This window comes from Carcharodon carcharias, chromosome 16, assembly GCF_017639515.1.
Source record: "Carcharodon carcharias isolate sCarCar2 chromosome 16, sCarCar2.pri, whole genome shotgun sequence".
Classification (NCBI taxonomy): Eukaryota; Metazoa; Chordata; class Chondrichthyes; order Lamniformes; family Lamnidae; genus Carcharodon; species Carcharodon carcharias.
Genome location: NC_054482.1, coordinates 88,032,342 through 88,168,126, shown reverse-complemented (window position 1 = coordinate 88,168,126; position 135,785 = coordinate 88,032,342). Strand labels below are relative to the sequence as shown.

At 42.9% G+C, this 135,785-nt stretch overlaps 4 protein-coding genes across 7 annotated transcripts; 1 reads left to right on the top strand and 3 right to left on the bottom strand.

Annotated features, from left to right (window-relative positions):
* Nucleotides 1–2,164: 2,164 nt before the first annotated feature.
* ttc4 (tetratricopeptide repeat domain 4) lies at nt 2,165–16,122 on the bottom strand. Its single transcript, XM_041207615.1, has 10 exons — nt 15,952–16,122; nt 11,115–11,232; nt 10,410–10,571; nt 9,266–9,343; nt 8,399–8,523; nt 7,907–7,993; nt 5,414–5,649; nt 4,787–4,871; nt 3,479–3,561; nt 2,165–2,629 (listed from the first exon to the last, which is right to left on the bottom strand). The coding sequence occupies exons 1-10, from the start codon at nt 16,057–16,059 to the stop codon at nt 2,530–2,532; spliced, it is 1,182 nt and encodes a 393-aa protein (XP_041063549.1). The 5' UTR covers nt 16,060–16,122; the 3' UTR covers nt 2,165–2,529.
* A 20,580-nt stretch (nt 16,123–36,702) lies between these two features.
* On the bottom strand, nt 36,703–114,381 carry pars2 (prolyl-tRNA synthetase 2, mitochondrial). Of its 2 annotated transcripts, XM_041208292.1 has the most exons (4): nt 114,329–114,381; nt 65,802–65,892; nt 62,966–63,080; nt 36,703–38,800 (listed from the first exon to the last, which is right to left on the bottom strand). In XM_041208292.1, the coding sequence occupies exons 2-4, from the start codon at nt 65,843–65,845 to the stop codon at nt 37,364–37,366; spliced, it is 1,596 nt and encodes a 531-aa protein (XP_041064226.1). In that variant the 5' UTR covers nt 65,846–65,892; nt 114,329–114,381; the 3' UTR covers nt 36,703–37,363. The 2 variants fall into 2 exon arrangements, with proteins under 2 accessions (XP_041064226.1, XP_041064227.1); XM_041208293.1 differs by lacking the exons at nt 62,966–63,080; nt 65,802–65,892; nt 114,329–114,381 and adding an exon at nt 40,234–40,296.
* Nucleotides 43,657–134,267, bottom strand: ttc22 (tetratricopeptide repeat domain 22). Of its 3 annotated transcripts, none has more exons than XM_041208290.1 (7): nt 133,640–134,267; nt 132,608–132,663; nt 131,017–131,132; nt 127,220–127,338; nt 123,198–123,359; nt 114,329–114,481; nt 43,657–43,763 (listed from the first exon to the last, which is right to left on the bottom strand). In XM_041208290.1, the coding sequence occupies exons 1-7, from the start codon at nt 134,195–134,197 to the stop codon at nt 43,719–43,721; spliced, it is 1,209 nt and encodes a 402-aa protein (XP_041064224.1). In that variant the 5' UTR covers nt 134,198–134,267; the 3' UTR covers nt 43,657–43,718. The 3 variants fall into 3 exon arrangements, with proteins under 3 accessions (XP_041064224.1, XP_041064225.1, XP_041064223.1); XM_041208291.1 differs by lacking the exon at nt 43,657–43,763 and adding an exon at nt 94,205–94,338; XM_041208289.1 differs by lacking the exon at nt 43,657–43,763 and adding an exon at nt 106,462–107,366.
* LOC121289159 lies at nt 94,107–102,743 on the top strand. Its single transcript, XM_041208295.1, has 4 exons — nt 94,107–94,602; nt 97,314–97,462; nt 99,610–99,716; nt 101,941–102,743. Exons 1-4 carry the CDS (start codon nt 94,107–94,109, stop codon nt 102,047–102,049), a joined length of 861 nt encoding a protein of 286 aa, XP_041064229.1. The 3' UTR covers nt 102,050–102,743.
* Nucleotides 134,268–135,785: the final 1,518 nt, after the last annotated feature.

Genomic DNA, 135,785 nt, shown 5'->3' with positions numbered 1-135,785 from the left:
ATACATTCCATTCATTTTGCAGAAGAATGACAGCATCAGAACAGCAGAAAATGTCAGCTGAGTTTACAGACTCTTCTGAGATGAATTACAATGAAACATAGCATAACCTTACCCCAGTGTGGACTTAAAAGTTTATATTCTTAAAAATAGTTTCTGACTGGCTACATGTGCATGTGCAGAGCAACAGCAGATGAGGTCGAATTGATTCAAACTATTTTTTTTAAGTTCATCGTAAAAGTATATTTTTTTCTGCTAACTTACCCCCAAAAAAGTCAACAGAAAGAAAATAAGAAACAACTCATCTAAATTCAGGCTCAATCAGCAAACAAAGTACAAATCATGTGTGGGTGCACTATGCAGAAATAATGCAGGTTATCCTATACCAATAGAGACACAGCTCTTCTGGCAAGTAGGTAAAAGTTGCTTAACTCTAACTCTGCAATTACTACTTACAACTCTGAGAATGCTGCATTCCTCCAAATCTGGCATTTAGTGTATCAGTGATTTCCTTCACCCCCACCATTGGCAACCGTGGCTTCAGCTATGTAGACCCTAGGTTTTGCAATTTCCTCCCTAAACCGCGCTGCACCTTCCTTTCTTTAAGATGCTTCTTAAAAATTATCTTTTTGTTCATGATTTTGGACATGGTTTGGAGTCAAATTTTGTCTGATGACACTCCTGAAACACCTTTAGGATGTTTTACTGCATTCTAAATACTGTTTAAATGCAAGTAATTGTTGTAATGTCAAGGAAATAGCATTCTTGATAACAATCACTTACAATGTTATAAGTTGAGCTCAATACAAGAGAGTCCAAAGTCAGAGGTCCCTACACCAAACAGCTTATTACAATTCAGTTATGGCTGTATTTTTTAATGCTGAAACTCTAGGGGAGCACTTCCCGCACATGCTTAATTCAGTCTCAGTATCAGGATTGTCAACTAGCAACATGAAAGCAAGTTGACTTGATACAGACTAACAAAGTTCAAGTTACCATTTTTTAGTGCAGTCCTCAACCAATTGAAAGTTCTTGTATCTAGTCCAGCCTTCACTTAGCAATGGTTCATTCTCTCAAATATACCGCTGATGATTCAGTAAATAAAGATATATAATCAGGAAATTTCAGTAAATGAGACTCTCAACTTCCAATGTGGAGAAGTTATTGTAATATTTAGCTTGTCATTTTTGGCCAGAATCAATGAAAACAATTCTTAGACTAAAATTTTTAAGCAAAACTTAATAACCCAATGTGGGACTCAATGACAACCCTGGGTTTAACAGTCCCATTAGACAGTAATTGAGCTACCTGCACAAACCTTAACACAATTGATCTGGCTGAACACGGACTTTAACCTCCCTTCCAATGTCTATCTAGGACGATCAATGGGACCCACAGCAAGGTTTTAAACTCAGTGACGCGCAAATTAGATGTGTAGATTAAGCCTGTTTTAGCACTGCTCTGAATATTTTAAGATGATCCAAACTCCTGATGCTGAACAGAAAAGCATCAGGATCAGTTGTGCGTGTGCCAGCAGCCACAGTGGGGACGAAGTGAGCATGCAGAACTATTCCTGATGCCTTTCCAGTCAGCGGCAGGAATTACAGTATATTGCAATTCAGCTGCAGTCGCTGCAATCTTTAACCAGTTTACTTTGATAACAATCTTGAACATCAGTCAGAAATCTTTAGTTTATGGAACCAGGTCTTAAGTCATCACCTTAAAATGTAAACTGATTCTCTCCCCACATAGCTGCCTGACCGGAGTGTTTCTAGAATTTTCTATTACATTGCAGAATTCCAGCTTCTGCAGGATTTTATTTTTGTTTTTAATTAAACAATTATTTGGTATTTCAACAACAGAGAGCTAACTGTCTCTCTCTGTAAGCAATGGTGCACATGAAGCCGACAGAGAGAAGGTAAATTTAAAAAAAATCTGTTCTACAATTTTTGCAACTTGAGTTGCTAATTATTTCTTATCAGTAATTGACCAAATTAAAGCCACTTAAACAGCCAATTTAGTTATTAGGATGTGGGTAAGACTGATGAGATTGTACACTATCTATAGTACTGTCCATCAGTAATTAAAGATCCTTAGGTACTATTTGAAAAAGAAAAGACAGTTTTTCCAGTTGTCCTGGCCAACATTACTTCCTCAATCAACATTATTAAAATCAGAGTAACTGGTCATTTATTATTTGTGGAATTTCACCGTGGACAAAATGGTTGCTGCATTTCAAATAAACTTCTGATGGGAAATGCTTCAAGACATTTCTGAAATGTGCTTAGGCCCTTTTTCCCCCATTTCTGTGTAGAGCTTTCAAATGTCAATGATAAATATGGGAATTTTGTGTGTTTTTTGCTTGGTATTTACTGCTGTTGTTCATGTACCAATACGAATTTAGACAACTCAATTTGCTGAATAAAAGCAGTTCTGAAGAAGAGTTATATTCAACTCGAAACATTAGCTCTGTTTCTCTATTCACAAATGCTGCCAGACCCGCTGAGTATATCCAGCACTTCATTTTTTTTTTCAATTTGCTTGAAGTTTCTTTCCCGATAAAAAGTCCCTAGAGAATGACGAACCTCTAACCAGAATTAGGATTCTTGGATTACCAGCCTTCACAACATATCTAGACACAAAAAGATTCAATGATATCAAACAATGACCACTTTTGTGAAATAGAAGGAACAACAATCCAAATATAGAAAGTTTCAATTCATTTAGCAACACAAAATACAACAAATAGACAGCTCAGTGTTGCAGCAGGCTGAAGCAAAACAATTTGCTATCACTATATGTTGTCATGCAAGTCTAACCCTCGTGTTGCTAAGTTTTCAATCTCAACTGAGTTGATGTGTAGGCCAGATCTCCACTACCGGGGGTTACGGAAGGAAGAAATCTAAGAGGTACAGAGCCGACACTGTGCGAATTCACTTCACTCAGGACCCTTGGACTGAAACAATTTTAAAGGTTTTTAAATCAAGTCTAAGAGATTAAAAGGCTAATGTTTTAACTGGCTATACCACCCAGCCCTTCACAATTTTTAAGTATTGAATATTTTATAAAAGTTATCAAAGGTGCTCCTGTGGCACAGTGGGTAGTGTTCTGAGCCAGAAGCTCCAGGTTCAAGTCCCACCCAGGTCTTGATGGCCAAGGAAGGTGCATCATAATGAGGCCAAACAGGTTGAGTATCAACCTGCAAATCCTTCCAAGACATGACGATGGCAGGTGGTCAGAGCAGGAGGGATTCCTGGTCAGTTATGTGATGGAAAGAACATTGGAGCCACTACCATCACTATCCATAACTCCAGAGTATAACATGCATGTAAAAGTGCGTGTTGCAACATCAACTTGAACTCAGAGTGAACTGTAACACACACGAAAGTTATCAAATCAGATAAAGGCCTAGGTAAGACAAAGGGACAGCAGGAACTGAAAGTAGCAGACACATGGTTAAAAGGACGTTCACTCTGCTCACCGGTCATGACTCAGCACTTGCCGCAGGGTGCATGTGGGGTCCACTTGGAACAAATCCTCTCTTTGCTCATCTTCAAAATATAGCTGTGGACATTGATCAATAAAAAAACAGCTTTTCAATTGTTTTAATATTCCCCAGAAACATTTCAGTTAGTTTGCCTTTTCATTGATTACTACAGCAGAGAACAGTGAAGTACTGGAAGCTTACGGATTCTACAACAGAAACACAAACACTCCTTTCTCAGCTTTATTATGATTAACAGACCACCTGCACATGAACAATAGTCTCTCCCTCACAGCCTGCAACTCAAGTTAAATTGACTTTTGCATAATAATAAAGTGCAATTATCATTGTCACATTCAGAATGGATTCTGACTTCATTACTGTTTCTTGGATGCCATTCCAAAATCCTGAAATACAGACTATTATGTGTTAATTTAAATTGTTCAGTAAGTTGTGGTCAATCTCCCAAGTGTAAATAAAAATTTAAGGGTAAAGATTTAAGTGACTGTTTTAAATATGTAATTCAAATGCAATATTCAGTGTTGTCCTAAGTTCACGTCACATATAAAACTCTGTTTCGACAACTGTGGGGCGAATTACTTGTGCAAAACCAAGTAATCACAAAACTAAAAGCTTTAAAGGCGTGAATCCCACAATTAGACTGCAATTTCCTGGTGTGTTCTTTTATAGCACTAATCCGGTGCGTCAATCTGCTCCCCTCACACCAACCAGGTCAGCACAATGATTGCGTGCAGCAAACATTTATATGCATGCAGGCATACTTGGACAGCAATGTTTCCTTGGGACCAAAGAATATCAAATGAGTGCTGTATTCATCACAAGCTCCATTTAAGAGGCTCACTTTTGAAGCATTATGGTTACATCACACAAGTCCACACTTCATGGCTGTATTCACCAATTTGTAGATAACTTTGTTATCTTCAAGCTTTTCTGTTTTTAAACAATCATCTGCTTCAAACAAAGATACTATGTAAATACTGGGAGGTCTGTCAGACTAGAATGTGTGATCTCAAGGTTTCTGGTGAAGCAGACTACTTTTCAACAAATACAGAATGCTTTCTGCTCTAACTCAGCTAATAAAGGAAATTAAATGTTGATTTACTTTCTAGTTTGGCTTATTTTACAAAGGACATTAGAATGAAAGAAAACTAATTTGATGAAGGAGGTTGCTAATATTTGTAGTGTTTTTATTCAAAAAGTTTGACCCAAATTGGAGACACTCCACCATTTTCTTGCCCTTCAATCAGGGCAACATTCTTAAACACAATTCAAGTCATACTGTACCTCCAAATTATTTGGCTTATATTTTTTTTCTGTATCCCAAGGGGGAAAGTTCTCACCAAACATCACAAATAAATGATCAATAAACCTGAAAAGAAAATACAGACAAAATTAATTCTCTAGAAGAGCAAATTCTTTGTCTTCTCTGACACACAAAAAAATTCATAATTCAGTATAAGGAGTCCAGGTGGCATCAGTCAGAACATTGGTCCTTGTGACCTGGGTTCACATCCTTTGGAAAGGGTCTGCTACCAAACTGTCTCAGACCAATTTCATCACATAAGGACACGAACAAAGGAAGAAAGCAAATTGCTAGTATAATCAAATATCTCCAGAAAGCAGGGGGAGACACTAGAGTGTACGCAAAATAATCAGTTAACCAAAGTGGATAACAATTTGGATGTGGTTGTTACTCAAAGTTTCTAGTCAGTGTGTAGCTGGTTCTCTTCAACATAGGAATCAAAACATCAGTTCACATCAAAAGAACATTTGACTATAAGCTGAAACAGATCGTCTTCACCTTGCTGAGATTACCAAGGGAGCTATTTTGAGACACAGGATATCCTACCTTCAAAAGGACATTGATGTCAATTGACTAAAACTGAAGGATATCTTTATTTTAATATTTACCGGGTGTCTTCGTGAAAGGCCGAGATGAAATCCATTTGTTCATACTCAGGATACAGAAACAGTACAGGCCAATTTAAGTTGCCATTTTCATCCAAGTGTACAACAATGCCATTCTCAGAGTTTATGCCATCAAACAGTGTTCTTAGTACTCTGTCATCTTCCTTATCATCACCATCACCATCATCAGAATTTTGACTGGACAATTCCGGAGGCTCAAACAACTTGATCTGCCTCTCCTACAAGAGGTAACAAATGAAAATAAAGCATAGCCTGGGAAGTATGGAAAATGCATGCTTGTATCACCTAGCAGGACAACCCAATCCCTTATTCTCAAAGATAAGATATTCACCTATGTTCTGAATTGTACACCACATGACAATCACATGGGGAGAGGCCCACTGGTAGTGCAGAATAAATGGGGTTTTTAAAGTAGAGATTATAAAAAATGGTTTCAACATTGTTCCATCATTTCTTACTCTCTACCAGAGTTAAAGAAAATGTTCATTCTGTAAGTCAGTCACCATATACTAAGAACACAGGAGCAGGAGCAGGCCATTCAGCCCCTCGAGCCTGCTCCACACTGAAGTCCCACCCTGTCTCTCCACGCTTTTAGCCCCCACTGCTGCTCTCGCTGATTCTCACATTAGTGCCAACCTAAGATAACAGGTATCTAAAAATATATCCTTTTCAAGTTCAGTCATGAGAAATATGTATCTACCATATATACTTGTGCAAAAAGTGGACTTTTGAGACCAAATTTTAGGCCAAAAGTCAGAAGGTCGACTTTTACATGGGTAATGTTTTTGAAGGGTCAACATGCATGCTTGATCTGGGCCCAAATAAGACCATCATGCTGCAATAAAGTAAAAACCAACAACACTAAAGAATTCATATTAATTCTCTAGCATTTATTTTATATCTGTAAACTATACATATTTCATCCAAGATAATATAAATACATACCATAATGAATTAACTACAGCACGTGACGTTGAAATCCTTCGAAATCACTCTGATTACCACCTGAATCACCGAATAATCGTCCAAAAAGCCTGGTTGTCGAACATCATCATTTGGACCTTCCTCCTTTTCATCGGTAGTACCAGTCACTTTGCCATTATTATTCCAGGAGCAATTGCCTTCTGTAGTATCAAGCGCATTCGTCTATGACCCATTGACACAATGTTGCTAGTGGGGGTGCTCGCATAGTTCCGCCCTCAATATCTTTCGAATATCGTCCTCGAGAGGTTTATTTATACACACATCCAAAGGCTGAATAACACTCCTAAGACCGCCATGGAATAACTGTCACATTGGTATTGATCTCACATCACGACTACCTCATTGATGGCTTGGGATTTTAACATGTCCCAGGCAAGCAAACATTTTTCTTTGCCTAGTCCTCCTGGTCTTAAATTCCACGCTTTTTTCACCAATGTCTTGCAACCGCCTTCATTCAGCCCTTCTTGTCAACATGGATGACGGTGCCTTTCTGAAATCTCTCTTTGGTGACAGCTTTGTGCTTGAATATCACCATCAGCTTTAATTTTGTGCCATCCGCCATTCAAAATGGAATCACTATGAACCATGTCTTCCCCATGGCCAGTCATCCTTACAAGGGCGGTTCTTTTCTTTAATCTTTGTAACGGTCTTGTTTGCTGGCACATCAAGGTTCATAAGTGTTTCATTCATATTTCCAATGTGGGCCACTCTTCTATGCATTCTTCTTTCAATGGCAAAATGATGAAATTTGATGATTTTATCGTCGAGCACAGGTGGAAATGCTGTTAAGTTTTTGTTTGCTGAAAGCAAGTCGTGCCTATTCATGAATCTTGGGCATCATCCAACACTGGCCTTGAATTCTCAAATTCCATTTTTCTTTGCTTCTTTGAGGGCATAGAGTTGGATGGCTCCGCGGGTGATAAGATGATCATTTTGCTGATGCTCCTTAACTCATTCTGCCACTTTTTCTCCAGGTAAGGCCACTTGCTCGGTCTTCCTCTGATGGCATATTTATTCTTCGGCATCTTTCCTAGTTTATTGGATGTCTTTCCCCAGTCTCTAATTATTTTCTTGGACAAGTAAACTCTCTTGCTCCTACACAACTATTAGTCTTCTCAGCAAATGCTACAACTTCATTTTAAATTGAGCTACGTAGTTGTTATTCTTTCTCAAAGGCATTGCAATAGATCATGTGCTACACATTGGTCTTGTCAATTGGCTGGGAGACTGAGCGCTAGAATTGGCAAAGGGAAAGTCTAAAAGTTCCAGTGTGAACCGTAATAATTACCAGTAGGTAATTAACAATCAGAATTTAGTTTGATCCCTTAAAAGCTTGGGTCGACGTTTACATGCAGTATATGGAAAGTTCTGATCTTTTAGGCCATAAGTCATAAGTCATGTAGTTGTCTTTTACATGAGGTTGCTTTTTTTGAGTATATACGGCAATTTGAATGACATGGCCGTTTTCTCCAATATTTCACATTTCCTTACCTTGATAACCTTCAGTAACACATCTGCTTGCACCCGTTCCTTCTTCTCCTTTAACTTTGCTTTCCTTACATTACGCTCTTCAACCCGCTACAAAAAAATTAATAATATGAGATTAGGTGGCATAATCAGTAGGAACAATGATCTGTCACCTGTGACTTGGGCTCAACACCTGTTCAAAATGATGGCCTTAAAGCCACTATTCTCTATTTGCTGTGAGGGCTTTAAGCACAAAGAGCTTGGACAGGCTCAATCTGTCCCTAGAGAACACAAGGTGGCAGCACAAATCAATCTCTATGATTACAATGCAATCCCATGCACTTAATTTATCAGCTGCCGCTCTCCACATCAATAAAACTCTTTTCTGACAAACCACACTGACCATTTGTGCAATGTGCACACTTGACTAAACCTCCTGTATTCAGCATACACACATCGTCATTGTTAACTCTATCTCCCACAGTCAAGTACTCAACCTGCAGTTACTAACCATACCTTCTGTTTATCAGCTTTGGCTCTCAATTCAACAAGTTGCTTCTCTTTGGGTTCACATTGGAGGCCCTCATTGCACCATGCTATTGCCTTGCTGTAATTTTTCAGCTCAATATGGCAAAGGACACCTGTCAAAAACCACAGTCAAAAGTTTAGACTTGAGCCACTAATGTCAGTGGAGAACCCATTTCCCAAAACATTATTCACTAATCAAGAAGTCATAGTGAAATGTAAGTTTGGTAATGCTTCATCTGTTTCATAATATTGTTCCAATTTTAATTATCAAACATGAAGTCTGTTAAATGATCACTAGAGCAAGACCTCTGGGGCAGTATTGATTCTCAGAAATACTCAATTTATTTTTCTTACAATAAACAATGGCAAAAATAGGTGAGAGGAAGGGGAGGTACATCATCACTCAGCACACAAACAGTCTGTAACAAACAGTGATTCCACGCAGCATTGTTCTATCTCAACATCTCATTTTTGACTTTTGCCTTTGGTTTAGAACAAAAAAGAATCAAATAGTAGGACATAACATTGTTAACTTAATAATAGCCCATGTGTACGGCACCAATTATTGGAGTTCCAACATATCATTGTGGAGTTTGAGTTCAATCTTGTTGCTTCCTGCATATGGAGTTCGTCATACCACCTGTGTTGTTGCTGGAATGAAAAGTGAAATTGAAATTGTGCCTCTTAAAACCTCCTTGTAGATTTTCTAAAAGCTAGGGGGAAAGGGAGGAAAACGGGGGCTCTCATTGCTCCTTGCAAAGTCATACAACTCAGGGAGCAACCAGAGAACAGACCACCTTTGCCCTTAGAAAGGAGGGAAAGCAAAATAAAACATAACTGTTTCTGCAGTCTTACCTCTAATTATTGCTTTCAGATGATTTGGTTTCAGTTTCCGAGCTGCAATCACATCATTTAGTGCAGATCGATTATTACCTTGAACACAGAATATCAAGAGAATCAGAGCGCCAAACTTAATTTTTTGTTCACATTTTCACTTCCCCACCAAACAACTATCAATACCTGGGTGCAATGGCACGTGGAAGAAGAAACCAATTTACTACTGACACACTTTTTTCCTCTGATCATATTCATTTATGGCCTGTAACTAATTGTTCAGAGTTGACCTAATGCTACAGTAACACTTCTAAATTGTGCCTCATTTCGGAACATACCCAGCTATACAATGGGACATTTCTGCTGAACACACCAGTGATTTTTTCAATCCCCAAGCAACATTTGGATTCACAGTCCCAAACTCAATTAATTTAAGATGCTTACACCTAAGAAACTCAAGATTTTTATCCCATTATCTGACCTTGATTCAATTCTAAATCTTCAAAACTAATTTTTGGAACAATCACATCACCTATACCCAACCATCTTCAGCTGCTTCATCAATGACCTTCCTTCCATCATAAGGTCAGAACTGGGTATGGTCGCTGATGATTGCACAATGTTCAGCACAATTCGCGACTCCTCAGATATTGAAGACGTCCAAATGCAGCAAGGCCTGGACAATATCCAGGCTTGGGCTGACAAGTGGCAAGTAACATTAGTGCCACACAAGAGACAACCTAACCATCGTCCCTTGACATACAATGGCATTACCTACGCTATCAACATCCTGGCCGGGTGGGGGGTTTACCATTAACCAGAAACGGAACTGGAATATCCATATAAATACTGTGGCTACAAGAGCAGGTCAGAGGCCAGGAACCCTGTGACAAGTAACTCACCTTCTGACTCCCCAATACTTCACCAGTTCCTTCACTGTTGCTGAGTCAAAATCCTGGAACTCCCACCCTAACAGCACATGGTACCTACACCATGTGGACTGCAGTTCAAGGCGGCAGCTCACCACTACCTTCTCAAGGGCAATTAGAGATGGGCAATAAATGCTGGCCAAGCCAGTGACACCCACATCCCGTAAATGAATAAACAAAACCCAGCCCACCCCACTTCCACAGCATTAGAACTGGCAAGTAGCAACCAGCCATACCCAAGTAAAATTGTGCTGCAGCTCTGTTCGTATGGAGTATAACATTCAGCTCAGAGTCACTGCATTTTCGCTTCAGCCCCTCGGTGTAGGAGATGACAGCTTTCTTATAATTCTTTTCCTTGAAGTAATGATTTCCTTCATTCTTGTATGTTTTTGCAAGCTCTGTAAAATGTAATTTAAAAGAAAAAGTCTAACACAATCTATAAATATAGAAATTACCATCATCCAGCCTGATTTAAAAAACTGATTTATCATTTAATCTCACATGGAGGCCCAAAATGTTTCAAAAGGAGCTAATCAGTAAATTAGAAGCTTGCAGCATTATTCTGGGAGAGATGGCAATAAGATTCTCCCCAATGATTTTCCCATAAACGTTTCAGTGTTTCCAATACTGATTACATCAATGAATAGACATTCATTCGGTAATTTAATTAGAAATCATTTCACAGGAGTACTCTTTTTCTTTGGAATCTTGTGAAAATACATATAGGATCAGGCCAAAAGACTACAGTGCACAAAATTCATCACGTTACTAGCTTTCAGTTTTATACATGTTAACATTGAATGTCCTGTCAATGACAGAAAATTTAATTCCTTGGATTTCTGTGAGCAAGGAATCTGCATGAAGGCAGTTGGTTGTCTACAACATTTGCAAATTGGAATGGGTTTTGCTTTTACTTTTCTGTTTGAAATGAACTCCAGTACCTTCTGGAGATTGATCCTCATCATACAATATTGTCTGGATGCAGGCAAGCTCTGGATGCTCCAAAGGATCAAGTTCTTCGGGTGCCTTTTTCATAAACATTGGAATCTTGTCAAACTCCTGGACAGGAAAAAAAAACAAATACCCATATGGTCAGCAAAGAAATTACCTTTGGATTTCTCAACATTTAGCTGAAAGGAATTGCAATGAATCCTAGATTGGATGTCAGTTAAATAAGACAAAAGAGGTGTTTAAGAGGTAGATCTAGGTGCCATCAGCATACATGTGAAAGCTATCTATCCACGCCTGCAGATGAAGAAAGGGGCCACCTCTAGATCCTTGAGGGGCAGAAGCAACATTAGTTACATGAAGAGGCATCATTGTTGAAGATGTTCTGGCAACAATTATATAAGCAGGACTGAAACCAAGTGAGAGGAATCCCACTGAGCTGCAGCAGGCATTGAAGGAGGACAGCATGTAATATGTATGCAGGAGGTCACAGAGAACAAGTGAAGAAAAGGCATCATGCTAAGTTACAGCCGGCATGATCTGTGACTTTAATTAGGGCCATTTCAGCGCTCCAACAGAGGGAGAAACCTGACTGGGAAAATTCAAACCTGGTGTCATAGAAAACAAGGTCATGGATTTCAGAAGTGTCAAAATATTCAAGGGAACAGTAGGTTGGAAATGGGCAGTCATTTCCAAAGAAGAGGGGTCAATGGGAGGTTGGGGTTGAGGGAGCAGAACTGATGACTGGTTTTGAAAGAGAGAGCGGGGCAATACCACAGCAGAGAAAACCATTTAAAATATCAGCTAGCATGGGAGCCAGGAAAGAAGGTCGAGTGACCACTCAACTCTTCAGTTGGGAATGGGGTCATGGGAACAGGCGTTGGTCTCACAGACAAGGTCAGCTCCAAGAAAGCATATGGGGAATAGGAGAGAAAAATTCATTGACCCAGACTCAGAGCTAAGGCAAAGGGGAGGGGGAAACAACAGAGGATTTCAAATGATGATCCCAGTCTTAGCGAAAAAAAGTTAATAAATTCCTTGTTGTTGGATCTGAGGGGGTTGGGGAGAGGGATTAAAGGCAACAGTTAGTATTGCAGAAAAGAATGGAGGAGAGGCTCTGAAGGATAATCCTGGAGTAGTGGTCACTTTTGGCAGACACTGTTGAGACCTTGTCGAGCTTGATATAATCCAGCCAGATGTGGTGATACAAGGCTAAACACAACGTACTCCAGGTATTCTCAAGTCTACATTCCTTAGGACCTAAGACAACAGAGATGGGAAATAATAAAGGTTTATTGGAAACAGGGGCATCAAAGATGGAGGTGAAGGAATAGTTGAATGGATCAAAGGCTACAGTAGTATCATGATGAATGGAGGGCCAATGGCTAGCAGTGTGGTTGTAAGTGAGTAAGTGGAAAGAAAACATCACAAGACCCAAGAATAGATAAACGAAGCTTATAGCCTCTGAACAATACAATTCAGAAGTGCCTTACACTCCCCTAAGGCAGTGCAAGATTGAAAGCTCAATCCAATTTATATAATGATATAAATAATGGTACATTTTAGCTTTCAAATTTCAAACAAGCATCTAAACTCAATTACAATCCAGCAATCCCTGGACTTTAAGTTAGCAGAATTCCTATTCATGGAACAGAAAATTGTGGGTTTAAGTTGTACATCAGGGCTGATTGCATAAACCAGGTTGGATCTCTAGTCAGAATTGAGGGTGGACTACACTGTTGGAGGTGTTGTCATTTAACTGAAAGATTAAGCTAAGATCCTGTCTACTGGTTAAGCGAACATTAAAGATCCAAAGCATTACGAAGGAAGAGTTGTCCTTATGTTGTTCCTCATATACTTACCAAAAAACCCCTCTGTTGTTTATGGAATGTTGCTGCTCTTGAATAGCTGCCATATTTGCCTAAATAATTACAGTCACTGTACTCCCAAAGTAGTTCATTATGTACTTCAAATACATGCTAAAATATGGAGATTTTTATGCCAATGATTGCATTAATCCAGTGCACCAAAGATAGTAAGTTTAGCCAACAGTCCATAATTTTGATCATTGACCTGAGATTCTCAGTAGGTACAAAAAATGACAAACAACATCACAGTGGTTAGTTTGAAATCTAATTGGACTGGAATACCACACAGAAGTGTTCAGTCACTGCAAATTTCCACCTCAATACAAATGCTAAACATACAGGAGCACTTCAAATGTCACCTTAAGTCAGTTGGTAGCAACCCTACCTCTAAGTCATAAATGGTGGATTCAAGCCTCATGAAAGATTTGAGAGTGCAAAATCTTAATGTACACTTCAGCACAGTACCTAGTGAGTGCTGCATTGTAAGAAGTGCTATATTTTGCATCAGATATTAAATGGAGGTTCTGGCTCTTCAGGTGGAACAGCAATATTCACAAAGCAGAGCCTTAGTCAACATTCTTCAACGAACTTTCTGAGTGACGTTAAACTCAGGCCCTGTCTGCTCTCTAAGATGGATGTAAAAGATCCCATGGCACTATTTTGATGAAGAGCAGGGATTGGGGTGGGTGGGGGTTGGGGGAAATTATTCCCAGTGTCCTGGCCAATATTTATCATTTAATCAACACCACAAATACAGATTAGAAGCAGTTCAGGGAAGTTCACTCAACTGATTCCTAGTATGAAGGGTAATCTTTTGTAGAAAGGTTGAGCAGGTTGGACCTGCACCCTCTGGAGTTTAGAAGAATGAGAGGTTATCTTACACATGATACACATTAGATACTGAGTGGACTGACATGGTGGATACTGAGAGGATGTCTCCCCTTGTCGTGGATTCTAGAAACAGGGGACACAGTTTAAAAATTACGAGTCTCCCATTTAAGACCGAGGCAAGGAGAATTTTTTTCTCAGAGGGTCATTAGTCTGTGGAAGTGGAATTCCACTTCCTCAGAGAGCAGTGGAGGCTGGGTCACTGCATATGTTCAAGGCTGTTGACAGATTTTTGGTCAACAAGGGAGTCAAGGGTTATGGTGGCGGGGGCAGACTGGAAAGTGGAGTTGAGGCCACAGTCAGATCAGGCATGATCCTAGCTAATGACAGAGAGGGCTTGAAGGGCCAAAAGGCCTGCTCCTGCTCTAAAACGGGACCTGGCAGGGGAGATGCTTTTTAGACTTCTGGACAGTGCCCCGTCCATTGTAGTCGATTTTGCAGGGGTTTTGCCGGAAAGCTGGTGAAGCTGGCTTCAAGAAGGACACTAGTATTTGTTCAACAGGCCTCTAATTGAATCCAGAGGATGTGGCAGAGGCATTGCTGGTAGGATTACTTTAATGTTCTTATGTGTTGCTGATACACAGTCCAGGTCTCACTACGATACAGGAGTGTGGTGGCAACAACTGCTCTGTGCACTAGGGCTTCTGTTGTCTTGTGGAAGTCTTTGTTGTTAAACATTTACTCCTGTAGTTTGTAGATTACTGAGCTGGCACAGGTGATTTGATGTTGTGTCTCATCAGTGGAGACCTTTTGAGAAAAGTAACTGCCAAAGTATGGGAAGTGTTCAACATATTAAAGGCCAGCGTTCTACGGGAAGACAAAGAAAACCCTACATACACACTCTGATGCACTCCCTGAAGCAAGGCAGCATTGACATTACTGACTGGGAGGAGCTTATTATCAATCATTCAAAATGGCGACAATTTGTACATCAAGCAGCATCAGGTTGCAGCCAAACACCTTAATGATGAGGCAAATAAACAAAGAAAAGTAAGCAAGTTCTGCCCTCCGGATCCCACTACCTCGTGGAACCATGCCCCATGTGCCCAAAGATCTGTGGGTCGAAAACAGACCTGTTCAGTCACACAAAGACCCACAGCAGGAACTCATGGCCCTGTGTAGATGTCATCCTCAAATCGAGGGACGGCCAATGACAACTTCAAAAGTGCTTCATTGGCTTTAAAGTGGGACATCCTGAGGTTATGAAAGACACTATAATTGTAAGACTTTTCACTTATTTGTGGAGCCCTTGTGTATAGATTGGCTGCTATGTTCTACAACATGATTGTTATGTGTTGATACACCAAATCTAAGAGGAAAAACTGACTCTGTCTGTATTATCTTAACAAAAAGAAGCTTAATATGACCGAAAACAAATTTACAATTATATACACCCTTTTCATTTCCTCAGAATACCCCCCAAATACTTTAGAACCAACAAATTATTTTTAAAGTGCGATCATCTCTTATTGTTATAGTCAGTGCAGGGGCTAATGCTAATCCACCATTAACACGGATAGGACAGAACTTTACTCAATTATATGTCTACAACACCATCACTGTGAGCCTGCGGTAAGTGGCAACATTGAATCATAAAGAAGCTTCTGTCACTGGGGCTGCCTGAACCAGTGACACTGAAATCACAGAGATACAAACAAAAAACTGCGGATGCTGGAAATCCAAAACAAAAACAGAATTACCTGGAGACCTGCTGAGTTTTTCCATGTAATTCTGTTTTTGACACTGAAATCACTAGCTGCTAACACATTCCACAGCACAGGGTGTTAAAAATAGATAAAAAGTAATTTGTCTGACCCTGAGCTAACAAATCTTAGCTGGGATATCCTGAGTAAGCTCCAAATGTTACTTACTAGCCACCATTCACTTAGTTTTACAATAAGAGTTTGTTAATCCTCGTGTGCCAATATACCTAGGAAATTTATTTAACCCTGCCTTGTCTCCATCGCTTGTTTTTTTTTCCCCCTCCAATGTAGCGAACGGAGGAATGCAACATTTTCAAAACATTCCTAGTAGTTTCCCCACTCCAGTTTTTGAGCAGCTCTCAAAATCCCACCTCCTCCCAGTTATCTTCGTTGAAGCCTTGTTTATACTTCTTCTCCTTGAACTGGTCGATGAACGCATCCATGCCATCATCTTGCCCCGGGGGTGGACCAGAGGCCATTATCTCCACCGCGCTCCAGATAACTCGCCGCCCAAGCAGACAAACGCCCGGCGTCCGGATACTGATACAGTATCTCCTACTGATACACTCAGCGATTTGCTACATTCAGCAACACATGCTTCCGGCTGCACCACCACAAATCGTCCCCCGGCCTCAAAAACAGTTCCGCCCAGCCATAACACTAACAATAGAGATAGTTGGAATGTTACTCTCTATTTAAGGTGCTGAAATCTGCAGCATTCATGTCTTGGAAAATCATGGATCAAGACATTAAAAGGGGCGAGAGGCCTGACTCCCTACTGTGCTCAGTGTTCATACAGTGTGCAAAGTAGTACTGAAATCTCCATAGTGCCTAAGGAACGTTGTATTCGAGTAAAAAAATGTAAATAGTTCATAAACTAGTTACACAATAAAATTTAGAAATGATTAGTCAATAACTAGGTAAAATGTTAAAATGAATATTCAGAGTTCTGATGAAGAGTCATACGGACTCGATACGTTAACTCTGTGTTTCTTTCCACAAATGAGTTTTTCCCAGCAATTTTTATTTTTGATTCAGAGGCATACATGGTTTAGGTATTGTGGTAACTGGATGTATGGTCACTCCCTCCTGCCAATCACAGGTCATGTGATATGCTGTGGGGGCTCCAACCAGTGAGCTCCTAGCACGGGCAATCCACGGGGCTGGTCTTTTCTGATGCGAGATCAGGCCCGGTGTGCAAGCACTAAAAATGTCTCGGTGATAAAGTTTAACTGTTTCTTGATGAAACCAGCTTGCTCCATAGAGTCATCACATTTGGCGATAAGGGTAAAATCAACTTCGACTCTGCACCTCACTGTTACTGTGAGTAAATTATATTAAAAAAACACTCACCAACCATACAGTTGTTTGGAAGAATTGATCTGGCTGATGCTAATATTGAAGATTGGGGTCAGTACGTTGAACTTTTACTTTGTAGCAAATGAAATAACTGCTGAAGAAAAGCAAAAATTGATCCTCTTAAGTGTATGTGGCAGTAAAACATATAACTTGATTCGTAACCTGACGGCCCCGAGCACATCCAATTCCAAGACATATAGCGAATTAGCGGACCTCATGAAAACATACTTCCAGCTGAAGCCAATCCTGAAAATGCAGCGCTTTAAGTTCAAGAGTTGGGGCTCCTATGCAGCAAACCTCAAGCGGTTAACGGAATATTGCGGCTTCAAAGATGTTTTAAACGGTATGCTGTGGGACTGATTGCTATGTGACATCAAGGACAATGCCATTCAGGGCTGATTACATGCCAAGGTCGAAATTGATTTCAAACGTGCCCTAGAAATTTCCCCTGCCATTGAAAGTGCTGTGAGAGACTCGCAGACTTTGCAACACATGGAAAATGGCACCATACTTCATGTTGGGCGGGAACCTGCTGCCTAGCATGGTGTGAAAGCCAGACCTGCAGAATTAAAGCACGATTCAATGGCTACTGTGAGAAACATGAAGAAGCCGAACAGAAACGCTTCATCATCAGTTTCAAGACAAAATTTCTATGGATGTGGAGGTGGCCACGGAGCAGATAACTGTAAATTCTAAGAGGCAGAATGCCATTACTGTCATAAGAAGGGACATGTGGTTAGGCAATGGCAGACAAAGTTGAAGCAGTCTGCAAAACAGCAAACAAACATGATAGAAGAAATGGCTGAAGTAATGATAGAAGCAAAGGCTGAAGCTGCTGCTCCTGACGTTTAATCATTATATAACGTGACTGCTGTGAAGACTGAGCCTATTACAGTGACAGTACAAGTGAATAAGAAGCCACTGACAATGGAAGTGGATACTGGTGCCTCAACTATGGCGGTAGGAGAGCACACTTGCAGGTACCTTAATGAAGGAAGACAGCCAATAAATTTGGAGTGGACAACCACTAAATTAAGAACTTACACAGGAAAATCTGTTCAAGTATAGGGCATCGCCACTGTCCCAGCCCAACTGCCTGCAATAATAGTGAAAGGAGAGGGACCCAGTCTTTTAGGTCTAGATTGGTGCAGAAGATCAAACTCAACTGGTTTGAGATATTTCACCTAAAATCAGATGGAATCCCAGAACTTCTAAGGAAATACAACATCGTTTTTCGGGATGAATTAGGGAAGTTAAAAGGCATGCACCAAGATACATGTTGATCCTCAAGCGACACCACGTTTCTTTAAGGCCAGACCTATGCCTTATACATTGAAAGGATGCAGAGCTGTGAAGGTTAGCAAAGCTGGGCATCATCCAACCTGCCCAATTCTCAGGACAAATTCAACCCGTCCAATTACCATCCCGTCAGTCTACTCTCGATCATCAGTAAAGTAATGGAAGGGGTCATCAACAGTGCTATCAAGCAGCACTTGCTTAGCAATAACCTGCTCACTGACACCCAGTTTGGGTTTCGCCAGGGCCACTCAGTTCCTGACTTCATTACAGCCTTGGTTCAAACATGGACAAAAAAGCTGAACTCCCGAGGTGAGGTGACAGTAACTGCCCTTGACATCAAGGCAGCATTTGACCGTGCATGGCATCAAGGAGCCTGAGCAAAACTGGAGCCAATGGGAATCAGGGGGAAAACTCTCCACTGGTTGGAGTCATACCTAACACAAAGTAAGATAGTTGTGGTTGTTGGAGGTCAGTCATTTCAAATCCAGTACATCACTGCATGAGTTCCTCAGGGTAGTGTCCCCGGCCCAACCATCTTCAGCTGCTTCATCAGTGACCTTTCTTCCATCATAAGGTCAGAAGTGGGGATATTCGCTGATGATTACACAAATGTTCAGCACTATTCGCGACTCCTCAGATATGAAGCAGTCCATGTCCAAATGTAGCAAGACCAGGACAATATCCAGGCTTGGGCTGATAAGTGGCAAGTGACATTCATACCACACAAGTGTCAGGCAATGATCATCTCCAACAAGAGAGAATCTAACCATCGCCCCTTGATGTTCAATGGCATTACCATCACTGAATCCCCCACTATCAACATCCTGGGGGTTAGCATGGACCAGAAATTGAACCGGATTAGCCATTAAATACTGTGGCTACAAGAGCAGGTCAGGGGTTAGGAATAGTGCAATGAGTAATCCACCTCCTGACTCCCTAAAGCCCATCCACCATCTACAAGGCACAAGTTAGGAGTGTGATGGAATACTCCCTGCTTGCCTGGATGAGTACAGATCCCACAACACTCAAGAAGCTTGACCTCATCTAGGGCAAAGCAGCCCACTTGATTGACACCACATCCACAAACATTCACTCCCTCCACCACTGACATACAGTAGCAACAGTGTGTACCATCTACAAAATGCATTTCAGGAATTCACCAAGGCTCCTTCCAAACCCACGACCACTACCCATCGAAGGATAAGGGCAGCAGATTGATGGGAACACCACCACCTAGAAGTTCCCCTCCAAGTCACTCACCATCCTGACTTGGAAATATATTGACATTCCTTTACTGTTGCTGGGTCAAAACCCTGGAACTCCCCTCCTAACAGCGCTGTGGGTGTACCTACACATGAACTGCAGCAGTTCAAGAAGGCAGCTCACCACCACCTTCTCAAGGGCAACTAGGGATGGGCAATAAATGCTGGCCCAGCCAGTGAAGCCCACGTCCCATGAATGAATTTTTTTTTTTTAATTCTCAGTTAGAAAAAGGTTTATCAGTAGTATTCTGCGTAAAAATCTTTCACCAGTACTTACATGGACGAAATTTTACCATTGGCTCAGTCCATAGATCATTAACAGATTTATTCAGCGAGGATAAGGCCAGTCTACCAATAGCGTCAGCAAAAATACAACGCTAGGCTCTGACATTATCTGCGTACGACTATACTTTTATGTACTGCCCTGGCCTACACATTGCAAATGCAGAGGCAGTCAGTCGTCTCCCGTTGCCAGATGGTATTGTAAATATTCCCATTTCACAAGAATTAGTGCTATTATTGAATTTCTTAGATTCTTCGCCTGTTTGTGCAAAACAAATTAGAAATTGAACAGAGATCCAATATTGTCGAAAGTCAGAGATTTTGTTTTGCAAGGATGGCCATACTCGCCTGTACCTGAAGAATTGGGAACATTCCATGTCAGAAACACGGAATTAAGCTGTCAAGACGAAATTGTGTTGTGGGATTCAAGAGTTGTCGTATCATCACAAGGTAGAGAGCCACTCTCGACAGAGGTCTACAGTGCGCATCCAGGCATATCAAAGATGAAAATGCATGCGCAAAACTATGCATGGTGACCAGGTATTAACAGTGACATTGAAAGCATGGTCAAACACTGCCTCCACTGCCAGCAACAACAGAAGTTACCTGTTTCAGTTTCCCTGCATCTATGAGAGTGGGCTGGTTGATCCTGAGTTCAACTACATATCAATTATGTAGGTCCATTTTTAGGTACCATGTTCTTGTTAATTGTAGGTGCACATTCAAAATGGATGGATGTGTATGAAGTCAAATTGCCAACATCGAACATAACTATCGAGAAGCTATGTCACTATTTCAGCATTCATGGCCTACCTGAAATTGTCATTTCTGAGAGTGGTACAGCCTTTACCAGCACCATTTTTCAGAAATTTATGGATCTGAATGGAATCTGCCATATAAAGACAGCCTCTTGACATCCCTCATCGAACGGTCTGGCATGAAAAAATTATCGGAAGGCACTCTGAAATCTCGACTTTCCTGGTTTCTCTTCAGTTATCGTACAACGCCACATTCAACTACGGGATCAACACCGTCAGTGTTATTCATGAAATGCCATCTGATACACGTTTGCACTTGGCATTACTGAATTTAGCGAGGGAGGTAGCACAGAACCAGAGTAATCAGAAATTTAACCATGACATACACAGTAAAGCTTGCACATTCAGTGTAGGTGACAAGGTATACGTGCAAAATTTCAGCAGTAGACACTGCTGGGCTCTGGGAGCCATTGTTTCAGAGGCTGGTCCATTATCTTTCCAGTACAAGTGGGAGATAGAATCATCTGTAAGCACGTAGATCACATCCGTGCCAGAGAGACATTCCAACAATTAACTGATCAACCTATGATTAACATTAAACCGTCGACTTCTGAAGTGTGTGATCGACCTAGAATAAACATTCCAGATGTTTCAGAAGTGTTACCAAATCCTGAACTGCCCAGTTCCAATCATGTGCCTCACAGTGCAGCTTCAGATCCTGTAGATTCTGTCCAGGAGCCTCCAGTGGTAGAGCTACACCGCTCTAGCCATTTAGGAAGAGCCCCTCAGACACTTGGTTTATAATCACCTGAAATGGTATATATGTTTGTTGGATTGTTTAAATGCTTTTCTGTAAAGAGTAATTGTAAAAAAACTAAAGGGGGAGGAAATGTGGTAACTGGATGTATAGTCACTCCCTCCTGCCAGTCACGGGTCATGTAATGTTTGTGGGGGGGCTCCGACCAGTGAGCTCTTAGCGCGGGCAATCCGCGGGGCAGGGCTTTTCCAATGAGAGATCTGGTCGAGCAGGCAAGCACTAAAATGTCTCTGTAGTAAAGTTTAACTGTTTCTTGATTAAACCAATCTGGTCCATAACAGTCATCACAGGTTTGCAAATTGATATATATTCTATAAAGTATATATTTTATACGTATGTTGCACACAGTGAGTCAAGGTCAAGGAGATTTTTCATCTCAAGTGTGGTTAGAGGGCAGGGAGATAATTGACCCAAGATATGGAAGGAGGAGAAATAGAGCAGAGAGGGGGAGTAGGGGCACTGGCAAAATGGGTGAGAGGGGTGGGGAAGCAAGAATGCAAGGTAGTGAAAGAGGGAAGGGAGGAAATATATTATTACCCAGTCATCATTTTGAAAATGTTGTATGAACCTAACAACACTTTTAAACTTTTTTTTTAAATAAAAGAACTGAGTGGTAAAGGGACCTCCACTTCTGACAGGTGGGTTTAAATTCAGCTGATGTCCAGAAAGTATTTTTTTTCTGGCAGCTGAGTTTGAGCAATCCCAACTAATCTTCTACTGGTTAAAGGCCACAGCATAAAACTGGTCATAGGTGTTGAACCCACTTAGAAACAGCATCAGATTGACAGCTTGTGGGAAATGGAAATATCACACAGCTGCAATAGAGGTAGCTTTATAAAGATAGTGTTACAACACATTATTAAAACGGAACAGAGAAATTAATCTACTTTTAAACCATGTTACACGTGACCTAGAAATGTCTGATGCTGGGCGATGGTGGAAAACACATCCTTTATTTTATAATGTTGAAACAGTTTGCCAGGTAGGGTAGCAGAAGCCAAAATTTTAAACTCAGTGAAGCTGATAATCTCATGCAGGAATGTTCAATCTTTGGGAGTAATGTGCCTGATCCATTCACAACAAGCAAATACACTGCATAGGGTTAACTCAATTTTGAGTAAGGAAGAATAACATCAGTTGACTGAATTGGAGTCAAATTCTGTTTCTACTCTAGGACAATGGTAATTTTCACCAGTGCTTTGGGATCCTATCCTATGATTCTGTCCATTTTTTTAATGGAAACTCCAAACCAATGTTTTTACCATGACATTTAAGCATTATACCTGACTCTTGTTTTCATTTAAAAGACATCGGAATGTGCTGGAAATGCCAGTCAGTTCAGTCAGCATGAATATTGAGAAAAGGCAAGTTAACATCAACAGTTGAAATCATTCATCAGAACTGGAAACTGAAAGATCAGCAAACAGTTTAACGGAGATGGGTAAAAAGAAGAGAAAAATCAACTAGAGAGAAATGTCTAACTGACAAAATGATGTACAGCTGCTTAAACCCAGTGTATCTATACTTATGGCCTCGCCATCAACCTTGCATCTTATGTGGCCTCTCTACTCTCTGTTGTCCCAATCACGGTCATGTAAACCACCAGCTATTTACTTCTGTAAAAGCAAAATACTGTGGATGCTGGAAATCTGAAACAAAAACAAAAAAAATAGCTGGAAAAACACAGCAATCTGACAGCATCTGTGGAAAGGAAGACAGAGTTAATGTTTCGAGTCCGTATGACTCTTCATCAGAACTAAAGAAAAGTAGAAATGAGGTGAAATATAAGCTGTTTGAGGGTGATGGGATGGGTGGAGCTGGTTAGAGGGCTCACTCCCTTTCTTCCTAAAACTTTGCCCATCTTTCCTGCCACACCACAACCGGGTAAATTCAATCAGGTTTCTAGCCTACCACAGCACTGAAATGGCCCAAGTCACAAATAGCATTCTCTGTGACTGTGACCATGTTGCAACTTCCCCACCTGTGACTTCTGTGCTGTCTTTGACATGGAATATAGCACCACCATCCTGCTCCAAAGCTTCTCCTCTATTGTCCAGCTTAATAGGATTGCCATTGCTGCATTCCACTCTTACCTGTCCAATCGTAACAGGAGCCTCTCCTCTTCCTCATTTACGTGCTGACCCTTGGCAATATCATCTGAAGATATAGAGACAGTAGGGTTGCCAACAGTGATTAAATGTATTCCTGGAGGTTTCATCACATGACTTGCCCCCACGCTCCAGCCACTCATCAGCGAACACATCCATCCTAGTGACGTGCAGCCTTCCTATGCCAATTGGAAAGCAAAAATATTTATTACCCAATTGGATGATGTTTGACTGTCAGCCAAAAAGCCTTTTTTATCCCCATTTTTAATATTCATTATCTGTTCAAAGAAAACGACAAAAAAATTGTTTTTAATGTGCCTATGATTTTTCTGCAGGATTGCACACAGCAGTGTCCTGGAGATTAATCTTCAGTTGGAGGCTCTAGACCAATCCTGGAGGGCTGGCATCGCCAAAGGTCAACTTCCATATGTATACTGACAACACCCAGCTCTGCATCTTTGCTGCCTCACTGTTTTTTTTTATTATTCTTTTACAAAATGTGAGCGTCACTGGCTAGGCCAGCATTTGTTGCTCATCCCTATTTACCCTTAAGAAGCTAATGTGAGCTGCCTTCCTAAACCCACAAGGAACACCCACAATGCTGATAGAGAAGGACTTCCAGCATTTTGACCCAGTGATAGTGAAGGGACGGCAATATAGTTCAAAGTTAGAACGATGTATGGTTTGGAGGGGAACTTGCAGGTGTTGGTGATCCCATGTATCCCCTGCCTTTGTCCTTCTAGGTGGTAGAGGTCAAGAGTTTGGAAGGTGCTGTCAAAGGAGCCTTGGTAAGTGGCTGCAGTGCATCTTGTGTACACACTACTGCCAGTGTGCATTGATGGTGGAGGAAGTGAATGTTTAAGTTGGTGAATGGAGTGCCAATCAAACAGGCTGCTTTGTCTTGGATGGTATCAAGCTTCTTGAGTGTTGTTGGGACTGCACTCATCCAGGCAAACAGAGCATATTCCATCACACTCCTGACTTGTGCCTTATAGATGGTGAACAGGCTTTGGGGAGTCAGGAGGTGAAGCACTCACCACAGAATTCCCAGCCTCTGACCTGATTTTGTAGCCGTAGTATTTAGTATGTCCAGTTCAGTCTCTGGTCAATGGTAACCCCCAATATGTTAATAGTAGGGTATTCAGCAACAGTAATGCCATTGAATGTCAAGGGAAGATGGCTAGATTCTCTTTTGTTGGAGATAGTTATGCCTGGAACTTGTATGGCATGCAAGTATAAATGATACTTGCCATTTATCAACCCAAACCTGAATGTTGTCCAGGTCTTGCTGCATTTGGACATGAACTGCTTCGATTTCTTAGGAGTCATGAATGGTGCTGATCATCATGCAATCATCAGCAAATATCCCCACTTCCGACCTTATTTTGAAGGGAGATCATTGATGAAGCAGCTGAAAATTTTTGAGCCCAGGACACTACCCTGAGGAACTCCTGCAGCGATATCCTGGGACTGAGATGATTGATCTCCAACAACCACAACCATCTTCCTTTGTGTTAGGTATGAATCCAACCAGTGGAGAGTTTTCCCCATTCCCTATTGACTTCATAAGGATTTAAAATTTGATATTAAACCTGATTTGCCACACTATGAATTGGACTAATGGGTGGCTGGGCCTGCTGTTTTTATTTGTTCATTAGGATGGCAAGATTGGGAACAATCTGGCTCATCTGAGACAGTGGCAGTGATGGGAACTCAGTTAATGACCACAGTACAGAATTTATGGAGGGGAGATAATGATGGTGACCAATGTTTTCTTGATATTCCAAATATAATCCTGCCAATTACTGCCCCATCAGTCTATTCTTCATCGTCAGCAAAGAGATGAAAGATGTTGCTGACAGTGCTATTAAGCAGCATTTACACAGCAATAACCTGCTCACTGACACTAAGTTTGGGTTCCACCAGGGCCACTCAGCTCCTGACCTCTTTGCAACCTTGGTCCAAACATGGACAAAAGAGCTGAACTCAAGAGGTGAGGTGAGAGGGAATGTCTTTGACCTCAAGACAGTATTTGACCAAGTGTAGCATAGACCATAAGACATAGGAGCAGAAATTAGGCCATTTGGCCCATCGAGTCTGCTCCTCCATTCAATCATGGCTGATAAGTTTCTCAACCCCATTCTCCTGTTTTCTCCCTGTAACCTTTGATCCCCTTACCAATCAAGAACCTATCGATCTCGGTCCTAAATATACTCAGTGACCTTTAAGATCCTGAGGGGTCTTGACAGGGTGGACATGGAAAGGATGTTTCCTCTTGTGGGAGAATCTAGAATTAGGAGTCACTGTTTAAAAATAGGAGTCGCTCATTTAGGACAGAGATGAGGAGAATTTTTGGCTCTCAGAGGGTCATGAGACTTTGGAACTCTCTTCCTCAAATGGCAGTGGAAGCAGAGTCTTTGAATATTTTTAAGACAGATGTAGATAGATTCTTGATTAACAAAGCAGGGTGGTGGGGGGTGGTGAAAGGTTATCGGGGGATAGGCAGGAATGTGGGGTTGAAGTTACATTCAGATCAGCTATGACCTTATTAAATGGCAAAGCAGGCTTGAGGGGCTGAGTGGCCTACTCCTGTTCTTAATTTGTATGTTTGTATTTTTAGCTTTTTACTTTCACACCGTTCCCAGCCAAGAGCACAGGCAAGTGACAATCACAAGAGTTTTAACTGGTACAGTTGTCAATTACTATATTTCAATCTAGCTTGATTATTAACAATTTAATGTTATTTGAGTTTAATATTTTAATTTATTAAAACAAATAGATATAATTTTAAAAATAAGTTAAAAAACTAGGTACTCCCAAACAAAAGTAAGGTTTATTTGCACTAGGGTCAAAATCATGAGTTTCTAAAATTAACTCCTAAACTTTCTATTGCTACTGAATTTGATCAAATTCACATTTCACTCCAATTCATTAATATATATATATGAACAATATTATAAACTATTTCATAAATGGTAATTCAGCTCAGTAGTAGCATTTTCATCTCAGGAACATTTGGGATGAATTCCAACTCTAGGATTGGAAAATATACTCTAGATTTGCACTTCAATGCAATAGCGAGAGAATGGCACATGATCAAAAGTACCTTCTTTTTGGATGAAACATTAAACAGAGGCCTTACATTCTGGGTGGACATAGAAGTTCAAAAGGCACTATGCAAAGAGGAGTAAAAATTCTTTCAATATCCTAGCCAAGATTGATCATTCAACCAACATCACCAGAAAGCATATTAACTGACCATTCTACTCATTTTCTACCAGTGAGATGTTGCTATCCACAAATTGGCTACTGCATTTATTCTTTTTACAACAATGACCAACTAAAAAGGGAGTATTCTAGGATATCTTGCGGATGTAAAAGTTACCACACAAATTTGAGTTTTGTACTTCATTCCTTACAGGAATGATTTCCCCAAATTTCCAAATTCAAGTTGATTAATTAGTTGCACCTATGATATTTAATGTATTTTCCCACCTGTTTCAATTGCCCAGATATTTTCAATTAGTTTCTATTAAATGTACTTTTTATTCTCTTTCATATATTCCTGATTTTATTGTATTAAATATAAAAGTGTTATATCTTTCTTTTCAGTTTAGTAACTCACCCCTATCTTGACAGTTTTAATAATTCTTAATTCTTCAAGAATCTTGCTATCCGACGTCTTTTAATCTATTATTTGTTCTGAGGTTGCTTTTTTATCTCTCCATCTTTTCTAACCAACTTTGTCCTTACCTCTATCTTCCACATTAGGTTAGCAAGGTTTCTGTTAGTTCTGGCTTCTCTCACACCCTTTAATTCTTTTTTTACGGTTGTACTATTTCAACTGTCTAAACTGCCAGATTCTCTTCTTTTTATTCTTTCTCATTGCATTCTAGAACTTGCCAGTTTCAAATGCCAATGTTCCAGACTTTCAACTGATTTGTTCTGCACAATGGATTTGTTCTGTTCATAACATGGCAGCAGCCTATACATTAACTGTTGGAGTTGGTGACCTGCTCTCATGCTGCCCCTCACACCCATTGTGCAGAAGCGGGTAGGTTGTGCTCAGTTGCCATTGTTTCTTTCTGTTGACATGCTTAATGATGTCTGAGGCCCAACTCTGGGTCCGTCTCAGGCCTTCTAGTTAGGATAGTTTGAGCTGCTGAGTCCTGAAGGACGGAAATACCAGATTGGGCATACCTAGCGCAAAGGAAGATGTTTCTGGTTGTTGGATGTCAGTCATCTCAGTCCAGGACATTGCTTCAGGAGCTCCTCAGGGTGGTGCCCTAGGCCTAACCATTTTCAGCTGCTTCATCAATGACCTTCCCTTCATCATAAGGTCAGAAGTGGAGATGTTCACTGATGATTGCACAATGTTCAGCACCATTCATGAGTACTCAGATAATGAAGCAGTCCATGCCTGCTTGGAACAAAACCCATGGATAGCACTCAGATGTGAACTGCTAAGTGGCAAGTAACATTTGTGTCACACAAGTGCCAGGCAATGACCATCACCGACAAAGAAAGTCCAACCACCTCCCCTTGAGTTTTAACACATTACAATCACTAAATCTGCCACCATCAACATCCTGGGGGTCACCATTCACCAGAAATATAACTGGACCAGCTCTATAAATACGGTGGCTACAAGAGCAGGATACAGGCTGAGAATTCTGTAGTGAGTAGTTCAGCTCCTGACTCCTTAAAGCCTTTCCACCATCTACAAAGTGCAAGTCTCCACTTGCCTGGTTCAGTGCAACTTCAGTAACTGAAGAAGCTTGACATCATCCAGGACAAATCATCCTGCTTGATTGGCATCCCATTCACCAACATAAGTATTTACTCCCTCCACCATCTTGGCTGTGTATCACCTACAAGATGGGCAGTAAAAATGACTACTGATTCCACTATCACCCAATTACCATTATCGCTGTTTATATACATCAGAAGCAAAACATGATAGTGTTCAATCCCAATCGTAACTCCTCAAATAAGAAGCAGCCCATGCTTGGTCCATTCATTGTGCTGGTTACCCTTTATTAGCTATCCTACAAGTGCTTTTGTACCTTCTAGTGCTAGCAGCAGGTGAGGTGGATGGCTACTGAGAAGTGGAAAAGAACAGAAATTCTCCTGGGATGACCTCGAAAGGCTATAGGCCAGACGGCCCCACTTCTGGCTGCACCGTCTCAGTATAGATTTCAGCAGTGTGGGCTGCCTGGCTGCCCGAACATGGCAGGGGCAGCTAGGGGAGGGAGCAGCAATGCTCGCATCCAGATAGAGGCCTGTAGGTTCCTGCTCCGCCTCAGAGCATCTGTTCAGCCAATTCTGTGGGGAAGGACAGATCTCTGAGCATCAGAAACACTGCAAAACCTTTTCAACCAAGGAGCAGAGATGACTGCTAGCTTCCATTGCAGCTCTTTGTCATTCCATGCCAGCTGCAATGACAGTATTGGAAGCTGCGGCTTGTCTTCAAACACTGCATGATTTTAAACTCCACAGGTTACTGGTTACAATTGATTAGCCTCTACATGATGGAGGGGAACAGGGTTCCAGGCTCTGTGTCAAGCAACAGATGAAGTTGGAGACAAACTCCTCCATCCCCCAGTACGACAGGTCATTTTGTTCTATTCCTTCACGGGACATGGGCATCGCTGGCTAGGCCAGAATTTTATTGCCCATCCCTAATTACCAAGGGCAATTAAGGATGGGAAACAAAAGTGCTGGCCAAGCCAGTGACGCCCATGACCCATGAAAGAATAAAGGAAAATGACCTGAAAACTTTCAGGCAACCTTTCTATAGCAACAAGCATTTGGTTTTTTGCATCAATCAACCTTCTTCTGAAGCTTGACCCTCAGATCCTCATCTGACTCTTCTACAGCAGAACTAGTAACTCTTTCAAGTACAAACCCATTTCCATCTGTTTCAGACAAAGTTACATTGTTTCATAGTCTGCCATTGTGAGATTTGAACTCTTGATTTTGGGGTTACAAACTCTGTACCATAACCACTTGGCTATTTAGGCCAAGCCAGCAGAACTAGTATGTGTACTTGCACTCAGCTGGCTCAACCTCATTCCACCTGGAAAGACATTGGTATCCCTTCCACTTTGCATGGCTGCTGCCCTCTACTGCCCAGTGCATGCTACTGTGAGGATCCCTCTTCTAAGCTAGCATCTGAGTTGATTCTGGGGCCATCTCTAAACTAGTGCCTATGACAGTGGTACCATTGACAAAATGCATTCTTCCTAGCCCTCCTCTTCCTCCTCCTCTTTTTTGGGGGCATGAGGAGGCTGTTGCTCAGTTACTCAGGGTAGGATTGCAGGGGTTGGGCATAAGATGAATCTTGTTCCTGATAGCTTGCAATAATAACACTGGGTTAGATTGTGGAATATATGGCCACTATAATAGGATCAATGTGATAACAACGTATGGAGTTTAGGAGAGAGGGTAGTTTAGGGGATTAGGGATTAGGAATAATTGTGCATTTGTTAGGAAGCTGGAGTTGCCACATCCCTTAAGGGATATGTCCCCTGCTCTGTATTTAGCTGTGGCATCTCTCATCTACCCTCCCAATCACTGGCACCTCAAAGGGAGTGATGTCATACAAGCATGGTTTTCTTTCCTGATTGGGCCCTGCCTGTTACCTTGTCCTGGAAGATAGTGATAATTGTGAATGTTGAAAAATTGGCAGGAGTGTTTTGTGTGTGTGCCTCACTTGGCTAAAGAGCTGTGAGATCTGTCTGCATTGAGTGGTGTCAATGAAGGATGTAACAGTGAGGATTGTGTAAATGTCAGTGTATAGTTAGATGGTAGATGAAGGGTGTTGAGATTATGATGCTGTTGCAGGTGGTGCCATTATTCAGAAGTATATTTGTAAGACGGAACCTTACCTTGACAACTCATGTCAATACTTTTCTTATGACACTTGAGCGGTGTGTGGGCCAGAGCTCTTGGCTGTCATCTTCTGGATGATCTCTTCATTACTCTGCATTAGCTGCCACTGTAGCCTTCTTCCTCTCATGGGAACAGAACAACGCTCCTGCTTTATACCTTCCCCACAAGTGCCTCCATGGCTGCACCTGAGCATCCTCTCTTGCTGTTTGAGACATCCCTCCACATTGGTTTCACTCTCCAAGCCAGTGCACTCCATATCTTCAGTGGAAGTGAGTGCGAGCAATATAGAATTCCAGAAAAATTGTTGCATCACTGCTTGAGTGCTAAACTTGCAATTGTTAGTTTTAGCACCTTCAGGAACATTTAAATCAAGATATTCATGAATTAAACCAAAAATTGCATGCTAAATCCTTCTTTTTGCAAAAATATACTTTATTCATAAATATCTAAAAGAATATTGCAAAATATTTCAAAATGGTCATTACAGAAAATGCTATGATATTCAAGTTTTCTCATGTTGCAATCTGAGGTGCTTCAATGCGATTGTGATACATGTAATATTTACTGTATACATTCAATGTGAGTCCATAAGACCATAAGACACAGGAGCGGAAATTAGGCTATTCAGCCCATCGAGTCTGCTCCATTGAATCATAGCTGATAAGTTTCTCAACCTCATTCTCCCACCTTCTCCCCATACCAATGATCCCCTTACCAATCAAGAACCTATCTATCTCGGTCTTAAGCGCACTCAATGACCTGGCCTCCCCAGCCTTCTGTGGTAATGAATTCCATAGATTCACCACTCTCTGGCTAAAGAAGTTTCTCCTCAACTCTATTCTAAAAGGTCTTCCCTTTACTCTGAGGCTCTGCCCTGGGGTCCTAGTCTCTCCTACTAATGGAAACATCTTCCCCAGATCCAGTCTATCCAGGCCTTTCAGTATTCTGTAAGTTTCAATCAGATCCCCCCACATCCTTCTAAACTCCATCAAGTATAGACCCAGAGTCCTCAAAGGTTCCTCATATGTTAAGCCTTTCATTCCTGGAATCATTCTCGTAAACCTCCTCTGGACCCTTTCCAGGCCCAGAACATCCTTCCTGAGATACGGGGCCCAAAATTGCTCACAATATTCTAAATGTGGTCTGACCAGAGCCTTATAAAGCCTCAGCTACACATCCCTGCTTTTATATTCTAGCCCTCTCGAAATAAATGCCAACATTGCATTTGCCTTCCTAACTACCGACTTAACCTTAAGAGTATCCTGGACTAAGACTCCCAAGTCCCTTTGCACTCCAGATTTCTGAATTCTCTCCCCATTTAGAAAATAGTCTATGCCTCTATTCTTCCTACCAAAGTGCATGACCTCACACTTCCCCACGTTGTATTCCATCTGCTACTTCTTTGCCCATTCTCCTAACCTGTCCAAATCCTTCTGCAGCCTCCCTGCCTCCTCAATACTACCTGTCCCTCCACCTATCCTTGTATCATCTGCAAACTTAGCCACGTTGCCCTCAGTTCCTTCATCTAGATCATTAATGTATAAAGTGAAAAGTTGTGGTCCCAACACTGACGCCTGCGGAACTCCACTAGTCACCGGCTGCCATCCTGAGAAGGACCCCCTTATCCCCACTCTCTGCCTCCTGTCAGACAGCCAATCTTCTATCCATGCTCGTACCTTGCCTCTATCAGCATGGGCTCTTATCTTACTGAGCAGCCTCCTGTGCTGCACCTTGTCAAAGGCCTTCTGGAAGTCCAAGTAAATAACATCCATTGGCTCTCCTTTGTCTAACCTACTCGTTATCTCCTCAAAGAATTCTAACAGATTTGTCAGGCATGACCTCCCATTGCTGAAACCATGCTGACTTTGCCCTATTTTACCATGTACTTCCAAGGAAATCTCATCCTTAATAATGGACTCTAAAATCTTACCAACGACAGAGGTCAGGCTAATTGGCATGTAATTTCCCGTCTTTTGCCTCACTCCCTTCTTAAACAGGGGGGTTACATTAGCGATTTTCCAATCCTCTGGGACCCTCCCTGACTCCAGTGATTCCTGAAAAATCACCACTAACACCTTCACTATCTCTTCAGCTATCTCCTTCAGAACTCTGGGGTGTAATCCATCTGGTCCAGGTAATTTATCCACCTTCAGACCTTTCAGTTTTTCTAGCACCTTCTCCTTGGTAATGGCCACCATAGTCACCTCTGACCCCTCTCTTGAACTTTGGGGATGTTACTCATGTCTTCCACCGTGAAGACTGACGCAAAGTACCTATTCAGTTCCTCCGCCATCTCTTTGTTCCCCACTACTACTTCTTCAGAATCATTTTCCAGCAGCCCAATGTCCACTTTTGCCTCTCTCTTACCCTTTATATATCTAAAAAAACTCTTGCAATCTTCTTTTATATTACTGGCTAGTTTACCCTCATATTTAATCTTCTCCATCCTAATTTCTTTTTCAGTTGTCCTCTGTTGGTCTTTGTAGGCTTCCCAATCCCCTGGTTTCCCACTGCTCTTCGCCGCATTGTATGCTTTCTCTTTAGCTTTTATGCTGTCCCTGACTTCCCTTGTCAGCCATGGTTACTTCGTCCTCCCTTTAGTATGCTTCTTCTTCCTAGGGATGAATTTTTGCTGTGTCTCCCAAATTACTCCCAGAAATCCCTGCCTTTGCTGTTCCATCGTCTTTCCTGCTAGGCTCATCTCCCAGTCAATTCTGGCCAGCTCCATGGCAAACATTGATTACCATCATTATCTCCTGTCCATAAATTCTGTACTGTGGTCATTAACTGAGTTCCCGTCCCTGTCAGTGTCTCAGATGAGCCAGATTGTTCCTAGTCTTGCCATCCTAATGAACAAATAAAAATGGCAATCCCACCCACCCATTAGTCCATTCACAATGTAACAAAACAGGTTTAATATCAAATTTTAAATCCTTCTAACAAACCACCTACCCAGGAACCTGCCATTGGTGTAAGAGTGGGAGAGATTCCTGGTCAGCCATGTGATGGAAGAAAATTGGAGCCTCTACCATTACTACTGGAGGTGGTGGTGTGGTTGTAATGTCACTGGTCTGGTAATCCAGAGGCCCAGGCTAATGTTTTGCGGACATTGGTAAAATCTCACCATGGCAGCTGATGGCATTTAAATTCAATTAATAAAAATCTGGAATATAAATTGATGGTGACCATGAAACTATCATCGGTTGTCATAAAAGCCCACCTGGTTCACTCGTGTCCTTTAATCTGGTGTTCTTACCTGGTCTGGCCTACACGTGACTCCAGACCCACAGCAACATGGTTAACTCTTAACTGCCCTCAGCAATGGGCTAACAAGCTATTCCAGCAATTAGGATGAAAAATAAATGCTGACTTTGCCAGCAATGTTCACATCCCATGAATTAATGAACTGTCTTGTCATTGTTGACCAATATTGGCTCCCACCCTTCTAACACCTCCATTTAAAATTCTTATCCTCATGTTTAAATCCTGTCCTGGCCTTGCCCCTATCTCTATCATCTCCACCAAACCTCTCTGATCCTCTGACTCTGGCCTCTTTGCAACTCCCTAACCCGCATTTCCAGCCCCAATGCTCCAACATTGACTACCTTCAATCACTTAGATCTTAGGCTCTGGTTTTCCTCCCTAAACCTTCCACCTCTATGACCCTCTCTAAAATCCACCTCTATGACCAAAGACACTCCTAATAGCTCCTTCTATGGTCATGGCTCCATTTTGTCCGATTACCTCTCTGTGAAGCTGAGACACTTTTTTACATTAAAGGCACTACATCAATATAACTTGCTGTTAGTCGCACACTGGTAAATATAAATGTTTTCAGGTCATTTCTTTCATTGACTTTCTATATGAATGGTGCATCTTTCATGTTTCCAACCCCAAGAAAATTTTCAATTCTGTCAAAGGATTTCACATAAAATATTATTCTGCCTATTCAGTTCACAGATGGTGACTGAACTGCTGTGTTTCAAGCATTTCCTAATTTTGTTCCAGATTTCAGAATTTGCAATCATTTTTCTTTGAGCTTGCACTCTTCCAATGAAATCTGTACTCTCTGGAGTTGTTGAATCATGCCATCATCACCTTTCTTATTTCTTTTGTTTGTCTATTTCATGTGCTTCTCCATTTTTTAAAAAACCTATTTTTTCCACTTTTTTCTCCATTCCTTACTTTTTTTCCCCATCCCTCTCCTTGAGCATCAACACAATTCCTATTCCTGCTCACCCCAATCTTTCTGCCAGACCCTGCATGTGACAATTTTTCTTTTCAGCTCTCTGCGCAAAGGCAGGTGCAATCCACAGTGCTACAACCTCCACCAGGGGTAGGGCAAGGAGGCAGGTCCCAAATTCACTCCAGCTGGAACAGGGATCAAACCCCACACCAGCGATCCAGCCAACTTACACTAATGGCAAGTGGTAAGAGCGGGAGAGATTCCTGGGCAGGTGGTATGTTAGATTTGAAATTTGATATTAAACCTGTTTTGCCACATTATGCCATGGCCATCAAGTCCTGGAGTGGGACTTGAACCCAGAGCCTCTGGCTCAGAGCCAGTGACACCACCCATTGCACCATAAGAACATATGATGATAACCCAAGCCAAGCTGTGATATGTGAGAGAGAACAAATTCTGCTGGTAGCCAATGGCCCACTGGAAACATGCAGCATTTCACCCCTTGTTATTTTTAATGCCATCTGGTAGATCAGTTGCTTTTATCAATTGGTTTTCTTCAAGCAAGGGCTGTGTGATGGGCCATTTGAAATCATTGAAAGGACCAGATTCAGCTTGCTGGTTAGACAGCCTGCTCCAACAGGAGAGTTAGGGTATCAGAGACCTCGGCTGACCTTCTCTCGTCCTTGACTTTTTATATTCTTATCCTACTGGGAGCTCCAAGAATGATAGAATATACATTCATGCAGCGAGTCACCATTCTCAACAAAGACATTGTGGAGTGCTGGCAGGCAGTTTGCCTCATCCAGGGACAGGGAAAAATAGCCAGATGATTTATTGCCATGTCACAGCCAAGTTAACAAAAGCTAAACAGCAAACTCCAGCCTGCAATCTATGTCTTGAAGGAAAGAAACAGGGGCCCCAATATTACTTCACCCCTCACCCACCCCAGTTCCTTTTTGATGGCTCTGGACACTGACACCCAAAATGAAGTGTGTTTGTCCTGACCTCAGCGTGCCTAAATTTCCTGTATTACAACAGTGACTAAACTTCAAAGGTACTTCACTGTCTGTAGAGCACTTTGGGGTGTCCTACAGTTGTGAAAGGTGCTATTTAAATGCAAGTCTTTCCTGTTCTTTCTTTTTCTTCACAGGCCTATAGCAAGGGGCCTGCATAATGTTTCCATGGCCTTCAGGCAGTTCTCAAAAAGATCAGATCAGAACAAATCTGGACCCAGGGATCTATGGAGAGGCTGGGAGAGAAAGGCAGCATTTAAATGTTCAAGCTTCTCTCATTTCGAATCTTGTCATCCTCAGATTCTCTGATCCAAAGAAGGGGGAGTCCAGAAATAAGATCAAACACCATCTTCTTCTGACGACCCTCAGATGAAGTTGGAGGAATATGAGGTGGAGCTTCGAAGGCTGTCTCTCACCTCATTTCCATGCCTGCTCTTGACCACAGATCTCCCCACTCTTAGCCATAGTAATACCCAGGACAACAGAAAGGGGCCACAGACCTGGCACCGTAGATCTCTGCCTGTATTTCCCATGCTTTCCTATTTCCCGGATGCACATCACAATAATTAGCCCCAAAATGCTGCAACCACAGAAGAAGCAGTTGGAGTGGAAATAATAAACTCCTTCTTTAAATAAACGACATTAGTAACTTAAAACTGGACTTTGCTTCAAACGATCACTGACACATAGGGTATTATATGGCAATATAATAACAAGGCATAAAAGGAAATTGGAGGAAGGTATCCTCTTACTATTGATATTTTCTGACATTGAATCAAGGGGCTTGAAATTCATCCTGAGAGATGGTGCAAAACGGGCAATAGTGGATTATGTTATAAGCAACACTGATATTCAGTTTCTGTGCAGTCAATGGAATGAAGCCTCAGGTGCTGCATATAATGAGCGGCTAATCTGATATCACCCTTTTTGTGCAGCCACCCAAGACTAATTTCCACCCCAAGATCTTTCAAATTCAATGATACCTAACAGAATCTGATGATCTAAATGGTGGAGAAGCAGATGACAGCACAATGCATGTCTTCTGGAGGTTTTTCATATTAGTTTATAGATTAGATTACCTGTAACATGTTCCAAATTAGTTAGAAAGTCTTGCAAGACTGATCCAAGAATGACACAGAGAAACTAGGCAAAACAACTTTCTTTAAAAATCATTACTCAGAGATGACATTCTCTGAATTCAGACATTACATTATCTGTGTAGCTCTCCTACTCCATAGGACACAGTGGAAATTAATTAACATATTAATATCGGTGTGAAATAAATAGTCGGCCACCAGAACAAGAACAATACGCTTAGAATCAAGCCGTGATTGTGGAAGTGTGATCATTCCAACAACACATCAAAAACAATTCAACGAACCTGCATGTTCAACACACGATACTTCTCATACAAGTTTTTTTTCCAAATTACCAACATGCGTGTGTACAGTCAGAGATATTCTCGGTATAGTTTGTAGTTTTTATTGTGTTGACAGATGAATAGCTTTGGTCTGTTACTGATCCCATTGTCTGCAATCCTGGAGCTTCAATTTCAATTGCTACACTGTATTCTCCAAGACAAAACATTGATTACATTTTTCTCATGAATGGTGAATCAAATAAAAACACGTCGACTGTTATTCTCTTTGATAATCTTAACAATTCCCCCACAATAGGGAAACTGTGTAACTACACCATTGTACACATGATTTTTTTTTCTGTATACTTCCAAAAGACCCTGGCTTCAAAGGTCTAACAAGCCACTTTAAGGCACTTTCACCGACATAGGTGATCCTAAATAATGGCTAAGCAGTCTTCACATTTCTCAGAAAATCCAAGACACCTTCTTGCGTGAGAAAGACTGTCTTTCCATTATTTTGGCAGCTGACTTCAAAAAGAGGTGGATTTTCCAAAACCCTCTTCCCTGCAATGACAACGTATGGGTAACCCAGACGGCTGGCATCTTTCAATCTCTTGCCTATAGTCAGATGACTGCGGTCATCCAACAGCACCTCTCCGCGAAGCTGTGGGACAGCATCTATTAAAGTATCATACAGTGTCTCCGAAAGATCCGTGATCAGTTCCTCCTTACTGCCTTTCTTAGGTGAAATGATGCAAACCTGGTAAGGGGCCAGGAGACTTGGCCAGCGAATGTCATCTTCAGTCGACAAAACCTCTATGGATGCAGCTAGTATTCGTGTGACCCCAAGGCCAAAGCAGCCCATCTCAGTTGCAATGGGCTTGTTCTCAGCGTTGGAATATGAGGCACCTAAAATATATGAATACTTGGTCCCAAGGTAAAAGGTATGACCCACCTCAATGCCTTTACTTTCTCTCAACTTTCCATGACACTGTGGACAGTTTGTTCCAGCATCCATTATTGCTTCGACATTGGCTGCAAAGTGGCAGTCAGAACACATTAAAAGGCGATCCTCCCCAATTTCTGCTGGCAGCTGAAACTCATGAGACATTTTACCGCCAATACTGCCTGTGTCTGCCTGCACCTTTACAAACTGCAATCCCAACCGTTCAAAGATGTGACTATAAGCATCAGAAACAAGGTTATAGGTCTCCATAGCAGCTTTCTCTGAGACATCGAACGTGTACATGTCCTTCATGTAGAACTCTCGTCCACGGAGCAAACCAAAACGTGGCTTTGGCTCATCTCGGAATTTCCTCGTCACTTGGTACAGCATCAATGGTAGCTGTTTATATGAGAGATTACCCTGCATGGCAATAAGCTCTGTCACCGCTTCCTCATGTGTTGGACTTAAACAGTATTCCATGTTATGCCTGTCCTTCAGTCTGAAGAGTTCCTTCCCCAGGAGGTCCCAACGTTCACTGGTCTTCCACAGACTCGCTGATGTGAGGCTGGGCATATTCACCTTCTGGCCCCCAATGGATTGCATTTCCTCATCAATCACACGGACAAGTTTCTCCATGGCTCGGACTGTAAACGATAGATAGTGAAAGCACCCTGTATTAGCTGGTTGAATGAGGCCTGCCTGAAGCATCAGTCTCTGGCTCTTGCAGCTAAGCTCATTGGACCGGCAACCCCCAATCACTCTGTTTTCGCGGAGATTCATAGGCTGAAACAGACGAGAGATCAATAGACGCTTGGACCTACCATGGTGATAATGGGACCTGTGTAAGTGTAAGAAGTCACAGAACATTCTGTTGAACACTCGTCTTGAATATGAATGGATTGCCATCTCCATTATAAGTCCAAGAAATAAATAGTTCTAGAAAGGAAAACAAACAATTTAAGTTGAAATCCATTCTGAAAACGCGGCATATTTTCAAAATCCACACAACACACAGTCTTCCCAATATTTAATTGGAGGAAATTTCTGCTGATCCAGTACTGGTTGTCCTACAAGCAGTCTGATAATTTGGCAATGATGGAGGAGTTGAGAGAGGTGGGTGAAGAGGTACAGCTGGATATTTGTGAAAACTAACAGTGCATTCGGATGATGCTGCTGAGGGGTAGCATGTAGATGAGAAGTAGGAGTGGGTGAAAAGATAGATCCTGGAGGAAATGGTGCAGGGAGCAGGAGGTAAGCCATTTCTGCTGTTTCTCTGTAGATAGATAAGTTAGAACCACGACAGCAGTTTCACCAAACAGTGGTGAAATGTTGGAGGATGGTATGGTCAACTGTGTCAAAGGCTGCACACAGTTCAGGAAGGACGAGGATCGATAATTTACTTTTGTCACAGTCACATACTATATCATTTCTGACTTTGATAAGAGCTGTTTTAGTTCTCTGGCAGGGTTGGAAAGCTGAATTTGAAGGTTTGAACATGGAATTGCAGAAAAAATAGGCACAGATTTGGAAGACGACAACACATTTATGGACTTTGGAGAGGAAAGGGAGGTTGGAGATGGGACGATAGTTTGCAAAGATTAGGGGGTCAAGGCTTTTTTTGAGGGTTGATGACAGCAGATTTAAAGGAGAGAGGTACAACACCTGAAGTGAAAGAGAACCTTTGGCAATATTGACTAATGTGGGGGCCAGGAGGGGAAGTTGGATTAAAGCAAAATACTGTGGATGCTGGAAAACTGAAACAAAAATTGAAAATGCTGGCAAAATTCAGCAGGTCTAACAGGATCTGTGGAAATAAAAACAGAGTTAACGTTTTGAGTCCATATGACTCTTCTTCAGAAGTTGGGTGTCAGCAGTTTCGTGAAAATCGGATCGAGGAAGCAGGATCTGGCTCTCAAGGACAAAATAAGCTTGCAGAGGGCATGAGGGAGATTGGAAAGAAACTAAAAAAAGATTCAGGGAGATGCGAGTTCAAGGAGATAGGAAGTTTGGCCCAATGGGCTAGTGGGAGAGAGGGTAAAGTGAGGGAGTTAAGGCTCAGACAAAATAAGCAAGCTTTCAGTCTGATTGAAATATGTTGAGCTAATGGCCCCAAGTATTGATGGTTTCTTTCAATATGGGTAAATGGCACCTCATGTAAATTCCAGATCTGTGTCCAAGACTGCAGGACAGGAAAGTAGAGACTCCAACACAGTCAAGTCAAGTGACTGATGCCAAACTCTTCCTTCCTCAGCTTGGCAAGACTGTGACTGACACTCCCCTCCTTCCCCCTCCCCTCCCTTCTTTCCCCCTCACTCCCCTCCTTCACCACCCCCTCACTCACTTCCATCACCCTCTTCCCCCTCACTCACCTCCTTCGCTATCCAACCGCCTCCAGTCTTCCTAATGCGCATGTGTCAGTTGCTGGAACGGATCGGCACTCGGCTCAGAACGCACCGACTCGCGAACCTCGGAAGCGCCTCAGCCAACAGCTGGCAAATGGCAGAGTTTTCGCAAACGTTTTAATTTACAGCTCTTTAGTTTTACTTCCCAAGGAGAAGTGCTGATGATTTTATGAGAAATGCATCACCCCATCCACCACATGTTGCAGGATGAATTGTTCATATAAACACAGCAATTTTGCTTTTTTCTCAAGTGTTTTCCCCTTACAAAAACACTATTGATTTAAAAACAGAAACTGCTGGAAATACTCAGCAACCATGGAGAGAAAGAGATTTAACGCTTCAAGTCTATGATCTTTTATCATAATTGCATTTGATTTATGCTGAAACTTGTACTGTGCCAGCAGATCACTCGGTTTAGCAATAAACTGTAGGGAAATTAGAGAAAAAATTCAAAAGGAAGTGAGGCTAGTCTTCTTGTCCAAAAATTGCAAACTGCTTTCTTCGAAGACATCAAATTCTGAACAGCATTTCAAACGGAGATAAGGCAAAACTTTACTTCCTATGCAGTGCATACACCTAGAGATTTATTTTCGGAAAATAGCCTGTAACTTGAAGAAAAGCGCTTTTAAGGGATAGATGCAAATAGACCGTGTGTCAGAGCATCATTTTCTCCAAAAGGCTAATCAAACATGTACCACAATGTGTGTGAAAAATTGACCTGATAGAGCCACAACAGATTCTCAATAGAACGATTTTACGATTAAAAAAAAAGATTGTTCGCGATTGTGAGAGGTGGTGCTTGATGTCAGGTGGCAGCGAGTGAACCTAATTTTGTGTATTTATATAGTATTTGAGAGACAATGATGAGTTGCGGCTCCCAGGGACGCACACTGAGACTAACATCAACTGCAGCTGAAAGACCATCAACTTGGTGAAAGATGCTCTTTGGTCTGCCTGAAACTTGTTGGTCTTCCAGTGTAAAGTGTTGTCCCTGACCGAGTGTTGCAGACTGGCACATTCCAAGGTCCAGAACTACGTGCTGAGGGATGCACTAAAACTTGGGGCAGCTGCTGCAATGGGGAAAAGTCACTGTCTAAGACCTTTCTGCCATAGCGTACCAAGGGGCTGGGAAATGTATAGACCCCTTGGGCTGTATGGCTCACAATCATTGTATGCATTGAATACTAATTGAATTATAATTGTATTGAACACCTCAGAGTGCAACATGATGCATGTTCATAACTCCAATCCCATTGCACTGTCTGACTGTTTATAATGACCATATTGAAATGACTGTAATATTCATTGATTGTATTGAAGCACTTCATGATCCATGTGTAAAAGTTAAATCTGATTGCACTTTTTGTAATGGCGATTTAGAAATGTTTTCTAATGTTCTTCCAGATATTTTATGAATAAAGTATATTTTTCTCAAAAAAAGTTGTTGGTCTTGGACAGGGCAGGCTATGCTGGGGTAGAGACAGTTATTCACCTCTTCTTGGAATGTGTCTTTGCCAGGAAGGTTTGGAGACAAATGCAGTGGTTTTTGTTGTGCTTCATCCCAAGCAACTGTTTGATACAGGACTCTGGGCTATTCCCAGGGACGCACACCAAGACAAACACCAACCGCAGCTGATGGATCATCAACTCGGTGAAAGATGCTCTTTGGTCTGCCCGAAATTTGTTGGTCTTCCAGTGCAAAGACAATGTTGCAGACTAGCACATTCCAAAGTCCAGGACTACATGCTGAGGGATGCACTAAAGCTTGGGGCAGCTGCCACAAAGGGTTCTGAAGAAGAATCATACAGACTCAAAACGTTAACTCTGCCTTTATTTCCACAGATACTGTCAGACCTGCTGAGTTTTTCAGCAATTTTTGTTTTTGCCACAAAGGCACAATGGGGAAAGGTTGCTGTCTAAGACCTTTCTGCCATAGTGCACTGAGGGACTGGAAATTGTATAGACCCCTCAAGCTGTATGACTCAGAAGGAATGTATGCAGTATTATAATTGTATTCAGCATTATAATTGTATTGAAGCACCTCAGATCTATGTGGAAAAGTTGAATATGATTGCACATTTTGTGATGGCCATTTAAAAATGCTTTGTAATATGCATCTCTAAACCCCCATGTCCCTGTTGCTGATGTGCTCACCTTGTACATCGACAAGGATGGGAACTGCTCTGAAGTCAAAGACAACCTTCAGGATTTGGACCAGAAAATGCCAGGTCAAGGTCACAGTCAAGATGGATGGTAAGGGAGCAATCCTCCATCCTCCTTCCAGCTTCAATATTTGGGGAAGTTGTGGCTACCTTATCTATGCTGGGTAGCCCAAACTTTATCGCTTATGTGGCAAATCTAGTCATGTGGCAGCCAACTGTAGCACCATCCTCTGCAAGAATTGCAAACAGGAAGGGCACCAGACAAAGGACTGCAAACAGACTAAGTGCTGTAACCTGTGTGGTGAGACAGGCCACCTCTACAAGACTTGCTCCTCGTTGGTTTTGGCAACCTGTGCATTAGTGAGGCAGCGTTTGGGGCAAGTAGATGAACTGGTCAGTGTCTCTACCGCCAAGGACACTTGCAAACCTCCACCCACCAAGGCCTCCAGTGAGCACAATGGGACAAAGGAGGAGACAGAGAGAGACAAGACAAAGGGAAACATTGAAGCAGCAGACTGCCAAACAACTGCACTGCCCCCTGAACCTCCCACTTCTCAGCAGAGTGAATCAATGGAGGATGATCCAGCAGACAATCAACTGGGGAGTTGGCAGCTGGTGAAGACGACCAAAAAGAAGGGGCTAAGAAGGGACCAAGCCACCTCGCAGATGAATGGCAAGAGTCATCTCCCATCTGACATGGATGACAAGGGCTGCAGCTCTTCAAATGAAGAAGGGCAAGGGCGGCATCAACAGAAGAAGCGGCAAAGCTCTAGGGAGCTGGAGGAGACACCCGAGCTCCAGAACATTAGAGACAATGAAGAGACCAGTGCACCCCAACTTGAAGAGGCCAGTGCACCCCAGCCCCAGGAAGCTTGGAGCAGTAAAGTGTCAGTGCACCCCAGCTCCGGGAAGTCGGGAGCAACAACGCCCCGGAAGGGGAATGGATTGGAGAGGCTTCTCCAACAGAGAATAACTCAAACCTCGCCCCTCGCATGAAGGCCCCAATGCCACCTGAGTGGAATATCTCCAATGGAGTGGTACAGGATGGTTTCTTCAGTCCATCCAAAGTGAGACAATTTGTGAACACTATGGGTATGCAGGAGCAGATCAAAGGTCTGAAACTCTCAAAGACAACAGGTTTGGTAAGCGGCAAAATGCTTTAAAAATGGGGATAAAGATTGTATCCATTAACATGCATAGCATTAAATCTAACGCACAATGTGTTGACCTGGTCATCAGATGTGAGGCATTCTCCGTGTTGCTGTACGTGGCGCAGGTCTGGCCCATTCCTCACTCCTGTGCGATGGCGATCACCCAAACCATCTTTCGCTTTACCTGGAGGTCAAAAATGGATCGTGTTTGCAGGGACATGATGTACAAGCCTCTAGCTAAAGAGGGAAAAAACGTGCCCTACATCGCCCTCCCCCGATGCCACCTTTGTGTGTGGCTGCACCAAGCTGTGTGTAGGCCCTCGGTACACAAACACCAATTGTCACTACGTGCTGAGGTTCTACCTGTCTCCGGTGTTGCGAAGGATGGGTCTGGCCACGCTGCCTCGGAACGCTCCAAGTAGTTGGACCGTGCCGTACCACCTGTCCTTAGTGGAAAAATTTGTGTAGAGAAACACCTTTGACCACAAGTCCATCAGGCAGTGGTCTGCACATAATGTCCTAGAGGTCTTGAGGGAAAAGGAGATGGTGGGTCCTGTCGGATGGTTCCCCAAGCAGATTGTCAAAGTCATTTGGCAGGATGCTTCATCGCCAGAACTTTCCAACAAGCACCAAGATGTAGCTTGGCTGGTGGTGAGAAAGGCTCTCCCTGTCAGATCCTTCCAACACACTAGGAGTCTCACCCCCTCCGCACATTGCCCTCAAGGTGGCTGTGGTGGGGACGAGACAGTTGTTCACCTCCTTGTGTAATGTGCCTTTGCAAAGAAGGTCTGGAGAGAGATGCAGTGGTTTTTGTCGAGGTTCATCCCGAGCCGTCCTGTGACACAGGACTCTGTGCTCTACAGGCTGTTCCCAGGGGCACACACCAAGACAAACATCAACTGCAGCTGGAGGATCATCAACTCAGTGAAAGAGGCTCTTTGGTCTGCCCGAAACATGTTGGTCTTCCTGGGCAAATAACTACATGCTAAGGGATGCACTAAAGCTTGGGGCAGCTGCTGTGAAGTGCACTGAGGGGCTGGGAATTGTATAGACCCCTCAGGCTGTATGACTCACAATGAATGTATGCAGTGAATGCTAAATGTATTAGAATTGTATTGAAGCACCTCAGAGTGCAACATGAGCTATGTAGATTACTTAAGTATCATTGCACTGTCAGAGGGTCTGTTATGGCCATTTTGAAATGTCTGTAATGTTTCTTTGATTGTATTGAAGCACCTCAGGGTGTGACATAATCTATGTAGAAAACTTAAATATTATTGTACTTTTTGTGATGGCCATTTTGAAATGTTTTGTAATGTTCTTTTAGATATTTTTTGAATAAAGTATATTTTCGAACAATAAAGGAGCCATTTGCAGACATTCCAAGGTCCAGCACTAGATGCTGAGGGATGCATTAAAGCATGGGGTAAAGGCGCAATGGAGAAATATTGCTGTCTAAAACCTTTCAGCATTTAGGGGCTGGGAATTCTATAGACCACCTTGGGCCGTATGACTTACATGTAATATTTATTGCATACATTCAATGTATCACATTTATACTGAAGTACTTCAGAGTGCATCATGATCTATGTAGACAACTTAAATATTATTGCACTGTGATGACCATTTTGAAATGTTTGCCATGTCCTTTCAGATATTTTATGAATAAAGTATATTTTTGCAACAAAAAAAAGAGCCAATTTACTGTTGAATGTGGACTATAAAATTCTGGCCAAGGTCACTGCGAATCAGGTCAAGTCTGCTCTGGAGTCAGTGATCCATTCTGACCAGACCTGAACCATAACTGGAAGAAAGATCTCCGATAGGCAATCATATCCCTGAGTAGCACAAGACTATGTATGGAATAGGGATGTGGACCACTGCCTCATCAGCCAGAGCCAGGAGAGGGCCTTTGACAGAGTATCACACACCTACATAAAGAATTTGCTCTCCAAAATGGGGTTTGGGGAGGTAATCCACAATTAGATCCAGCTGCCCTACACAAACATCAGGAGCACAGTTTCAATGTGTGGTAATCTGAAACTTTTCTGGAGTCAGGCATGGCTGCTATCTCTCCCCTGCCCTGTTCATGTGTTACATAGAACTTTTTGCTGAGTCCATCAAGAAGAATTTGAGTATGAGGAGTGATGATCCCCAGCAGCAGAGGCATGCAGGTCAAAGCCTCCAGGTACATGGATGACATCACCGTCTTCTGCTCGGATCCGCGGTCAGTGCTCTGACTGATGAGCATCTGCAACCAGTTTGAACTAGCCTTTGGTGCCAAGATAAACCGTGGCAAGAGTGAGGCCATTTTCTTTGGGAACTGGGCTGACTGACCCTTTGTCCCGTTCACAGTCAGGTCAGACTATCTGAAGGTGCTGGGCAAACGGTTCAGAGAGCCTAGGGCATGTGCCAAAAACTGGGAGGAGCGTATACCAAGATGAGGAGGAAACTGGGCATGTGGGACTGATGATCCCTCTCCATTGCTAGTAAGAACCTGGTCATCAGGTATGAAGCTCTCTTGGTGTTTCTATACGTGGCGCAGGGGTGGCCTATACCCTGATCCTGCATTACATTGGTCACTTGAGCCATCTTCTACTTCATCTGGAGGTCAAAGATGGATTGTGTCCACAGAGACAGCAAGTACAAAGCTCTGGATAGAGGAGGAAAAAACATACCAAATGACACCCTCATCCTGATGGCCACCTTTGTGTATGACTGCATCAAGCTCTGCCTAGACCCTTGGTATACAAACACTAAGTGTAGGTTCTGCTTGTCCCCGGTGTTGCGAAGGATGGGTCTAGCCATGCTGCCACGGAATGCTCAAAGTAGTTGGACCATGTCATATCAGCTGTCCCTCATGGAAAAATTTGTGCAGAGAAATACCTTTGACAACAAGTCCATCAGGCAGTGGTATGCATGTTTCATCCTCGAGATTGTGTGGGAAAAGGACATGATGGGATCCTGTTGCATGGTTCCCTGAACAGACAGTCAAAGTCAATTGGCAGAATGCCTCATCACCAAAACTTTCAAACAAGCACCAAGACCTAGCTTGGCTGGTGGTGAGAAGGTCATTCCCCATCAGATCTTTCATGCACGCCCGAGGTCTCTGCACCACCACAAGCTACCCTCAAATCAGCTGCGGTAGGGAAGAGATAATCATACACTTCCTTCTAGACTGTGCCTTTGCAAAGCAGGTCTGGAGAGATATGCAGTGACTTTTGTCAAGGTTCATCCCGAGCAGCTCCATGACATAGGACTGTGCTCTATGGGCTGTTCCCAGGGACACACACTGAGACAAACATCAACTGCAGCTAATGCTGGATGAACTGACTAAGGCCCGCAAGTCCTTCGAGTAGAGTAAAACTCCTGGAAGCGATGGCTTACTGGCTGAGTTATGTTTGGCTCTTTGGGACTGGATCAGCACAAATCTGCTAGAAGTGTACGGAAACATGTCAGAATTTATAAGGAAAGGCATCTTCACTCTCATCTACTAGCAAAAGTGGGAAAGGGAGGAAATTGGAAACTCATTTCACTGTTGAATGTATACTATTAAATTCTGTCCAAAGCCATTGCCAGTTAGGTCAAGTCTGCTCTAGAGTTGGTGATCCACCCTGACCAGACCTGCACTGTACCCGGCAGAAAGATCTCCGACATCTCCGATAGCCTCGCACTACTCAGGAACATGTATGAGATGGGGTGTGGAAACCTGCCTCACCAGCCTGGACCAGGAGAAAGTTTTTTACAGTGTATTGCACACCTATGTGGATGTGCTCTCCAAAATGGGTTTGGGGTCAGGGGGGGGAATACGTAACTGGATTAAACTGCTCTACAAAACATCTCTTGTGCATTTTCAATCAATGAGTGGGAATCAGAAAGCTTTCCAATTAAATCTAGAGTCAGGCAGGGCTGCCCTCCCCGTCCTTTTTATGTGTTGGATAGAATCCTTTGTTGAGTCCATCAAGAAGAATCCGCACATAAGAGGAGTGACGTTCCCAGGCAGTGGAGGCACTCAGGTCAAAGCCTCCCTGTACATTGACGATGTCACTGTCTTCAGATCCACTGTCGTTGCGCACACTGATCAACATTTGTGACCAGTTCCGACTGGCCTCGGGAGCCAAGGTAAATCGTGGCAAGAGCGAGGCCAATCTTTTGTCCCCTTCAGATGGCCTTAAGATGCTGGGGAAATGGTTCAGAGGGACCAAGCATGTGCTAGAAACTGGAAGGAGCGAGTAGCTATGGTCAAACAAAAATTGGGCATGTGGGAGCGTTGCTCCCTGTCCATTGCGAGTAAGAACCTGGTCATCAGGTGTAAGGCACTCTCAGTGTCGCTGTACGTGGTGCAGGTCTGGCCCATTCCTCATTCCTGTGCAGTGGCAATAACCCGAGCCATTTCTCGCTTTATCTGGAGGTCAAAATGGATTGTGTTCGTAAGGATACCATGTACAAACCTTTATATAAGGGGAGAAAAAAACGTCCCCAACATCACACTCATCATGATGGTCACCTTTGTGTGTGGCTGCATCAAGCTTTGTGTAGACCCTCAGTACACAAAAAACAGGTGTCACTACATGCTAAGGAACACCTGTTCCCGGTGTTGCAAAGGATGGGTCTGGACACATTGCCACGGAACGCTCCAAGTAGTTGGACTGTGCCGTACCACCTGTCTCTCATGGAAAAGTTTATGCAGAGAACCACCTTTGACCACAAGTCCATCAGGCAGTGGTCTTCTTGCAACATCCTAGAGACTCTGTGGGAAAAGGGGATGGTGGACCTTATCGGATGATTCCTGAGCAGACAGTCAAAGTCACTTCACAGAACGTCTCAATGCCAGAACTTTCAAACAAGCACCAAGACATAGTTTGGCTGGTGGTGAGAAAAGCCCTCCCCGTCAGATCCTTCCTACACCCTGAGTCTCACATGCTCCATATGTTGCCTTTGAGGCAGCTGTGGTGGGGAAGAGACTGTTCTCCACTTCCTACCCCCTTGTAGAATGTGTCTTTGCAAGGAAGGTTTGGAGAGATGTGCAGTGGTTTTTGTCGAGGTTCATCCCGAACAGCTCTGTGACACAGGACTCTGTGCTCTATGGGCTGTTCCCAGGTTCGCACACCGAGACAAAACATCAGTTGCAGCTGGAGGATCATTAACTCGGTGAAAGATGCTCTTTGGTCCGCCAGAAACTGTTCCCTGGTTAACTCATGGCAAGGCTAGAACATTGCACTTGAGGTGCGCTGGCACCTGCGATGTCCCCAGATGTAAAATACTCAACTGCAAAATTTGTGTAGTGAGGGATTGTGTTCGTGATCTGCCCTGATTTATAAAATCAAAATCAGAGCTGTAATACCAGTCCCTTGTGATGTCCAACAGTGGGAGCATTCAACACTCTAGCATAAAACAGCTAATAAATTACATGACTTCGCCACCAGGTCATCCAACCTTTGCAATTCATCTGCAGCTGTATTTCAAAAGCTATGTCTCTTTCTATACCTTTCCCACCCAAAAATTAACCTACTCCCACATTATGCCTCCCTGCAATTATTCCCTAACCCCTGCAATTGTCACTATGCAATTATTCCTTCCATACATAATTTATTTCCCTGTCTGCAATTCCCACCACCCCCCAACATTTTCTCAACATTCTCCCACAGAGTTGTGTGGAATTTCTCAGTCATACAAGACTGCGTCTCTGTTTCTATGTTTGCAAAAATGGGCTCAGCTAATGTTCGGGCTTTGGATGTGAAAGCTATCAGTTTTCCCTCTTGTACCAGGACTGGTCCCAGTTTCTTGAAATTTGCAGAGTTTCTTGAAACTCTTTTGTGACTGTGAACACTAGTATTCAACAACATCTTTCAGCTTTCATCTGAGTGTTCGGACATGTGAGGTATGAAAGATCTCAAGGGATCAAGTCAAGGGAACAGCTTAACCTTTTCTTGTTCCTTGGAGCTTCCATCCCAGAGCTAGCTGCAACTTTTCCAGGGCTCAGCTCTTCTATTCAGGTGTGTACACCATTCCAAAGAACTAGACTTCTGTCACCTCCACAATACATTTATCTGGGTTTAGCTTCCACCTTTCCTGGTTCTCTCCATGGCTTCATGTAGATGGTGATCATGATCTTTTCTGTCTCCATCATAGATCTGGATACCATCAGCTATGCGACTGCTTCTTTGCATCCCCTTTATGCCTTGCCTACTTACTGCTGGAACATGTCCTGGCTCACTTTAAGGCCAAAAAGTAGACACAGGAATTTGTACCGACCAAAGGATATGTTGAGTACTGTCAACAGTGAAGATTCTTCATCAAGCTTCATGCTCCAGTAGCCACTTATGGCTTCAAGCTTGCTGAAAACCTTTGCACTGACAGTGCTGGCACGATCTCTTCCAGTGTTTGAATAGGGCGGTGATTTCTCTTTATTGCTTGTTTAAGATCTTTGGGAGCCGGGCAAATTCTCTCTCACCACAATGGAATTGACCCAATCTGTAGGCTTTGGGGATCACCTCCTTTCTTCCATCTCTTGGGAGCTTTCTTTCAAGCTTTCCTTTCATTTCTATTGGTACTTTATGTGAGGGATGAATCACTGGTTTCATCGTTGGGTCAATAGTGATGTGATACTCAAAACCTTCAAAGCATCCAACCATCTCATCGAAACACTCTGAATACAATTGTATCAGATCTTCCTTGCTTCTGATCAGAGGGAGTTTATCAATAGGTGAACTATCTGCAATCCTTAGTGTCGCTTCCTTCATCTCATGGTTTACTGAAATAAGCTACAGCTCTTTGCAACTGCTCAACCCCAGGATAGCAGGGCCACCTATGTCAGTGACATAAAACATAGTGTTAACCTTTTTTCCTTTGCGTGTCCCTCCAATTTGGATCATTCCTGGCTGTCGAATCTCAGTTTCTCCATTTGTTATTAGCACGGTGTTGCTCAGTTTAAGGGCACCTTTCCTTGAACTACCTTTTACTTTTAAATTTTTAGGAAAGATCTTCAGGTATAGTCTGAGTAAGATGATGTTACTCTATGCTCTGGTACCAAGCTTTAGCTTCAGACTTACGATTGTGGGCTTATTTCTCTTTCTGATCTGAATGGTTGAGAGATTTTCTTTTCTCTGGAAACTATCACATCCAGCCATTTCATGCAGTTTAATGATTCCCATAAGACATGGAAGAGGAAGGCCATTCTGCCCAATGAGTCTGCTCCACCTTTCAATGAGATCATGGCTGATCTGATGACCCTCAACTCCATTTTCCTGCCTTTTCCCCATAACCCTTGATTCCCTTACTGAGTAAAAATCTGTCTACCTCAGCTTTGAATATACTTAACAACCCAGCCTCTAAAGTCCTCTGCGATAAAGAATTCTGCAGATTCACTACCCTCAGAAGAAATTCCCCATCATCTCTGTCTTATATGGGCGACCCCTTACTCTGAGATTATGCCCTCTGGTCCTAGGCTCTCCCACAAAGGGAAACAACCTCTCAGCATCTACCCTGTCAAGCCCCCTAAGAATCCTATAGGTTTCAATAAGGTCACCTCTCATTCTTCTAATCTCCAATGAGTACAGACCCAAACTACTCAATCTCTCCTCATAAGAAAATTCCTCCATACCTGGAATCAACTTAGTGAACCTTCTCTGGACTGCCTCTGATGCTAGTATATCTTTCCTTAGATAAGAGGATCAAAACTGTTCATAGTATTCTAGGTGTGGTCTAACAAGTGCCTTGTATCGTCTTAGCAAGACTTCCCTAATTTTATACTCTATCCCTTTGAAATAAAGGCCAACATTCCATTTGCTGTCCCTATTACCTGCTAAACTTGTATGCTAGCATTTTGGGTTTCATGCACGAGGACTCCCAAATCCCTCTACTGTAACTTTCTGCAGTCATTCTCCATTTAAATAATATTCAGCTCCTCTATTCTTCCTGCCAAAATGCATAACCTCACATTTTCCCACATTATATTCCATCTGCCAAGTTTTTGCCCACTCATTTAATCTGTTTATATCCCTCTGTAGACTCTGTGTCATCCTCATCACTTGCCTTCCCACCTATTTTTGAGTCATCTGCAAACTTGGCGATAGTACATTCACTTCCCCCATCCATTTCATTAATATATTTGGAAATAATTGTGGCCCCAGCACTGATCCTTTGGCACCATACTAGTTACAGGTTGCCATCCTAAAAATGCCCCCCCTTATCCCAACTCTGTCTTCTACTAGTTAGCCAGTCCTCTATCCATGCTAATATACTATCCCCAACACCATGGGCTCTTACCTTAAGTAGGCTTATATGCGGTACCTTTTCAAACGCCTTTTGGAAATCCAAATATATTACATCTACTGGTTCCCCTTTATCTATTCTGCTTGTTACCTCCTCAAATAATTCCAATAAATTTGTCAGGCATGATTTCCCCTTCATGAAGCTATGCTGACTCAGCTTGATTATATTATGCATTTCTAAATGCTCTGCTATTGCATCCTTTATAATAGACATTTTCCGAATGATGGATGTTAGGTAACTATAGGCAGTTAGCTTGTTTTTTGTCTCCCTCCCTTTTTGAAAAAGGGCATGACATTGGCAGTTTTCCAATCTTCTGGGACTTTTCCAGGATCTAAGGATTCTTGGAAGATTACTACCAGCACATCCACTATTTGTTTAGCTACTTTCTTTAATACCCTAGGATGCAACCCATCAGGGCTAGGGGACTTAGCAGCCTTTAGCCCCATTAGTTTCCTTAGTACTTTTTATCTTGTGATAGTTATTGTATTTATTTCCTCCCTCGCTTTTGTCCCTTGATTGTTTAGTATTTTTGGAATGCTATTAGTGTCTTCTACCATGAAGACTGATGCAAAGTATTTATTCAACTCCTCTTCCATTTCCTGGTTCCCCATTATTTCCCCAGCCTCATTCAATTAGGGGCCCTATGTTTGCTTTGGCCTCTCTCTTCCTTTTTATATATTTAAAGAAGCTCTTACTGTCCGTTTTTATATTACTTGCTAGTTTACCTTTTTACCCTCAAAGTTAATTTTCTCCCCCTATTATTTTTTGGTTATCTTTTGTTGGTTTGTAAAACTTTCCCAATCCTCTGGCTTACCACTAATCTTTGCCACATTGTATGTTTTTTCTTTCAATTTGATACTATCCTTAATGTCCTTGGTTAACCATGGTTGGCTTATCCCCTTCCTAGAATTCTTCTTTCTCACTGGGTTATATCTTTGTTGTGAGTCATGAACTATGTTCTTAAATGGCTGCTATTGTTCATCAACTGTCTTTTCTGCTAAACTCCTTTCCCAGTGTACTCCCCAACTCTGCCCTCATTCCTTTGTAATTACCGTTATTTAGTTTTAGGACAGTTGTTTCTGACCCAAGTTTGTCACTCTCAAACTGAATGATGGCCACTGTTTCCAGTGGATCTTTTACTTTGAGATCATTTATTAAAACTGCCTCTTTACACATTACCAGATCTAAAATAGATTGATCCCTGGTTTGATCCACAACATATTGTTCTAGGAAACTGTCCCGAATACTCTTTATGAATTATTGTTCATGGCTACCTCTGCCAATTTGATTTTCCCAGTCTACATGAAGATTAAAGTCACCCATGATTAATGTACTGCTTTTCTTACGTGCCCTCATTATCTCCTGATTTATTCACTGTCCTATAGTATAGTTACTGGTATGGGGGCCGATGGACTACACCCACTAGTGTCTTCTTCCCCTTGTTATTTCTTACCTCCACCCATATAGATTCTACATCTTCCAATCCAAGATTATTTCTTGCTCTCGTACTAACAAAGCTACCCCACCATCCCTTCCTTCCTGCCTCCCTTTTCGAAAAGTCACGTGCCCCTGAATGAATGGTTCCCAGCTTTTATCTCTTTGTAACCACATCTCCATAATGGCTATAAGATCGTAGCCATTAACCCCTATTTGTGCTGTTAATTCATTTATTTTGTTCCGAATACTACATGCATTTAAGTATAGAGCCATTAATTTTGCCTTTTTACCATTTTTTCCCCTTTGACCATATTTGTAGCATTTTTAAAAATGTTTCTACACTCCGTCCCTTCCTGTCACACTCTGGGTATCGATACCTAAATAGCTGCCCTGCAATGCTGCCATATCCTTTTGCTTTATAAGCCGATGTATCCCCTCTCCAGAACTCTCCTTCTCCCATCCACCTCCCCCTTCTCCCCCCCCCCCCCATTTAGTTTAAAGCTCCATCCACAGCCCTAGTTATTCAATTCACCAGGACACTGGTCCCAGCATGGTGCAAGTGAACCCTGTCCCACTGGAACAGCTCCCTTCTACCCCAGTACTTGTGCCAGTGCCACATGAACTTAAGCCCATTCCACCCACACCATCTTTGAGCTGCACATTTAACTCCTTGACTTTATTTACCTTATGCCAGTTTGCCCGTGGCTCAGGTAGTAATCCCAAGGTTACTACCTTGGAGTTTCTGCTTTTTAATTTAGCTCCTAACTGTTCAAATTGTTTCAGCAGAACTTCCTTTCTTGTCCTATCAATTTAGTTGGTACCAACATGAACGACGACAACTGGATCCCTCCCCTCTCACTCCAAGTTCCTCTCCAGCCTGGAGGAGATGTTCTTAACCCTTGCACAGGGTAGGTACCACAGCCTTCGGGACTCAGGCTCATGGTTGCAGAGAACAGTATCTATCCCCTTAATTATACCGTCCCCTACCACTACTATGTTCTGATTTCCTCCCCCCATTTGAATGGCTCCTTGTACCGCATTGCTGTGGCTAGTTCGCTCATCCCCCCTGCAGACCCTGCTGTTGTCCATTCAACCTGCAAGAACCTCATGACTGTTGAACTAGGCCAAGGATCCTCAAATGCTATCCCCTTGTTCCCCGTCCCTGCTTCATCTGCAGTCACACCCTCCTGTCCTTGATCACAGACCAAATTTGAATTACCTAATCTGAGGGCTATGACCACCTCATGGAGCAAAGTATCCAGATAACTTTCCCCCTCCTTGATGTGGTGCAATGGCTGCCACTCAGACACCAGCTCCTTAACTCGGATCTGAAGTTCTTCGAGCTGCAGACACTGCAGGCACTTACTACAGATGTGTTTGCTCTGGATCACCTTGGTGCCCAACAGCTCTTGCATTCTGCAACAGCAACACATCACCAGCCCTGCCATCGCTGTTGTATTTAATTTAATTACTTAATCAGTTACTCTATATCCCCACTCTTTACACTTCATTTTAAAGTTTTTTTTAAGCACACCAGTATTGATCTTAAGCTATTTTTATGTATAAGAAAAGAGAAAAAAAATGAAAAGGCAACGACACATAAACACAAACTAAAGAGCTTACTTTTACTTTAAGGCTAGAAATACTCAAATCAGCTACTCTCCATGATCATGTCTATTGTTCTCCAAATCATTGTCATCTTCCAGGGTATGGATGTTTTGGTTTATTTTACTTCTCATTTGCTTTGTTGTTCTCTCTCGTCATTTGCCATCTTCTTTCTTCGTTTTGCACATCTTTTCCCATTGATTGGGCTTTCTGCAGTTGATCCATATGTGGGACATTTCCTTCTGTCTGTAAAGTGCCTAGTCGGAAGATGAGGTGCTGTTCCTCCAGTTTGCGTTGGGCTTCCGGACTGAATATTGAATTCAACAACTTTAGATCTTGAACTCCCTCCTCCATCCCCACCCCCTTTCTGTTTCTTCTCCCTTCCTTTTGTTTTTTCCAATAATTTATATAGATTTTTCTTTTCTTTTCCCACCTATTTCCATTATTTTTAAATCTTTTATGCCCTACTAGTTTTTCCACCCCACCCCCACTACAGCTGTACTTTGAGTGCCCTGCCATCCATTCTTAATTAGCACATTCGTTTAGATAATATCACCACCTTCAACACCTCTGTGTTCTTTTGTTCTTTTGTCTGTGACATCTTTTGATTATCTGCTCCTATCACTGCTTGCTTGTCCCTACAACCACACCACCCACCCCCCACTTCTCTCCCCCCTCAACCCCCGCCACGCCCCTCCTCCCCCCCTCCCCCCCGCCCCCCCACCTTAAACCAGCTTATATTTCACCCCTCTCCTTATATTCACTCAATTCTGTAGAAGGGTCATGAGGACTCGAAACGTCAACTCTTTTCTTCTCTGCCGATGCTGCCAGACCTGCTGAGTTTTTCCAGGTAATTCTGTTTTTGTTTTGGATTTCCAGCATCTGCATTTTTTTTTGTTTTTTACTTCTGACCTACCACCCAGCTTTGTGCAATTAGGCTTTTTCTTTAAGTTTGAGGCTATTTTTAACTTTTAGTTAACCACAATGGTGGGCATGTAGGCCACTCCCACTAGTGACTTCTTTCCCCTACTATTCCTCATCTCCACTCATACCAATTCTATACCCTGATCTCCTGAACCAAATTCTAAAGATTCCACCAGTGCCATCCTTGATCAAAAGTGCTACTGCTTCACCTTTACCTAGCTTCCTATTCTTCTTCATATACCTGTCAATATTCAGGACCTAACCCTTGTCGTCCTGCAGCCATGTTTCTGTAAAGGCTATCAGATCATTTATTGACTTCAATGTGCACCGTCAATTTGTTATGAATGCTACGTGCATTCAGACAGAGCCATTAGTTTTGTCTTCGTTATCTTTGTAACATCTAGCCTTGACTATTGCTGTATTCTTAGGTTTTATCTATCCCTTCCTGCTATTCCATGACCCTCATTTCCTTTTTTACTATTATCATGTCCTGCCTTGAATCTAACCCTTGATTTGTCACACATACCCAAGCTTGATCTCTCACCCCCTTGTTTAATTTAAACCTCTCTCTACCTCCCTAGTTATACAATTTGAATAACACATTGCAGCACGGTTCAGGTGTAGACCATCCCAATGGTACAACCCCCACTTTCCCCAGTTCTGGTGCCAGTGCCCATGAACCAGAACACACTTCTCCCACACCAGCCTGAGCCATGCATTCATCTCTCTAATCTTATTTACCCTATGCCAATTTGCATGTGACTCAGGTAATAATCCAGAGATTATCACCTTTGAAGGTTCTGCTCAATTTGGTACCTAGCTTTTCATCCACTTTGAACACCTCACTTTTGTCCACACAGGCCCTCAAACCTGTTTGACATTTGCAAAGTTCAAGGCTCCTCCACTACTGTCTGCTTGGTCCCATTACCGCCTCAGTCACTGTCATATCCTCACTGCTGACCAAAACAGACGACCCTATTGTTAGAGGCATGATGATCTTCTGGAACAAGGTGTCCAGGTATTTCTCCCCCTCCCTTGTTACGCAGTGTCTGCAGTTTGGCTTCCAGATCAATAATCCGAATCTGGAATTCCTCTATCTGCTTACATTTTCCATAAACATGTACATCATGGATGGCCTTGGCATCCAAAAGCACCCACATTCCACAGTTGCAACATAAGCAGCAATGGCAGGACAGGTGTCATGTTATTTAGTTAACCTCATTTAATTACCCATCAAATTAACTTAGAATAATTCTTATGTATACTCCGCCTCTTTCCCCCATGCACTGAATTCCCACATGAACATATTTCACTACTTAGTCTCCATCTCACTCTCAAATAGTCACCTGTCTCCTCATGCACCCTTTATTAATCATGTGGTTCAAAAATCTTGTCTCCTTTACCAACCTTCTAATGAATCACAAGCTAGTTTCTTACTGCTACAATATTTACCACCACTGCTTTCAGGTGATGATAGAACTGCCATTCTAGACAGTTCTGTTTAACAAGCTAACCTAACTTACTTGAAGGTTAGTACTACACCAGATCTTGATTCTTAATCTATAGGTTAAACCTGAAAAGGACTTATCAGGATTTACCATGTGACCCTAATTTTCTACTCACTTGGTCTCTGTCTCTGTCTCACTCTGGCATAGTTACCCATCTCCTCACATGCCTACTTTGGTTAGTTCTGCCTTCATGCCCTTGTTTAAGTTTAAGATACTAGTCTTGGACCAACTCTTCCCCTTTCAAACTGGATGTAAAGTTCAATCATATGATGATCACTGCTACCTAGGGACACCTTCAGTATGAGGTCATTGATTAATCATCTCATTGCCAATACCAGGTCTAGTATAGCCTGCTCTCTGGTCGGCACCAGAACGTGCTGTTCTAAGAAACTATCCCGAAAACATTCTATTAACTCTTCATCAAGGTTACCTTTGTCCATCTGATTTTTCTAATCTATATGCAGATTAAAATCCTCCATGATTATCGTTGTACGAGCTCCATTATTTTTTCCCTTACACTCCGTTATACTATGTGGTTACTGTTAGGGGGCCTGTACATCACTACCACAAGTGACTTCTTGCCTTTATCATTTTTCATCTCTGGAAAACTACTGCTACATACTTGTTTCCTGAACTTAGCTCATCCCCCTCTATTGTGCTAATGCTATTAATTAACAAAGCCACCCTGCCAACTTTTCCTAACTCTTTGTCCTTCCTAAAGGCCTTCAATATTCATGTGTCAATGTCACCCTGCAGTGATATCTTTGTAATGATTGTGCTTATTTTTACTGGCGCTCTCAGTTCATCTTTGTTTTGAATGCTATGTGCATTAAGATACATAGCCTTCAGTTTTTTTGTTATTATTTTTTATTATTTTTGTAACCTCTAGCTTTATCTGGTCTACCCTTAGAATGGTACACTGTCCCTTCCTATTACTGTCTGCTTATCATTTCCCATTTTAATGCCTCTCTTGCCTTCTCTACTCTTTGGTTTACCACATTTTTCCAAATTTGATCCTTTGCCCCCACAATTTAGTTTAAAACCCTCTCTATTTCCCCTGTAATGCAGTTCTCTAGAACCCTGGTCAGGTGTAGACCATTCCAATGGTACAGCCCCCACTTTCCCCTGTACTGGTGCCAGTACCCCATGAACCAGAATCCACTTCTACTACACCAGTCTTTGAGCCAGGCATTCATTTCTAACTTTATTTGTCCTATGCCAATTTGAGAAGTGTCTCTTTTAGAATTGTATGTTATGCAGAAGATTTATTTTCTGCAGGATATGGGATCTTCTCCCGCATGGCAGTAAGTTTTTATTTACTGATTTTTCAAACATTTGAGCAGTTTTATACATGTGTAAATATTTTGATCTGTATAGTAATGCTACAGATAAAAGCATACAACTCAAAACACAAAAATAACCTTCATACCTTACACAATGATTATAGATCAAGAGCACTTAAGCAGCAGGTGGTGGCAGCGTAGTGGTAATGTCACTAGGTGACTAATCCAGAGGCCCAGGGCTAATGCTCTGGGGACAGGAGTTGAAATCCCATCACAGCTGGTGGAATTTAAATTCAATTAATAAAATCTGAAATTAAAAGCTGACCCCATGTAAAAACCCATCTGGCTCACTAATACCCTTTAGGAAAGGAAATGTGCCATACATACCTGGTCTGACTCCAGGCAATTAAGGATGGGCAACAAATGTTGGCCTTGTCAGCAAAGCTCACATCCCATAAAAAAAAATCAGAAGGCTCACTTGACTGATTCCTGGAATAAAAGGGGTTCTCTTATGAGGACAGGTTGGATCCATATCCACTGGAGTTTAAATGAATGAGAGCTGAACTTATTGAAACAGGATCCTGGGGGACTTGACAGAGTGGATGTGGAGAGGATATTTCACCTTGTGGGAGAGACCAGAACTAGGAGACATAACTTAAAAATAAGGGGCCTTCCATTTAAGATGGAGATGAGAACTTTTTTCTCTTAAAGGGTCGAAACTGTAATTCTTCCCGAGAGTGGTAGAGGCAGGGTCATTGAATATTTGTAAGGCAGTGCTAGATAGATTCTTGACTAACAAGTAACAAGGGAATCAAAGGCAGGACAGTGGTGTTGAGGACACAATCAGGTCAACAATGATGTTATTGAATGGCAGAGCAGGCTTGAGGGGCCTACTGCTGCTCTTAATTCATATGTTCATATATTTAATGAGAGATTCGTTAGAGCCTATATTGGGACCAAATAGCGAGCATCAGGCTAGAAGATGGACAATCATACATTTCAAATTGAGAGGAGTACAACAAGGCTGTGTACTGTCATTGAATCATTTTAATCTATACACAGAACAAATATTCAGAGGATTAGATATATTTCCTGGGGTAAAAATTGGAGGTATCAAAATATTGGAAGTATCAAATTGAAAGAAAAGACATACAATGTGGCAAAGATTTGTGGTAAGTCAGAGGATTGGGAAAGTTTTAAAAACAAAAGATGACCCAAAAAAGAGGGAGAAAATAAATTGAGTAAACTAGCAAATAATATAAAAAGACAGTAAGAGCTTCTTTAAATATATAAAAAGGAAGAGAGGGGCCAAAGTGAACATAGGCCCCTTAGAGATTGAGGCTGGGGAAATAAAAATAGAGGAACCAGGACATGGCAGAGGAGTCGAATAAATATTTTACATCAGTCTTCATGGTAGAAGACACTAATAGCAATCCAAAAATACTAAATAATCAAGGGGCAAGGGGGGTTGGGGTTGTGTGGGTGGAAGCAGTGGGAGGAGATAAATACCATAACCATCTCTAGAAAAAAAGTACTAGGGAAACTAATAGGGCTAAAGGCCGATAAGTCTTCTGGACCTGATGGGTTGCATTCTAGGATATTAAAGAAAGTAGCTACAGAGATAGTGGAGGCACTGATAGTAATCTTCCAAGAATCCTTACATTCTGGAAAAGTCCCAGAAGATTAGAAAACTGCCAATGTAATGTCCTTATTCAAAAAAGTGTGGGTGACAAAAAAAAACAGTTAACTATAGGCCTGTTAGCTTAACATCCATCATTGGGAGAATGTCTATTATAAAAGGATGTAATAGCAGAGCATTTAGAAATGCTTAACATAATCAAGGAGAGTCAGCTTGGCTTCATGAAGGGGAAATCATGCCTGACAAATTTATTGGAATTATTTGAGATGATAACAAGCAAGATAGATAAAAGGGCACCAGTAGATGTAATTTATTTGGATTTCCAAAAGGCATTTGTTAAGGTACTGCACATAAGGCTACTTAATAAGATAAGAGCATGTGTTGGGAGTAGTATATTAGTATGGATAGAGGATTGGCTAACTAATAGGCAGTTGGGATAAGGGAGGCATTTTCGGGATGGCAACCTGTAACAAGTGGAGTGTCACAGGGATTAGTGCTGTGGCCTCAATTATTTACAATATATATTAATGACTTGGATGAGGGAAGAGAACGTACTATCACCAAGTTTGTGGAGGACACAAATAGGTGTGAAGGCAAGTGGTGAGGATGACAGTCTACAGAAGGATATAGACAGCTTAAGCAAGTGGGCAAAAATTTGGCAGATGGAATATAATGTGGAAAATATGAGATTATGCATTTTGGCAGGAAGAAAGAGGCAAATATTATTTAAATGGAAAAAGACTGCAGAAAACTGCAGAGGGGGATTTGGTGCTTCTCGTGCTTGAATCCCAAAAAGCTAGCATACAAGTTCAACAGGTAATAAGGAAGGCAGATGGAATGTTGGCCTTTATTGCAAAGGGAATGGAATATAAAAATAGGGAAGTCTTGCTAAAACTATACAAGGCACTGGTTAGACCACACCTAAAATACTGAACAGTTTTGGTCCCCTTATCTAAGGAAAGATACACTCACAATGGAGGCAGTCGAGAGGAGGTTCACTAGATTGATAATGGGTATAGAGGGATTTTATGAGGAGAGGTTGAGTAGGTTGGGCTTGTACTCAATTGGAGTTTAGAAGAATGAGGTGACCTTATTGAAACATAAGATTCTTAGGGGACTTGTCAGGGTAGATGCTGAGGTTGTTTCCCCTTGAGAGATTCCAGGACCAGAGGGCATAATCACACAGTAAGGGGTTGACCATTTAAGTCAGAGATGAGGTGGAATTTCTTCTGAGGGTAGTCAGTCTGTGGAATTCTTTACCACAGAGGGTGTAGAGGCTGGGTCATTAAATATATTCAAGGCTGAGATAGACAGATTTTTAATCAGTAAGGGAGTCAAGGGTTATGGGGAAAAGGCAGGAAAACAGAGTGGAAGATCATCAGCTCAGCCATGATCTCACTGAATGGCAGAGCAGACTTGATGGGCTGAATGGCCTACTTCTGCTCCTATGTTTTATGCTCTTATAAGAAGTCAAATCTAAAAACATAGAATGTGGATTGAGTAAGAACACCAATAAGACAAAACAATGGGAGTTAGAAAGAATAAATTGGAGAAACTAGAGTGAAGATTGAAGTTCCAGTGTGACACCATCCACAAGTAAATAAGTTTGTCTTCTAAGTTAGATACAATGCCGAAGTTAAAAGGCTAGAGATAGCCAGAAGGAATTTTGTGAAGAGGAAGGGATGTGTTAACAACAAAACTAAAGCTTGTAACAAGGAGGAGAAAGTTGAAGCTGCTACATTCTATCCACTTTCCTGAATGCCCCAGCAACCTGGACAATAAGTAAAGAAAATAGAGGTCTTTGAAATGAGGATGTGAAGACATGGTCTGTCTATAGAATTGAAGAGATGCTTGAAATTGTATGAGTAAAAAGACCTCTAAAAAAGTGACACCCAGAACAGAAAATGTCAGTATTTCAACCATCCAATCAGAGCTGAAAAGTCAGATCTCTTGTAGGGGACAGCAGAAAAAGAGGGATTGACCAAGGTGCAGTTGGATGATGAACATCAGAGCAGTTGCAGACAAACTACAGTGGATGTGTGAAGATGGCACAAAACAGGCAAGCATAACATGCCCTGACAGCAGGTCACCTTGCAAGGGTAGCTATAAGAAGTGGCCACCTGCAGCATTATATGTTTGATCACTACTTGATTAATTTATGCTCTATTGTTTGGTTATGTAGTTCAACATTCTATTGTCTTTGCTCATTGCTCTGAAGAGTCATATGGACTTGAAACATTAACTCGGTTTCTCTCTCTCCACAGATGCTGTCAGACCTACATAGTTTTTCCAGCATTTTCTTTTTTATTTCTATTGTCTTTGTTGAGTGTTGCCCTGCAGAGTTTGGATATGTTTAATGTTGCATCTGCTATGATTCCTTCCGAATGGGAATTTATTTGTTTGCCATGAATGGAGGAAGAGGAGATGCCCAGATGGAGGAAAAGTGGCTGAGGCTGGATATGAGCAAGATGTGTGACAAATTTTACCCGCAAAAAAATTATAGACCACATTGAGATTTTTATGAAATCTGAGACATTCTGCAAATATTAGCTTTCATCTAATTCACTCAATGGTTTTAGTCCACCAAGTATTGGTAAGTTAGTGAACTAAGAAGCCTTAGTGCAATATGGTTCCTTGTGTACTCCTTTTCAAGGATGTTTGTGTGTTGATGCCCATAGTACCGAAGGAAGGAAAGGCAAAATGGCTGAAGTCTTACCTTACCTGCCACTGTTATGGCACAGTAGGTAGTAAATGTCAAGCTTCTCAAATCCCAGAGGGAAACATGAACAGCTGCCAAAACAGTTTTTGTAATTTGTAAAGCATGAATGGTTCTGGAAAAAAAAATCAGGAAATCACCCTGACTATTCGATTTTATAGTAAAGTAAACATCTGTTAAAAGAATGGAGAAAAACAAATAACACAGTAAACAATACTTTTAAGGTGTAACTGTGTGAAACTATTTGTGTGTTTAAAAGTGCCACAAATCTTAACAACCCTCAAAGCAAACCTTCCCCTTTTCAGTTCAACAACTGCCCTTACATAGATTTTAGAACCAACAGAAGTCCAGTAATTTTTACCAGTGATTTTCCTTGGGGTGTCAAGGCTGACAGCAATTGGTTCTTTCAGTCTAACCTTGTTCACTCTCTGGGAGTTCTGACCAGCTACCCTGCTGTCTTCTGGGAGATCTAAGCAGCTACCATCACCATTTGAATTCACACTTTAAAAGCACCACAAAATCTCAAGAGGCACATACCAGATTGCCTGTTCAGCTTCAATCCTTACTTGCTACCCCTACAGTCTGCTGATGCATATCTTCAGCCATTCTAGGCCTTTTAAATGTTCCAATAAACAATTCCCAAACCTCCAGTGTCATATTCTCATTTTACAGGGAAGCTGTGCCAAGCCAACATTAATGCACATTGAAATCCAGCGGACTTTGTAATGTATAGCAGGGCCAGCACCAGAGAGGATCAATGGATGCTCAGACTTTATGGAGGGTCATTTTGAATTTGCATGATAGTGTAAATCAGGTGATGCATGATAGCAAAACAGTAGCCATTTTGCATCTCATTTTTATTTCCAAGTGACTAAAATACAGTTGCTTACAGTGAAATGTAGTAACTGGAGAAGGCTTGTGTTGCATTGTGGCTTAATGTTCTTTAAGTAATCTTAATGCTTTAGTGAGAAATCATTGTATTCCCACTGCTGAAAATATGGAGAGGCAGATATCTTGGCTTGTTCTTAAACTAACATAAGGTAGTATCTATATTACTCAAGGCATTCAATCAGATTGTTTCCTTAAGCTGGATTCTAGCCCACACATTAAAATAACTCACACAGCATGTACAACATTACACAGTTCCAATTTAGATAATTGATTTTGACTGTCTAAACTTAACCATATTCAAAAGGCATTCACAAACATCTCCTGCCATGTCCAATTTATTTCTGGAAGGTCTGAACCAAATCTCTCCAATGTCCTGGAGTCTGCTCATTTAAAACTGCTTCTTTGAGAAACAGCCTGGCCTGCTTCAGAAAACTACTTAAAAAAGAGTTGAATTTGCCTTAAGATTGCCGATGTAACTTAGTTTTGCAAATTTAATTTGTTGTGAAAGCCTCCATCTTTGATCCTTTTGCTGTAATCAGCATTATACCAACATATCATACTTTATCACAAAAGTGCAGGTAGACCATATTGAGAATTCATTTGGCTTACATGACCTAGATGAGGGGGTTGAATTTATGGGATACACCATGTGTACTTCTGACCTCATTGTAGTTCTATGGTTAGGATTTGTTGACAGGGGATCATGGAACAAATATCATTAAAAACCAATCAGGATTGGATCTGGACCAGGAATAAAGCAGCTAACCACATTGGGGTGGCAATTACCCATGAATCTGTAAAGGCCATTGATAAAGGGTATTCTGAACTGTCATGTTGCCACCACACACTGATTTTTCCTTCTGTCAAATACTTATAGCAAGGACTTGGATTGGCAATCTATTGAATTATGCAATACAATATCTTAGCTGCCTTGGAAGCCTTTGTCCAGAGGAATATATTATAAAATGTACACCCCTTTCGTTTATCCCACCAACAAGGTGGGCTGAGGAATTGCTAACACTTCAGAAGCAGCTCCTTGTGGGTGCAGGGCAGGGTGGTGCACGGCTCAAGGAGGTCCAAATGCAGCTGGAGGCATTCCTGTGGAAGGGGTTCCACTCCATTCTTGATGCCCTCAGTCTGGGCCTTGTTTATTTTTAAATAATGTTGGAGTCTTTCATGAGCAACTCCATTTGGAGATGCTCCAGAGATCTTCTTCAAACACATCTAGTGGGGCTGATAGCCAGACAATCTCGTGGACCCTTCCTGCCCTCCAGCATCTCTGTTCCATTGACCATCCTTAACTGGACAGAAAACTTGGAGGCAGACAATTAGTGAGCTGCCTCCTGTAAATTTGCACCAGTGGGTGCTATGCCCAGGAACACAGGCACAGGACCCACAGATGGTCTTGACATCAGGTTCCCACCACTTGTGGGAAAATTCAGTCCAACATTTCAGGTCAGTGACATGTCATTGGAATGGAAAAATACCTGATAAGCTGTCAAAAAAAAAAGGCAAGTATTTTGTCCCTGCCTCTACTTGCTGCTCCCCAGGTCCTCACTCTTTTCTGGAGATCCTGCTGTGGGACTGAGGTGCTACAGTGAAGTGAGCTCTCAAGGACAGGAGAAAGAAACCAACCTCTTCAAGCAGGCGGTTATGGATGGAAATGGCCAAGAAAGTCAGCAGCAGGAGTGCATTTCCTCCAACAAACTTGTGCTCACAAAACCCTAGAAAAAAAACACCTACTGATAAATGTTGTTCTGTGATTAGGCAACACTTGAGCAATCCTGAGGTTGCCATTAGTTATATCTTAAAGTGGTTGTTAGTAATCAGTCAAGTTCATAAGGTGACTCATTTATGCTTGCTAGAAGCAATATACCATCACACGTAGGATCCCGTTCTCTACAAACAAAAGGAAAATGTTCAAGCCTTGCACCTTTTGAATTACCTTGGAGCTTTGGGGAGCCTATTGTTCCCTGTTGCTGTCTCCATGGCAACATCTCAGTCATAGTTGACTTGCCAATCAGCATCCTTTTCTCCTGTGGTATAAATTGTCATTTGTAATTTAGCATTCTTGTATTTATCCTGATGAGTGCAATCCGAAAAGCTTCAGCAATATCAAATACTACATTTGATAATCTGGCCACAACACAAGGAATTACACAAAGATCTTCAACAGACATCCCTAATGATTTTTTGATAAGATCACCTGAAATTCTAAGGATGGCTTGTATTGATGGCACGGGTGGCACAATATTGGGACGCTGACGCAAGTTTGCACATTGACTAGTGACCCTTGAAGTAACTAACATGTTGAAATGCATGAAGCTGCACTGAAGAACGGATCTCAGACATGCTCAACTACTTGATGGCAGAAAACATGAAATGATTAATGTGGCTAGAAGAGTGGGAGAATATTTCCAAATGAAAGACAAAGATAATGGTCAGAGGGAGTAAAATTGAAGTAAAGGATAGGGAGAAAGAAGGTAAAAGGAGCCAGAGTACTCGTCCCCATCAAGGTGTGGATTGTGAGAATCCTGGAGGAACTGTACTTGAGTTTTCTTGCTAATTAAGTAACACTAAATTAAATGCAATAACTGGCTGTGTGTTTATTTCTAATTTTGTTACACTTATACTGTTTTCCTTCCTGCTGTGATTACACACTGGATAAGGATGGTTGACAGGTGACAAGATGGGAAATCGTGGCTTAGGCCTTCATTGACCAAATATTTCATCAGTCTGGAAAATGTGAAAAAAGGACAAAATGGTCAAAAGGCAGACTTCAGCAGAAATCTAGTAGGGCTTGTGGAAACATGGGAGATAAACAGCTTCTAGAGGACATAGGAAACAATTGAAGATGGCACTCAGTTCATACCTCTGCCATGTGTTAACTCAGAAGTTATTACAGTTATGCTGCTCTTTGTTGAGGATTTTCCCTGGTTAATGGTCTAACTAGAAAGCTAAAAAGTAAATCTTTTTATCAAGAGCTTCAAGCTCACTGAGGCGGCTTCAGGCCAACCCAATCCATATCCAACAACCTGCTCTGAAAACTCTGCTCACAATTTGACAGCTGTGACAAATACTACAACAGCTGAGGCAATCCATAACATTCCAAAACAATAAACAGCATTTTAAACAAAACATCCAACAACATTCTAAAAAAGTCAATTTGCCCTATATCTTCCAATATTAATGGATCCTTCAAAAAATTCCATGATACAATCTGTATCTTTGCTAAAAATGCATCGGTTCTTCCTTAGACCATATTACCTACCAAATTTGTTGAAATCTGTCCATTAGTTTTAAGTATTGGGCCATAACTTTTGAGGGAGTGATAATCATGTTGCCCCTCCACTTGAAAGTTCTTGGCCTGAAATCCAATGTTACCTCACCTGACCTTCTGGCTCAGGCCTGGCAAAATTTGGACAGTGCAGCACATCCCTGGGGCCTAGCATAGACAGCTGCAGAATTGTAGGTAAGGAAGCCATGACCCATTTTTTAAAAATTAGCTGTCATAGACCAGGTAAGTTTAAAGGTCCAGCCAGGTTTAAAGGTTTAAAAGCCAGGCCAATGGCAAGTATAAGGCAAGGGAGTTGAGTTGGGTGGGGCTGAGTAGGGCCTTGGGTGGGGAGGTGGTGTTGTATCAAGCCTTGGGGCTCAGGTGTCAGGTTGGGCCTAGGAGGGGATGTGCCTGGTTGGGACTTGGAGGGGGGCACACTTAGATCAGGATGGGCCTTTGGTTGGGAGGGAAGGGGGGGGTGGCGGTGGTGAGAGTCTAGCCTAGCACCAGTGGTGTGGGAATGGGACTACAATAGTTACCCAGAAGTTAGAAGTGGTATTAATTCTGACTTTTTCCTGGTTAACTATTAATATAAACAGTTGGAACCATCCAAAGTTTGGAATTTAAAGATAACATTTTGGGATGGTTCCCAGTGCAGGGCAATTGCCCATCAGAAGCTTACACTTCCTGGGCAATCATCATACAATCGTTACCTGGAAAAGGTCCAGGGAGTTCACCAGTGTATCTTTGAGGTATCCCCCCCGCTCCCAAATATGATGCCCTGAAGTTCAAGTTACGGCCCATTGTTTACAAACAAAAGGTGAAAACATTCCCTCCACCCACCTTCCGTGGTGGAGGTAGCAATAATGCCTTAAATGCGAGACAAGATGTCGGGATGTCAAGACCACCATGTTTTCACTGCTTGGCTTGAGAATGCTGAAAGACTTTAAAAATTGAGTCATAGGATGTGGGCATTGTTGGCAGTATGTGTTTCCCACCCCTAATTACCCTGTACCTGGGACCAAGTATGGGAAACCAATTGTGGGTTTAACATGGCTTGGGTAGGCTCAGCTGGTTTAATGACAAGTTTTATAATTGGTCTGTTCAAATGCCACCTAGACAATGATAGAGTTAAATAAGGATCTGGTGACTTTGCTAGTTAAGAGTATAAGGGACTCCCTGACCAGAGGTTTGTAGTGGTTTTATATATTGCATTGACTGGTTCTATGGCATCTGGAGCAAACAAGAATGTTTACATGGATGAGACCACATTTCTACCCAAAGTGTAATAGTAATGCTGCTATGCTTCGATACTACTGTTCAGACATTCGCATGCGTCAGGTCTTACCTACATTGAACAAAATCTAACCACTATCACTAATAAGGACTTATTTTCTTGATTTTTTCCATGGAATGTGGGCATCACTGGTGGGCAGCATTTGCTGCACATGACCCTTGATCTGAATGACTTGCAAGGCCATTTCAGAGGGAAGTTAAGACACAACCACATTTCAGTGGGTCCAGACCAGCTGACGACAGCATATTTCCTTCCCTAAAGGACAATAATGAACCAGATGGGTTTTTACAGTCAATGATGGTTGTCCTGGTCACTATTACTGAGACTAGCTTTATAATTCCAGATTTATTAATAGAATTCAAACTTCACCAGCTGCCATGATGCTATTTGAATCCATGCCCTTAAACCTCTGGATTACTAGCCCAGTGACTTTACTACTACACCACTTTGATTGGACCAGATCTTCTGGGATAATCCCAGACAACCGGTACCTTTCTAAAGTCATTTGAAGTCAGCCTCTCAGATGAGGTGGGCTTCAGGAGAGTGAAGCAGCTGCTTGGAACATGTCCTTGCACTCACTACCAATATGAGATAGGGTTCCAGAATTAGCTGAAGACAGGAACTGCCTTCATGCATGGCCATGTGCCAATGACAAGTTCAAGATTTTGGTCCAGGAGTCAAGATTACCCAAAAAAAAGGGGGTTGAAGTCACAAGTGATTTTAAAGCAGTTTATTAAGGATCAACAGTTTAGATATGATACACAAGATAGAGGCAGAAATGACATGACCCATAACTGGTGAGAACAGTTTACTGATCCAGATCAGATGGGGAGGAAAAGCATGGTGATGCTGATCCCCAGGACTGGTGGTAGCAGTTTTCCCCAGAGCAGTTTACTGATCCTGGATCAGATAAATGAAGCAGATTTCCATAACTAGATGTGCCAACCTCTGTTTTCTTTAGCTAACCATCATGTTAGGCCAAAGCCAGCATGGGTCACTTATTCTCCTCTGTCCAAAGTCTTCGAGCTAACCAACTGTGATAGGCCAGAGCTGGATTAGCCCACCAAGAAGCACTTTCCTGTCTGAAGAAATTTTTCCCTCTTGAGCCTGTTAATATATTATTTCAGGGAGTATTGTGACAATTACTTTTTCAATTACCCATTTGCAAGGAATAGATATTCAAGGTAATCTGTCCTATTTCTGTCAGAAGTCATAATATAGCTCATTTGCTTGCTAGGACATTCTGTTCTGGTGGTTTACATGAGTCATGAGGCTCCCCTTATCAGGTTTAGGAAGTTCTTGCTTCACAGCCTGTATAGAGATATGTTCTTGGCAAAGGTGACAACATATGCCATCCTGTGTTTGTCAATCTAGAACGCTTTCTTCATAAGAGAGGAGACAAAGGAAAAGAAAGCTGTTCCAGGATATTCAATAAATTTCTTAGGATGGAATTTTCCCCATGTTGGGCGGGCCGTGCAGGAGCGGGCGCAGACCCGATCGCTGCCCACAAATTTGGCCACGCCACCATTTAATGTGGGCAGGCCAAGGCCTCCCTGGCGTAGTTCATGACTCCCATGCATAGTGAGAGTGAGCGGGCAGTGGCAGGCACGCTTAGACTGCCGGGGTCCAATGGCGACCCAGCGGCCTGTATAAATGAAGGCCTGGCAGCCTTGGAAAGGCTGCTCACAATGGCTGGGAGAAGGGGTCAGCAAAGGGGCAATGTTGGTGATGCAAGTTCAGAGGGTAGACCATTGGGGCAGTGTGCCCCTTGTTCTCCTGATGAGTGCCAGCTACTTCCTGGAGGTGGCAGTGCGGTGGGAGGTCCTTCTTTTGAGGGACAGGAGGCGGAGGCCTCCCCACCTGACCAAACATGTCAGAGGTGGCGGTCGAGAGCATTAGCTCCCATGATGTGCTGCGGCACATATGGCTCCAGTGCTGCAAAAGATTCAATGGTCTCCTGCGCTCGGGAAGGAAGGGTGAGTACCTTGTTGCCTTCAGATACTTAATGCAGCTGTCACCCTTTCCCCCAAACCCACCAACTCAGTGCAGTGGTGTCACTGAATCCCTCACAGCATGTATCACTGGTTGGGTGTGCTAGAGATTGCCCATGCCCAGTTCACCCTGAGAAGGTTGAGCTAGGATGTGTTCTGCATCTGCAGCATGTGTGACATTGACACCCAGAGTATAGAATAGGGTTGAAAGTCAAGTGTCTGCACCTAGGCAGAATGCTGAAACTGCGAAGCATGTTGAGTCAGGGTTTTAACATGCTGGGGAGCTTCCTGTTGGCGGGGCACTAATCCATCTGCTGGTCTTTGTGCTCCACATGCTGGTGGCTCCTTGCTTAGCAAAGTGACACCTTGTGGTGCCACATGTGAAGGAAGCAGCATTTGGGCAATTGCGGGGGGGGGGGGTCAGCCCTGGCTTGTTTGCGTGAGTGTGCGGCAACTGCAGGGTGACGAAGAACTGGAGTCCTGCAATGTCCCACTCTGGCTGGGGTGGCAGGGATGCCATGGGAATTCTGCAGGCTGGGCTAATCAATACTCCTCTCTCCTTTTCAGAGAAGACTGCGTAAAATGCGTTGGAACAAATGCGGACTGGTGGAGGGCAGGCCCAGTTGGACATCCTAATGACTTTTGAGCAGCAGGCCATGGATCTTGAGGCACCATGCCTCCAGGTCCACTGGTGGTGGTGAGGCTGGGGTGCCACGGGGAGGTATGATTGCTGGGCACTCAGGTTGTCATGTGTCACAGAAGCCATGGCTCTGCTGAATGCTCAATGATTGGAGTTAGCAACATGAGTTTAGCATTGATTATGGAAAGATGAGCGCATAATGATCCAGGGAAGCGGCATACATTTTGACATTGTCTGCACTATAACTAATCAAATGTCCTTTTTCTTCCTTTCAGCATCACTGCAGCAGGGCCGGGAGGAGGAGTCAGAGGGCTCACCTCTCACCTCTGAAGCCCCTGAGCAAATCCACTCTCCAGCGTCACACCATCTCAGCCAGGCAGCAGCAGCGCAGATACTAGCACCTCGGTGGGAATTAGATATTTGGCTAGTGTCCCAGGGCATAGCAGTGAGGGCACTTCACACTCGCTTGAGGCGCAGGCAGAGACAGGGTGCCGGCAGTCAGAGGACTGCTGGGGACCAGGTACTTGCTCAGTCGGTGGCTGATGTGCCTCTGGAGTTGTCCGTGAGGCAGCAAATGCTGGAAGTGCAGCAGGCTATGCGGGATGATCTGGCAGAGACACATGAGGCTATGCGTGGCATAGTGCCCGTGCTGGAGGAGTCCATGAGGAACATCACCGATGCAATGACCCTCATGGCTGAGCACCAAGCTTCCTCCATGGAAAGAGCAGTGACTCTTGAGGCACCTCCGGGAGAACAGTCAGATCCTCCTGCTGTTGCGCTTGGACCCGCAAGCCCTCACAGCAGCATTGGCCACAGCTGGTCAGTGCCAGTTTGGGAGATTGTTTGGGCACCAAGCATCCCAGCTCAGTGCCCATCTATCTACAGTGAGCAGGGAGGTCCGAAGCGACCTCATGTTGGCGCAGCAGCTGCCTGTTCTCTGTAGGCTCCTCAGAGCGTTCTGGATGAGGGCAGCAGCTCTGCCCCTCTGCCAGTGACCATGGCATCCGATGAGGCTGCGACAACTGGGGAGAAGCCAGCTGTGGAGCTGGCCACTCCCTCCCAGGCGGGGCCATCAAAGGCTCCTCAGGCCAGAGGACGTCTTCCAAGCTCAGAGGCCAGAGGCCAACAGGACAGCACAGTGAGCAGATGCCAGTGCCAGTGAGGAGACAGCACCTAGACATAGCACCCGTAAGCATAAATTTAAGGCACCTTAAGCACACCTCAGGTTTCTCACTGGTGTTTTTATGTTGGCCCATAATACTTTGTGGAAGACTCGGTGTGATGCCCAACACAGTTTTTGTTTTGCTTTATGAAATTACACTTGTTCACTCAATTTCCTTGCCATGCCTCAGGGTGATTCCTTACTTCTGCAAGTGGACGGAAAGCCATGATGTTATGAGTGAGTTGTTTGACATTGAGCTTTATTGACAAGGGCCTTAGTTAATGTTAGTATCCAGACTGATTTAGCACACAGGTATCAAGTACAGAGCCTGCAGCCCTGGCATGTGTTGAAGGTCCATCTGCGGTGGGTGACCTGCAGGTTCTTTGGATTAAAGCCTCCCGAGTGTCCCTGCCTCCCTGCAGTTTGCCCAGGTCAGCATCTACCCCCTCAGCATTCTCCTGTGTGTGCTCATCCTCGGACTCACTGCTGGACTCATGTGCATCCAGAGCAACCGTGTCTATGTCTTCCTCATCCACTGCATCGCCCTGTTCCAGTGCCAGATTGTGGAGAGTGCAGCATGCAAGCACTATCAGCATTACACGATCTGGGGGGTACTGGAGTGCGTCCCGAGTGGTCCAGGCATTGGAAGCGGCATCTCAAGACTGATGGTTCTCTCCACCACAGCTCTTGATGGCCTGGCTCCTATTGTACCGCTTGCTCAGCCTCTGTTTTTGGATGGCAGAGAGGCGTCATGAGCCACCTTTTGAGGGGATAGCCCTTGTCACCCAGCAGCCATCCATCAAGCCGGGCCAGAGCACTGAAGAGCCTTGGAACCTGGGAGTGTCTGAGTATGTAAGCATTGGGGAGCTGCCAGGGTACCCTGCACAGACTTGCAGAATCTGCAGCTTGCGATCACGCACCATCTGCACATTCATGGAGTGGGACGTGTTGACGAAGGCACCGGGCTCACCTGCTGGCACCTTGATGGCCACATGTGTACAGTCTATCGGGGGAAGCCAACAATGGCCTCTGGCTTGCTGTGTCTGACTGGCATCATCCCGGCAGGAGTGGATGAAAGTCAATGCACGTCTGAATAGAGCGTCTGTCAGCTGCTCGATACTAGTGTGGCAACTAATTGGGAGGCTCTGCAAAGAGTCAGAGGCATAGAAGTTGAGGGCAACTTTGAACTTCAGAGCCTCTGGCATGGGATGCCCATCCACAGAGTTTGCAGAGATCTCAGGGCCTATCATATGACAGATGGCTGTTTCCCTTGAGACGGAGCCTCCTTTGGCACCGGACCTCAGACATAGAGGTAGCTGCTTCACTGCCTATATACCCTGGCAGCAGGATATTGGCGTCCTCTGTGGCCCCTTCCGCCTTGCACTTCCCATTGGCCCTGCACCCCTCCTCCCCTTGGAGGCTGAATGTGGACTCCTGGTCTCCTCCCCCTTCTGGCCCTCCCTCCCTCCTCAGAAGAGGTGCCTCCAGTGGAGAGTACAACTCCCATTCCCAGGCTAAGGGAAGGCTTCCTGAAAGCAGCAGGCCCCCAGAAATGATCTTTACTGTGGTGTCCAGACCAAGGCTTTTACACCTGTCCTAGCAGCTGGTATGAGTTTTGAAGTCTCCCTGCTCACACAGGCAAGTAAAAGTTACTTTAACACTTAATACTCCAAACATCACATTCACATGACCCCACTGACCCCTCTTACCCCACCCATGGATGGGTTTTATACAAATGTATCTTAGCCACCTGCGCATTGCACCCATGCAACGTCCTGAAGATCGCATGGGCTGCACAAAATCAAAATCAATTGCTGCCTCAAGGGCCTTAACTTATAGTGTGCCCACCTTCCCAAATGTCACCGTACACTATCACGATGATGTCAGGACACTTGCCAATGTCACCACGCCTCATTTTATGTATGGGTGTGCAGGGCCCGCCCCCACATACCAAGAGGAAAATTCTGCCCTTAGGTTTCTTAGATTGCTCCAAGTTGAGAAGGAAACATCCTGATTGATCTCAATTGATTTTTGGGTAACCTAACTATTTCTAAACTATGAGCACGTTTCCATAGTGTCCTGATTACATGCTGTAGATAACATCCTAAAGTTACTAGAATTATCAGAATCATTAACAAACCCTTGAGCTGTCAGCAAGAATAAATGTGATAACTATTGATTTAGATTTGCCTTCCTCACCTGCAGATCATCTCAAAAATTATTGGTATGTCATAAATACATGTGGTTCAAAACTATAGTCCATGGCATGGATTTTATAAAGGTTCTCTGGCTCTGTTCACCTGAATCCACCTTGTGGATATTTTCTAAATCCAGATTTTATCCCCCTATTCAACTTAATTTCACTCCATCTGATACTAGTGTTTAATTCTATCCAGATTGTTTTCAAGTTAGTCTCTCAATGGATTATGTGTCAATGGCTTGATGACTTAAAATGTTCTCATTCTACTGGCCATGTTAACCACTTTACGTCAATCTGTTGTCAAGTAGTTGAGCATGTCTGGGATCTGTTCTTCAGTGAAGCTTACCATGTCACAGAACTGTTATGGCACAGAAGCAGGCCATTTGGCTCATCATGTCTGCACCAGCTCTCCGGATCAGCAACTCATCTGGGACCAATCCCCTCCCCCATCTTCTCCCTGTAACCTTGCACATTCTTCCTTTTCAGATAACAGTCTAATTCCATTTGGAATGCTTTGATTGAACCTGCCTCCACCACACAGGCAGTGCATCACAAACACTAACCGTTCATTAATTTTTCATATCACTTTTGCTAATTACTTTAAATCTGTGCCCTCATTCTTGATCCTGTCATGAGTGGGAACAGTTTCTCCCAATCTACTCTGTCTAGAGCCTTCATGATTTTCAATACCTCTATCTAATCTCCTCTTAACCTTCTCTAAGGAAAAGAGTCCTAACTTCTCCCATCTTGCTTCATAATTGAAGTTCCTCATTCCTGGAATTATTCTCATGAATATTTTATGCATTCTCTCCAATGCCTTCACATCCTTCTTAAAGTGCAGCACCCAGAACTGGACGCAATACTCCAACTGAGGCTGAACTAGTGACTTATATAAATTCAACAAACTTCCCTGTTTTTGTACTCTACATCCTTATTGATAAAGCCCAGGATATGCTTTAACTGCTCTCAACCTGTCCTGCCACTTTCAATGATTTATGCACATATAGACTCAGGTCCCTCTGCCCCTCCATCCCCTTTAGAGTTGTACCCTTTACATTATCTCTCCAAGCTCTTCCTACCAAAATGATTCACCCCATGCCTTTGCATTAAACTTCACCTGCCACCTGTCTGCCCATTCCACCAACTTGTTTATGTCCCTTGAATTTCTGCACTATCCTCACAGCTCTCAATTCTTCCAACTTGTTTATGTATTTCCACATGTTATTTACTTCATTAGTGTAAAATATCACATCTGCAACTCTTAGGTATCTTAGTATCATGCCACATATGCCACTTGATACAAGCCATACTTTCAGGCTTAGACTATCAGTTTTCTTTAGAGCTCATAGACAAGGACACAAACATCTCCAAAGAGAAAGCTACCAATTTACTAGTCTCATCAGCATTGACTTTTGCTAGAATGTATTTATTCCAAGGAGAATTATTCAGTTCTCATTTGGTGATGTGATTTTCATCTCTATACCTTTTATTCTATGCAAAGCATCATTATTTTTTTTTTAAATTCTTTCATGGGATATGGGCATTTCTGGCTGAGCCAGCATTCTTATTACCCATCCCTAAATGCCCTTGAGAAGGTGATGAGCTGCCTTCTTGAGCTGCTGCAGTCCACGTGGTGTAAGAACACCCAGAGTGCTGTTAGGGAGTTTCAGCATTTTGACCCAGCATTGAAGGAAAGGCAATATATTTCCAAGTCAGGATGGTGTGTGGCTTGGAAGGGAACTTGCAGTTGCTGGCATTCCCACGCATCTGTTGTCCTTCAGATGGTAAAGGTTGCAGGTTTGGAAGGTTCTGTAAAAGGAGCCTTGATGACTTGCTGCAGTGCATCTTGTAGATGATAGACACTGCTGCCATTGTGGTGAAGGAAGTGGATGTTGAAGGTGGTAGACAGAGTGCCAATCAAACAGGCTGCTTTGTCCCAGATGGTGTTAAGCTTCTAGTGTTGTTGGAGCTGCACTCATCCAGGCAAGTGGTACGGTTTCTACCTTGTAGATGGAGGACAGGCTTTGGGGAGTCATAGAGTCAGAGGTCTGCAGCAAAGAAAAAGGCCCTTCAGCCCATCGAGTCTGCATGGGTTAAACAAGTGTCTAACTATTCTAATCCCATTTTCCAGCACTAGGCCCATAGCCTTGTATGCCATGGCATTGCAAGTGCGCATCCAAATACTTCTTAAATGTTGAGGGTTTCTGCCTCTACCACTCTTTCAGACAGTGAGTTCCAGATTCCCATCACCCTCTGGGTGAAAAAATTCTTCCTCATATCCTCTCTAAACCTGCTGCCCCTTACCTTAAATCTATGCGCCCTGGTTATTGATCCCTCCACCAAGGGGAAAGGTTCCTTTCTGTCTACCCTATCTATGCCCCTCAATTTTATACACCTCAATCATGTCCCCCTCAATTTCCTCTGCTCCAGGGAAAATAACCCCAGTCTATCCAATCTCTCCTCATAACTAAAACGCTCCAGGCCAGGCAAAATCCTGGTAAATCTCCTCTGCACTCTCTCTAGTGCAATCACATCCTTCCTATAATGCAGATTCCAGAACTGCACGCAATACTTTAGCTGTGGCCTAACCAGCATTATATACAGTTCCAGCATAACCTCCCTGTTCTTATATTCTATGCCTCGGCTAATAAAGGCAAGTATCCCATATGCCTTCTTAACCACCTTATCTACCTGTCTGGCTACCTTAAGGAACTGGTGAACATGCACACTAAGATCTCTCTGATCCTTGGTACTTCCCAGGGTCCTACCATACATCGTTGATTCCTGTGCCTTGTTTGTCCTCCCCAAGTGCGTCACCTCACACTTATCCGGATTAAATTCCATTTTCTGCTGATCAGCCCATCTATAGTCTCCTGTAATCTAAGCTTATCCTCCTCATTATTTATCACCCCACTCATTTTCGTGTCATCCGCGAACTTACTGGTCAACCCTCCTACATTCAAGTCTAAATTGTTTATATATACCACAAACAGCAAGGGACCTAACACCAATCCCTGTGGAACCCCACTGGACACAGGCATCCAGTCACAAAAACAACCCCTTGACCATTACCCTCTGCTTCCTGCCACTCAGACAATTCTGGATCCAATTTGCCAAATTGCCTTGGATCCCATGGGCTCTTACCTTCATTAGCAGTCTCCCATGTGGGACCTCATCAAAAGCCTTGCTGAAGCCTAAGTAGACGATGTCAAATGCATTGCCTTCATCTACACACCTGGTCACCTCTTCAAAAAATTCAGTCAAATTGGTCAGACGTGACCTCCCTTAACAAAACCATGCTGACTGTCCTTGATTAACCCCTGCCTCTCCAAGTGTAGATTAATTCTGTCCCTCAGAATTGCTTCCAATAGTTTCCCCACCAGAGGTTAGACTGACTGGCCTGTAGTTCCCTGGTTTATTCCTTCCTCATTCTTGAATAATGGTACCACATTGGTTGTCCTCCAGTCCTCTGGCATCTCTCCTGTTGTCAGAGAGGTATTGAAAATTATTGCCAGCATCCATATCTCATCTCTTGCCTCACTCAACAGCCTGGGATATATTTCATCCAGGCCTGGAGATTTATCTACTTTTAACCCTGCCAGACCACCTAGAACCTCCTCCCTTGCTATGCTAATTTCTTTAATTATATCACAGTCCTTTTGCCTGATCTCCATACCCACGTCGTCCCTCTCACTTGTTAACACCGACATAAAGTATTCATTTAGAACCCTACCTCTGTCTTGCGGCTCCACACACAAATTACAACTATGGTCCTTAATGGGTCCTACTCTTTCACTAGTTATCCTCTTACTCTTAATGTACTTGTAAAATAACTTTGGATTTTCCTTTATTTTACCTGCCAATGTTTGTTCATGCCCCGTTTTTGCTCTAATTTCCTTTAAGCTGCCCCCCCTACACATTCTATACTCCTCTAGGGCTTCCGCTGTTCTGAGCCCTCAGGATCTGCCATCAGCCTCCCTTTTTCTCTTGATCCAGTACTGTATATCCCTCGACATCCAGGCCTAGATTTGTTGGTCCCACCCTTTATCTTCACTGGAATATGTTGGCCCTGTACTCTCCCTATTTCCTTCTTGGATGAGTCCCACTACTCTGATGCAGATTTCCCTAAAAGTAGCTGCTCCCAGTCCACTCTGGCCAAATCACATCTGATCTTATTAAAATTGGCCTTCCCCCAATTTAGAACTCTGATTTTTGGCCCATCCTTGTCCTTTTCCATAACAATCTTGAACCTAATGGAGTTATGATCACTATCTGCAAAATGCTCCCGCGCTGATACCTCTACCACTTGCCTGGCTTCATTCCAAAGTTAAATACAGGACTGTCCCCTGTTGTCGGGCCTTCTACGCACTGGCTTAAAAAGCTCTCCTGGATGCATTTTAAGAATTCTGCTCCCTCTAAACCAATCACACTATGACTATAACAGTTAATGTGAGGGAAGTTGAAATCCCCCACTTTTACTACCTTATTATTTTTACACATCTGAAATTTGCCTACATACCTGCTCTTCTATTTGACTGTTCTGGGGTTGGGGACAAGGGGCCTATAGTACACTCCCAGCAATGTGATTGCTTTTTTGTTTTTAAGTTCTACCTATATGGCTTCATTTGAGGAACCTTTTAAGATGTCATCCCTCCTTGCTGCTGTAATTGATTCCTTGATCAATATTGTGATACCCTCTTTTACCTCATTCCCTGTCTCACCTGAAGACCCTATATCCTTGAATATTGAGCTGCCAATCCTGCCCCTCTCTCAATCAGACTCCTTACATTAAAATAAATACCATCTAACCTTGCCAAACTCCCTTGTGCCTTAACTTAATTTCTATGCCTTCCAGACTCACTTGCTGTCTTCTAATTTTGGCTGTGCATTTCCTCCTGTTGAACCTCCTTTCAGGATCCCATCCCTCTGCCAAGTTAGTTTAAGCCCTCCCCGACAGCACTAGCAAACCTCCCCGCAAGTATGTTGGTCCCATTCTGGTTCAGGTGCAACCCGTCTGCCTTGTACAGGTCCCACCAACCCCAGAAACAGTCCCAATGTCCCAGAAATCTAAAATCCTCCCTCCTGCACCATCTCTTCAGCCCCACATTCATCTGGACTAACCTCCTATTTCTATACTCACTAGCGCGTGGCACCAGAAGCATCCAGAGATTGCTAGCTTTGAGGTCCTGCTTTTTTTTAATCTGCTTCTCTAGCTCCCCAAATTCTGCTTGCAGGACCTCATCCCTCTTTCTGCCTATGTCATTGGTGCCAATAGGTACCATGATCTGTCTGTTTGCCTGCTCCCTTTAGAATGCCCTGCAGCCATTCAGTGACATCCTTGACCCTGGCAGCAGGGAGGCAACATAACATCCTGGATTCCCGTCTACAGCTGCAGAAACACCTGTCTGTTCCTTACTATCAAGCCTCCTACCACCATTGCTCTTCCCCTCTTTTTCATCCCCATGCAGCTGAGCCACTCAGTGCCATGAGCATGGCTGCACTCCCCAGAGGAACCATCACTCTCACTATTTTCCAACACAGTAAAATAGTTCACGAATGAGATGCACCCTGGGGATTTCCCGACTACCTGCCTGACACCTTTCTTCTGACTGATGGTCATCCATTCCCTGCCTGCACTTCCATAAGCTGTGGGGTGACCACGTCTAAAAACATGCTATCCACGAAACTCAGCTTCACAGGTGCATCTCAGTGCCTCCAGCTGCTGCTCAAGCTCCGAAATTCAGAGCTCAAGTAGCTGCAGCTGGTGGCACTTCCTGCACATGTGGTCAGTCAGAGCACAAGGAGTATCTAGGACTTCCCACATGTTGCAGGCGATACACAACATGGGACTGAGCTGCCCTGCCATGCCTCTAGTTAAAAAACCCTTACTTTAAGTTAAATATGGTAAAAAGTTAAATAATTTCCTTACTCTAAATAAAAAGTAGAATTCTTACCTTTTCTTAGCACAATTTATTTTAAACTGGAGAAAAACACTTAGCCATTACTCAATCAGCTCTCACTGTTGTGCTGATGTCACTTTTTAAAGCTTCCCTGTACTCACGCTGGTTCTGGTCTCTCTGCCACTTTCTCACTTTCTTGATGTCGCTCGTTATTTTCAAGAAGAACTGACTGCAGGACACTCTTCCCATGGTCAGGTGGTGAGTTACTCTCCACAAAATTCCCAGTCTCAGATCTGCACTTATAGCCACAGAATATATGTAGCTGGTCCAGTTCACTTTCTGGACAAGAAAGTTAGCCCAAGGATGTTGATTGTGATGATTCAGTAATGGTAATGCCATTAAATGTCAAGGGGAGCTGGTTGATCCTCTACTTGGTGATGGTTGTTGCCTGGCACTCATGGCACAAATGTTACTTGCCACTTATCAGTCCAAGCCTGAATGTTGTCTTACTGAAGCCAACTGTACCCAAATACTGCATCTGAGTTATGAATGTTTTTGAACATTACGCAATTAGCAACAAACACCCCCACTTCTGACCTGATGGAGGGGAGATCATAACCATTTTCTTATTCATGAGCTTGAAGGTACTTTACTGTCTAATTCAATATTCACACATTATGGTGTAAAGAGACAGAAGTACTTGCAGCTAATTTCAAGGTGGTTTCCATATCTTCCCTTCTCAAACACTGTCTTGGAAGATAACAAGTAGGATACAGTAAAGCAGGGCCCAGGAAAGGAGGATGCAGATGGTTTTTAAATCACCTCCAAGGAGGCCCAGACTCATTAGCTAAGTAGCCTGTCACTCTGGATAGTCAGTATCCAAAGCAGCAAATCAGGCATATACACAATCTTTTTTTTTAAAAACTCATTTATTCAGATTTGAGAGTCAGTGGCTAGGCCAGCATTTATTGCCTGACCCTAATTGCCCTTAAGGTAGTGGTGAGCTGCCTTGAACAACTGCAGCTCCTGTTATGTAGGTACAGGGAGTGCTGTTAGGGAGGGGTGTCCAGGACTTTGACCCAGTGAGTGAAGGAATGACAATATAGTTCCAAGCATCGGCAGTTTTCCCTACATCATCCTTGTGTGCTGGCTGTGTCAGCAAATCCTTCTACCAGGTGTCTGATGACAATTTAATTTGATAGTGTCTACTGCAGTTATTTTGAATACAGGAGAATGACTTGAATGCCTGTAGTTGTAGACATAGCCACTGAGAAGCAGGGTAGAATTTCAATAGAGTACATATGCAAATATGCAGGCCTGGGCACAAGCACAGTTGTTGAAACCCATCAACTGTTGCAAAACGTTGCCAAAGTTCAAAGAAGCTGTGAAAGCTCTTGGAATTACTTGGATGGTTGTTCTTCAAAATAGAAATGGGAAAGAACATGTCAAGAAGCAGGGCAAGGCCTGTGATTCTGAGAGGGGCAAACCACCTAGTGCCTCACTTCTCCAGCTGTTCATGACTCTCCTCCCTCCCCATCCCAAGCCCCTCTCCAACCCCCAAGCACTACTCTTGGTGGTAATGTGGAGTTCCATCATGGTGCAATATCCTGGGAATAATTCTTTCAGCTCCAGCTCAATAATAATGAGGCAGGTTTCTGACAAAGAATTGATGACTGTCTACATATTGGACTGTGTGGTGTTTCTGTATCCACCACCACAAGCCACCCCCAGCACTGCCACCCCCATCTATTTTCACTGCAACGTGGCCTGGGGCTGAGGTGGCACACCCTGCTGTTTTCCAGTTCACTGATCATGAGTCCTTGGGGGGCACACACACACACCAAGTTGTTTATGCTTTCTTCACACCTCAACTTTCAGCTTAAAATTCATATTTAATGTTGTGCCAAACCAGATCTCAGGCAGTTGCTGCTGGATTTCTTGGAGATGAAATGTTCACAAGGAGTCTGATGTTTTTTTGGAGGGCTGACAAAAGAGGTTATTTTTGCTTCAATAGAAATGGGAAGTGTTGGAAATACTCAGCATGGCTAGTAGCATCTGTTAACATTGGTTGGTGCTAATTTACTGGAAGGTTTTGCCATTTTCAAACTTGGAGTGAAACCAGGAGATATACACTATTAGAAAACATCATTGTTGGTTTAAGAAATTCTCAATTGTACATAGGATGATTGTTTATGGTGCTTCGAGGTTCAAGTCCTTTGGATGTTGCTGTCTGGATATGCATAGGGCCCGATTCAAAGTGGAGCTGGTTGCAGAATATGAACAATCAAGTTGTGTTTAATTGTCTTCCAAATCCATGGCTGTAAAGTGCATCATACTGACACCTGAGCTTTCAATGGGCTTTCCAAATGGAGGCAGAGTACACAAGCCAAGAAGTTTTTCTAAACCTATATAAAACAATTTGACCCCACAGTGACAATGGTCCCCAACCTTTGGACATCTAAAGGATAAGGCAGGGAGAGGTGGATGGTGAAAAGAGGGGGGAGAATTAGGGACCCAGGAAAAGGAGTAGCACCAGGGTCCATGATTTTTTCCTGGCCCTGCAGTAAAGCCAAATCAAAAAACTAAAATGCAAAGTCTTAGTTTAAATTATCACCATGCTATGAGTGGGAAAGGTTAATTTTCTGCTCATTTGCAAAATGGCAGAGCAAGCATTCTCAAATACACGATTGCATCAACTTTACATAACTTCCTTTCCCTCACAGATAAAAGCCAAAGCAAAAATCATTTTAAACTATTTTCACATGCTGTGATCTCTTTAAACTTGCAAAACTTTTAACCTTAGGAATTGAAAAAACCAAAAATTAGCAACATTATCTGAAGGAAAAAAGAGCCAGACCACACGAGTGAGGAGTTGGGAATTTCTGGTAAGCTTTTCTTAACTTTAATTTTAGATTATGAGTTAGGTTCTTACTTCAAACGTAGTTGAATAGTTTAGTTAGTCAGGGAGCTGTTGAAGTGGCAGTTACCAATCAGCTGAAAGTAGTTGCCCTCAATAATGTTAATTACTGTGGCAGAAAGCTGAGCTAACAAGTCCATAGAAGCAGAGATTTTAAACCCACATGCAGAAAGGGCTATGTTGACACTACACTGGAGTGAAATGCAGATTAAGTGAGGATTTGGTTCAGGTAGTAATTTGGGGCAGAGGGGGAAAGAGGTGCTTTTTTTTCAACCTCCAGTGGTTGGTGAGTTTTCTTGATAGAATTATACTCTCTATCCCTTACTGTCAGTCTAAGAGTAAACCAACAGAAGGCCTAGAAGTTACAAAAATAACAATGATGAAACTAAATATTCTGAGTGCATGTAGCATTCAAAAAACAGTTGAACTAAGAACAAATAAAAATATGATCTGATAGCCATTACAGAGACATGGCTGCAGGATAACAGATTGGGACCTGAACATATAAGAGTACGGAGGGGTGGCTCTCTTAATTAATGATGGTATTAGCACAATAGAGAGGGATGATCCAAGTTCAGGAAACAAAGATGTAGCAGTTTTGGTAGAGATGAGAAATGATGAAGGCAAGGAGTCATTTGTGGGAGTGGTGTACAGGTCCCCTAATAGTAACCACACAGTAGGATTCCGTATAAAGGAAGAAATACTGGGAGCTTGTCAGAAAGGTACAGTGATAACCATGGGGGATTTTACTCTACATGTAGAGTGGAAAAATCAGATGGGCAAAGGTAGCCTAGATGAGGAATTCATAGAATGTTACCAGAATAGTTTCTTAGAACAGCACATTCTGGCACCAGAAATCAGGCTATACTAGACCTTGTATTGTGCAAAGGGATAGGATTAATTAATGACCTCAGTGAAGGTGACCCTAGGTAGCAGCAATCGTGATCGAATTTTACAAGATGAATGTTTTAAACTTAAGGGAAATTGAGGGCATGAAAGTAGAGCTCACTCAAGTGAACTGACAAATTACGTTAAGAGATACATCAATAGAGTTGCAATGGCAGACAGTAAGATATTACAGAATAGATACATTCCAAAGGAAGGACACACCATCTGTGGTTAACTTAGTTAAAGATAGTTTAAACTTTAAGCAGTATATGCTTTTTCTTTAAAAAAAGACTACGTTAAATCTTTTCATTTTGCACTCAAAAATTCACAAGATGTAAGGAAAACATATATTGTATACTCAGTCACCATGAACCAGTTCATTCTCTATGGCAGTGCTTCTATCAGAGCCCACTTGCCAACCAATTTGCACTCTCTCCTCATGCAACTTGTCCCAATGTGTGCAAGATGAAAAGCTTTAAAAAAAAGCTTCTTTTCCAGTAATAGTCAAGTTTTGTACTACAAAAAAAGCATACAATTGCACAAAGATGGTTGACAGGTCAGAACATTGGACAGAATATAAAAACAGAAAATGACAAAAAGATTAATAAGGGGAAAATTAGAGTACAAGAGAAAGCTAGGTAGAAATATAAAACACAGATAGTAAGAGTTTCTACATATCTAAAAAGAAAGGGGTTAAAAATGAGCATTAGTCCTATAGGAAATGAGTCTGGGGAATTGATAATGGAAAATAAGATGGTAGATTAATTGAACAGGTATTTTGCATCAATCTTCACCACACAAGATACAAGTAACATTCCAGAAGTAGCAGTAAATCAGGAATGGACGGGAGGGAGGAACTCAAGAAAAATTACAATCACTAGGTAAATGGTACTGAATGAATTGTTGCAGCTGCAGGCCCACAAACTCCAAGGTCCTGATGGACTTCATCCTAGGGTCTTAAACAAGTGGCTAGTGAGATAGTTAATGCATTGGTTTTAATTTTCCAAAATTCCCTAGATTTGAGGAAGGTTCCATTAGATTGGAAAATAGCTAATGTAATTGTTTATTCAAGAAAGGGGAGGAAGACAAAGCAGAAAATTACAGCTAGTTAATTTAATATCTGTCATAGGGAAAAATATTGGAAATTAAAGATGTAATAGCAGGGCATTTAGAAAAATTCATGTTAATCAGGCAGAGTCAACAAAGGTTTTATGAAAGGGAAGTCATGTTTAACCAATTTATTGGAGTTCTTTGAATTAACATGCACTATGGATAAAAGGGAACTGATGAATACAGTAATTGGACTTCCAGAAGGCATTTGATAAGGTGCCACATTGCAGAGCTCAAATGCAGAGCAATCGTAGTGTCTTAGTGCATGAATTGCACAAGATTAGTATGGTACAGAAAGCTAATAGAATGTCATTGTTTATTGCAAGGGGTATTGAATACAAAAATAAAGTTTATGCTTCAGTTATACTGAGCATTTTGAGATCCCACATCTGGAGTACTGTGTGCAGTATTGGTCTCCCTATTTAAGGAAGGAGAACTAATACCTGGAATGACCAGGTCATCTTATGAGGGAAGGTTGGATAGGGTAGGCTTGTATCTGCTTAAGTTTATGAGTATGAAGGACTTAATTGAAACAAGATCCTGAGGGGTCTTGACAGGGTGGATGTGGAAAGGATATTTCCTCTTGAGAATCTAGAACCAGGGGTCACTGTTTTAAAATAAGGGTTTGCCCATTTAAGACAGATGGAGAGTATTTTCCTTTCAGCTGGTTGCAAGCCTTTGGAACTCTTCCTCAAAATGTAATTGAAGCAGAGTCTTCAATGTTTAAGGCAGAGATAGATAGATTCTTGATAAGCAAGGGGGTGAAAGGTTCAGGGGTAAGTGGGAATATGAAATTGAGATTACAATCAAATCAGACATTATCTCCTAAATGGCAGAGCAGGCTTGAGGGGCTGAGTAGCTTAATCTTGCTCAGAGTTCATATGTTTGGATGTAAAACATTATCATCAGGGAAGAGAACAATTTAGATTAATGTTTCCAAATTTATTAACTTCTTCCTCAAAAGGATTTTGAATTTGATGTTTGCAAACCACACCCTTCTTTAACAATGACTTGACAGTGTCTTGAATGCATGGTATATGCGCTCAGGTAAGAGCAGGATGTACCAGCTGCAAATACCTTCAGGTTTGGTCACATTTCCACATTCAGATGTATGTATTGTGAAAACACCTGGCACAGAATTGAGCATTTCCTGTAGCTCAGGATCAGAGATGGCTGGTTTGTACTCTGCTGGTAAACCTGATAAAATTTTGGGCACACCCTTTGCAGGGTCAGGGTGGGGATCATGAATGATGATCAGCGGAGTAGGACCCAGCTGATGAGTATTGTTGACAGCCCCCAGTAACAACAGTGAAGGCCACTGGACTCCTACCATTGAAAGAAGCCACTTCTCCATGGGAAGTCTCCTGGAGTGAGTGAGGATCTGGAATTAATTGCCTGAGTACATGCTGCACTGCAGCAACTGGCAGATCACTTATTAATTAGCATGGTCTGTAATGCTGTCTTTGTTAAGGCCTGACTGGAGCTTTCAGCCATCATTCAATGCAGTAAAACTTAGGCTTATCAACACCCCAATGAGCAACTGTAACATCTGTTTATCTTGGTAACAAGACCAACTGAACATAGGTGGTCAACAATGATCTGCCACAGGAGTCAGTGCTCATACCAGCCCTTTTCAAACTCTCTAGTAGACATGCCCTGCACCAAATCCTGGAAGTTTGTCCATAGTGAAAGTACTACCGACAAACAATCAACACCAAAGGAACCAGGTAGGATTGTTACTGGCACATTGGACGTACAGGAAAGTGTGTGTAGTTGGGAAATTGGTTGCATTGCTGGTTTCAAGTTCTAGTAAGTTTTTCCAAGTTAAATTTAGATTAAGTGTCAGGCTGTGACATGAAACTTTCAAAATTCAAGTTTGTTAATTACCCTTGTTAAAACAGGGAGCTGTCTGGTAGTGGCAGTGATCTCTCAATCAACTGAAAGTAGTTGGTTCAATGCTGTAGCAGAAAGCTGAGCTAGCTAGTGACTCAGGTCCTATATGAAACTGATAAAGTTTTCAAACTGCATGGAGTAAGGGGATTCAGGAGGAGACTGTCTATGAGGTGCAGATTGTGCGCATATATTCAGGAATTTGGTGCAGAGGGGGAAAAAGGTGTTCCTTTTTCTACCTTTTGTCAGCCTCCAGTAGTATTGGAAGACTCAAGTTACTTAAAAAGTTGTTAACCTAGAGACAATGGGAAGAGTTTGAAGAGCTGGGATTGCTGGAGGAGTGGGGTGGGGGTGAGGGGTGGGGTGGGGGTAGCTCATGTGGGGAGGTGACAGAAGAAAGTGCTTCTCATACGCGTAACCTTAAGATTCAACAATTCTAAAACGATCAAGGAATTATAAATATTATCCCACCAAGAGCCCCCAGTTGTTATGGCACAGCAATTTGTAAAGGCTGAGTTACTTAAAATCCCAGAGGGAAACTTTAAACAACCGTCATAACCTATATTTTCAATTGGTATGTTTTGAGTTGCATCTCTAAATTCAGGAATAAAACAACCAGATAGAGGTTTTTATATCAAACAAAAAACATTAATTTACAACAAATTAAAACACATACACATGGCTACAAATTACTACTATCATAACTTAAAGTCCCAAATTAATCTCCACTAAGGAAACAATAATCAGACACCAGGTAAAGCACTTTTGCCTTAAATCAAAAGGAGGTTCCTTTCAATCTGTTCCTTTGCAGGCAGTGGTAGTCTTACAGGCTTAGATCTTACATGCCTCTGACCTGTGCACACAAACTGAGACCTAGCCTCTTTGGATGTAAATTCTCATTGTATCACCAGGCTCTTTCATAGTACCATTTTATTAGTAACATAAACATTGCTTGGTGTCTCCTAGCTAGGTGCAAGATTTCACTCCCACTCTTGAATGCTCTATTCAACAAAACGCAAATATGCCCTCTACCTTGCTGTTGACATCTCAAAACTACTATACATGAAAGCACCCAGACTAGCAGGCTTCAATTCAATTAACCCATGCAGACTAAACCTCCATTTAAAAAAATTCCAATAACATTATATACCATTAATCCCTTCATAACAAATTACCCATCCCTAATTGCCTTTAAGGTGGTGGTGAGCTGCCTTCTTGAACTGCTGCAGTCTATGTGCTCTAGGTACACCCACAGTGCTGTTAAGGACAGAGTTCCAGGATTTTGACCCAGTGACAGCGAATATTACCAAGTCAGGATGGTGAGTGGCATGGAGGGGGAAATTCCAGGTGGTGTTCCCACTAAAGTCAGTGGACTTTTGATCTGCTCCCCTTCCACATTTTTTGGCCTGGCCCCTGCTGTGACAGGGCCATAAAATTCCATCTGATGTATCTACTGTCCTTGTCCTAGATAGTAGCGGGGAAGGTGATTTTTAAGGAGCCTTGGTGAGTTCCTGCAGTGCATCCCGTAGATGGTACACTGCTGCCACTGAATTGGTGATAGAGGGACTGAATGTTTGTGCATGTGGTGCCAATCAAGCAGGCTGTGTCCTGGATGGTGTCAAGCATCTTAAGTGTTATTGAAGTTGCACCCATCCAGGCAAGTGGGGAGTATTCCATCACGTTCCTGACTTGTGCCTTGTAGAGTGTGGACAGGCTTTGGGGAGTCAGGTAGTGAGTTAATTGCCACAGAATTCCAATCCTCTGACCTAGTCTTGTAGCCGCAGTATTTATATGGCTAGTCCTGTTCAGTTTTTGGTCAATGGTAACCCCCAGGATGTTGATAGTGGGGGATTCAGTAATGGTAATGCCATTGAACATCAAAGGGCAATGGTGGATTTTTTTGTTGGAGATGGTCATTGCTGACATTTGTATCATGAATGTTACTTGCCACTTGTCAGCCCACGCCTGGATATTTGTCCAGGTCTTGCTGTATTTGGACATGAGCTGATTCAGTATCTGAGGAGTCACAAATGGTGCTGAACATTGTGCAATCATCAGCAAACATCCCCGCTTCTGATCATGATAGAAGGAAGGTCATTGATGAAGCAGCTGAAGATGGTTGGGCCGAGGAGATTACCCTGAGGAACTCCTGCAGTGATGTCCTGGATCTCAGATGACTGACCTTCAACAGCCACAACCATCTTCCTTTGTGCTAGGTACGACTCCAACAGAGAGCTTTTCCCCCAATTCCCATCGACTCCAGTTTTGCTAGGACCCCTTGATGCCACACTGTTAAATGTAGCCTTGATGTCAAGGGCAGTCGCTCTCACCTCAGGAGTTCAACTCTTTTGTCCATGCTTGAACCAAGGCTGTAATGAGGTGAGGAGCTGAGTGTCCCTGGCAAAACCCAAACTGAGCATCAGTGAGGTTATTGCTAAGCAAGTGTTGCTTGATAGCACTGTTGTTGATGACACCTTCCAACACTTTACTGGTGGGGGGAAGACTGATGGGGCAGCAATTGGCCGGATTGGATTTGTCCTTTTTGTGCAGAACATGCGTGGGCAATTTTCCACATAGCTGGGTAGATGCCTGTGTTATAGCTGTACTGGAACAGCTTGCTAGAGGCACGCCAAGTTCTGGAGCACAAGTTTTCAGTACTATTGCTGGAATATTGTCAGGTCCCATAGGCTTTGCAGTATCCAGTGCCTTCAGCAATTTCTTGATATCACATGGAGTGAATCGATTTGGCTGAAGACTGGCATCTGTGGTGCTGGGGACCTCCAGAGAAGGCTGAGATGGATCATCCACTCAGCACCTCTAGTTGAAGATTGTAGTAAATATTTCAGTCTTATCTTTTGCACTCAAGTGCTGGGCTCTTCCATCATTGAGGATGGGGATATTTGTGGAGCCTCCTCCTCCAGTGAGTTGTTTAACTGTCCACCACCATTCGTGACTGGATGTGGCAGGACTGCAGAGCTTAGATCTGATCCATTGTTTGTGGGATCGCTTAGTTCTGTCTATCACTTGTTGCTTATGCTGTTTGGCACGCAAGTAGCCCTGAGTCATAGCTTCAGCGGGTTGACACCTCAATTTTATGTATGCCTGGTGCTGTTCCTGGCCTGCCCTCCTGCGCTCTTCATTGAACCAGAGTTGATCCCCTGGCTTGATGTTAATGGTAGAACAGGGAGGATATGTTCAGATTCATAGTTCAGATTGTGTTAGAGTACAATTCTGCTGCTTCTGATGGCCTACAGCACCTCATCAATGCCCAGTCTTGAGTTGCTAGATCTGTTCGCAATCTATCCCATTAGCACGATGGTATTGCCTCACAAAACAATGGAGGGTATCCTCAATGTGAAGGTGGGACTTCGTCTCCACAATGACTGTGCAGTGGTCACTCCTACTGATACTGTCATGGCCAGATGCATCTGGAGCATGCAATATGTTTTTTCCCTCACCACCTGCCACAGCCCCAAACCAGCAGCTATGTCCTTTAGGACTTGGCCAGCTCGGTCAGTAGTGGTGCTACCGAGCCACTCTTAGTGGTAGACATTGAAGTCTCCTACCCAGAGTACATTCTGCACCCTTGCCACCCTTAGTGCTTCCTCCAAGTGGTGTTCAACATGGAAGTGCACTGATTCATCAGCTGAGGGAGGGTGGTACATAGTAATCAGCAGGAAGTTTCCTTGCCCATGTTTGGCCTGATGCCATGAGACTTCATGGGGTCCACAGTCAATGTTGAGGACTCCCAAGGCAACTCCCTTCTGACTGTATACCACTGTGCTGCCACCTCTGCCAGTTCTGTCCTGCTGGTGGGACAGGACATACCCAGGGATGGTGATGGTGGTGTCTGGGACATTATCTGTAAGGTATGATTCTGTGAAGATGACTATGTCAGGCTGTTGCTTAACTAGTCTGAGAGACAGCTCTCTGAATTTTGGCACTAGCCTGCAGATGTTAATAAGGAGGACTTTGCAAGGTCGACAGGGCTGAGATTGCTGTTGTTGTTTCCAGGTGGTCTGTTCAGTTTCATTCCTTTGTAGTGGTTTCTTACAACTGAGTGGCTTGCTCAGCCAGTTCAGAGGAAATTTAAGAGTTAAACTCATTGCCGTGGATCTGAAGTCACATGTAGGCTAGACCAGGTAAGGATGACAGATTTCCTTCACTAAAGGACATTAGGGAAGGAAATGGAGAAATTGTCGAACTTGGAGGTACAGAGGGATCTGAGTGTCCTGGTACATGAACAACAAGTTAGAATGCAGATACTGTAACTAATTGGGAAGGCAAATGGAATGTTGGCATTTATCACAAAGGGGATCAAATTAAAGTAAGGACAATTTACTGTAGCTGTCCAGGGCCTTGGGGAGACCAAAAGGAACAAGATCACTGTCACTGGGTCAAAATCCTGGAACTCCCTCAACATATTGTGGGCATAGCTACATCACATAGGCTGCAGCAATTCATAAAGGTGGCTTCTCAAAGCTGACACCTTCTCAAAGGCAGTTAGGGATGGGCAATAAACACCAGCATTGTCAGCCAGGGAATGAATGAAAAATAGAAAAAAGCCAAGGCAGTTTTAAGATCAGGAAATGTATCAAAGGCAACAGCATAAAAACAAGTTGGTTTTGTCCTGTAAAAAATCTCCAGGAATATTGTTGACAATAACACATTCATGCCATATTTAAACAGCAATGGCAATATTTCATGCCACACATACTTCTCTACCTGGGGAAGTATACATGGTCAAATTACTTATTTCTCTGCATGTCTACTGTTGAAAGATAGTGTAGAGAGGAATTTGATTGAACAAAATAAAGGATTTTTGCTGCAGCCATATTTGGAGTCAGAATCAAATATTGCATTGATCTCTTTAGCCTTGGTTGCAGGCCACCCATGAGAAAGCACTTTGAAGATTACAACCCATGAATAATGCAATGGGAAAGCACCTCTGCTATTCAGTCCTAGTAACTGGCTCAATAAATTTATGTTTAAGATTGGAGACCTACCCTAGTAGCAGGACATGGGCATACAATTGTTTTTATGAAATGAATAAAAAGGTTAGATTACAACATGTACTGACTGAAGTACATGGGGTTGCCTTGAGACCAGTTGATTACAAACCAATATATTAATTTTCTTTTATGGAATTAGAATGGAGTCAGATTTGACAATAGAAATAATGATGAGACTAACAGCACTGTGGGAATCAACAGCAACTTCCAGCAGCCCACAATGTCCTGGCTCAGTTGTTAACACCTATTGCCAGAAGTCAGAAGGTTGTGGGCTCATGTTCCCCTCCAGAGACTTGGGCAGGGAACAAATTAAGGCTGACATTCCAGTGCTGTACTGAAGGAGTGCTATCTTTCAGAAGAGACATTTAACCAAGGTCCTGTCTCCCATTTCCAGTGGATGTGAACAATCAAATGGCAACATTTTGAAGAGCAGATAGGTACCCTGGTGTCCTGATCCTGAACACAGATCATCTGGTCATCATAATGCTGTTCATGGGAGATTGCTGTGCCTAAATTGGCTTACATATTTCCTGCACTACAACAGTGACTACAGTTAAAAATACTTCATTGACTGTAAAGTGCTTTGGGACAGCCTGAAATTGTAAAAGTTTGTATAATGTAAGTCCTTCTTTTGCAGCTAATCAGGAAGTTGTTGTCAAGATGTGGCACCTGCCAGAAAACCTTTTTTAAATCTACTTCACTTTGGACTTTTGATTTAAGACTGATAATCTGGAAGTTCTTCCCCCACAGACACACACATCTATTACAATAAATGCTTGTCATGGAAGAATGAGCTCAAGCTAGTCTCCTTTCAAGACAACTCTGCATTACAGCAAACTCCACCAGTCCTTGCACCCCAGGGTGTTACAGCTGTACCCATTTATACTATTTTGATAGGGGAAACAATACCCATCACCCATTTTAACAAGCATTTGCCTTAACAATGTAATTGCTATACAATGTAATTGCCAGTCAACAAGAAGATTGTCAAGGTCCAATAACAATGTAATTGCTGATCTACTGGCATTATAGATCTATGGAGTTTACATTATATAAGAAACCCTGATGTATAGGGAAAGCTGGGATTTCTGAGGATGAAAGAGATGAGGAAGATAAAATGTAGGATTTTTTGGGTGGATGGATTAAGATGGGCCAAATGGCCCCATTAGTAATTATTGTGATCCAGATATTGTAGTTGCACAAAAATAGAATACCTTCAGCTCGCAAGATAACTCTTAGAGACAACTGAAATAGAGCACAGGTACTGAAGCTGAACTCAAGCACCAAGCCTCAGGAAAACTAGAACTGCACTTGTGCGGTGTTGGCAGCAAACACAGCCATACCATAATGGTATCTTACCATCATGCTCCCCATTGAAATTCACTGAACATCCTGAAGCTCATGTACTTAGCTCATAGATATGGACTAAACTCACAAGAAGGAGTTAGGGCTTCTCCACTCCAGTGTAAGTACCCTTTTAATGGCAGGCCTTAATTACTTAAGAATGTCAAAGTCCTTGTAACAGTGGGCGAAGAGAAGACAAGGGGCAGAATTTTCAGCCTACCGGGTGGGCAGGGAGCTGAACCCTGCCAAAGAAGCAGGCCCCGCTGCCATTTTAAGTGGGCGGGCCAATTTGTGACATCCAGTGGGAATCGCTATGCGTTTCCTATGCAGGTGGGGGATTCCCCAAATGCAAGAGTGCTCTTTCGCGCATGCGCACTAATTATTATAATTTCATCAACTGTTCTATTAACAGCTCTTGTTCATGCTTTGTGTTTGTTTGTGAGTAATGCATTTCAGTGCAATCATTTTCAGCTTAACCTGATCAGATTGTTCAATAGGCTTGCTGCAGCAGCGAGAATCTGGGCTCCGCTCCAGGTCCACTTCTGCAAACTCCCACCAGTAACGCCACTTGGTGCAAAGGCAGAAAAGTTAAAAGGAAAGCCAGCCAGCTGAAAGTCACAACATGTCACTGCATCAACTGAAAAAGGTTGCAAACTTCAGGCAACTGCACTCCAATGAGGGTCCGGTCAAAATCTATCGCTCAGCCTTCCCAGGTGATGCCACGGAGGAAGATGTGCAATATCTGAGGGATGTACTGGGAATCCAAATGATCATCAGCCTTTGCTTTCCTGCTGAAGAGGGTTCTCCCACAGAGAAGAAGCCACTTGATGTTGCTTATAAAAGGGTGCTAGTCACTGAGGAAGAAATAGAAGACATGAAAAGCAAAGGAACCACAGGGGAGATGCTGAGCAAAGATATGCCATATGTGCACTGTAACATGAGGCTTCCATCGACGAAGTATTTCGCTCAACTTCAAGGCACACTGAAGAAAGCTCAAATTGATGGACTTAGTCAATTCGAACAGTTAGCCTATCTGATGGAGAACGTAGGGTATCCCAGGGGCATGGTGCAAATGTACATCGATTTATGTGAGACCTCACAAATCCAGTTCTTCACAGGTAAGTGATTAATCTTTTGCCAGGCTGTTTTTATTTCAGATTTCTAGCGTCCACAGTATTTTGCTTTCATAAAACTGAAGGTGGAGTGGCTTAAACCCATGATTTGTACCCTTAATGTCTCAAGGAGAACCTAGAATTAAAAAGTAACTCTTTTGTGCTTCCTTCTGATGCTCTGATTCCTTCTTTGACTATTTCTGCCCATTTTCCCTGTGCTTAATATTCCTCAAAAGTGCCACAAAATCTCAAGAACCATTTATTGCACTTACCTGATATTCACCTAAAAAAAAATTACCGCTTACCTGCCGCTCCCATCCCCCAGCTATTGCTGATTTATTCAATATTATACTTTTGCTGCCTGTGTTCCCGGGTTGTCGTGGAATTGTTACAGTGGAGGAGGTCATTCGGCCCATCATGCTTGCACTGGCTCTCCCATTGAGCAATTCATCTAATGCTGTTCTCCCATCTTCTCTCCGTAACCCTGCATATTCTTCCTTTTCAGGTAACAGTCTATTTCTCTTTTGAATTCCTCGATTGAATCTGCCTTCACCACACTCTCAGGCAGTGCATTCCAGACTTTAACCACACGTTGTGTGAATAAGATTTTTCTCAAATCGCTTTTGTTTCTTTCACAAATTACTTTAAATCTGTGCCCTCTCGTCTTTGATCCTTGCACAAGTGGGAATAGTTTCTCCCTACCTATTCTGTCCAGCCCCTCATAATTTTGAATACCTCTATCAAATCTCCCCTCAGCCTTCTTTTCTACAAGGAAAACAATCCTCACTTCTCCAAACTATCTTCATACCTGAAGTTCCTCATCCTTGGAACCATTTTCATGAATCTTTTCTGCACTCTCCCCAGTGCCTTCACATCTTTTCTATAGTGCAGAGCCCAGAACCAGACACAATACATCAGCTGAGGCTGAACTTGTGTCTTATACAAGTTCAGCATAACCTCCTTGCTCTTGTATTCAATGCCCTATTAATAAAACTTAGGATATTGTTTGCTTTATTAATCACTCTCTCAGCCTATCCTGCCATCTTCAATGACTTGCTTTTGGTTGAGAGATGAATATTGGCCAAGGCACCATGAGCACTCCCTGCTGTTCTTCAAATAGTATCCTGGGATCCTACATCCACCTGATCAAACATTCTGCATTCAGATGTTTATCCTCCACATTAACCTCCTCAAATGCATTACCTCACACTTCTCTGGATTGAATTTCATCTCCTACTTTCCACCCACTCAGCCGAACCATTGATATCATTCTGGAGACAACAGCTATCCTTTTCACTATCAACTACACAGCCAATTTTTGTATCATCTGCAAGTTTCCTGATCATTCCTCCCACATTTAAGTTCAAAACATTAAAGTATACAACAAACAGCAAGGGACCCAACACTGAGCCCCGTGGAATGCCACTGGAAACTGTTTTCCATTCACAAAAACATCCATCAACCATTACCCTTTGTTTCCTGTCGCTGAGCCAATTTTGGATCTAACTTGCCACATTACCCTTTATCCCATGGGCTTTTACTTTTCTGACCAGTCAGACATGTGGGACCTTGTCAAATGCCTTACTAAAATCCATGCAGAACAATATCCATTGCACCACCCTCATCAATGCTGCTGGTTACTTCCTCAAAAAAATTTGATTAAATTACTAAGACATGGTCTTCCCCTAGCAAAACAATGCTGGATATCCCTGATTAATCCATTCCTCTCTAAGTGACAGTTTGTCCTGTCTCTCAGAATTGATTCTAATAATTTGCCCAGCATTGAAGTCAGATTAACCAGCCTTTAATTATTTGGCCTATCCATTGCACCCTTTTTAATAATGGTACAACATTCACAGACCTTCAATCCCCTGGTACCTCGCCTGTATTTAGTGAGGATTGGAAAATGATCCTCAGAGCACCCGCTATTTCCTCCCTGACTTCCTTTAACAGCCTGGGAGACAGTCCATCCAGCCCTGGTGAACTATCCACCTTCAAGAATGTCAGTCCCTCCAGTACACCCTCTCTCACTATGCTTATTGCATCTAATACTTCACTCTTTAACTAGAATATCGGCATCATCCCTCTCCTTAGTGACGAAAGAGACAAAGTACTTGTTGAGAAACCTGTCCACATCTTCAGCATCAGTGCATAAGTTACCATGTACATCTCTGATAAGCCCTACCCTTTCCTTAGTTATTCTCCAGTTCTTCATGTACTGGATAAACACCTTTGAATTTTCTTTGATTTTACCTGCCAATATTTTTTCATATCCCCTCTTTGTTTTCCTAATTACCTTTTCTACTTCACCCTGTATTTACAATACTCCTCTAGGCTTTCTACAGTATTAAGTCTTTTGTGAAGGTCATAAGCTTTCTTTTTCTCCTTTATCTTAACTTGTAGGCCTCTAGATAACCAGGGGGCTCTAGATTTGGCAGTATCACCCTTTTTCTTTGTGGGGACATGTCTAAATTGTACCCTTAAAATCTCACTTTTGAATGCCTACCACTGGTCTGTCAATGAGTTCCCTTCAAGTAGCTGTAACCAGTCCACTTTCGCCAGATCATCTCTCAGCTTTGTAAAATTTGTCTTTCCCCAAATCAGTACTTTTACTCCTGTTCCATCTTTATGTTTTTCCATAATTATGACTGAAAACAAAATTAAATTAGTAAATGCCCTTGTCATTGAGAAATTCTTTCAATATTTTTTGTCCACAGCTTCGAAGTTGCTGAGTGAACCCAAAAATGTTCCAGCTTTGATACATTGCGTAGGCGGGAAAGACCGGACGGGCATCATCTCTGCTTTCATACAGACCTGTGTTGGCTTGCCAAGGGAAAAGGTTCTAATAGACTATGAAACCTTCAAGGTAAGCGAAATGTCATCATTTTCATATCTTACATGTAATTATGCATGAGAAAGACCTACCTTCTCTTTTCTAAACCAGCAATAGCAACTTGCATTTATATAGAGGTCTGAAGAAAAGTCATTTTGGACTCGAAACATTAACTCTGTTTCTCTCTACACAGATGCTGCCAGACCTGCTGAGTTTTTCCAGCACTGTCTGTGTTTATATCAGATCTCCAGCATCCATACTATTTTGCTTTTATACTATTACATTTATGTAGCACCATTAACATAGTGAAGCAGCCCAAAACACTTCAAAGGATTGTTATGGAAGTAAAATCAATTTCATAATATTTTCCTGGTTTGTTGTAAAGTAGGTTTATGGGTGTGAGTGTAGATGATTCTGTCTGTGTGATTTAATTATGTTTGGAGTCAGGTGGACTGCAAGCTTGAAATTATCAAAAGAAGCTAGGTGTAGGAATGTACTTGAAATGCTATAGAGTAAACAAGGATGCTATCTTAGCACATAAGGTGTGAAGGGAATTTGCATTTTTAGATAAGTGAAGGAATTGTTTGGATTTCAAAGGGATGTTAGTCTGTTTACGACTAGCCAGATAAGCAAGGCTAAGCAGTGTGTTTATTTTTCCTAAAGGTTACTGACAATATTAGCAACATGGAAGTTTTTATATTATGGGAAATGTACAGTTCCAAAGACATATGAGAGAAACACATATGAAGGAGAATGAAAGACTAAGTTGGGTTTGGGGTCGGGGTGAGATAGTGGAGGGGGGGGGGAGAGTGGAGGGGGGGGGGGGGTAGTGGCATGTAAGGTCTAACAGGAGTTTGTGAAACAGCCATGGGGAAGCCTCCAGCCATTTGTGCATAAGTCTGCTTAAGGCATGGCCGCCAAAGGTGGAACAATTAAATTCGAGGATGCACAGGTGTCCAGAGTTGGAGAACTGCAGAAATCTCATTGGTTTGTGGTGCTGAAGGAATTTCCAGAGATGGGGAGGGTCAGGCCATGGAGGATTTGCAAACAAGGACAAGAAATTTAAAATTGGGTTGTTGCCAGACTTGGAGCCAGTGAAAGTTAGTGAGCATAGGTGTGATGGTTGAACAGGACTTGGTGTGAGTTAGCGTACTGGCAGCAGAATCTGTTCCTAGAAAATACCTTTCCTTTGTGTGTCATCCTCTTAGCAGATGCTGCTTGTTCTTCTGCAGTTACCTGCAAAACGCTGGGAACTACATGCTGCTCCTTTATTGAGGGCAGTGATAATTGGAGGAAGTTTCCTTTTTTAATGCAGCTCATCAATATCTAACACAGGGTACATGATAACACTATTGGATAGAAATCCAATTTGGTTTGCAACACACAATGGGGAGTATCATATTGTCATGCCTAATTTTAACAGATGGTTAATGCATTTCTGCCCAAGGTGAATTTCTACTCTAATGGTCTACGCTTGTATTTTGGGGATAGGAAGTTGAAAAAAATGTTGAAAGTGCCTTTTTACCTAAGTACTCAAATAAAGTTCACTCCTGCGCCTCCTGGCCCCACATCAATATAATGAAGAAGTAAACTTATCTTTACGGTGACAGCCATTGGTCAGAAAACCCAGGCTGATTAGGCCAGTCACCTGCTCTGCTGAGGGCAGCCCAGTTTTCCAGAGAGGCCCTAAAACAGGTGTTAGGCTGCTTGTTACCATATACAAAGGGCTTAACTCTGATTTTAAATGGCCAGACCCAATTTCAGGCTAACATAACGAGATTCAATTTCTCTCCCAACCCCTTTTAAAATAGCTCAATATTTTCTCACATCATGTTCTGGTTATTTCAGACTTGCTACAAATGGCATTTAAGATCCTTTTTGTGATCTCAGAATTCCAGTGGGAAACTGTACTTGCCGGGAGCACATTGTGGATCCTAGGCCTGTCTGATTTTCTGCCCTTTAAGGTTCTTAGTGAGCTGGAATTCCTCTAAGTGTGTAGGAATGTGGAGTCGGCTCTTTTATCAATTTGTTCTGACCTATGGTGTGCAAGTTTACAACCTTTAAAGGGTGGATTTAGATAGTCCTCAGTTTATATATTGTCTGCATGAATTCAGCTTTTAAAACTAATGGTGCACCAGTTGATTGCACACCTGACCCTTTATCATTTTTTTTGTTTTCAGCCAAGTATGGGAATGTCTCAAATCTATCAAAATTATGTTATGCCTGAAGAGTTTCTATCAAGTTCAAAAGAAACAATGGAAACATTATTGGAATACATGGACAAAAAGTAAGTGAGATCTGTAAGGATCAGGTTTATACTTGGAAAATAATGGGGACGTGGCTATCCATAGCTCTTCTAATGCATTGCAACCATAACCCTGATTGAGAATGTGCTGTAAGGACCAGAAATTGGGCCAGAATCCAGAAACTAAGTCCCAGTTTTGTAGAGGAATTTCCTGCCATTCGAGTAGCAGACATCACCTGAGTTTTCAGTTTCAGAATCTTAAACCAACACTTTCCATTTTTGATTCAGTCATTGTTCGAATGGCTTTTGATGGGTTTCATGCAGACTCAAATAAATTGGCTGTTTTCTTTGAGCAGCTCATTTGCCTAACTTCAGGTATATATTTGGAAGGATGTTAAGAGCAGGTTGCTGGTGAATGTGAAATGTTGCTCGTAAATGAAATTTAAAAGGATGGTGAATGTTAAAGGATAGTGTCATAACGGAGAATAACTTTTTTGAAAGTCTTTATTGTGTCTCAGAAAGCTTAACTCATTGTTAATGGAATACTGGGTTCTGTGGAAAGAGGCATAGAATATAAAATTTAGGGCAGAATGGTAAACTTCAGTAAGACCACAGTTGGAATATTGTGTGCAGTTTAGGAACGGTTCTGAGGTACTAGAGTGGGTCAATCCACCAGCAAACAGAAATACAAACTAGACTTGAAAAATTAGGGCTGCTTTCTTTAGAACAGAGGAGATTCTGAGGTGATTTGATAAAGGTTGTTTAAAGTGATAAAGGGATGTGACAGTCGATAGAAATATGTTGAATTTGCATACATTGATTTATGCTGCTATGACATCAATAGAAAAAGATTTAAGCCCAACCAGGGCCAGACTTTCCTATTTGCTGCAATAGCAGCTGATCTTTAGCAGACTGGAACTTCCACCCACTGATGCCCATCTTCCTGACCTCACTGATTTCCCAGGGCTGAAGTTTTTAAGAGACTGGAGTCTAGAGGTGGGTAGGCCCAAAATTTGGTGCCGCCGGCCTCTGTGCCGGTTCCCTGTCACAATCCTGACTCCGAAACATTTTGAAAGAGGCCGACTCAGGGTTAGATCAGCTACCTGACAAGCAGTAGGTAGCCAAATGCCATTAATTAAGCAGCCTATTAAGGCCCTGTTCCTAATGCGGGCAGCCCAGAGTGTGCAGAGCATGTTCAGGCCAACACAATGGGCTCAGGGTGAGATGTGGGAGGCTGCAATGGATTATGCAAGGGAACACATCTCGCCTCTCTCCCTCCTTCCCAAACATCTGCCAACCACCCTCCCTCTTCCTCCCTCAACCACCTACCCTGCCTCCTTTCTCCCTCTCCAACCATCCTACTACCTCCTTCCACAATCACCCAACTGTGCTCCTCCTTCCTCTCCCTTCCAACCACCTACCCTCCTTCCTCTCCCCTCCAGCCATCCGCCCACCCATCCTCAGTGCATGTTGGAGACTGTCCCATTGGCCCTCCAGCATTTGGGACCTGCCCAGCATTTCCAATTGGATGGTGAGCCTGCTCCCTGCTCTTTGATTGGCTGAACCTTTCAAAATCATGGTGGGCGAGTATGAATCACACGGAACAGGATCGAGACCCAGACCTTGTCCCCATCTCCAGTTCCTGAGCCCTTATTAAAAACTCATTGTTTGGTTCAACCTCAGGTGGGTTTTGGGTTTGTTTGTTATTGTCACATTATGTGCTTCAAATGATGGAGAGAGAAAGTGCTATAGTGCCTGAATCAGCAGAGTGATCTGCATTTCACAAAGTAGCCCATTTAGCATTGATACTCCCTAATAATGAGCCATACCAAACCTGGACAGGAGTGCATTGGGTTGTTTGTATCCTGCACTGCTAAGGAGCATATGATGTGAAATATGCCACATGATATATCCTCAACCTTCCTGTTCAATTCCAACACATTCATTCCTATCTGGGTGAATATTTATGTCCAAATTTATTTCCAGCAAAAAATACTGAGTGATGGGGAGTTGCAGATATGCTTCCCAGCCTGATATTCTAACCCTGTCTATCCAAGTTAAGCTGCTTTACTGATGTGGAAATTCAATGCTGCATTACATTGAAGTTTGCAGCGTTTGATAAAAGGCTCATCCTTTCATAGCTTTCTTGCCAGTTCAGAGTTTTGAAGGTAACCGTGTGACTGGGGCACTCAAAGCATAAGTAAATCTGTCTTTTCCCAGGTTGAGCATGCAAAGTGACTTTGCTCATCATTTTTATACTTACTAGATATGGATCTGTGCAAGAATACCTGACGTACATTGGATTCGGCCCTGAAGACCAGGAGAAGATGAAGAAAAACATATTGATCAATACAACTCAGCAGGAAAGCATCTAGTTGCAGTTAGCATGATGAATACCAGTGATGACCTCTCAATCCACCAACAGCATTCCACTGAATATTATGTTGGGAGAGGGAACTACAGATGAAATATTGTGCTTAATCCAGATTACGCTTTAGCCAAAATATTATTTTGGGTTCAAACCCTACTTGAAGATTTATCTGCATCTTAACTAGACCTTATTTTACACAGAAGTGCTTGATCAGGCAGATCAGGGGAACATTTTCAACTGCACAGTTAGATTATACCTGAACTGGGATATGTGACAGGGACAAAGTACAAAGTCTCTTAAAAAGAATCTGCAATCCAAAAATCCTAATGTGCCCTCTAGAAATTCTGGCCTAAACATTCACACAATCACAGTGCAGAAGAGGCCCTTCAGCCCATCGAGTCTGCACTGACAAGTGAAAAACACCTGACCTACCTACCTAATCCCATTTACCAGCATTTGGCCAATAGTCTTGAATGTTATGATGTGCCAAGTGCTCATCCAGGTACTTTTTAAAGGATGTGAGGCAACCCGCCTCCACCACCCTCCCAGGCAGTGCATTCCAGACTAGAAGTAAAGTTTTTCCCCTCACCATCCCCCAAACCTCCTGCCCCTCACCTTGAACTTATGTCTCCTTGTGACTGACCCTTCAACTAAGGGGAACAGCTGCTCCCTATCCCTTCTGTCCATGCCCCTCATAATCTTGTACACCTCAATCAGGTCGCCCCCCCCTCAGTCTTCTCTGCTCCAACGAAAACAACCCAAGTCTATCCAACCTCTCTTCATAACTTAAATGTTTCATCCCAGGCAACATCCTGGTGAATCTCCTCTGCACCCCCTCCAGTGCAATCATATCCTTCCTATAATGTGGCAACCAGAACTGCACACAGTACTCCAGCTGTGGCCTCACCATGGTTCTATACAACTCCAACATGACCTCCCTACTTTTGTAACCTATGCCTCAATTGATTAAGGCAAGTGTCCCATATACCTTTTTCACCACTCCACTAACATGCTCTTCCACCTTCAGAGATCTATGGACACACACACCAAGGTCCTTTTGTTCCTCAGAACTTCCCAGTGTCATGTCATTCATTGAATACTTCCTTGTCAAATTACTCCTTCTAAAGTGTATCACCTCACACTTTTCAGGGTTAAATTCCATCTGCCACTTATCTGCCCACTTGGCCATCCTGCTATATCTTCCTGTAGCCCAAGACACTCAACTTCACTGTTAACCACCCGGCCAATCTTTGTGTCATTGCAAATTGTGTAATGTTTCTCTTATAAATCATTTAGGAAAAGCATTAACAATTTGTCCAGAAGAAATCCATGTGAAACAATTTGTCAGTGCCTCACATTCAGGACTTTTCTTAGTCCTCCTCACTTCTTCTAAGAAGATAGTTTGCAATCAGTTCGTCAATCTGTTGTTAATTTTGTTTTCCCTAAAAAGGCTCATTTGCAGAACTTTTTCAAATATATTCATTCTGAAATAAAGTTTAGCTTTTTTCTCTTTCTGTGTTTGAGGTTTGCTTTCATTCACTATTTTGATCTTTCTCTTTTATTCATTCACATGATATAGGCATCACTGGCAAGGCCAGCATTTATTGCCCATTACTCTTGTGATAACTGAATGACTTGCCAGGCCATTTCAAAGGCAGTTAAGAGTCAACCACATTTCTGTGGATCTGGAGTTCCCAGTAGGCTAGACTGGTAATGATACTAACTTTTTCATATTCCAGATTTATTTAATAAATTAAATTCGAATTCCTCAGCTAGCATGGTGAGATTTGAACTCACATCTCCAGACCATCAGTCCAACTCTCTGGATTACTAGTTCAGTAACACAATCACAATGCTATCATAACTGCCAATCCTGTGTGTGAGCAGGACAAGTAATACAATGAGATGCTGAAAACAAGTTTCAGAGTTGGGCCTAGAAATTCAACTGAGTTGTGCCCATTTTGGGATGCTAACTAACCTTTTAGGCTGCAAAATAGCAGGCAGCAATTGCAAGCAAACTTCCAATTGGAAAATAAAATGGTGAAAGCAGTTTTCAAAGAATTTGATCCAAAAGAAAAATTCAACGGATAATGCAGAAAAAATGTTTGAAAAGCCCCTGTGATTTTTGACCTGAGTTACTTACAACAGTATCCTGGAGATGAAATCTTTGATAGGGTGACCATGGCTGGAACTTTACCAGCCCCGTGAAGGCAGCTTTGAAGGTGATGGGGACATGCGTTGGGCACGTAGTGTGTTGGGTCAGCTCTGTTCCCACCTCCCTGCACTTATCCCATGCAAGGGCTCCCAGTGGTAATAGCTACTCACCTGGCAGCAGCAGATAGCCAATTAAGGTAATTAAAAAGGCAATGAGCCCCTAAACTGGCACTGCAGTAACATTTTAAGAATGGCACATAGAGAAGGTGACTTCACAGCAGGAGAATCATGTAAAAATAAGCAGAAAGGTCTCAACAGCAAGTCTAAATTCATTTGGGCCCACTCCCCCTCCCTGATATGATCCTTGCCACTATTCATAGGATCTTGTTTGGACCTTTAGGTGAGTGTCTTCATCTTGTGGTGCTCTCACTCTCCATCTGCTCGAGCAGTGCTCACCTTTCCCAGTGGGGATGACCCTTGCTTCAACCCCCCTGATCGACCCTCCCACATCTGCCCTGCCATCCCCAACTGAAAGGTAGAATTTTTATCTCACTGTAAATTGTACAAGAAAACCTCATACAGCTGTAGTTTGTGGAAAAGGCCCACTACCACATTCTCAAAGCAATTAGTAGTTAGTATTTTGGAGCCTTGTTCACATCCCTCACATCCAAAGAACAAATAAACCATGCCAACTGCACCACCAATTGGCTTCATCTGCAGCAAATAAGCCCCTCTCTTGGAAATGCAAAGTCAGCTCATGGAAATAATTTAGTGACATTTTTAATGGGTTATACCAGATGTGCTGGAAGGGTTTCTAATGGTAGCATTTCCAGTGCAAACAAAGAGCTACTTGATGTAACTATTTTTTGAGGAGGGGAATGGCATATTTGACCTCTTGAGGACAAAGCCTTGCTAGATGGTCCCAATGGAAGTTCAGAGCGTGAGGAGAAAATAAACCCAAATTTCCCCACTTTTCCCCCCAGGTGTGCTCCTCAGACAAACCAGATTCTTATAGGTTTTTTTTTAAACCAGGCTTATTTGCATCAGATCAATAATTTCCTGCGCTCAGTGCACTGGCTGCAGAGTTGGCCACAAGTCCATTTGTCCATGGATATTGAACCGCGGTGTTCAACTCACTTTAACGTTTTATTAACCACAATAAGTGCATCAAATCATTCATTATGGCAAACTGCCCAAGTTTTCAACTACACAAACTGCTCAGTTTCAAAAGAGTTGGAAGATGGCTGTAGCGACACTAAAAAAAAAGAGGTTCAGTCTCTCCAGACAGCTGTGCTTCTACTGGGTATAAAAGTGTTAGAATAAAAAAAATCAATGAGCTGCAGACTACCAGAATTACCAATGTGAGACCACGTTATAATATTTATATTTACACTCTCTTTTCACCTCGCACATTTGAGTGAGTAGTTATTGAAGATGTATGTATGCATACAAGCTATTTCGCTTATTACCACAACACACGCTCCTAAACAGTGAGATGAAGACCTGGGTTCTGTAGCTGATTAAAGCAATCCCGTTTCTTCTCTAAGATCCACAATGAAACTGTCTGTTCTTTGTAGGTTGTAGTGGTCCAGAGCAGAATGAGTTTAGAACTGTCTTAACCCACACTATAGCACAAAACTGCTCAATGCACAGCACAAACTCATTCTGAATCCGCAATCTCGCTCAGAAAACCAACAAAGGTGTCTGGTGCAGGAAATGGTCTGATATAGTAGGTGGTGTTCTATTGGTGTTGGAATGGGGTCACATAGTTGGCCAACGTAGATTGTGCTTTATTCTTCGATTAACTAATACTATGCCAGACCTGGGAGAGTCCTTGATGTTGTGAAATTTAGCATTTCCCTGAGGATTTGCACATGAAAATATTTCCACAAGGGAATTCTGGAAAACCAGAAAGACCTCAAGAGACTGAGTACAGCTGACATTCTTAGGAATTTGGCTAAGTCATATTGCTCATTCCTGGACAACAGTGTAGTCTGAAAAACAACAATTGTGTGCATTATAAAGTTCGAAGATGCTTGTCAGTGTACTAAAAGATGAACAAATCTCTTTTCAAAATATTTGATCATGGGATGAGGCGTCGCTGGCTAGGCCAGCCTTTATTGACCATTCCTAATTGCCCTTGAGAAGGTGGTAGTGAGCTGCCTACTTGAACTGCTGTAGTCCATGTGGTGTAGGTACACCGACAGTGCTGTTAGAGGGGGAGCTCCAAGATTTTGATCCAGCGACAGTCAAGGAATGGTGACGTATTTCCAAGTCAGGATGTTGTGCGGCTTGGAGGGGAACTTCGAGGTGGTGGTGTTCCTATCTATCTGTTGCCCTTGTCCTTCTAGATGATAGTAGTCGTGGGTTTGGAAGGTGGTGTCTGAGGGTGATGTTTTAAAGAACTATATTCCAACCAAATTCTGCTGGTGGTTAATTTTACACCAAATTTTGCAGTTCAGCCAACAGAGAAGCAAAATGATGGTGAAAACATGAGATTGGAAATCTAATTTAGCCTCAGACCATCCAAAGTTTGTTCCATTTGAAGATACAACAAGAGGCCCAAAAGGCAAGGCTTGTTGACAATCTGAGTCCATCAAGTAGTGGATTTTACAGACATGTGGCGAGGGTCTTCACACAAATTACTCCATAACTGGCCTCTTCTTAACTCAGGTATGTTCAGGATTCATTGTTTCTAACAGTAACTTTACTATTTGCAGCTTTCCAGCTACAATCATGGCTCTGGAGAGTTTTAAAATCTTTGGCATATGGTTTCGACAAACTGAGCGCAGTTCCTGCTTGACTCTCTCTATTTGATACTTTGCTTCTGCCTTTTCCACCCATATTTCCACCTCATGGATAACCATTTCCTGACTGGATTTTCCCTGCATAAACAATGACAGTAGTGACTCAATGAGGCAGCGGAAAGTCTCAGAGTACTGGGATCCTACGTCATCGAGTTCAATTGCCTGCTTGAAGCACTCAACTGCATTGTGCTCTTCACCTTTGACCTGTAAACACTTCCCTCTCAGGAGCTGGATCTCAGGCAGCGTATCTCCCAAGTCACACTCCATGGCTTTGGCGAAGAAAACTAAAGCACTGTTAAGTGCACTTTCATCCACCAATTGGAGTTCCTGCACAGCATCAACACCCATGTAGTAACAGACCTGTCGGCAGTACAGAATTAGGTTACTATTCAACAAGGGACAATGCATAGTGGATAGGTGGCAGTGCATTACAAGACCACAATCAAATCTACAAGTGTAAAGATAATCATAATCCACAAGAGCTTTATCAGTTTGTTAGTCATCTGTTCAAAGTACAGAGAATATCCCTGCTCACGATACGTTAAATATTTCAACATGTTGAGCTGCAGGCTGGCCAGCTTCAAAGCCATTTTCTATCTTGTCATTATTGGGTTTCAACATTAGAGATTCAAAAGCACCAAGTTTAACCTTACCTGACCAGTGGGAACAGGGTACATTTAGATCGAACACATTTTTATGACCTACTGAATTTTACATTCCATTGACTTCAAAATGGATGCCCTGGCAGAATCCAAGCTCAGCACTGGTGAGCAGGTTATTACTGAGTCAGTGCCTTTTGATGGTATTGTTGACAATACTTTCTATCACTTTGCTGATGATTGAGAGTAGACTGATGGGATGGTAGTTAGCCGGGTTGGATTTGACCTGTATTTTGTGGACAGGACATATTAATTTTCCGCATTGTCAGGTAGATCCCTATATTGTAGCTGTACTGGACAACTTGGCTAGAAGCTATTCTAGAGCATAACTCTTTCCACACTATAGATGGAACGCATTCAGGGACCAAAGCTTTTGCTGCATTCAGCGCACTCAGTTCTTCCTTGGTGCAGAACCTCCTTCCTATGTGCGAGTGATTGCACTGTTTAGCGTTTAGTCCTGTGTTCTAGCTTCACCAGGTTGGTACCTTATTTTAGTTGTACATGGTGCAATTCCCAGCATGCTCTCCTGCAAACCTCATTGAACCAGGCTTGAGAGACCTGCTGAGCCAAGAGGGTACATATTGCATTTTGTATTCTTTGATGGGAAGTAAGCATCGCTGGCTAGGCCTAAGTGAGACGGAGACTGAGTGATCAGCAAATTAGGTTCATGTGGGAATTCGGTGCATGGGGGAAAGAGGTGTGGCATACATAGAAATTATTCCAAGTTAATTAAGTGGGTAATTAAATTATGTTAACTAAATAACATAAGTAATAATGGCAGGACAGATGTTACATTGCAGCTGTGGAATGTGGATACTTTTGGATGCCAAGGTGATCCATGACAAGTACATCTACAGAAAGTGTAAGCAGTTAAAGGAATTCTAGATCAGGATTATTGACCTGGAAGCTGAACTGCAGACACCGCACAACATAAGGGAGGGAGAGAAATACCTGGACACTTTGTTCCAGCAGACCGTCACGCCTCTTAGAATAAGATCATCTGTTTTGGTCAGCAGTGAGGGACAGGAGAATGTGACTGTCAGTGAGGCAGGCAAATGGGACTGAGCAGACAGTAGTGGAGGAGCCTCAGACTTTGCAATTGCTCATAACTTGTGTGGACAAAAGTGAGATTTTCAAGGTGGATGAGCTGGCTGGCCATGGCACCATGGTACAGGAAGCCGTTCAAGCGGGGGGAGCAAACAGGAATGTAGTGATAGTAGGGGATAGTATAGTCAGGAGGATTGACACCATTCTCTGAAGCAAAGAGTGAGAGTCCAGAAGGCTGTATTGCCTGCCCGGTGCCAGGATTCGGGACATCTGCTCAGGGCTGGAGAGGAACTTGCAGTGGAAGGGGGAGGATCCAGTCATTGTGGTCCATGTAGGTGTCAACACATAGGAAGGAGGATCTGCATAATCAGTATGAGGAGCTAGGTGCCAAATTGAGCAGAACGTCAAAGGTAATAATCTCTGGATTAATACCTGAGCCACCTGCAAATTGGCATAGGGCAAATAAGATTAAAGAGACAAATGCATGGCTCAAAGACTGATGTGGGAGAAGTGGGTTGTGGTTCGTGGGACACTGGCACCAGTACTGGGGAAAGTAGGATCTGTATCATTGGGACGTTCTATACCTGAACCATGCTGGGACCAGTGTTCTACTGAGCCAGATAACTAGGGAATTAAAGAGGTCTTTAAATTAAACAAGGCAGGTGAGGGATCAAGCCTGGGCAGATATGGCAAATGAAGTGGTAGATTCAAAGCAGGAGACCAAAATAATATGGGAAATGAGGATCATAGACTAGCCGGAAGGGACAGAGAGATAAAACCTAAGAATACTCATGATTAGATGTTATAAAAATAACAAAAAGACAAAACTAAAGGCTGTGTCTGAATGTGCATTGCATTCATAACAAAGTAAATGAAATGATAGCGCACATTGAAGTAAATAAATAAGGTCTGTTAGCCGTTCTGGAGATACGGCTGCAGGATGACAAGGATTGGGTACTGAGTATTGAAGAGTATATGATATTCGAGAAAAATAAGAAGCTAGGTAAAGGTCGGGGGGGGGGTGCGGGGACGCTTGGGTGGTGGGGTGATCAACACTGTTGATCAAGGATGGCGTTGGTGAAATTGTTGGAGATGACCTTGGTTCTGGAGATCATGATGTAGAATTGGTTTGGGTGGAGATTAGGAAGAGTAGGGGATAGAAGTCACTAGTGGGAGTGGTCTACAGGCCCCCTAACAGTAACTACAATGTAGGACAAATATATAAGAAGAAATATTGGGTGCTTGTGATAAAAGGGCAGCAATAATTATGGGTGATTTTAATCTACATAAAACCGGAAAAATCAGACTGGCAGCAGTACCCTGGATGAGTTCATTGAATGCTTTCAAGATAGTTTCTTACAGCAGTACATTCTGGAACCAACCAGATAGCAGGTTCTATTAGACTTGGTACTGTGTAATGTGACAGGATTAATTAATGACCTCAGAGTGAAGGCACCTAGGTAGCAGCGACTGCAAAATGATTGAATTTTTCATTCAGTTTTAAAAGGAAAAGATTGAGTCTAAGGCTAGTATCTTAAACTTAAATAAGGGCAAGAAACATCCCAGTACGGGCATAAAACCTGAGCTAGCTGAAGCGAACTGGAATACTAGGGTAGGAGATAGTCCAATAGCGAAGTAGTGGCAGCATTTAAGAGGATATTTTGGAATAAGTATATTCCTACTATAAAGAAAAATTCTGAGAGGACCCACCATCCGTGATTAAATAAGGAAGTTAAAGAAAGCATCGAACTTAAGGAAAAAGCATAGAACTGCACAAAGATGATGGCAGGTCAGATGATTGGTCAGAATATGAAGAACAACAGAGAATGACTAAAAGGTTAATCAGGAGAAAGAAATTAGATATGAGAGGAAGCTAGCTAGAAATGTAAAAACAGACAGCAAGCATTTCTACAGGTATTTAAAAAGGAAAAGAATAAACAAAGTGAGTGTTGGTCCTCTAGAGAATGAGAATGGGGAGTTAATAGTAGATTATTAGGAAATGGTAGATGAAATGAACAAATACTTCGCTTCTGTCTTCACTATAGAGGATAGAAAAAACATTCTAGTACTAGCTGTAGGTCAGGAGGGAAAGAGGTACCTGGTAAAATTACAATCAATAGGGAAGTGGTACTGAACAAACTGATGGAACTGTGGGCTGACAAGTCTTTGGGTCCTGATGGACTTCATCCTAGGGTCTTAAAAGAGGTGCCGAATGAGGTCATAGATGCATTGGTGTTAATTTTCCAAAACTCTCTAGATGAAAGGTTCCATCAGACTGGAAAGTAATAAATATAACCCCACTACTTTAGAAGGGAGGGAGGCAGAAAACAGGAAACCACAGGCCAGTTAACTTGACATCTGTTGTGGGGAAGGTATTAGAATCGATCGTTAAGGAGGTTATAGCTGGGCCCTTAGATAAACTCAAGGTAATTGGCAAGAGTCAGCATGGTTTTGTGAAAGGGAAGTAATTTAACCAATTTATTGGAGTTCTTTGAAGGAGCAACATGTGCTGTGGATCAAGGGAAGCCTGTAGACATGCTGTACTTGGATTTCCAGAAGGCATTTGATAACGTACCACATCAAAGGCTATTGTGGAAAAAGAAGCTCATGATGTAGGGGGGTAACATATTAGCTTGGATAGAAGATTAGCTGGCTGGCAAAAAACAGAGTATGCATAAATGGGTCTTTTTGACCTTTTGGCAGGATATGACGAGAGGAGGACTGCAGGCCTCAACTTTTTACAATTTATATCGATGACAGATGAGGGGAGTGAAGGCATGGTAGCTAAATTTGCAGATGACACAAACATAGGTAGGAAAGTCTGTTATGAAGAGGACATGGGAGGTTGCAGACAGATATAGATAGGTTGAGCAAGTGGGCAAAAATCTGATAGATAATGTAGCAAAATGTAAATTCACTTTGGCAGGAAGAATAGAGTGCAGAGTATTAATTAAATGGAGAACAGTTGCAGAATTCCGAGGTGCAGAGAGATCTAGGTGTTCTAGTGCATGGGTCACAAAAGGTTAGTATGCAGGTACAGCAAGTAATTAAGAAGGCTAATGGATGCTATCCTTTATTACGAGAGGAACTGAACATAAAATTAAGGATGTTATGCTTCAGTTATACAGGGCATTGGTGAGACCACATCTTGAATATTGTGTTCAGTTTTGGTCTCCTTATTTAAGGAAGGATATAAACGCATTGGACACGGTTCAGCAGAGGTTTACTAGATTGATGCCTGGAATAAGTGGGTTGTCTTAAGAGGAAAGGTTAGACAGACTGGGCTTGGTTCCACTGGAGTTTAGAAGAGTGAGGGGTGACTTGATTGAAGTACATAAGATCCTGAATGGTATTGAAAAGGTGCACGTGGAGAGGATGTTTCCTCTTGTGCATGAATCTAGAACTATGGGACACTGTTTTAAAACTAGGGTATTTTAGGACAGAGATGAGGAGAAATTTTTTCTCAAAGGAGGCGGGGTCATTGAACATTTTTAAGGCAGAGGTAAATAGATTCTTGTTAGGCAAGTGAAGCCTCCTGCTCCACTTAGTTATTTAATTGTCCACAACCATTCATGACTGGATGTGGTAGGACTGCAGAGCTCTGATCTGATCTGTTGGTTGTGGGGTTGCTTAGCTCTGTTGATAGCATGCTGCTTCTGTTGTTTGGCACGCAAGTAGTCCTGTGTTGTAGCTTCATAATTACACTATGTTGACACCTCATTTGAGGTATGCCTGGTACTGCTCCTGGCATGCACATCTGCACTCTTCATTGAACAGCTTGATTGGTAGAGTGAGGCATATGCCATGTCATGAGGTTACAGATTATGGTTGAATACAATTCTGCTGCTGCTGATGGCCCTCAGTGCCTCATGAGTGCCCAGTTTTGGGTTGCTAGATTTGTTCTAAATCCATTCCATTTACCAGAGTGGTAGTGACACCTCAATGTGAAGATGGGACTTTTGTCTCCACAAGAACTGCAGTGATCACTCCTACCAACACCATCATGGACATATGCATCTGCGACAGGTAGACAGGTGTGGTCGAGGTCAAGTAGGTTCTTCCCTCTTCTTGGTTCCCTCACCATCTGCCACAGACCTAGTCCAGCAGTTAAGTCCATTAGGACTAGGCCAGCTCAGTCAGTACTGTTGCTACCAAGCCACTCTTGAAGTTCCCAACCCAGACTAAATTCTGTGCCCTTGCCACCCTCAGTGTATCCTCCAAATGGTGTTCAACATAGAGGAGTACTGAATCATCAGCTGAAGTGGGGAGGGGGTGGGGGGGCACTAAGTGGCAACTCACAGGAGGTTCCCTTGCTATGTTTGACCTGATGCCATGAGACTTTGTGGAGTCCAGAGTCAATATTGAGAACTCCCAGGGCAACTCCCTCCTATGCCACCACCTCTGGTAGGCCTGTCCTGTCAATGGGATGGTGACAGTGGTATCTGGGGTTATTGTCTGGAAGGATATGATTCTGTGCCTGACCTGTGGGACAACTCTACCAATTTTGGCACAAGCCCCCAGATGTTAGTAAGGAGAACTTTGGACGGTCATTATTCCTGGTGCCTAGATTAACACCTGGTGGTCTGTCCGGTTTCATACAACTGATTAGCATGCTTTACAGAAGGCATTTATGAATTAACTAAATTGCTATAGGTCTGGAGTTCCAAGTAGGCTATACCTAGTAAGGACAGTAGATTTCCTTCTCTAAAGGACATTAGTGAACGAGGTGGGTTTTTACGACAATCAACCATGCTTTTATGGTCACCATTACCGACACTAGCTTTTAATTCTTGATGTATTAATTAAAATTAAATTTCACCAGCTTCCATGTTGGGATTTGAACCCACATCTCCAAAACATTAGCTTGGGCCTATGGATTGCTAGTCCAGTGACATCACCACTAAGCCATCACCATGCTGCTGATGACCCATAGCACCTCATGGATGCCCAGTTTTGAGCTGTTAGATACGTTCTGAATTTATCCCATTTAGCATGGAGTCAGTGCCATACAACATGATGGTGGGCATCCTCAGTGTGAAAATGTGACTTTGTCTCCACAAGGTCTGTGCGATGATCACTCCTACCGATGCTATCATGCACAGATGCATTTGCAATAGGTAGATTGATGAAGGCGAGGTCAAATTCTTCCCTCTTACCGTTTCTCCCCACTTGCCACAGGCCCAGTTTGGTAGCTATGTCCTTCTGCCAATTCAGTAAGTAGCACTGTTACCTATCCACTCCTGGAGATGGGCATTGAAGTCCCCCACCTAGAGTACATACCGTGCCCTTGCTATCCTCAATGCTCCTCCAATTGGTGCTCAAATTGGAGGAGTACTAATCCATCAGCTGAAGTAGGACGACAGGTAATGATCAACAGAAGATTTCCTTATGTCTGACCTGATGCCATGAGAGTTCATGAAGTCCGAAGCCACTGTTGAAGATACACAGGGCCACTCCCTCTCAACTGTATACACGGTGCCACTGCCTCTGGTGTTCTGTCCTGCCAGTGGGACAGGACATACCTAGGGACAGGTGAGGAGTCCAGTAACATAAGCACTATGCTGCACGACTGAAAGAACATTTAAGCTTCACAAAGCTCACACACACAGTACTCACCTGTCCCATATCCAAGTATGTTTTTAGGCAGGGCCACACAGACAGTATTAAATCCAAATCAGCTTTTGCTTTAGTTAGTAGCTGTCTGTCTGGCACACCACTCTGACCCATCTTGACACGCTCAAGGCCTCGGGTATACAGTTTTATAAAAATCTGGGAAAGGAAGATCATATATAAAATTGTCAATTGTGCAATGCATTAATAGGTCTATTCTTTTCTTCTCAGGTTTTCTTTAAATCCTCCACACTCTAAACTACAAACCAGTGGTGCTGCACTTATCCTATCTGGTACTAAGACCTGTTCAACCATCACTCCTGTGGTTGCTGATTTACCTTGGTTTTTAGTTCCCACTAATATAAAATTCTCAATCTCATGTTTAAATCCTTTCATTGGTCTCGCATCCCATCTCTAATCTCCTCTCGTCCTTTCTTTCAAATTCTTTCACGGGATACGAGCATCACTGGCTAGCCCAGCATCATTATAGCCCATCCCTAACTGCCCTTGAGAAGGTGGTGGTGAGCTGTCTTCTTGAACTGCTGCAGTCCATGTTGTGTAGGTGCACCCAACAGTGCTGTTAGGGAGGGAGTTCTAGGTTTTTAATCCAGTGACAGTGAAGGAATGGCAATATAGTTCCCAGTCAGGATGATGTGTAGCTTGGACGGAAACTTGCAGACGGCTGTGTTCCCATGCATATTTAAGAAGGAAACATATAGCTTTCTGGAATCTAAAGGCATCAAGGGGTATGGGGAGAGACTGGGAGTACGGCGTCGAGATAGAGGATCAGCCATGATCATATTAAATGGCAGAGCAGGCTGGAAAGGCCAAATGAACTACTCCTGCTGCTATTTTCTATGTTTCTATCTGCTGCCCTTGCCCTTCTAGGTGATAGAGGTTGCAGGTTTGGAAGATGCTGTCGAAGGAGCATTGGTGAGTTTCTGTAATGTATCTTGTAGATGGTAGATACTGCTGCCACTGTGCGTCAGTAGTGGAGGGAGTGAATATTGAAGGTCGTGGATGGGGTGCCAATCAAGCAGGCTACTTTGTTCTGGAAGGTGTCTAGCTTCAAGTGGAAAGTATTACATCACACTCCTGACTTATGCCTTGTAGATGATGAACAGGCTTTGGGGAGCCAGGAGATGAGTTACTCACTACAAAATTCCCAGTCTCTGGCCACAGTATTGAGATGGCTGGTCCAGTTCAGTTTCTGGCCAATGGTAACCCTTATGATGTTGATCGTGGGGGATTCAGTGATGGTAATGCCATTGAACGTCAAGAGGTGATGGCTGGATTCTCCCTTGGTGAAGGTAGTCATTGCCTGGGACTTATGTGGCATGAATATTACTTGCCACTTGTCAGCCCAAGCCTAGATATTGTCCAGGTCTTGCTGCATTTGAACGTGGACTGCTTCAGTATCTGAGGAGTCACGGATGGTGCTGAACATTGTGCAATCATCAGCGAACATCCCCATTTCTGACCTTATGATGGAAGGAAGGTCATTGATGAAGCAACTTAATATGGTTGGGCCTCCTGGAACTGAAATGATTGATCTCCAACAACTACAACCATCTTCCTTTGTGCTAGGTATCACTCCAGACAGTGGAGTGTTTTCCCCCCGATTCCCTTTGACTCCACTTTTGCTAGGGATCATTAATGCCACACTCATTCAAATGATACCTTAATGTCAAGGGCAGTCACTCTCAGCTCACCTCTTGAGTTCAACTCTTTTGTCCATGCTTGGACTAAGGCTGTAATGAGGTCAGGAGCTGAGTGGCCCTGTCGGAACCCAAACTGGGCGTCAGTGAGCAGGTTATTGCTAAGCAAGTACCATTTGATAGGACTGTTGACAACACTTTCCATCACTTTGCTGATGATCGAGAGTACACTGATGGGGTGGTAATTGCCGGGTTAGATTTGTCCTGCTTTTTGTGTACAGCAGGATATACTTCGGCAGATTTGATAGATGCCAGTGTTGTAGCTGTACTGGAACTGCTTGGCTAGGAGTGCGGCACGTTCTGGAGCACAAGTCTTCAGCACTATTGCTGGAATATTGTCAGGGCCCATAGTCATTGCAGTATCCAGTGCCTTCAGCCATTTCTTAATATCACATGGAGTGAATCGAATTAGCTGAAGACTGGCATCTGTGATGCTGGGGCCCTCAGGAGGAGGCCAAGATGGATCATCCAATCAGCACTTCTGGCTGAAGATTGTAGCAAATGCTTCAGTCCTATCTTTTGCACTGATGTGCTGGGCTCCTCCATCATTGAGGATGGGGATATTTGTGGAACCTCCTCCTCCAGTTAGTTGTTTAATTGTCCACCACCATTCACGACTGGATTTGGCAGGACTGCAGAGCTTAGATCTGATCCATTGATTGTGGAATGGCTTAACTTTATTGTGTGCTGCTTTTGATATTTGGCAGGCAAGTAATCCAGTGTTATAGCTTCACCAGGTTCACACCTCATTTTTGGGTATGTTTAGTGCTACTCCTGGCATGCTCTCCTGCGCTTTTCATTGAACCAGGGTTGATCCCCTGGCTTGATGGTGATGGTAGAGTGGGGGATATGCCAGGCCATGAGGTTGCAGATTGTGTTTTGAGTACAATTCTGCTGCTGCTGATGGCTCACAATGCCTCATGGATGCCCTGTTTTGAGTTGCTAAATCTGTTCGAAATCTATCCCATTTAGCACAGTGGTAGTGCCACACAACATGATGGAGAGTATCCTCAATGTGAAGACAGGACCTCAGTGCAAATCTGGGACGATTCCGCCTAAGTGCGGTAGCAGGCATGAATAAAGATGTTTTACCTGTCGGCCACAATGGCGATGTTCACACAGAATCATTTCCTTCTTGACCCTCCTACCTCACTAATAATGCACAGGGAACACACCAGATCACTGGTGGGGGGCTTGGATTTGCCCACCACTCCGTGACCTCAGTGCTTCCTCCCTCCAAGCAGCATATTTAATGCGTATCAAAGCTCAGCCTACTTCACGTCCACAGACCAGAACTGCTCCGGGTGATGGATGGCCCCAAAAGCAAAGATGACGGCAGCCTCCAAATTTAGTGACGCCTCTCTGGGGCGCCCGCTCAACAGAGTGTAAGGCTGTCATGATGTCCACTACCTCTTTTCTGGCAGCAGGAGGTCCACCAGAGTCACCAATCCAGCCTGGGAGGCAGAGGCAGCGATGGTCAGCACCACCGGAGCACAGAGGTCAGCTATCCAATGCAGGAAGAGGATGAATGCTCTCATCCGCTCCTCATCACTTTCAACTCATGCACTCCCAAACCGGTCACACATCCACAGGGATCTCACACCTCAAGGGACAACACCAGTAACTCTCACACACATCCTCACATCTCCATCAGGCTCACATCCACTGAAGCTCACGTTCTCATCCCATCCGTGGCTCCACTCACCACACAAACATTCCACACAGTGCCATGCGTCCTGCTCACACTGTTTTCATGCAGGAGAAGTTGGCTCACAACAGCATGCATAGGTCCCAGACCGGGGGTGGAGTGGCCCACGTTAGGCCTCTCTCTCACTTTGAGGAGCATGCCATCGCGCTGACTGGTGAGGATGTGGACCATGGCTGCAGCGATGGTTGGGTCAGCGGCAAACACTCATGTGAGGATCCTGCACCACATCATCCCTCTTTCAAAGCAACTGTGAGTACTCTCTCCTACTTTTGATTCTGCTGCCATGCACTAATTATCTCTACTTCAGTTCACAGGGAGCTCTGCCAAGCGACCAACACCCTCAGCCAGCCAGTCCCTCAGCTCCATCCAGGTCCTCACCTCCAGCCAAGAGGACACCTCCTCCATTCAAGAGCTGGAAACAAGCAGCCCTGAAGACCCATCACAGCGCTTACCCACACCCTCCACCAGTGCAGAGATACAAACCCCGGTGAGACCTAGATCTAGAGCAGGCACGGGTTCACAATCTGGTGGTCACCACATGGGCATATGGCCACAGCAGGAGGAGGCAAATTCAGCTGAAGTCTCCAGCCCTCGGAGGACTGCTGGGGAAGAGTCATCTGTGAGGCCCAAGTCAGATGACAAGCCTCTGGATTCGGTCTTCCAACTCATCGTAGAGAGTCAGTGGAAAGCTGGGAACTTCACGCAGAGCTGTTGGAAGCCCTCAACTGAGTGACACGTGAGTCAGAGGAATGCGTCCGCCTGCTCTCTGATGAAGTGGTGCTCAAACATGCGCAAATGGAGGTATCCGTGTTAAGGATGGTGGACGCCATGGAGACCCTGGTCCAGCAGAACGCAGAGGTGCGGGCAGACCACTCCATCGTGGTAGCCGTGAATAAGTTCCTGCAGTAGTAATGAGAGAAGGAAACGGAGCACCTCGATCTCCCTTCAGGTGCTCCTTTCCCTCATGGAGTCAGGCCAAGGCCCTCAAGGCCTCAGCTTTCCAGAGGATGCACACCAAAGTCATCAGGGGCAACAGGGCCAACCACTGAACAGGCTGTCTCCACCCCTGCTGCAATGTCAGGGCTGCACCTGGAAGAAGTGGTAGGCCTGGAAAAGTTAAGAAATTCTCATCACAAGTGGTTTCTCGGGTGAACACACTTAATAATCGCAAAATATATTCACTTTCACTGAATAACGCGTAATGTTGTCTTTCGGCTTCATTGACAGGCTCTGCAAGTCCTCCCGCTGCACCACCCGACCCCCACCACCACCCCCAATTAGCAGTTCAGCTTCACGCAACTGGACCACGAGTGACTCTGGAGGAGAAGGGTCTTTCAGAGCCTCATGCGAGCACTCTCCCATGCATGTGGATTCTTCATCCATCACACCCATCTCACTGTCCTGAGTGTTTTCAAATGCTGCCTGCTGGGGTTCTCTTTCAGTTGTCCATCTGAACTGACCTGCATCTCCGCCCACCCACTGACTGCACTCCCATGCAGTACCTGTTCCTGCCCAACGCGAGGCTCTGCTCACATTCAATTTGATAACCATGGTTGTGATCAAGTATATCATCAGCTCCCCTGTCCTTTCCCCTCCTCCAGTCACCCATGTCCTTTCCCCCATCACTGTCGACACCACCCCCCCCCAACCCCCCACCCCCACCCCCCACCGGCATCACCTTCCCCCCTTTACTCCTTCCTTCACCCTTATTCTCTCCACGCAAACAACTTTGCCCCTCTGAACTCCCTCCTCCCCACCTCAGTCACCTTTCCCCCTCCTCCTGAACTCCTTCGCCCCTCCAAACTCCCTTCTTTACACCTCCCTCCCCCCCTTATACCTACCTCTGCACTTGCTACATTCCATCCTGTTACACCGTCCTCCACCTTCCCAACGTCACCCACCCCCACCACCCCCCTGACACCTTAGTTCTCCCCTCCAAATCTTACACCACCCCACGCTACCCCTTCCTCTGCCCCCCTTCATTGATCATCTGTAACAGCCCATGGCCAAGACCGTGATGTTCTGAAGCATTAACAGAGAGTTCCCACTTCTGTGAGCTGCTTTGCAGCAGAGCCATGTGCATGAGGATCCACCCAGCATCCTCCAAGGTCCTGTAGCTGTAGGGATCCAGCATAATCTTCTCCTTGGATGTCTGTGTTCTGAGCAAGGTCCTAATGGTAAATCCCAATTTCTGCACATCACACTTGTCCAAACATCTGGGCCGGCGTGTTTCTCCGCCGACGTAATGATAAATCAAGCATGGGGGTTGGGGGGGGGGGGTGATTCCGGTTGGGCCTTACTTTGCAACCCATTACTGGGATGCAAGTTGGTTTCATGCTGGCCTCCAGCGAGATTCACGTTCCGCCATGGCAGACACCAGGATCCCGCTGTGCTTAATGCCAGCGTGAAACCAATTTCTGCCCCTCATGCCGAATTGTCCCCTCCCCACCCACCAAGATGCCTGGCATCAACGGGATTGGAAAATTCCACCTTTCGTCTCCACAAGGACTATTACGTTGGTCACTCCCACCAATGCTGTCATCTGCGGCAGGCAAGTTGGTGAGGATGAGATCAACTATGTTTTTCCCTCTTGTTGGTTCCTTCAACACCTGCCATAGACCCAGTCTAACTGCTATGTCCTATAGGACTCCACCAGCTCAGACAGCAGTGCTGCTACCGAGCCACTCTTGGTGACGGACATCGAAATCCCCCACCCCAGAGTACATTCTGTGCCCTAGTCACCCTCGGTGCTTCCTCCAAATGGTGTTCAACATGGAGGCACATTGATTCATCAGCTGAGGGAGGACAGAATGTGGTAATCAGCAGGAGGTTTCCTTGCCCATATTTGACCTGATGTCACGAGGCTTTGTGGGGTCCGGAGTCAATGTTGAGAACTCCCTGGGCAACTCCTCCCAACTGTATACAACAGTGTCACCACCCCTGCTGGGCTTGTGCTGTTGGTGAGACAGGACATACCCAGGGGTGATGGTGGTGGCTGGGACATTGTCTGTAAAGTATGATTCTGTGAGTATGTCTCTGTCAGGCTGTTGTTTAACTAGTCTATGAGACAGCTCTCCCAATTTTGGCACAAGTTCTCAAATGTTACGAGGATCTTGCAGGGTCAACAGGGCTGGTTTTGCCATTGTCATTTCCAGTGCCTAGGTTGATGACAGTTGATCCGTCCAGTTTCATTCCTTTTCGTAGACTTTGTAGCAGTTTGATACAACTGAATGACTTGCTAGATCATTTCAGTGGGCATTTAAGAATCATCCACATTGCTATAAGCACAGTCCCTATAAATAAAATGTAATCCTTTGAGCACAATGCCCCACCCTGTCCTCCTCAAAATTTGGTTCCTGCTTTTGGCTTCTTGTGCATCCTTGCCATTGGCATCCATGACTTCAGTTATCTAAGCCTCCCCCGCAAACTCTCCTGCCTATCCACATCCCCCTTATCCTTAGGACCCTCCTTAAAAGCCACCTTTTCAGCAAGTGTTTGGTCACCCCTTCTGGTATCACCTCCTCGGTTTTAGTCTCCAGTTCTCACTGACTGCACCTTTGTGAAATTCCTGTGGATGTTTTTCTACTTGGAAGGAACTACATATATGCAAATTGTTGTTATTAAATTCAGCCTAGACTGAAAACCCCCATCTCACTATTGTCTGTAAATATGGAATGAACCGAGGCAGCTTCAACATATTTTCTTCTGTTTTATAATTTTAGCCGAAGTCACCTCAAATTTATCTGCTGTTTTGCCATAAACAGTAGAGAAAACATAACAATCCTAGTCCTTGGCATAGTTCATCATTCATCCTCTCCTGACAGCATGATCAAAGCTAGAATCTCACCATTCAGGGTGTGAATTGACATCCGACCCTTCCCTGACACAGTCCATCAGAGTATTGCATATCAGAGTCCATCTTCACTTGTATTCAATAGCAGAAGAAAAGGCCTTTAGGGATTACAACGTGTTGGCTCCCTTCTCAAGGCCAGAGCAGGTAGCTCTTCAGCTGCTTCATCAATGACCTTCCTTCCATCATAAGGTCAGGAGTGGGGATGTTCGCTGATAATTGCACAATGTTCAGCACTATTCGCAACTCCTCAGATACTGAAGCAGTCCATGTCCAAATGCAGCAAGACCTGGACAATATCCAGGCTTGGGCTGACAAGTGGCAAGTAACATTCATGCCACACAAGTGCCAGGCAATGACCATCTCCAACAAGAGAGAATCTAATCATCACCACTTGACATTCAATGGCATTAGCATCGCTGAATCCCCCACTATCAACATCCTGGGGGTTACCATTGACCAGAAACTAACCTGGACTAGCCACATAGATACTGTGGTTACAAAAAGAGGTCAGAGGCTAGAAATCGTATGGCGAGCAATTCACCTCCTGACTCCCCAAAGCCTGTCCACCATCTACAAGGCACAAGTCAGGAGTGTGATGGAATACTCTCCACTTGCCTGGACGAGTCAGCTCCAACAACACTCAAGGAGCTTGACACCATCCAGGACAAAGCAGCCCGTTTGATTGGCACCCCAACCACAACATTCACTCTCTCCACCATTAATGAACAGTGGCAGCAGTGTGAACCATCTACAAGATGCACTGCAGAAACTCACTAAGCCTCCTTAGGCAGCACCTTCCAAACCCACAACTGCTACCATTCAGAAGGACAAGGGCAGCATACAGATGTGAATACCACCACCTGGTAGTTCCCCTCTAAGTCACTCACCATCCTGACTTGGAAATATCTCACCGTTCCTGCACTGTCACTAGGTCAAGATCCTGGAACTCCCTCCTTAACAGCGCTTTGAGCGTACCTACATCACAGGGACGGCAGCAGTTCAAGATGGCAGCTCACCACCACCTTCTCAAAGGCAATTAGGGATGGGCAATAAATGCTGGCCCAGCCAGCAAAGCCCACATCCCATGAATGAACAAGAAAAATTTGTGCCTCTAGGCAGACAGAAGACTACCCAGCCTACAAACACCCACCCACCTAGACACAGAGAGGTTGCTTCCCCTGTCTGGGAAATCTAAAACACAGGAGGCATGGTCTCAGGATACAGGGACAATTATTTAGGACAGAGATGATGAGAAATTTTGTGAAAAGTCGTGAACCTTTGGAATTCTCTAGTCCAGATGGTTGTAGATGCTCCATCATTTAATGTATTTAAAGTGAGATAGACAAATATTTGGCCTCTCAGGGAATCAGGGGGTATGGGGAGAGGATAGAAGAGTGGAGTTAAGGCCAATAATCAGCCTTGATCATATTAACTGGTGGAGCAGGCTCCAGGGGCTGTATGGTTTACTCCTGTTCCTACTTCTTATGTTCTTATGTTCATACCAGTGCCCTCTCCCAACCTGGACTTGCGCACCCACACACACATGCATACAGGTTCACATTATTGATTGTGACAACAAATGTCAGGAATATACACCTTTGCCCTCGTGCTGTAAGCTTGCCAGTTTGTTCCTGGATCTGGAAGAATATTCAAGGCCATATTACAGATACCAGTTGCCATGTCTTGTTTGCCAAGGAAATGAAAAACTTTGGCAAGCAGATTCAGGATGAACGGATCCGTTTTTGCTGTTTCAATAGCCTAGAAAATAAATAGGAGAAAAGAATATTAAATTTGTACTATTTAAGAGCTCTTAAATAGTTGCTTTCCATTTGTCTTTAACTTGAAAGATCATGGAAAACCAACAAAGTCAGATATCAAGTTTCCTAGAATAGCAGAAGAAAACAACACATGAACGAATAAAAAAAAACAATTAAGTGCTTTTTGAATTATACTGTTGTAATGTAGGAGACACAGCAGCCAATTTGTGCACAGCAAGCTCCCACAAACAACAATGTGATAATGACAAGATAATCTATTTTTTGTCATTTTGATTGAGGGATAAATATTAACCAGGACACTGGGGATAACTCTCCTGCTCTTCTTCAAAATAGTGTAATGAAATCTTTCCCATCCACCTGAGAGGGCAGGTGAGTCCTTGGTTTAACATCTCATCGAAAAAAATGGCACCTCCAACAGCGCAGCACTCCCTAAGTACTGCACAGGGATGACAGACTAGATTTTTGTGCTCAAGTCCTACAGTATGACTTGAACCCACAATCTTCTGAATTGGAGGCAAGAGTGCCACAAACTGACCCACAGCTGAAACTTAAGTGCTGCAACTTGAAAATAAAAAAGGGATATATCTATATTTTATATGTTGTAAAGCCAACATTCTGCCATTTCTATAGGTGGCATCTCAACAGCATTTTCCCATTCTAAAGTTACCTTTCACATTAGGATACCTGTAAGTGCATATTACTACCCACTAGATGGTGTTTCATAAACTTCAGAGATTGCAGAACACCCTTGCCTACAACATCACCTAAACATTCAGAGATAAATTTGCTTTCTCTTGAATTTGATAGGAAACATCATGGCCAGAATTTTTCGCTCATTCAGGCTGACGCACTACCTAACCGAACGAGTGTAAAATGACGCCTGATATTTTGGTTGGTGGATGCACGCGGCAGTCAGCAGCATGCCCCAAAATTAAATGGCCTATTAAGACCATTAAAGTAATAATTAAGTTCAATTTTTCGCTGCCCATCCAACCTGACAGTTGGCGGGCAGGCAAAAAGGCCAAAGCGGCCTTTGGATTTTTTTTTTTGGAAACCTCAGCCACAGGCGGGATGAGGTTTCTAACAGCAAATAAAAATTAAATAAAAAGGTTAAAATTTCATTTTTTTTTAACCATTTCAAAATTATTCGGTCAGATTTTGCCGTCGTCGGGCGAGCTTGGCGGGGGTGGGCAGGCGGGAGCAGTCGGGTAGACGACTGCCGCCCACGATCGGGCCTCAACCGCGATTTCACGCTAGCGGGCCAATTAAGGCCCATCCAGCGTGAAATGTGCGCTGCAGCGCTCGGCACCAACTGTGTGTGTGTGTGTGTGTGTGTGTGGGTGGGGGTGGGGGGGATGGGCAGCAGGCCGAGCGCGCAAGTTTGCGCTTGCAAGCAGGTGCACTCAGGAGCAGCTCCCTGAGGCACAGAGCTGCCTCAGGGAGCCGAAGATTTTGAAAATTAAAAATAAAGAATTTTGAAATGGCAAAAAACATGTCCCCTCATGACACTGTCACATGAGCAGGGACATGTTGTGAATGAAATTAAAACATTTTCATTGCTGTTGGAAACCTCACCCCACCCGTGGATGTGGTTTCCTAAAAAAAACCCCCAGCTCTGTGCCTCAGGGAGCTTTTCGTGACCCGCTTGCATGCACAAACTTGCATGCTCGGCCTGCTGCCTGCTGCCCATCCCCACACACACACACACACACACACACACACACACACACACACAGTCGGTGCCGAGCGCTGCAGCACACGTTTCACGCTGGACGGGCCTTAATTGGCCCACTGGCGCAAAATCACGGTTGAGGCCCGATCGTGGGCGGCAGTCGTCTTCCTGACCCCTCCCACCCGCTCCCGCCAAGCTCGCCCAACAAGGGCAAAATCTGACCAAATAATTTTGAAATGGTAAAAAAAAAGAAATTTTAACATTTTAATTTTTAAGGGTGAACTTGCATGCTCGCCCTCCTCCCTCTCCACCACCTCCCCACCCCCCCCGCCTCAACCCTCCCCCCCACAGGCCGCACAGGTCGCTTCAGCGCGCGTTTCACGCTGGGTGGGCCTTAATTATCCCGCCAGTGTGAAATCGCAGTTGCGGCCCGATCGCGGGCGGCTTCCCAGCCGCTCCTGCTCTCTCCCTGCAAAGCCTGCCCGACGAGGGCAAAATCCTGGCCCACAGAAAGAAAGAAGAAAGTCACGAAAGAGATACACAATTATAAAAAGCTTAAGGTACTCTTAAAGCTGTTGATTTGTCACTGCTTATCCAGCATCCAGCACAGGATGAGCAGAAATTTCTTACAGCTAAATATTGGGAAAACCAGAGCCATTGTCTTTGATGCCCTCCACAAATTCCATTCCTTACCATTTAGATCTTTTAGAAATTTAGCCACCAAGTGGCAAAACCACTTCAGTATGGCTGTGCTAAAAATAAATATGAGGCAACAAACAAACAGGGAATAGGGAGATTTTCTCCTGTTTACATTGGGCTGGTGTGGGCAGAAACTCAGATAAGGAACCATTCCGCCAGCTCCCTGAAGATTTACTAGCTCATATCGATCTTCTGGCTTTTGCTGGACACCAGAAGCACCCACTCACTTTCCTTCATTATCACCACAACGATGCTGCACATAAGGAATGCCTTTGAAAGAGCTCTTCAAAAGAACTATCCAATTAGTCCTATTCCCCTGCTCTTTCCCCATAACCCTTATTATTGAATCTGCTTCCATCACCCTTTCAGGTCGAACATTGCAGATTAGAACAACTCAATGCTAATTGATTAGTTAATTAAACACAATTTGCTTTTTGCAAATCCTAGCTGACTTTCAAATATTAACCTAAATATCAATTATTATCCCCAGCTGACTTTAGTTTGCTGGATTCTTCCCTTCTATAAACAGGGGTGTAACATTTGCAATGTTTGGTCCTCTACTGCACTATGAGCCTGACATTTGACATAAGCCTCCTTTTTCTGTTTCGTTTTAATCTATTTAGTCATCCAAGGACTAAAGGATGCTCTTCCTTTTATCACTCATTGGAATGTGAATAGTCTATACTCGAACCATTTCCCCTTTGAAGGTCTCTCATCATTTTTCTTGTGAGACTTTGATTCCACTCCACCTGGGACAGATCCCTTTTCAACTCAATAGAACCCTTTTCACAAATGTATTGAATTTAAAGGATTGGCTTAACATCCTGGAAAAACAATTTTATTTACCAATGTATTTTAGTTCTATGTTATGAGGCACAACACTTCTGCTGTTAAATCCAGCTAAATCACCAGTGTCACTATTTAAAGAAAAATAAAGGGAGAAAAAAATATGAAAAACAATATTTTAAATTAATGATATCAAAGATTCTTTGGAATTGTTTGATTTTTAAAAGGAGAATCCTTTCATGATTCTATAGTAAGAAAATATTTCTAAAACATTATAGCACAGAAAAACATTGAGCTGAATCACTGCAAGCTTTTCTGTTCACAAACCAAAAAGCATCTTAAAAGTTGTCAATACTCCTTTAAACAGGGGGTAACAAACCTGGATATCTCTCTTCACAGCCATATCATATAAGTAATATTATGGGCACCATACCCGAGGTGGTAACCCACATTAATTCACCTACCTGATTGTTCTCTAACTAGATTTAGCAACACCTCTTCCTTTGCAGGTATATGAATGGACTGCTTGGGGAAAAAGTCCTGCCTATATTTTATAAATTGTATTCCCTTTTCCCTGTTTACTCCCTCCCTTTTCCAATCAGTAAATTGGTTATTAAAATCTCCTAGAACAATAAGATGTTATTATTCCCGTCCCTGGTTAAAACCAAATAACAAGACTTCACCTGTCCATAACAGTCGAGTGGATCAGTCCCAGAGTAGCCGCAATCATGAACTGCCATTGGGGTATCGGGGAATGAGTTTGTCCTCTCCAGCATCATTCCCAAATAACACCAAGCAAGAGCTGCGAAACAGAGAACAAAATGAACACACAGCTAATGCCCAGTGGCTGTTGATGAAGTTGCAGTAGAAAGCAGTTCTCAGATTTTACAAATGTTGCTACACAGTCCACAGTAATGTACACAGTAATTACAAATAGTAATACATTAGTTTTTTTTTTTACAGTTTTGTTATGCATATTGCAGTATCTAAATACAGTTACACTTGGGCTCATACTTTGTCCTCAAAATAATAACAGGGTAATAGTGCACTGTTATTTAAGTGCAAATGTTAGAGCAACTTTAGTCAAGAGATGTGAGATTAAACATGGAAATCTAAAAATTGCAAACTGATGCACCCCTCTTCCATTAACTTTCTGAAAATGGCATTTCAGTGTCTGTGTCACCACTGATATACAGTGAACATCACGAAGTTCTTTCTTTATGCATTAGGCACAACAAAACTCACCACAGAAAATTAACCATTGCCCACTGCCGTACAAGAGTTAACTGCTGCCAATCAACATCTCTGGTTATGAAAATCAACAATGCTATGATAGGTCCTGGATGAGGTCAAGACTTTGACTGTGTTCCCTGCTTCTTTGAGAGCAATTAACTCTTACCTAGATACCCCAATTCTTATGGATGGTGGTGGTGTAGTGGTATTGTCACTAGACTAGTAATCTAAAGACCCAGCATAATGTTCTAGGGACCCAGGTGCAAATCCTGCCAAGACAGATAGCAGAATTTGAATTCAATAAAAATCTGGAATTAAAAGTCTACAATGATTGCTATAAAAACCCAGCTGGCTCACTAATGTAGTTTAGGAAAGAAAATCTGCCATCTTTACCTGGTCTGGCCTACATGCACTATTTGGCTGCTTAATGATGTTTAACTTTCTATCCCATCATTTCAGTCATCAATAAATTTACAGTGGCAGGGCATCTAATAGGTCTGTCATTGGTTAGAATGTTCCAGCTGCCAAGTTGCTGAAAGTGTGAGCTGATTATGTCACAAAGGGGGAAACTGGGCATCGAGGACTTGACTGAACACAGAGCTTATAAATCCTCAAAAGTAACTTCCCCTTCTCCTAGAAAAGCACTGGCATCAAACACAAACATTTTTGCACTTTAGTAGTACAGACTCAAGAAACCTTTTCGCAGTTTTTTAAAATTAGTTTTGAAGGAACAATTTACTTTCCCCACTAATTCTTTTGTTGACTGCTGAGATGTGGGAATCAGTCTCCAACGTCTCTGCAAAGATAGGAAATTAAAAGTCCAGTCTTTTGTATTTTCCATATCTTCCTTTCAAGTGTCCCTGTTTGAAGTAGGCCTTGACACCTCTTCAGGTGCGCTATTCCATGTTCTCTCAGGACAGGTCTGTCAGTATAATCCACATAGGAGTTTTCCAGAAAGTGGTCACTTTACATTATCAGCTATCTTTTGATCAGTCTTTACTTAAACTTCTCTTAAAAACACTGGTCTTCCTTAACAAAAAGTTCAATATCCCCGTATATAGTTGGTAGCTGCAGTCCGCTGTCATGACAACAAATAGAAATGTGGAATCTCATTCCTTCAGGTTTTAATTATTGGAGATTTTAAAAATATAAATGTTTTCCATGTCTATTTTCACTCTCTCTCTCTTAATCCAATCTTTCTTTCCCTCACTTTATTTCCTTTACTCTATTTGATTTGACATTGAATTCACCCATTGTAATTTTGCATTTCTTTCTCTGTCTTGGTGCTGCTATTTTCAATCGGTTCGGTTATTGAGATACACAGTTGCTTGCACTGTTCAGTCAAGTCCTTGATGCCCAGTTTCCCCCTTTGTGACATAATCAGCTCACACTTTCAGCAACTTGGCAGCTGGAACATTCTAACCAATGACAGACCTAGTAGATGCCCTGCCACTGTAAATTTATTGATGGGATAGAAAGTTAAACATCCAAATTTGTTGATGACACAAAGATAGGCAGCATTGTATGCATTGTAAATGGAAGCATAAAATTACAAAGAGATATTGATAGGTTAAGTAAATGGGCGAAACCATCTCAAATGGCAGTGTAGGCAAACTATGGCAAAGTGGGCAAATGAGGTCATCTACTTTGGACCTAAAAAGGATAGAACAGGGTACTCTCTGAATGGCAAAAAGATAGAAATAGTGTCAATTCAAAGCAATGTTCTCTCTGAGCTGTGCTGTAACTCAAAAATCCCCGTACAAGCCCAGCACAAGTCCGCTCCTTTAAATTACTGTGTGTGCATGGCCGCGCAAAAATGTTTAAATGTGCTCTTAAGTAAATCGCCCAAGCCCTTGAAAAAATAAAATGAGAAAGAACGTTGGTCCAAAGGGACCCTTAGGGGTCCAGATACATAGATCATTAAAATGTCATGAACAGGCACAGTAAATAAGCAAAAAGGCTAACAGAATGCTGGTCTTTATATCTAGAGGATTGGAATACATGGGGTAGAAGTCATGCTTCATTTATACAAAGCCCTGGTTAGATCACACCTGGAGTACTGTGAACAGTTCTGGACACCACACCTTTGGAACGATACACTGGCCTTGGAGGGAGCGCAGCATAGGTTTACTGGAATGATATCCGGACTCCAAGGGCCAAGTAATGAAGAGAGTTTACACAAACTCAGGTTGTATTCACTATAATTTAGAAGGTTCAGGGGTGATTTGATCAAAGATTAAGACAGTTAGAACAGATAGTGAGAATTTATTTCCATTGGTTGGGGAGTCTAGGGCTGGGGGCATCATCTAAAAATTAAGGACAGATATTTCAGGAGTAAATTAGGAAACACTTTACACGGAAAACATAGTAGAAGCTTGGAACACTTTTCTTCAAGTGGCAACAGACACTAGGTTGATTGTTAATATTAAAAGTAGGATTGATAAATATTTGTTAACCAAAGGTATTAAAGACATGGGACAAAGGCGGGTATATGGAGTTAGATCACAGATCAGCCATTGAATGGTGCAACATGCTGTAGGGGTTAAATGGGCCACTTCTGTTCCTCTCTTTCTTCAGGTACCACGTCCTTAGAGGGCATTGGTGACCTAGGACACCCACGTTAATCTTACTCTGCAGGAGTGGATCATCTTCGTTGGTGGTACATTCATTCAGTTTGCAAGGCTCTTTAGAAAGATAGTTCTTTGTCTATCTTGATCTCTTTTATCATCAATCTATCCCATTAGCATCAGACTTTCTAAATCATGATTTCTTATTGCATGCCCAAGAAATTCCAACTGTCTCTCCCTGATCTTGATCAGCAGAGTTCTTTTGGTGTCAGATTTTACCAGCACCTCTTCATTGGTAGTGTGACTTGTCCAAGATATCGTCATTAGTTGCCTCAAAAACCACAACTCAGCAATTTCAATTCCTCTCTGCATTGCGTCATTGATCGTCCAACACTCGCTTCCATATGTCAAAATAGTCACTAAAAGTCATATTCCACCACCAAACATCTCTTGGTCTAATTAATTACAGATGATCAATGCAACACAGAAAAATGCAAGCTAGCAGGAATAATATTTAAAGTGCTTCACAACACCAATGTTTTGTGCTGTTTTCTCAAACATATCAAAAGCAATAATAACCCAGAAAAGCTACGTCTATACAGATGCAATAAGGGATTGATCTGATCCTCCATTTATATTTCTGACAATTAAAGAGAGAGGTTTACCACCCCTTATACTACCTCTATATTGAGCACTGTCAGACTTGAGAACCTCCCGCAGTAACTGCAATGATCTGTTGAAAAATAACAGGCGCTTACAAGCAGAGGGATCCTTGTTCATTAATATTCCATCCAGTCTAACAGAGGAAAAGGGAAAAAAGGGACGAGTTAACTCCTTCAGTCTTGGATGAAATAAAACAACAATCATCTCAAAAGAAAACTAGCTCAGGATCCACCAGGAATAGGCAGCAATGGGAATGGAGAGATGCCAGGGCAGAGAGAAAACATTTGATGTTTTCCTTGCTCAGAATTTTTACAATGATTTAAAAACTTCTTGTCTTGTACTCTTCAAGACACTCCCCAAGAATACCAACATAAACGGAAAACAACAATTTATACTTCCCCTTATTTTGGTATTCTTGTAAAATGTCTTGATGAGTGCAAGACAAAAAGCTTTGACATGTCTCTTTTTTCAGCAATACTCAAGTTCTGTACTATCAAATGACTGTTTGATTTTAGAAACATTAATGTGATGATTATGAACATAAAAACCATACAAGGTTCATTTAATGTCCTGCTGCTTTAAGTTAGAATATCAGTATTGCCTCGTTGCAATTTAAACTTTTTGAACTGTTGGGCCTGCAAGAATCACTCAACTGAGCCAATTTTGAACAATCCAACATGCCAATTACTGCCATACATGCAAACAATTCACAGTAATGTTGTCAACAACAGCAGCAGTTATATGCCTTTAAAACCTGTACTAAAGATAAAGAAATGCTGCAAGACGCTTTAGTAACAGGACACAGATGCTCAACCAGAGAGAAATTAAATAGGGTGGTTGAAAGTTTACTGAAGAGATGGATTTTGAGAAGGTTTACAAAGGAGAGGCAGAGAGATTCAGTAAAGCATATTCCATAAAGTGAGATTGAGGTATGGATAGCTGAAGGGCAGCAAATTTTCTTCCCTAAAGAACATTAGTGAACCTGATGGGTGAAGATTCTTCTACCAATGGTGAAGCAAAGCAAAAGGAGGATACATAGAAGGCTGGAGTCAGAGGAACAACTGTTCAGGAGAAAATATAGGGCTGGAGGAGTTTGTTGAGGTAGGGTAGAGTTAGGCTGTGGAGGAATTTGGCAGTGAGGACAAGGATTTTAAATTTAATTGTTTGCAGGGCAAAGTGTGACAATGTAAGTCAACAAGGATGTGGGTTTAATGTTCTTGAGTTGCTTCTATGCACAGTCAGGTAGAGAAAGAGCCCTCCTCTGTTGACTTTTCCCCACCCTGCTGACAAGTCAGCCAGTCCAGTGCAAGATTGGCAGCTACAATTTACTAGGGAAGTGGTGTAGTGGTATTGTCACTAGATAAGGAAACCCAGGGTAATGCTCTGGGGACCCAGGTTCAAATCCCACCATAGCACAGACAAGTAATTCTAATGATAATCATTTAAAAAACAAGACTGTTGGAAAAGCCCATCTGGTTCACCAATGGAACTTTAGGGAAGGAAATCTGCTGTCCTTATCTGATCTACATATGTGCAATAATATTATGGTTCTCTTCAAGTGAGATATGCTGATTGATCTAGTGCAGATATTGCAACAGGTACTCTTACCTAATAAACATGGTAGCCATTGTGAAATACCAACTTCTTTTTTCTTCTGAAGTTACCTACAATAAAAATACAATCATAGAAAATTACAGTGCAGAAGGAGGCCAGTCGGCTTGTGGTAACCATGCTGAAATACATGCTTTCAAGCTGGAAACTCAGCAAAGTAGATTATCATTTTTAAATATGTGCATAATTTATCTTTATAATGTTGGTTATGCCTAAAGTAAACAACTTAATGGCCATTCCTTCTAGTTCTCTGGGGCTACTCAAACACACCACCTTCTGGCGATTAATACAGTAGCATTGATAGAAACTTGGGGCCAAGTAATCATTCTTTGTCTTGTGTGAGACATAGGAATGAATTTCCTCTAAATCACAAAATCATGTAGCACAGACTCATTCGAATTTCCTCTAAATCACAAAATCATGTAGCATTCGACTCATCGTGCCACTTCCCTGTTCTTTCCCTATTGACCTCCAAATTGTTCCTATTCAAGTTTCTATTCGATACCCAATTCCCATTGGAAAGTTTCCAGCTCGCCATCAAATCTGAAGGACTATCCCAATTTTGTTGATTTGGTTTTCATTTAAAAGATTATCAAATCTGAAGGACCACCTCTCCTTTTAAATATGCATTTAATTATTATCGAATATTATTCTGTATCAAATAGAAGCAATGAAGGATTTGCCTCAATGCACTTAACGCTGCACCTTAAAAACATTTAAACTCAGTTGGAAGATGTGAAACAACTTGTTCATAAAAAAAATGGGGAAAATCATTCACCAATCCTTCGAATGGCCATTGCGTCTGTCAATGGCCACGTGCTGTGAGGCGAGATGGTGGTTAAAGTGGTAATGTCAGTGGAGAGTAAGACAAAACCCCAAGTTAATGCTCTGGGAGCCCAAATCCCATGGCAGCTAGTGGACTTTTAAAATCAATTAACGAAATCTGGAATTGTAAGCTGCTCTCAGTAATGGTGAGCAGGAAACTATAATCGATTGTTGTAAAAAAAAATCAGAACACCTTTGCCTCACCCTGTTCTTGGCATAAAGCAAAGCTTTGTCGTAGAGCCCAATGGCTGTGCTCAGCTTCTTGGCATGATCCTCCTCGCTCTGCAGCCCCACGTCGAAGGCGCTGGCGTAAGCCTGTTCAGCAAGGCACCTGGCTGCATGGAGCGGCCGCAGCGACTCGTCCTCCTCCCCCTGCTTCAAGCCCATCAGCTGGGACAGCCGCTCCACGCACTCAGCCGCCTGTGCCTCCTTCTGCAGCCGGTCGTACACGTAACCCAGGTTGGCCCAGGCGTTCAGGTTGCCCGGCTCCTCCTGGCAGACGCTGGAGAAGATCTCTTCGGCTGCCTGATATTCGTCCAGGTAGAAGGCAAAGACGCCCAGCAGATTGCGCACGGCGAAGCGCTGAGCGCCCTCCTCCGCCTCCAGCTGCAGGCTGTCCCGCTTCAGCTTCGCGTCTCTCCGCCGCAGCCTCTCGGGTTGTAAAGGCTCCAAGTTTAAATTCAATTCCAGATGAAAGTGCCCGGGGATGTAATCCATCTCCTGAATAATCTCCTCGATTTCCCGATCTGGGTCTTCCCCCATCTTTCATTGAAGGAGAAAATCGCTTGACTTTTGAACCACATTCATAAAAAAGTTCATCTCCTGTGTGACTCCTGCCACTTCTGCCTATCCGGTGTGGGAAGGGTTTGATGTGGGTGGAACTGAAAGCAGTGAAACTCTTCCTACTTATTCGATGGCTCTTTTCATTGCAGCTTTCGGTATAAGGGGTACAATACTGCAGATGCTGGAAATCTGAAATAAAAAACAGAAAACGCTGGAAATACTCAGTAGATCTGACAGTATCTGTGAACAGAGAAACAGATAAAAGCAAAAAAACTGCGGATGCTGGAAATCCAAAATAAAAACAAAAATACCTGGAAAAAAACTCAGCAGGTCTGGCAGCATCTGCGGAGAGGAACACAGTTAACGTTTCGAGTCCAAATGACACTACAACAGAACTAAGTAAAAATAGGAAAGGTGAAATATAAGCTGTTTTGGGGGGTGGGACAAGTAGAGCTGGATAGAGGGCCAGTGATAGATGGAGATAACCAAAAGATATCACAGACAAAAGGACAAAGAGGTGTTGAAGGTGGTGATATTATCTAAGGAACAGAGAAACAGAGTTATGTTTCCGGTCAGATTTGGAAAAAGTCAAAAGATGAAACAGGTTTTAAACAAGTACAGACAACTTAAGACAGAGGTAAGGAGGAATTTGCTCACTCAGAGGGTCATTAGACTTTGGAATTCTCTACCCCAGAGGCCAGTGGAGGCTGGGTCATTGAATGTATTCAAAGCTGAGTTAGATTTTTGATTGACAAGGAAGTGGAAGGTTATGGGGTCAGGCAGGAAAGTGGAGTTAAGGCCACAATCAGATCAACCATGACCTTATTGAATGGCAGAGCAGATTCAAGGGCCAAATGGCCTACTCCTGCTTCTATCTTTTATGTTCATATGTAATTCTTGTCATCCAAGAAAACTTAAAACTATGTGCTTTCCTCAGATATGGCACACACTCAATAATCGAAAGCGATCTTGGTATCTGCCTCATTATGATCCACAGTCACATAAGAAATTTTGATATTGGTCATATTCCTACATTACAACTGTAACTACATTTCAAAAGTACTTCACTGATTGTAAAGCACTCTGGGATGTCCAGGGGTACAGAAAAGTGCTATATAAATGCATCATTTTTTCTTTGATATCTTCATTATTGCACTGACAGGTTTTAATTCCCTTCAAGGCTCGTGTTAATCACTTCATTTTGTTTAATTATTTTCTAGCTTTGACCTAAAAAGACAGATCAAAAGCTCTGAACCATGAGGATCAGTTGAAGGTGAAGCAGCATTCTCTCAAGCTGATGAAGTGATGATGCTCACTGGGCCATTCTTTTACTGCATGCGCTTTGCTTGAGCATCCCACTGTTAATACAAAAATTGGAACCTAACCATAAAGCTTATCAGAGCCAGGGATTTGCTGTATGATGGTGGGTAGACTGGTTGACATCAGAGGTGTTAGCCACACATGTCCTTCTGCTACATCTGTCTGTCACCAACACACTCTAACAGATAAAACGCATGCTAAGCTGAGGTTCTGTTAGGTGCTTTGAGAGAGTTCTGGGAGAATATAG

Bases quoted from the DNA above. Each gene is read 5' to 3' on its own strand.
- ttc4 (XM_041207615.1), bottom strand. From the start codon at position 16,059: ATGGCCTCTGGTCCACCCCCGGGGCAAGATGATGGCATGGATGCGTTC. The intron at 8,524-9,265 runs GTAAGACTGCAG...GGTTTTTGACAG, and splicing joins TCTGAAAGCAATAATTAGAG to GTGTCCTTTGCCATATTGAG. The intron at 2,630-3,478 runs GTGAGCAGAGTG...TTTTGTGTCTAG, and splicing joins CAAGTGCTGAGTCATGACCG to ATATGTTGTGAAGGCTGGTA.
- ttc22 (XM_041208289.1), bottom strand. From the start codon at position 134,197: ATGGGGGAAGACCCAGATCGGGAAATCGAGGAGATTATTCAGGAGATG. The intron at 132,664-133,639 runs GTGAGGCAAAGG...TTTTTATTGTAG, and splicing joins TGCTTTATGCCAAGAACAGG to GTAACTTCAGAAGAAAAAAG. The intron at 127,339-131,016 runs GTAGTATAAGGG...TCTGTTTCGCAG, and splicing joins TGACAGTGCTCAATATAGAG to CTCTTGCTTGGTGTTATTTG.
- pars2 (XM_041208292.1), bottom strand. From the start codon at position 65,845: ATGGAGACAGCAACAGGGAACAATAGGCTCCCCAAAGCTCCAAG. The intron at 63,081-65,801 runs GTAATTCAAAAG...TTTTTTTTCCAG, and splicing joins AGGCTCCCCAAAGCTCCAAG to AACCATTCATGCTTTACAAA. The intron at 38,801-62,965 runs GTAAGACTTCAG...TTTCCTTTCTAG, and splicing joins CCATAACAGTGGCAGGTAAG to AACTATTTATTTCTTGGACT.
- LOC121289159 (XM_041208295.1), top strand. From the start codon at position 94,107: ATGTCACTGCATCAACTGAAAAAGGTTGCAAACTTCAGGCAACTGCAC. The intron at 94,603-97,313 runs GTAAGTGATTAA...TTTTGTCCACAG, and splicing joins ACAAATCCAGTTCTTCACAG to CTTCGAAGTTGCTGAGTGAA. The intron at 97,463-99,609 runs GTAAGCGAAATG...TTTTGTTTTCAG, and splicing joins TAGACTATGAAACCTTCAAG to CCAAGTATGGGAATGTCTCA.